Source organism: Taudactylus pleione, unplaced genomic scaffold (assembly GCF_031769625.1).
Source record: "Taudactylus pleione unplaced genomic scaffold, aTauple2 ptg001137l, whole genome shotgun sequence".
In the NCBI taxonomy this organism is placed as follows: domain Eukaryota; kingdom Metazoa; phylum Chordata; class Amphibia; order Anura; family Myobatrachidae; genus Taudactylus; species Taudactylus pleione.
In genome coordinates, this window is record NW_028285538.1 from 3,645,713 (window position 1) to 3,776,117 (window position 130,405).

The 130,405-nt window shown below is 44.5% G+C and overlaps 1 protein-coding gene across 1 annotated transcript; it reads left to right on the top strand.

The window, feature by feature from the left end:
* Positions 1 to 13,491: 13,491 nt before the first annotated feature.
* Positions 13,492 to 111,663, top strand: LOC148453523 (protein mono-ADP-ribosyltransferase PARP15-like). Its single transcript, XM_088461992.1, has 13 exons — positions 13,492 to 13,561; positions 20,473 to 20,640; positions 22,942 to 23,004; positions 38,087 to 38,260; positions 49,704 to 49,867; positions 53,025 to 53,145; positions 58,566 to 58,628; positions 61,036 to 61,212; positions 63,055 to 63,227; positions 74,096 to 74,141; positions 74,616 to 74,761; positions 94,661 to 94,835; positions 109,614 to 111,663. The coding sequence occupies exons 2-13, from the start codon at positions 20,526 to 20,528 to the stop codon at positions 109,913 to 109,915; spliced, it is 1,719 nt and encodes a 572-aa protein (XP_088318118.1). The 5' UTR covers positions 13,492 to 13,561; positions 20,473 to 20,525; the 3' UTR covers positions 109,916 to 111,663.
* The last annotated feature ends 18,742 nt before the right edge of the window (positions 111,664 to 130,405 follow it).

The window sequence follows — 130,405 nt, forward strand, 5'->3', positions numbered from 1 at the left end:
GCACTACTACTGGGGGCCTGCTACGGGGGGCATACTACTGGGGGGCATACTACTGGGGGCACTGCTATTGGGGGGCATACTACTACCGGGGGCATACTACTGGGGGCCTGCTAATGGGGGCACTACTACTGGGGGGCATACTACTACTGGGGGCATACTACTGGAGGCCTGCTAATGGGGGCACTACTACTGGGGGCCTGCTAATGGGGGCACTGCTACTGGAGGCATACTACTGGGGGCATGCTAATGGGGGCACTACTACTGGGGGCCTGCTAATGGGGGCACTGCTACTGGGGGGCATAATACTAGTGGGGGCACTGCATAGGGGGCCCTACTACTAAGGGGACTGCATAGGGGCATCACTACTGGGGGCATTGTGTAAGGGACAAAACTGCTGGGGGCATTGTATAAGTGGCACTACCACTGTGGGCATTGTATAAGGGGCATTACTACTGTGGGCTTTGTGTATAAGAGTCATTACTGTGGGCATTGTGTAAAAGGGTCACTACTGTGGGCATTGTGTTTAAGGGGCACTACTGTGTGTCGTAACATAAATAAGAGATATACTTTACGGTGTAATGTGAATCAGGAACACTGTGCGGTGTAATGTGAATAAGATTGTGCACTGTGACTCCTAGGGCCGTAGCCCACTTTGTAGACAAGTACTGTAATTCTGCTGGCCGTACCCCACTGGGTGGGTGCACTACTTTTCATTTCTGCCACTGCTGTGTGGTAATGTGTCATAGATGTGCTTTAAACTGTGGTGTCTGTGCCGCTGCTTTGTCGCTTGGTAACCAGTCAGCTCACTGCAACCTTTGGCCAATAATGGTGAAAACTATAATTTAATCTGTGAGGTGGTCTAAATTGACTGTAAATGATTGGAAATTAAGGTTATTGAGGTTAATAATACTCTAGGAAGGAAAAAAAGCCCAATTTATGTGATTTTAGCTAAATTTTTGTTAAAAAATCCAAATCCACATCCAAAGCCAGTCACCGCAGTTTGGCAAATCCAAATCCAAAGCCGGACGACGAATTAGAACCAAATCCAAATCTGGCAAACATGGTCCGGCGCACATCTCTAATAATATGTTAGTACTAGCAATGTTAGGAACCCATCTGATACCACAACAACGCCTACTGCAGCATTAGGCCCATAATATGTTAGTACTAGCATTGTTAGGAACCCATCTGATACCACAACAACGCCTACCTCTGCATTAGGCCCATAATATGTTAGTACTAGCAATGTTAGGAACCCATCTGATACCACAACAACGCCTACCTCTGCATTAGGCCCATAATATGTTAGTACTAGCAATGTTAGGAACCCATCCGATACCACAACAACACCTACCTCTGCATTAGGCCCATAATACGTTAGTACTAGCAATGTTAGGAACCCATCTGATACCACAACAACACCTGCCTCTGCATTAGGCCCATAATATGTTAGTACTAGCAATGTTAGGAACCCATCTGATACCACAACAACGCCTACCTCTGCATTAGGCCCATAATATGTTAGTACTAGCAATGTTAGGAACCCATCTTATACCACAACAACTCCTGCCTCTGCTATAGGCACATTATATGTTAGTACTAGCAATGTTAGGAACCCATCTGATACCACAACAACGCCTACCTCTGCATTAGGCCCATAATATGTTAGTACTAGCAATGTTAGGAACCCATCTGATACCACAACAACACCTACCTCTGCATACACCATCAGAAAACACGATCTCAGCAAATCATGATTCTTGGTAAATTTGAGAGTTTTAGCAGGCTAAAATCTCCCGAGTTTCAGTGATGCAAATCGAGTTTCAACTCGGGTGATCTCGAACAGACATGATCAGTGGTGGATTTTACCTAAGGGCTGCAGGGCTGCAGCCCCCCCAGTATAATCCACCACCTCAGTGTAATCTAATCACTAGTCAATGCAGTCTGCGACTGCACTGACTACATTGTGACTGGCAGTGGCTTCCTATTGTAAGCGCTACCTGCCAGTCACATATACAATAGGCAGTCTCAGGGGGAGGTGTCTCCTCCCCCTGGGACTGCCAGTCCTGACTGCTACTAGCAGAGAGCGGCTTCCAGGAGGAAGCCGCTACTCTGACTTTCTGCCAGCCCTAACCGGCTCCTAGGGGCTGCAGACGATGCAGCCCTTTGGAAACTGGTGACGTGCATGCATGGCTCCCCGCCGCTAGTGCTCATGCGCTGGTCCCGGCACCTGACAGATCCATTGCGCTGGCGCTGGGACCTGGCCAGGATGAGTGGGTGAGTGATTGCACCCTCTCATTTTCAGTGGTGACAGCCCCCATCTTCTAAGAGGGTAGTAGCCACCGCTGGACACGATTCTTAGTAAATTTCCCCCAAAGAGTGAACAATTCTGTACTTTTCAGCATTTATGTAGTTTTTCAAATAATCAGGGAATTCATTGCTTTCTCATGCAGTGTATGTCTTACAAAGCACGGACTGGTGTAAAGACCTAAGGTTTATTCCACCTGTCATTATTTGTGTACGTTTAAACATAGAGGCCATAAACTGTTATCTTAACTGATGTATTTTATTAAAAACCCACTGACTGGTACAAAAAAAAAAAACCTTTTCAGCGTTTCCCTATCATTAGCCAGTCTGTCTCCTTTAAAGGAGATATATATGCTGTGAAGTCCCAGTTTCAAATTTATTGTCTTGGGTAATGGTTATTTTACAGAGAATGACGTGAACAAAAGAAAAGTACCCCCATAAAATGGTTATTTTAGATATGAGTCACACATATGAGATTATAGAATGACTAGCCCATGTCAACAGTACAGATGAAAATGAAACTTGGTAATCTTTATCATTCTTAGTAATACAAAGGTTCCTTTAGTTAGTGACAACTTTGCAGACTTTTAGGAATGGTTTGTCAGGTCTTAACAGTCCTGACATAAAGTACATTTGAATTTACAATTACAGCATGTATACCTTATAATTCAATAGTTGAAAGAATCAACTTTAACAACTTCTGTATGAATCCAACATTTACCATGTTGAAAGAGGTCTGTAGATCCTAGATGAAGCTTTTGGGTTCTTTGAAATTTTGCTAATCATTACACTCTGGTGTTTGCATTGTTTGGGTATGGCATGCCGATGGTCAGAATCCCGATGGTGGGAATGCCTGCAACGGAATCCTGACGGTGAAATTGCAGGCGATTTTGGGAAGTATTCTAAAGCTAACCCCAGCCTCAACCCTAACCCACCCCTCCTGCAGCCTAACCCTAACCCCACCCCCTCACCCACAGCCTCACCCTTCCCTTTGGTACCTGAACCCTAACATTTCACTCCCGCAGCCTAACCCTAACCCTCCCCACCCGTAGCCTAACCTTAACCCTAATATTTACCATTTGAAGTTGCCAGCATTTTGACCCATCAGGATCCCACAGCCAGTATAGTGCACTTCGGGATTCTGACTGTCGGAATGCCAACTACTTCCCACTTGTCCTGCCTGACGTATAGCATCTTCAACAGCAACAGGCCCCCATCACTGTCCACTTATTGCAGGCTTTAAGTGTGGTAGCTCCTAGAACTACTGTCTGCTCCTGACACCCCTTCCCCTCTGTCACTATTCAAGATGTTTATTCTCCCCACTCCAGTCGCATACAAACATGGCTGGATCAGTTGTTTTTAGTGCTTACCTGGTAGGGTCTTAGGTTGCGAGGTCCTGGCTGGATTGCTGCCATTTTTAACTTTAGGGTTGCTCTTTGATTTGGGTTCTAGTTGGATGCAGGAAAACCTGGGCATTGTCCATGCCATCAACAACCAGAGTGCTAGATCCCCTGATGCTCTGCGCTTGCTTAGGCGATTTGTTCTTCATTGTCTCGGGACAAACATTCACTTTTGTGCCCGTCACATGGAGGGCAATGCCAGTAAGGTTGCGGATGTTTTGTTGCATGGTGATTAGGAGCATTTTCATGTGCTGGCGACTAATGCTTGTCCTGTTAGTGAGGTCTGTCCTTTTCATGTCTTGTAAGTCATCAAACCAGACTGAAGGGATTGGCTTGGAAGGCCATAGTTCCTGGGACATTGTGCTCCGTGAATGGAAGAGTTTCTCAGAATTGTAATCTCTCAGAGGTAAGGTCATTGACTGGTCTATGTCTGCTTACAATTGGAAGAAGTATTGTCAGGGCCATTCTAGAACATCTATGGTTGCTAATCAAACGTTATGCCATGCTGATAGTGTAGAAAGCTGATCAGTAAAGTATATACAATAAATAAAGTTTGAATGAGCTCTAAAGTATACAGCCATTGCCAAAGTTTTGAGAATGACACAAGTATTGGTTTTCACAAAGTTTGCTGCTTCAGTAAAGTATCCTGAGACCATGCATGTGTGGGGTTGCTACGCAGCCAAGGGAGTGGGCTCACTCACAATTTTGCCTAAGAACATAGCCATGAATAAAGAATGGTACCAAAACATCCTCCAAGAGCAACTTCCCCCAACCATCCAAGAACAGTTTGGTGATGAACAATGCCTTTTTCAGCATGATGGAGCACCTTGCCATAAGTCAAAAGTGATAACTAAGTGGCTCGGGGAACAAAACATCAAAATTTTGGGTCCATGGTCAGGAAACTCCCCAGACCTTAATCCCATTGAGAACTTGTGGTCAATCCTCAAGAGGCGGATGGACAAACAAAAACCCACAAATTCTGACAAACTCCAAGCATTGATAAGGCAAGAATGGGCGGCTATCAGTCAGTATGTGGCCCAGAAGATGATTGACAGAATGCCAGGGCAAATTGCAGAGCTCTTGAATAAGAAGGGTCAACACGTCAAATATTGACTCTTTGCATAAATTTAATGTAATTGTCAACAAAAGCCTTTGACACTTATGAAATGCTTGTAATTTTACTTTAGTATATCATAGTAACATTTGACAAAAAGGTCTAAAAACACCGAAGCAGCTAACTTTGTGAAAACCAATACTCAAAACTTTTGGCTGTAAGTGGCACCTGTAAAGAGAAGATTAACACCTATAAGAATCAACAATTAATGTTTATAGTCTCTTTTTAGGCGAATTTAGTGATGACCAGGTAGGGAATTTAATGTCCATTAGGCTCCAGTAGGAAGGTTGGTCTGTCCCTAAGGCCCTCCCTACTTTGTATCCGGCAAGTGCTGCTTGAGATTCAGCTTCTGTTCTTATCTTCCCTGGACGGAGCCAGAACGGGTGAGTCTTAAATGTATATTGTACCACTCACAGGACCAGGGATCAAAACAGTTACAGTTAGGTGGTGAAAGGAGGAGATGCGGTCAGTCACATGACTCGTGAAGGTACAAACTTTTGCTGAAATGATGATTATAAGATAATTTCTGAAGAACTAACTGATGTGATCACTGGTCCTATGGCTTTTTCCTGGACTTTCTTTAGTGCTTTCCATATAGGGGAGTCAGTTGCGGCTGTGGTGACCTCGTCTTCTTCTAGTTTGCTTTGCCAAAATGTTTTAGTCCATGAGAACTTGGTGCTTTGTAAGATTCCCAGTTCTAATATGGATCAGATGGGTAGGGGACGTTGGGTTACCTTATAAGCTCATCTTAACCTGATTGGATGCAATTTTTGGCCCTGCGCTCCTCAGAGGAGATTGTTTTGTTGGTGCATACTAATGGGTCTGTGCTTTCCAAATTTTAGTTTGTGGCTGTGTTTAAGCATTGCCTGACTGCCCCAGGCTTGCGTTCTGTTCACTATGGGATTCACTTCCACATTAGCATGGTTTCTGTTGCGGTGGCTGCCGGGTCATCGGATGAGGTGCTTATAGAGCTGTGCAGGTCGAAGTCTTCCGCCTTTAAGGGATATGTTCATGGCTTACGCTAGTTAGGGTGACAGTCTTGTTTTTTTTCTTGTTTGTTTGAGAGAAATCCATGGCAATGCCACTTTCCACTTCGGTGGGAGTTTGATAGACTGTTTGACCCAACTATGTTTTTTTCCATCCAATTCGGCCCCCAATTCGTTTTTCTGAAGGTTTTTCACATTCAGATGGGTTGCTCATGCATTTCCCCCACCTACCCCCTCATGACCATTCACTTATGTGTGTCTGGCTTGTTTGTGGTTTAATTGCTGTTTTGTGTGGTGGTTTGTTGGTTTGTCATGAGGAATTGCTGTCTTTTCTTAGTTGCTTTGGTTGACTTTTCCTGTACTCCTTATTACAAGTAAACCTTAGAGGGTTAACTTTGGGGTGGGGGGGTTGTTCGCCAAAGTATGCTTTGCATGATTTGGCTGCTGAGGCGGTTACTGTCTTGGGTGTGCATTGTGTGAAGAGGTTTGGAAAGCGCGTGATTTGTTGGGATGGTTTGCTTCCCTGTTTGTATGTTGCAGCTGATGAGTGGGGTTGCCCGGAATGGCTGGTTCTTCACTTTGGTGGGAACGATATATGTAACTTGTGGTCTGATATTGTGCCCTGTCATGTTTAGCAGGCTCAGAGCAAGGGGGCGATTGTTGAAGGTGTTTGCCAGAAGGTGAATGCTCCTGTGTCTAAGTTTGTGTTGTGAATGGGAGGTAGAGTGATCCGGCATCCCCATTTGTGGTTTGATTGATTGGCTTGATTGTTTTCAGCTTTATCATCCAGATGGTGTTCATTTTGATGAGTAGGGTTTGTAGTTCTTCTTGATGGAACTTTTTTTGTTTCTTGAAAGTTTTGAGTTTGGTGGCGGGCTGCAGTAACCGTAGGTTATCTTGCAGTGACAGAAAAACATTATCATCAACAGATGAATGTGGCACAGGTGGTGTTATTGGAGTACTGGTATAGTCTAGTCACATCCTTAGAAGGAGGACCTAGCAAGTAATAGTGGTACTGGCACTAACTAAATAAATTGTGACAATTATTTTCACCAAACACAAGTCTCCATGTGGTTATTTTAGGTTAAGTGTTAAGGGTTATTAGTATTAGCATTTTATTGCATTTGTTATCCTAAGCCGATAGGTTAAAATTATGTAAGTCCTTATAGGCCTGATGAAAACAAATGACACGGCTAGAGCTTTTTAATTTGCAATATTACATTCTTTGTTGTGGTTATAATTGGTTTGGTTTGAAGATTCGCTTAGAGGGTTAAAAGTTAGGAGCCCTGGTGGCATGGTAGGGATTGTGCTATAGGATAAGTTAGGTGCTGAAATGTAATATAGGATCTGGGAGTTGGGATCACTTTCTCTTTTTTCCTGTGCAGTTGAAGTTTTCCCACCTGTTGTTTTGTTTTGTGTACTTGTTGGTTTCTGTTTTTGTTTGTTGTTTGCGAAAAGCAACGTTGTCAGCAGATGCACGTGGCGGAGGTGGTGGTTGCGGAGTAATGATTGGAGTATGCAGCGTCACATTTAAAAACACTATATATGAATTATTAAGTGTTTTCACAGATTTATTGAATTATTTAAATAGTGTGTATTAAGCACTTTTGTCGCTCACGTTTCAACCCCTGTGTACACTATTCTCATTTTCATTTATGGTGGTTAGCCACCACCAGACTTTTTGTTGTTAAGAGCTGACACCTATTATAATAGAGGAGTGCAATACACTGAAATTCACTATAAACTTGGAAGGGTTACAAGGGTGTTCATTTTTCTGCTGTTGGTGCTGGGGACATCTACAATATATATATATATATATATATATATACTGACTGATAATGGAGGAGAAACATAGAATAGATGCTTAGTGGATACATACTCTTGTATGCAATACTGAGATCAGTGACTGAAATTAGTTAGAATTGTTTTTTGTTCATTTCAACAGTAAATATAGGCATTTAACATTTTCTTGTGATATAGTTCCAACTGCAGATTTTACAGTGTCACATTGTTTCAAAACTAAATCTTGTTTTAAGTGTCACTGTACATTATTATTATTTGTTGTTTTTTTAAATAAATATATTGTTACAAACCTATTTCCTCATTGCAATAGCTGAATGTTTATTTGATAAATTTTTATATAATAACAAACATTCCTTTTGCAATATTGTTGTCTTTAGTAAAGACCTGTTGACAGCTTGTAAAAAGTACTAGCACTAGTATACTATTTTTTTATTTCGGTTGAGGAACCCGTCTGAAATCCATAAGTTGTTTTTCATATAGAATTAAATCTTAATTAGTATTAACTAAACAAAAGTACTTTTCTAAATTAAATCTGATAATAATTACCTACAGTACAGTATGTCCACTTAGTTACTGAATGGTGTACAATTGTGTACAGTATGTACAAAAGGGAGTGTTGGTATTGATTAATGCAAACTTATGTAAAAAAAAATAATACATTTTTGTACAAAAATAAAATAAATAACAAATAATACAAATAATCATATGTAATATGTTAAATAGATGAAAGCATTGCTAAAATGGAATATATACTGTAGGGTGCTTTTTAATTGGGAACATAGTAATAAAACAAGGCTGGTTTTTGTTGTTATTATTATTGTTATCATTATTGCTAGCTGAAGTACCCAGCATTGCCTGGGTTTTAATCTACAAATTATTAAGTTTTTTTACGTGATGTCATCCAAATCCATCCAGTGGAAGGCCCAGAACAGGCTCCTTGGGTCAATGTTTTTCCCGGCGCACTCCACTGTGTGGTCTGACCGGGGCCCCAATCACTTCATTAGGCATCCCAGACCAGTTGCCACCCCTCTGGGAAGTTTTCTTCCAAAGTCCATTCAGTGGAAGGCCCAGAAGGAGCTCCCTGGGTCAAAGTTCTGCCCAACGTACACCAACGGGAGGTCCAACCGGAACCTCAACCCCCTAGTATGTCTTCTAGGATCCAATGCCACCGCTCTGTGAAATTTTCATCCAAATCCATCCAGTGGAAGGCTCAGAACAGGCTCCCTGGGTCAAAAATTAAAAGTACATTTTTAATTAATACATAAAATGATATATAACCTATATAAACACTTACAGTAGATAGCATAAAAATGCTAGAATGACAAGCACATCACTCCTTTATCAACCTAGGTTGATCCTGATCACATGGGAAATATATTGAGAAAGTCCATACATATTGAAAATAGACTGGTATTTAGAGATAGTCCAGCCAGATAATTACCCAGTCCATTAATCAGCAGATGGGTGAATCCGTTCCACAGTGCTGGCACGTGTTGACACGTCTAGTGGGGTATCCCAAGCACAGATGGGTTATGGACTAAAGGGTTGATACAGTGTCCAAATATAATTAGGGTCCAATTAGCAAGGTTGGCACTTTGCAAACTGAAGGTCTCCAGGGCACAGGTCCAGTGCTGGGTTGGCGTGGTGATTCTCGCCTGTTAGTGCAGTAGCAGTAGGAGGAAGTCTTCCTAAGGATCTGGAGGAGTGTTGTAGAATGATGCAGCCAAGGGATTGGCAGCCCAGGGATTGGCTGCCTCATTCTACAACACAACAGCACTTGCATTCAGTGTAAAGTACACTGAATGTTAATGCTGCTTTAAATTTTCAGCTCCAACCCGCTGAGAAGCATCGGCTTACAAAAGCCGTCGCTTTATAAATGTAGCCCAAAATGTGGACACGGGAGACTACAAATTTAATTTGTACTACGTGTATTACACTATGGGCCAAATGTAATAGGGTGAGAGTTTAAAAATTGTGAGAGATTAGCAGTAAACTCTTACACTTTTAAAACTCGCCCAATGTCCAAGAACATGTAAACTTGTTTTTAGACTCAAAAAACTCTCATGATTTAAATACTCATCCAGATGTTTTCCCATTTTGAAGATAAACTCGACCAATGTGAGGTTACTGCTAAACTCTCACATTTTCCAAACTCTCACCCTATTACATTTGGCCCCATATGTGTCACATATAGGGCCTGATTCAGAGCCGCTCACAAGCGCATAGCGCTCTCAAGCGGCCCAATGTTTAGTGCTTGCGCATGCGCCACGTGCGCATGCGCGAGCCCTGCTGAGCGACTGAAGTTCAGTCTCTACGGGGCTCGCAACAAGACATGGAGGCTGTCGATGGTGAGTGACAGCTCGCCCCGTTTTGTGGGCGGGTAGGGGGGTTGGCTGGACAACTGCAGGCGTTCCCTTAGGAACGCCTGCCGTTTGTTGGGCGGGCAAAGTGACATCACTAGTGATGTCAGTAGTGGACTTCCTGGTCTATTAGAGCAGGGAGTCCACTTGGCCTTGCGGCAGCTAGACCCTACCACAGGGTCTCGTCGCAAGGCTGATGGTCGCGATTATCGCCATGTTCTCCTGGCCGCTTGCTCAAGCTGTGGGTGGTCACCCACAGCTTTGCAAGCGGCCGAGGGAAGAAAAAAAAATGCCCACAGACCCAGCGAGCTGCCAGCGGCAGAGAGCGGGTCTGAATCAGGGCCATAGTGTAATAAATGCAAAATGAATTATATTTGTTTTTGTTTTCTTAGTGAGTGTGGGGTGAGGCCCAAAGCATATTGCTGTACCTGGGGCCGCCACTCGCTCTTCCATCACTGCAGTGCTCAAAGGTTTTATACTCATTTCGTATAACTATGTTGCTAATAATGAAAGTACCAATGCAGTCATGTGTACTACATTATATGGGGAGGGGAAGAAATGAAACGAAAGGATAAAGTACAAATAGTGTATACTGTGCTGTGGAAATTCCCAGGATGTCAGGAACCGAACATGTATTACAACTATTGTCTTTTTGCCTAAAGAACTTAGTAGACCAACAAAAATAAAAGTCCTCATCTAGTTTAAATTAATATTGCACATATCAAATAGATAAGAAGAATACACATACATAGCAGCACTCAAACTAGTAATACTAATAGTATCAATGGGACGGATAAAGATGTAATAAGCCAATCAGAAGCAGTTGCTGATTGTCATCATCATCTTTGCGTATTTTGCACAAGGGGTTGAGCACTCACAAGTCACACACCTATTCACAGGTCAGTGCCGGATTACTGGCAGGACAGGTGGGACGGTGGCCTCACACATGGATTTTGTTTGTTGTCCAAGTGTGTGAGTATGAGAGCAAACAATTTACGAAGCCCATATGGTTAGGTTGTGGTAAAAAAGTCAACATTCACAATGTCGACACTGACAGAATGTCAACATTGTGAATACCAATTGTCGGCATGTTGATATTGTTTTTTGCTTTAATTCTATGTCTAATCATAGCCTAACCCTAACTGCAGTCTAACCCTAATCCTATCTGCAGCCTATCCCTAACTGCAGACCAAACCCTGACCCCTACTGCAGCCTAACCCTAACATCAGCCTAAACCCTACCACAACCTAACCCTAACTGCAGCCTTATGTGGGATACAGACCTGACCAACGCAGTGACTGACCAACAGCCCTGTTGACTGAACAACCGATTTTGGTAAGCTACTGTATACACACTTACCAATAGACTGCTTGATACTATATGTTTGACCAGACATCACAACTGAGCAGGCATTTAAATTTGTCTGCACAGTTGTGATATCATTGTTGCTGGTTCCTGTGGCCAACAGAACAGGTTGGTTTCCTGTATACACAGGCAGATGAGCACAATATACTGTATATTTCCGATATATCGCATCTGCTGTGCTGCATGGCCGAACAACGTGGTTAAAAAATATTGTGTCTACACAAATCCTGAAGGTAAGGATGATATATTATTCATCGGCTTTATGAATTATATATCATCCAGTTTGTACCCAACATAACTCAAACTATAACCACAGCCTAACCCTAAACGCAGCCTAACCCTAACCGCAGCCTAACCTAACCACAGCCTAACCCTAACCGCAGCCTACACTAACTGCAGCCTACCCTACCCACAGCCTAACCCTAACTGCAGCCTACCCTACCCACAGCCTAACCCTAACTGCAGCCTACCCTACCCATAGCCTAACCCTAACTACAGCCTACCCTAGCCACAGCCAAACCCTAACCGCAGCCTACACTAACCGCAGCCTAACCCTAACCGCAGCCTACCCTAACCACAGCCAAACACTAACCGCAGCCTACCCTAACCACAGCCTAACCCTAACTGCAGCCTACCCTAACCACAGCCAAACACTAACCGCAGCCTACCCTACCCACAGCCTAACCCTAACCGCAGCCTACCCTACCCACAGCCTAACCCTAACCACAGCCTACACTAACCGCAGCCTAACCCTAACCGCAGCCTACCCTAACCACAGCCAAACACTAACCGCAGCCTACCCTAACCACAGCCTAACCCTAACCGCAGCCTACCCTAACCACAGCCAAACACTAACCGCAGCCTACCCTACCCACAGCCTAACCCTAACCGCAGCCTACCCTACCCATAGCCTAACCCTAACCGCAGCCTACACTAACCGCAGCCTAACCCTAACCGCAGCCTACCCTAACCACAGCCAAACACTAACCGCAGCCTACCCTAACCACAGCCTAACCCTAACTGCAGCCTACCCTAACCACAGCCAAACACTAACCGCAGCCTACCCAACCCACAGCCTAACCCTAACTGCAGCCTACCCTACCCACAGCTTAACCCTAACCGCAGCCTACACTAACCGCAGCCTAACCCTAACTGCAGCCTACCCTAACCACAGCCAAACACTAACCGCAGCCTACCCTAACCACAGCCTAACCCTAACTGCAGCCTACCCTAACCACAGCCAAACACTAACCGCAGCCTACCCTACCCACAGCCTAACCCTAACTGCAGCCTACCCTACCCACAGCCTAACCCTAACCGCAGCCTACACTAGCCGCAGCCTAACCCTAACCGCAGCCTACCCTAACCACAGCCTAACCCTAACCGCAGCCTACACAAACTGCAGCCTACCCTACACACAGCCTAACCCTAACTGCAGCCTACCCTACCCACAGCCTAACCCTAACTGCAGCCTACCCTACCCACAGCCTAACCCTAACCGCAGCCTACACTAGCCGCAGCCTAACCCTAACCACAGCCAAACACTAACCGCAGCCTACTCTAACCACAGCCTAACCCTATTCCTAAAACCAACTGTCATCATTCAGACAATGTCAACATTGTATCGGTGTTGACATTGCGCATTTCAAAATGCTGAATGCTGACATGCTGAATGTATACCTATGGTTATGAATCAGTAGTTTTCTATGTATATATTTATTTATTTACTTTGGATGCAGGCATGTGTGTCTACATGTAAACTGCTAATCACCTGGAATTGAGTTTGAAATTGGTGCTGTCTTGTGTCATTGATGTCTTAAATGTGGTAAAGGGTTTAAGACACACACACACACATGCACACGTATATTTATTTAGTGGCAAGTCTAATGCTCATAAAAGAAAAAGATATGTAATCTGATATGTTACCAGACACATGTCCTAACTTTAAGAAAAAAAGATTTTCCTGGCAAAAAAATGCATATTGTTTTTAGTTATTAAGGTGCAAGCTACTTCCAGTCATGAAGGTGTTACAGATGTTACAGGAAATGTGATTCCTTATTATAATGATGAGTAGCTGGGAGTGGATTAAACAAAAAATGAAAGTAGAGAACAAGTCCTAAGTTTCGCTTTTGTAGTTCATCACAACACATCCACCATCTAGGTAAGAAGCTGCTCTTTAGTAAAGCACCACATATTCTGGCACCTCTCTACTGTATAACCCTTCAGGTAAGTTTATACCTATATAATAAGATGGTTTATTTTATATAAAGAATTAAATCTGTGCTCCCAACAGTATTAAATAACAAAAAGTGCTTGTAATAGTTTTGAAATTACTGTAAATCTGGTAAAAATTACTTAAGCCCACATATTAGTTACTGAATGGAGTACATAGCAGATTGTAGTAGAAAAATATTATTGTCTGTAATGATTGATGCAAACTTTTATGAAGAAAAAGTAACATTTGTGTAAAAAATAAATAAATAATAAAATGTAATATATTAATTTACAGTAATATATTAAATAGGTGACAAATGTTGCTAAAAAGAGAATATATAAACATTTATTTATTAACATTTGTATCTATAGTGACAGCATATTCCTCTGCACTTTACAATTTGGAACACAGTAATAGAACAAGACTGGTGATTAGTAATGTACACTCAGTAAAGCTGGCCACACATCCAAAGATTATCTGTCCAACCAGTAAACTAGTTGATTGGTTGGAATGAAAATCTGGTAAGGTATGAAAGCAAATGACAATCAGCAATTTGCTCCCAAACGCTGGAAAATGGACCAAACTGTTGTTTGAACAAATTGTTTAGATCAAACATTTAACAAACTTGTCTGAACGACCATTTTCATCTGTTTTCTGGCATTTAGGAGCAAATTGCTGATCATCAGTTACTCCCATACGTTACCAGATTTTCATTCCAACCAATCAACAAGTTGGCTAGTTGGATGTAAGTTGGTCTAGTGTGTGGCCAGCTTTAGTGCACCTAGTAAAATACTGTATGTCAAATATATGCATCATAGTAGACATATATATACAGTATAGAGAGCTATCTAATGTTATCAATGATTTGTATGAATAATGAATGTGGGTGAAAGTAAAGCTAAATCGACAGATAAATGCCAGAACAAAATGTGTCAATCACATTGTTGGCACTGGGACATTTTTTGGCTCATTACTATTCACCATTGCACCATATACTGCGAATACCAACAGTCCTTATATTTTTGGATAGTTATTGGCAGAGTTTATCGTTCATTGTTTATGAATTGAATAGTGGTAATATTGGAACCGTGTTATAACCTAACCCAGATGTTTCTATGTTATTATTGGCAACTAGCAATGTTTTCTGTCATATGTTTTTAACATTATTCAAGTCCTCATGAGAGACATCGGTGTATTAATAATATATTTCTATGTGCTCACAATTGATCCGTGTTTTTTGTATTGTATTAATATTCTCCTTTAAGCACTATTCTCGTTCCATTGTTCACTGTCATATGAACATGTATTTCAAAGTTTTGTGTATATCTATTATTTTAAAACAAAATATGAAGTGTCGGCAGCAGTGACCCCACAGTGCTCAAAAGTGTTCTATTAATTTTGAATAAATATGTTGGTATAAATAATGAAATTACCAGTGTGGTCATGTGTACTACTTGTATGCTGTGTGGGGAGGGGAAGAAGTGAAAGGAAAGGATAAAGTACAAACAGGGAGTGTCTGCTGTGCTGGGAAATTCCCGGGATGCCAGGAAACAAACATGCATTAGAATAATTGGCTTGTGACTTTAGACTTTAAAGTAGACTTTCAACAATATAAAAGTACTAACAGCATAAAAGGGACGGATAAAGATGTATTAAGCCACAGGTTCTCATACTCGGTCCTCAGCTCCCCAAACTGCATGTTTTCCAGGTCTCTCACACAGAATTACAAGTAAGCTAATTAGCTCCACCTGTGTAATGTTTTAACTGTGTCAGTGATTAATGAGTACACCTGTGGACCTGCTGGGTTACCTGCAAAACATGAACTGTGTGGGGTCCTGAGGACCGAGTTTGAGAACCCCTGTACTAAGCCAATCATCAGTGCGTATTTTGCACAAGTGGTGAGCACTTGCATGTTATACACCTCTTGACAAGCCAGTGCCCAAGTGCTTTTGTGTTTTTCGTCCAACAAGCTTTGAAGAAGGGCCTGAAGGCACCTGTTCCCGGATGAAGCATTTTTAGAGCAGCTTTAGGCTTCAGAGTTCTTTAAGTATTATGGGCTTGATTCAGATCTGCATGCAGGCATAGCTATTGCGCATGCGTGAAAGCCGCACTGTGCACGAGAAGCGATTGAATTGCGTTTACGCTCGCACAAAAGATCCACTTGCAATCCGAGTGATAGGTAGCCAGCTTTTGGAGGGAGGTAATTGGGGTGGCTAGAGAAATGCAGGTATGTATAAATTAGCCACTGCGTTCATGCTTGCAGCAGGAGAGCCCTCTGCGTGTCTGGAGACCCGCTATGTCTTAGACTTACTCAGAAAGCTGATAGCCACCTGATCTGCGTTCAATGTTGCTGGTTTTGTATGTGAGCAGTGGATGTGAGATGCTTTTAGTTGGTGTCTATAAGCATCGGACGGCAAGTGAGTCACTAGTATATTTTCACAATTACGTTCCATGTGAGATCGCAGCTGCGATGGCATTTGCGTGCAGATCTGAATCGGCCCCTATTGGTGCGTACACACTGGGCGATTAAAGTGGACGACTGAACGATAACGATATCGTTATCGTTCAGTCGTCCACTTTATCGTCCATTTTTAACACAAAAAAGATGAACGATGACGACGACGCGCGTTCCTGCGGGTCGTTCGTCATCCTCGTTCATCGGGCTGACATGCAGGCCAACCTGACGACCTCGTCAGGTTGCTGCATGTCAGGGAATGGGTGAGAGAGCCCGGCGCTGAACGATATCGCTAATGATATCGTTCAGCGGCTGTGCTCAATGTCATGAACGACATTGAGCACAGCCTGCCGGAGACACACTAGACGATATCGCTCAGGGAGCATATCGTCTAGTGTGTATGCACCTTATGTCCTTTCCCCAATGCTTAAGGGAGACGAGAGTTGCTCTGTCTGCTGACTGTACAGCGCATCAGGAGGAAGAGCGCAAAGTCAGCACACAGGGAGGTGACTAGCCATGGGAAGGCAGGGGGAGATAATGCAAACTGGGGGCACTGTGGCAGTCCCTCAAGAGCCGCGCCAGGCCTGGGTAAAGGGGGCATGGCCTAATCGCGGGAGGCGTGGCCACGCCCCCTTAGGTAAAATATTTTAAAAAATAAAAGGCACAGTGAGCTCTCTCAGCCCGGCGCATAACCAGTGGGGGGCGCGATCCGCTTGATTGCTCCCCACACAGGCATAAGAGAGTGCTGTGGCTGCTTCTTAGCAGCCGCAAGCAGTCTCCCAGTGCAGCTCAGCACTGGAGGGGGGGAGGGGTGCCGGGTCCCTCCAGCAAGCCTGGGCCCGGGTAATTAGTACCCGCCCCCCCTCTTGCCGCCCCTGACTGCGGGGAGGCAAAATGCAAAGTGGGGACACTACAGGGTGGCATAATGAAACTTGAGGCACTATAGGGAGTCATAAAGCAAATGAAAGGCACTACAGGGTAGCATACTGTGAACTGGGGTACTACAGTTTGGCATAACGCACGCTGGAGACACTACAATGTGGCACAAAGTCGGATTTTGACCTCACGGGGCCCTTGGCAAGACATTGTTTAGGGGCCCCCTCCTTCAAACAATCCTGTGCATATATTACAGTAGGTGTCACTGGAGCAAGATGCACACATCATATTATATACACACATCAATATATACAGTTTTATTTCTCCAAAGGAAACCTGTCCGATCTGTGGAAAGGAATAGGCGGCACTCTTGAATCCTGACGAAAAGGTCTTAGGACCTTGAAACGTTGACTATGTATTTAATCCATCGGTGATCAAAACACATTTTTTTGGAGACAAAAGAATGCCGCCTACTCTTTTTCCACACGGGGAGGGCCAGGTTTTCCTTATCTTGCTCCAGTGACACCTACTGTACTATATGCACAGTTACTACAGTCTTCCTAGGTCACATTATATATATATGGTGGTCACATACCATGTTGCACTCCAAATCTAGGAATGGTGAGTGCCGTGGATTAGTGCTTTTTATATATCTATCTATATATATATATATATATATATATATCATCCTGTAACAATTATATACATGAAAGGAATGTGCATGTATGTGTGTCTGTGTGTGTGTGTGTGTATATACATACATACAAACAGAGTGATAGGCGAAGTGGGTGATAGGGGGTCAAATAAACAGAGGAAGATAGGAGGAAAAATAGTGTGAGACTGTAGGAAAGGGGGATGAACAGAGGGAGACGGGAGAAGGTGAGGGAACAGAAAATAAGATAAAAACACCTTCACAATAGGTAGTAACTCAGCATATTATATATAATATATAATGTAGTGACATTGTAAAAACTGTGCATAAATCCATTAGGTGTCACCAGATCAAGTCTTGACCTAGTGACACCTACTGGATATATATATATATACATTTGATCCCATTGAGATATACATTGTCATAGGCCCTACCTGCCTGGCCTTGCTGGGTGTTGCTGGTGGGCAGCGGCGGTCCTGAAAGGCTGGCAGAGTGGCTGCGGTGGAGCCCAGCTAGATGGGTGATGGACAGATTATCAGATGTGAGGGACAGGGCGACGGGCGGGCAGCCGCGCACCCGGTGAGTCACTCTGTCTCTGTGCAAGTGTGCACACCCGGCATCTCCCAGCAAGCAGCCGCAGGCAGGCTGCCGGGCCGAGTACTGTCTCTCTCTCCTTGACAGAGACAGTAGCGCGGGACTCTCTGGGAGAGGTGGCGGGACTGAGTGACGTCATGACATCATGCGGTACTCGCGCAGTGCTCCTCTGGGAGCACTGTGATCGAGTAATTTCTAAGGGCAAAGAGACCCGTCCACGGGCCCCTTGGGTCCCGCTGGGCTGTAGGCGAGCGCCTAGGATGTCTAGCGGAAAATCCGGCCCTGATGTGGCATAATGTAAATTGATACTACAGTGTGGTATAGTGCAAAGTGGTGGGTACTTTAGTGTGCCATGGTGCAAATTGGTAGGTACTTCAGTGTGTGGAAGTAGCGAAAAGTGGGAAATCCTAAAAAACTAATTTGGTTTTGTCCCTTCACTTATAACACTATTTTGGGTTTATCTTATACCTACTTTAATATGCTCATCAAACATTAGTTATATACAGTATGTAGGGATTCGAGATGTTCTGTTCAGTTTCCATGGAAACCAAAAAACACTTGAAAGAAGGGGTCGAATCGAGCAGGGCTCGGGTCTTCCCACCAAGTTCAGATCTCAAAATGAGGCAAAACTTTATCTTCCTGGTGTCGGATCTCGTGTGTTTTGGATTGCATATTAAAGTCCCTCACACGTTATCGGGGCTGTTTAACACTGGAGACCGGAAGGAGAGGGTGTGGGTATAGGGGCACTTTGTAATGAAAAAACGATTAGGAGCACTGTCAAGGAAGGAAGTTGTTGTTTGTATGTTACTAAATAAAGCCTACTGGGTACTTTTATTTTATTAATCTGCCACCCGGCTTATACTGGAGGTGCTGTGATGCTGTTGTGTATTTTTATACACAGTTAAAAAATTTTATAATAAATCTTGTGTTAAAAAATATCATGTCATTAGGGTGCCACCTGGCTTATGCTATGGGCACTGTGAGTCAATATGGATAAGTCGATAGAAGAGCAGGAGCAGCAACCCAGTATTAGTGCTGCGGCTGCTGCCAGCAGTCATAATAGTACTTCAATATCTACTAAAGGTGGTCCAGGGGAAATACAGAAAGGGAATCTAAACAATATTTCACAATGTTAAAGATAACATCAACTCTAATAATAAAGGGAAAATTTACTACTGAAAAGCACAAATTGCCACTTCTACTGTGACTCGATCTGATACACTAAGCATCAATAGAATGGTGGAGGAATATTTTAATGACAATGTACACATTAGCAGGTCACACAGCCCTTTTAATTACTGGAGGTAAAAAAGGCAACTTGGAGCCCCTTGTACAAACTAGCACTTATTGTACTTGCTGTAAGCTGCCCACCCTCCAGTGTGTACTTGGAAAGAGTGTGTAGCACAGTCGAGAACCTTGTATATTGGCGTAGGAGGCTACTTCCTCAAAATGTGGAGAAACTCATGTTCATAAAAATGAGCCACAAGTTCTATGAGGAAGACATTTGCCACCAAATGCAACAAAATACGGAGACTTCTGTAATGGTGGATTCCAGTGGGGATGAGCTAATATTGTGTGATGAAGATGATGATGTTAACACAGGGGACCCCACAATTTATGTCTCCTTGATTTTTTCATTGCCACACTAAAGCTTGAAGGTCTATGGCTGGTTGACATTTTGTGGTTTCTCTGCATTTTTGCTGTAGTCTTGAGCTAAGTAAATCTTAGTCTTTGTCTGTCCAGTCTATACATGCTTGTTAGACTACATTTCAAAATCTAACTTCTCTGTAGCTCCATATTGTGAAAATCACACATATCAATGCTTAAAACTAAATATAACACTGTGGCCTGATTCAAGCGGCGCAAGCGGGTTGATGGTGGCCCAGTGCGCATGCGCGAGACCCGGATAGCGACGGGCAAGCCGTCGCTCCGGGTCTTGTACCAAAGGGGTCATGCTGTCGATTTTGAGTGACAGCACGCCCCCTTTGGTGGGCGGGCCAGGAGCGTGGCTGTCCTATACGGAGGCGTTCCCATGGGAGCGCCTACCGTCTGGGGCCGGCCCCACTGACATCACAAGTGATATCAGTGGGAGTGCTTTTGGCTCTGGGTCTCGTCGCAAGCCCGATGGTCGCGATGGTCTTGACCATCGTGACCATCATCATGGCCGCTCGCATAAGCTGTTGATGGTAACCCACAGCTATGCGAGCGGCCAAGAGGCCGCAACAATAAAAATAAAAAAAAACCCTGATTTAGAGCGGGCGGTCGTTCAGAGCGTCCGGCTCTGAATCAAGCCCTGTGTATCAGTTTTAGCGCTTACATCTCTTCTATTTTTTTTTTTCTTCAAGGTTTTAGGTTAAAGAGTCAAACAGAGTTTGTTATTGGAGGTGAGAAGACAATCATGAGCGAAGTGGTTGTATGTGACACATCTGTGAAGGTAAAGAAGGGAGACATCAGAGTTGAAATTACGGATGCTATAGTAACCTTAAGCAATGTAACATTGGATGAGAACTTTGGTAAGTAGTTACAGACTTTTCTACCTTTCTTAGGAACCTGTTCATTATCGAGGGACAATTGAGTGTGATAATAAAGTATCCAACTCGCTGCAAGTTGCAGCGATGGATATAAAATACTAATTCACTGAGCGCTCGCAAGCGGGTCGATGTTGCCCAAGAGGCGGCTCCGTCATGCCTATATGCGAGACCCGGATAGTGACGGGGAAGCCATCGCTCTGGGTCTCGCACCAAAGGGGGCATGCTGTCGATGTTGAGTGACAGCACGCCCCCTGTGGTGGGCGTGCGGATAGCATGGCTGCCCAGACGGAGGCGTTCCCATGGGAACGACTACTGTCTGGGTCCGGCCCCACTGACATCACTAGTGATGTCAGTGGGAGTGTTTTTGGCTCTGATAGAGCCGAAAGCACTCCAGGGCTTGCGGCAATGAGACCCTACCACAAGGGTCTCGTCGCAAGCCCGATGGTCATGATGGTCTTGACCATCGCGACCATCATCATGGATGCTCGCATAAGCTGTGGGTGGTTCGATTACGGCTCTAACTGTGCGGAGTTTGTATATTCTCCCTGTGCTTGTGTGGGTTTCCTCCGAGTGCTCTGATGTCCTCCCACACTCCAAAAATATACTGGTGGGTTAATTGGCTTCCAGCAAAAAAAAAAAATAACCCTAGTGTGTATGTGTGTGAGCATGTGATAGGGAATATAGAGTGTAAGCTCCACTGGGGCAGGGACTGATGTGAATGGCCAAATCTTTTCTGTAAAAGCGCTGCGGAATATGTGTGCGCTATATAAATAACTGAAAATAAATAAATAATAAATAATAGTGGTAACACCATACTGTGAGGTTCTGGTTTTGTTGTGGACCCGGGGTGGTGATAGGAGCAGACACAGAAGCAGATTTAAATGAAAATGTGGAACTTTTAATGAGTGGTTTAGTAGACATAAATATGACAAAAGTAAAAGTCCAGGCAAAGCACTGAAGTGCACTTGAGAACTGTAGTGAAGCAAATGGGAGAATGTCCAGATAGTGACAGGCAGGAAACAGTCCAGTATGCAGGTATGGTGAGCTGAAATGATATGCAGGCAGAGGAGATATAATCCAGCAGAGTGTAATTGGAGGCAAGGTGCAGGGTGACAGCAGACTCAGGTACTCAGGCAGGAGGAAGGTAAATGGAGGGTGCAGGGGAAGTCCAGCGGTTGGAGCATGCAAGGTAAACAGGCTAGGTAGCTTTTCCCAGGAGGCAGGTAACGAGCACAGGAACTCTCTCTCAGATGTCGCTGAGAAACACGTTGCACTGGCAATGAAGGAAGGCTCTGGACCTCCCTAAATACCAAGTGCCGCACTGTGACTGGCCGGAGAGAGCACATGACCCACCAGGATTGGACAACTGAATCACATGGCCGAAGGCAAGATGGCGGCGCCCATGCCAGGCGGAACGGAAGCACCGCCAGGCCTCACCAGCCCAGAGTGACAATGTGCCCGCACAGAACCATGCGCAGCCAATGCCCCTCGCCAAACATCAGCGCCATCGCCAGACGCCCCCCGCCACAGCGACCTCACAGGTATTACCCATTGACCACCATACTGAGAAACCTTGGTCGTGACACATACCTCCCAACTGTCCCGAATTCAACGTGACAGTCCCATTTTTCTGGAACTGGCCCGCCGTCCCATCCGCGGGCCGCAGTGTCCCGTGGTGGGGGGGAAGTTAGGGGAAGCATACACCATTGCTCTGCATAGCAGAGCAGCGGGTTTGCAGAACGAGAATAGATGCTTTTAGATAGCATCTATTCACAGTACGGGGGGAAGCCGGGGGCAGCCCAGCATCCCGGAGATGCTGGGCACGCCCCTTAGTGATGTAAAAGGGTGTGTGTCAGCAGGCCACACCCCTTTACTATCAGGCCATGCCCCCTTTTCAGATGCGCACGCGGAAGTCCCGACTCTCCGTGCCCAAATGTTGGGAGGTATGTAACACTGTGGTATTAGTAATAAGCAGAATAGCGGCATTGCAGGGGTTACAACTGGTATTTAGCTGGATCACCTCAGAAGATACGTTCTGTGCCTCCGCACAGTACTGTGACACTGTACACAGTAAAGATGGTGCCAGCTGTGCATGAGCAGTAGCCCAGCGGTGACGTAATCAGGTCCGAGGTTGTGCCATGGATTTATGGAACCAATAGAGAGAATACCAGTATAACATTTCCCAGTATGAAGTAATAAGAGAACTCAAACCTCCTGCTCTGAAAGGGTTTATTAAATGTACAGTAACTTTGAAAACATTTATTTATTCTTTTACATTTTCAGATGCATCCAAAAAAATTCTCACTGCAGCGGGAGATGATGTAAAAGAAGAATGTAAACGTTTAGGTATGAAAAGAATGTCATCTTGTTTCTAATATATTGTTATAAGCCTTCAATATAACTCAACCTATATTTATGGTTTGTAGACTAATAAAAATTGACATGAATGATGCAAAATTTACAATGCACTCTCAAACATAACTATAATGGTCATGAGGAGGCAACTGCTACAAGAACCATTACTACTGTACGCAGAGTTCAGTGCATGTGCAGATATTTTATGCAGATAACCTATATGATACTGTTGTTGAAACTATCTTAGGCGCCTATTCATTATCAGGGGCTCAATGATTAAGTAGCTAACTCGTCGTGAGTTGTGGCGGTGGATACTTAATTACTGGAGCAATTCAGCATTTCTCCAGTGTGGGGACAGCTGCTCCAAAAAGCAGCTGTCCCCAAGATCAGAAACACTGCTACAGAAATAGCAGTGTTACTGATCAGAGACTACCAGGCTGACTGCAGATGCGTGAGTTTGCGCAGTGAGGAGGCGGCAAAGGACAGGGATCCTACTCTGATTTCTCTTCGGAACTCCGGATGATTACCATAGGAAGGAGCGGGGCTCCGGGAACTAATTTTATGTTTTCGGGGTTTGCTGAATATTAGGCAGCCCAATCGGGCCTCTATTAATGAATGGGCCGGTTTCTTAAAACTAGAGATGAGCGGTTCAGGTTTAGCAAGGATAATGTAAAAATACAACTTGGGGTACCCATCCACTTGCCGATAATACTTATCGGCTGCAAATCGGGCATTTAAATGTCTAAAACGACCAGCGAGGCGTGCGCCCGCTGGTCGTTTCCGACATCTATCATCGCCCGAACATGACGGTCAACCTGACGACCGTCGTCAGGTTGCCCATGTTTGGGGCTGATTGATGTGCATACACTGAACGTCTGAACGTTCAGTGTTTGCACTTCACCCCACGGGAGACAACGGCGTGATTACGATGTCATAATCGTGCTGTCGTCCCTGCATCTACAAGTGGATGGGCACCATAAATCTATGTAGTCAGGTCACCTTTATAGATGACAGTGAAAAACAAAACACCATCAGAACATAGGAGACAGAGGGCCTGATTCAGACCCGCTCGCGAGCACATAGCACTCGCAAGCGGGTCGATGGCCGGGCAGTGTGCACATGCGGCCTGCGCACTGCGCGTACGCGACCCCCGGAGCGAGCGAGAAATCGGGGCAGCTGTCGATGTTGATCGACAGATCGCCCAGTTTTGTAGGCAGGTCGGGGGGGTGGCTGCACAAACGGAGGAGTTCCCTTAGGAACACCTGCCGTCTGTGGGCGGCCCTACTGACATCACACGTGATGTCAGTAGTGAACTTCCTGCTCTATTAGAGCAGGAAGTTCACTAGGACTTGCGATAGACGAGACCATACCACAAGGGTCTCGTCACAAACCCGATGGTCGCGATAATCGCGACCATCGCCAGGCCGTCCACTAAAGCTGTGGGTGGTGACCCACAGCTTAGCAAGCGGCCTGGAGGCCGGGGGTAAAAAAAAGACGGCCCGCCCTGATTCAGAGCAAGCGCTCGCAAATAGCAAGTGGCTCTGAATCAAGGCTAGTGTGTGCTGCCCAATTTAAGCAAGTCACCTGTAATCATACTTGCCTACTTTTGAAAAAGCATTTCAGGGAGATTGTGAAAGCAACACCTATGAGCTTGGTGGTAAAGTGGGCGTGTACTGCTACATCTGAGGGGCGTGTCATAAACCTGACTGACATCCTAATGTAAATGAGCCCCAAAGCAGTTAGTAAAATCTACATGTTGATGAAAATACACAGGGCCTGATTCAGAGCCGGACGCTATTTGCGGTCGTTCGTTCTGGAAAAAGGGGTGGCTATTCAAATGAACCATTCGCTCTTTGCAGTCTGTTCACGCCTCTAAGTCTGAACCTGCGAACAAAACTTGCAGTCGTAATTTTGAAAAAGACGCTCCCTGCCCGCTCGCACCATACGTCATGTCCGCTATTTAATAGATTAATCGAGTACATCGAACAGCGTATGAACTGCTCGCTATTCTTGTGGTTGGTTTTTCCTACCGCTATTTTGCGAGCAGTTCTGACTATAAATCAACCAAGTGACGTGGTCAATGAAGCTCCTGTATTAATTATGCACACCCATAAAACGCCCGTTTTGACCTTTAAGCACGCCTGCGTTCTGATCTCCACTCCCCGTTTTCAAGCACCTTCCCCTGTTACCACCCACATACGCCTCCTCCTGTCACTCAAAATAGCAGGCATTCGCTATTTAACGAACAAACGATTTTCGGCCGCACTGACTGGTTCGCGCATGCGTATTACAATCCGTACGCATGCGCAGATGAGCGAACATCGCTCATAACGAACGAGCGGCCGCTTACGAGCGGCTCTGAATGAGGGCCACTGATCCTTTTCAGAAAATGCCTGTAGCCATAGGGATCATTGGGCCTGATTCAGCAAGGATCGCTATTGCAATAGCAATACCGATTACGCACGCAAACTCACTGCGAAGATATTCTAACGATTGCAATCACAATGCCATATGCAGCCTAATATAAGGACGCCAACTTTACCTTACACACATCCGTAATACTTAGCAAGACTGTGAAACCATCGGTAACATCGAGTACCTTCGCAGCCTCACGCACACTTGCACAAGCACTGACCTTACCCAGGAATTGCTAACCTCATTGCACGCAGTGCAAGCCCAAGCTGCGTATGGCATCGCAGTGGATAATTTATGCACGCCCTTGCAATGGCGTTCAAACGCACTGACACGCCTGCGTTTCGCCAACCACCCCCTCGTCACTACCCCCAAAGTGTATACTTCCTGTCAATCATTCTGCGATGGGTCTGCGCAGTCCCGATGGCAGTGGGGTGTTCGCACACGCGCACTGCGATACATGCGCATGTGCAGAACGCAAAAAACAGCCGATTGCAAGAGTAATCGCAATAGCAATCCTTGCTAAATCAGGCCCATTGCGCCTTATAACCAATGCAGAGAAATGATACTAATGATCCCATTTGAATGTATATATCTCAGATATTATTTTTAATTTTCATATATAAACACTACATAATGGGGGTAAGGTGCGATCAGGGAGATTGCTAGACTCCTCAGGGAGTCAGGGAGATTACTACTATTGCAGGAAGTCTCCCTGACACTCAGGGAGAGTTGGCAAGTGTGCCTGTAATTAACTTGAATGTTGACATGTGACATGTCAACATCCTGTACATGTCAACATTCTGAATATCAATTAAATATGTCACACCACCTGACATGGAATCAGACATACCCACATACCTCTGACCAGGGCTGTCATCAGAAATTGTGGGGCTCGGCTCTGACAAAATAGGCAGGGTCCCCGGGCCCCGCCCCTTCCTGCGCTACCTTTTGTAGTGCTCTGCCCGGTTTTTTTTCTCACTTCCCTTTTCCCTCGTTTTTTAATTCTCATGACTCATGATTAACTTACCTTATCTCCTTCCTTCTGGCTTCTTCTTCTCCTCCTTGTCTGGCAAATGGCAGACGCTGCTCCTCACGCACCACGGCTCCTCCGACCTCTCCCTTCCAGTCGACTCCAAACTAAACTTTATTGGAGGCGGCTTTAGAGACGTGTTTAGGTTGGAGCAGCCCGAGTGGGCCCTCCTACTTTTACTTAATGGGGACAATGTTGTACCTAGTACTGGCCGGCGGTGGCTGAAGGTAGCAGCGGGCTCCCCCTTTCTCTCAAGGGAGTAGTGCGGGCTGTGCAACGGCGGTAGGAGTGGACGAGCCACCCCCAGTCCCAGCATTCCCCCCCTGATAGCGACCTTGGACACTGGAGCTGGATTTTGGTACAGCTGGAGATTCCTTCCCTCTATTATCGCATGACTACAGATTATGTGATCCCATCACAAGGTGGTCGTGACCCAAATTGGAATCGCGACCTAGAGTTTGTGAACCCCTGTTTTATGTTGTCATTCTTGGGGCGGGATGTACATCCCTCCACTTACTGGAAATATATCAATGTTATTAATGCCAGAATGTACTTAGAAATGAGCAAAGGACAACTCTCCCGATAAGACCTATCCTTTGTGAAAAAGGGACGTCCGGGTTTATGACACAGAAATCTCTCTGCACATGCAGCCAGGGGCATATCTATAATGGGTGCAGGGTGTGCGGGGAACACCGGCCCCTGGGTCCATGGGGGCCCCGCACTGCACACCCTGCACCCATAGAATTACTTACCTCTCCGGAGTCCCACGTCGGCACGGGGGTCCAGCGCTGTAAAAATGACTGGAAAATGGCTGCCGCGGCCATTTTCCCCATCGTTTGCGCATGCGTAGTACAGGAAAATGGCCGCTGCGCCCATTTTCCCGGTGACCAGCACATCCTCTATAGATTCTGGGCGCACTCTAGTGCCCAGAGTGTATAACTCCGGTGCTGGCCACGCACAGCTCAGTGCACTGCCGGCCGCCAGACAGAGAGGAGGGGGCCAGTGTCGGAGACTGCACATGGGCCCCCTCCTCTCTAGAAATGCCCATGCATGCAGCATATGACGTGCACGCCTCAGGCGACACTGGGAGGGATCTAATTAGATCACTTTCAGCGCAGGATGTGAAAAGAAACCCATAGGCGCTATTGGGCAATGCCATCTAAAGCTCAGGAATGTATTGCATTCTGAAGCTTGGTACATATGGAAAATTTGGGCAAATCCGATAATGGCAGTTTTTGGATTTTTGGTCGTATTTTCCTTTTAGTACATCCCGCCTTTGTTTTGAAATAGTTCATTAGGTACTGACATTTTGAAATATTCTAACCACATCTTCATTTTAATGTCATGCAATAGAAGCAAAATAAGTCAATAATATATTGGCCACTAGAAGGCAGTAGAGCCATATTAAACACATGCAAGTTATTGTAAAAATACAACTTGATCTACAGCAGTGGTACTCAAACTCGGTCCTCAAGACCCCACACAGGTCATGTTTTCCAGGTCACCCAGCAGGTGCACAGCTGTAGTCATTACTCATAAACACATTTTAAAAGATCCACAGATGGAGCTAATTATTTTGCCTGCGATTCTGTGAGGAGATCTGGAAAACAGGCTGAGGCGTATCTATAAAGGGTGCAGGGTGCGCGGGGAACACGGGCCCCTGGGTCCAGGGGGCCCCGCAACGCAGACCCTGCACCCATAATATTACTTACCTCACCGGAGTCCCATGTCGGCACGTGGGTCCGGCTCTGTAAAACGACTGGCAAATGGCCAAGTACAGGGAAAACGGCCACCGTGGCCATTTTGACCTGTGCATACACTGTAGACTCTGGGCGTACTCTAGTGCCCAGAGTCTATAACTCTGGCGCTGGCCGCGCACACCTCAGTGCGGAGAGGAGGGGGCCTGTGTCGGAGACTGCACATGGGCCCCCTCCTCTCTTGAAATGCCCTTGTATATAGGTATGACATACCTACTTCCCCGGAAGTTACGGGAGGCTTCTGAGTTTTCAGGGAGCACCTCGCACCCCCGGAAGAGTATGCAGATCTTCTAGTCTCCATCTCACCTGGGGGTATATTTACTAAAGTGAGAGTTTTTACAAGTGGAGATGTTGCCCATAGCAACCAATCATATTCTACTTAACATTTATCTAGCACCTTCTAGAAAATAATAGCTAAAATCTGATTGGTTGCTATGGGCAACGTCTCCACTTCTAAAAGCTCTCACTTTACTAAATTTACCCCCTAGGGCGAGATGCACTAACATCTCACAGTACTTACCGCCGGACACCGCCTCCCTGCTGATCGCATATGCACTAATATATGTGATCAGCAGCACAAAGGACAGCTCTTCCAATAAGAGCTGTCCTTTGCGATCTGCCCTGCGCCATGGACTTCCGGGTTTATGACCCGGGAGTCCATCTGCGCATGCGCAGAGTGACGCGATGGCCGCGGGGCATGCTGGGCGGGATCCCTCATAGCAGCACGATGTAGTAGAAGCCCATAGACTTCTAGACGGTAACGCCAGCAAAAGCTGGCATTACCCTACGCATCGCAGCCCGGCGGCCAGGAGATTGATGCATACGGAAATTGCGGTAAACGGGATTTACCGCATTTTCCGTTTTGTGCATCCCGGCCCTAGTATTAATAGGCCACTTTCACAGGTGAGAGGGTCAGAGTCATTTCATTCCGACATGATGACATCATTTTTATCAGCAGCCGATTTTGGCCACAGAACACGTATGTCTTATTAAAGGGATGATCTGGCAACCCTGTGTGTCCATTGGGAGGGCGGGTGAGGTTGGGGGGCCAATCTGTCACATCTGCTCTGCATTGTGCCGGGTGAGGCTGGGGCTGCTCAGCAGCTGCCGCAGTGCTAGGCTCGCCCGCAGTGTGACGAGAAATGGGAGTATGACACGTGGTCATGCCACCAAAATGTAATATACAATGGGGCATTCACACCCCCTTTTCACAATTGCGCATCTACAGCATGCACCAGCTACAGATAGAAAATTAGCCTTTCAAAAAACAGCCCATCCCCAGCTAAATTGACACCATCCGACCAATCAGGGGTGTATTTATAATGGGTGCAGGGTGTGCGAGGCACATGGGTCCCTGGGACCGGGGGGGGGGGGCCCCGCATCGCACACCTTGCACCCATATTATACTTACCTCTCTGGAGTCCCACATCAGCGCCGGTGCCTGCGTTGTAAAAAAGCAGAGGTGGCCCGTGACGGAGACTGCACACGGGCCCCCTCCTCTCTAGAAATGCCCCTGCGACCAATTAAAATCTACCATGTCATATCTCCAACTTGAGGGTTTTATAAATCCGACCACCCAAACCAAGGACAAGTAAAAATTACATATGGCCATGTGAAGTTTGCATCTAAACCTATTCAAAACTACACCACCTTGCAACCACCACTTAATGAGCTGCAACTACAGTAGTTCACCCACTCTAATAGCCGGAGAAAAAGCCAAACAAACAGCTCCACTTCATAATCATCAGCTTAACTGCACAAAAATATAGTAGTCAATATCTGGCTTAGGAGTGGTAAAGCAAATGTTAAAGAAAAGAAAAGGCCAAGATTATGCCAAAAACCTCAATTGTATTTACTGCAAAATGTATTTATATATAATCAGTTAATTTGGAGTTGTGCACCTGTATTTCTTCTTTGTGTATATATCAATGGTCTCCACAGGAAGCACCTCCAATTATATATATTAGGGGTGAGCGGGTTCGGATTTCTGAAATCCGAACCCCCCCGAGCCCCCCCGATCCGAGTCCGATCCGAATCAGGCTCGACTTTTCCCGCCTGACTCGGATCTGAAATCGAGGCAAAACGTCATCATCCCGCCTTCCGAGTCTCGCGGGTTTTGGATCCTATATAAGGTACCCGCGTCGGCGCCATTTTCTCACTCGGCTGTGGACAGTGAAGAGGGAGGGTGGGAGTTAGGGCTGTGTAGTGTAGTGTAGTGTAGTGCTGCTGTTGTCCACTACTTCAAAGTCCATAGGGGCTGGCTGTGTTGTGCTGTGCTGCTGTTGTTAATAGGGGCTGTGTCCACTACTTCAAAGTCCATAGGGGCTGGCTGGACTGTGTTGTGCAGTCAGTTCTCCATAGGGGCTGTGTCCACTCCAAAGTCCTGTGCAGTGTCCCAGTCCTAAAGGGGTGCTGTAGTGTTGTCCAGGGGGTGCTCTGTCCATCAGGGGTGCTCCCCCCAAGTGCTAAAAAAATAATATATTTTCTGTGTTTGTGAATTGTGTGCGCAGTAGCCGCACGTGCATCAACAAAGTAGTGCCAAGCGTGCGCCTGTGTCATAAGTAAAGGGCCGGCTGGCTTGACCGTTAAAGGGTGCTGTAACCCCCAAAGTACACTCCAGTCCAAACCAAAAAAAAAATTATTTTCTGTGTTTGTGAATTGTGTGCGCAGTAGCCGCACGTGCATCAACAAAGTAGTGCCAAGCGTGCGCCTGTGTCATAAGTAAAGGGCCGGCTGGCTTGACCGTTAAAGGGTGCTGTAACCCCCGAAAGTACACTCCAGTCCAAACCAAAAAAAAAATTATTTTCTGTGTTTGTGAATTGTGTGCGCAGTAGCCGCACGTGCATCAACAAAGTAGTGCCAAGCGTGCGCCTGTGTCATAAGTAAAGGGCCGGCTGGCTTGACCGTTAAAGGGTGCTGTAACCCCCAAAGTACACCAGTCCAAACCAAAAAAATATATATTTTCTGTGTTTGTGAATTGTGTGCGCAGTAGCCGCATGTGCATCAACAAAGTAGTGCCAAGCGTGCGCCTGTGTCATAAGTAAAGGGCCGGCTGGCTTGACCATTAAAGGGTGCTGTAACCCCCAAAGTACACTCCAGTCCAAACCAAAAAAAAATTATTTTCTGTGTTTGTGAATTGTGTGCGCAGTAGCCGCACGTGCATCAACAAAGTAGTGCCAAGCGTGCGCCTGTGTCATAAGTAAAGGGCCGGCTGGCTTGACCGTTAAAGGGTGCTGTAACCCCCGAAAGTACACTCCAGTCCAAACCAAAAAAAAAATTATTTTCTGTGTTTGTGAATTGTGTGCGCAGTAGCTGCACGTGCATCAACAAAGTAGTGCCAAGCGTGCGCCTGTGTCATAAGTAAAGGGCCGGCTGGCTTGACCGTTAAAGGGTGCTGTAACCCCCAAAGTACACTCCAGTCCAAACCAAAAAAAAAATTATTTTCTGGGTTTGTGAATTGTGTGCGCAGTAGCCGCACGTGCATCAACAAAGTAGTGCCAAGTGTGCGCCTGTGTCATAAGTAAAGGGCCGGCTGGCTTGACCGTTAAAGGGTGCTGTAACCCCCGAAAGTACACTCCAGTCCAAACCAAAAAAAAAATTATTTTCTGTGTTTGTGAATTGTGTGCGCAGTAGCCGCACGTGCATCAACAAAGTAGTGCCAAGCGTGCGCCTGTGTCATAAGTAAAGGGCCGGCTGGCTTGACCGTTAAAGGGTGCTGTAACCCCCGAAAGTACACTCCAGTCCAAACCAAAAAAAAAATTATTTTCTGTGTTTGTGAATTGTGTGCGCAGTAGCCGCACGTGCATCAACAAAGTAGTGCCAAGCGTGCGCCTGTGTCATAAGTAAAGGGCCGGCTGGCTTGACCGTTAAAGGGTTCTGTAACCCCCAAAGTACACTCCAAACCAAAAAAATATATATTTTCTGTGTTTGTGACTTGTGTGCACTGTGGCTGCACGTGCATCAACAAAGGAGCAACGCCAAGCGTGCGCCTGTGTCCCATAAGTAAAGAGCCGGCTGGCTCATTTCTTAAAGGGTGGTGTAACCCACAAAGTGCACTACTCTCCAGCAAAAATAAAAAAATATTTTCTGTGTTTGTGTGCGCTTTAGCCGCACGTATATATATCAATATAACATAAATGGAGGACCAAACTTTCTCCGATAAAAATAAAATAGGGAAAGATCGAGAACTGCTTCCTCCTAGTGCTGTTGCTGCTGCTGGGAGTTGTTCATCATCCCAGAGAGGAAGTAGGAACATCACTACTTTTACTAAACAATTGACCCTCCAACAGTCCCTAGCGATGAGGATGAAGTACGACAGCAGTCATCCTGAAGCAAAACGTATAACTGAGGCCTTGACTGCTATGTTGGTGTTAGACGTGCGTCCGGTATCCGACATTAGTGCAGTGGGATTTAGACAATTGATGGTAGTGTGTCCTCGGTTCCAAATCCCGTCTAGATTCCACCTGCATCCTCAAAGCAGCAGCGACAAGAGTGCGTCTGTCTGTTAAAGGGTGGTGACACCCTCAAAGTGTGCTACACAAACAATTAAAATATTGTTCTTTTTTTTTCTGTCTTTGTGAATTGTGTGGGCTGTAGCCGCACCTGCATCCTTAAAGCAGCAGCGACAAGCGTGCGTCTGTCTGTTAAAGGGTGGTGACACCCTCAAAGTGTGCTACACTAACAATTAAAATATTGTTCTTTTTTCTGTCTTTGTGAATTGTGTGGGCTGTAGCCGCACCTGCATCCTTAAAGCAGCAGCGACAAGCGTGCGTCTGTCTGTTAAAGGGTGGTAGCACCCTCAAAGTGTGCTACACAAACAATTAAAATATTGTTCTTTTTTTTTTGGTCTTTGTGAAATGTGTGGGCTGTAGCCGCACCTGCATCCTTAAAGCAGCAGCGACAAGCGTGCGTCTGTCTGTTAAAGGGTGGTGACACCCTCAAAGTGTGCTACACAAACAATTAAAATATTCTTCTTCTTTTTTCTGTCTATGTGAATTGTGTGGGCTGTAGCCGCACCTGCATCTTTAAAGCAGCAGCGACAAGCGTGCGTCTGTCTGTTAAAGGGTGGTGACACCCTCAAAGTGTGCTACACAAACAATTAAAATATTGTTCTTTTTTCTGTCTTTGTGAATTGTGTGGGCTGTAGCCGCACCTGCATCCTTAAAGCAACAGCGACAAGCGTGCGTCTGTCTGTTAAAGGGTGGTGACACCCTCAAAGTGTGCTACACAAACAATAAAAATATTCTTCTTCTTTTTTCTGTCTTTGTGAATTGTGTGGGCTGTAGCTGCACTTGAATCCTCAAAGCAGCAGCGACAAGCGTGCGTCTGTCTGTTAAAGGATTACATCGGTGACAGCATCCAAGTAGGCATGTCAGACAGTCCGTACCTGTACTGGCAGGAAAAAGAAGCAATTTGGAGGTCCCTGTACAAACTGGCTCTATTTTACCTGAGTTGCCCCCCCTCCAGTGTGTACTCCGAAAGAGTGTTTAGTGCAGCCGGGAACCTTGTCAGCGAAAGGCGTAGGAGGTTGCTTCCACAAAATGTGGAGAAGATGATGTTCATAAAATGAATTATCAACTCTTCCAGGGAGACCAGCCTCCAGAACGTACAGAGGGACCTGTGGTTCCAGCAGGGACGAATTAATTCTCTGTGAGGATGAGGATGTACACACTGAAGAGGGTGAGGAATCGGTGGATGAGGAGGATGAGGATGACATCTTGCCTCCGTAGAGCCAGTTTGTGCAGGGACAGATAAATTGCCAGCTTGTTTTGTGGGGGCCCAAACGAACCAATCATTTCAGCCACAGTTGTATGGCAGACCCTGGCGCTGAAATGATTGGTTTGTTAAAGTGTGCATGTCCTGTTTATACAACATAAGGGTGGGTGGGAGGGCCCAAGGACAATTCCATCTTGCACCTCTTTTTTTTCTTTGCATTATGTACAGTTTGGGGCCTAGTTTTTCAATGCCATCCTGTCTGCCACTGCAGTTTCACGCCTAGATGGGTCACGTGTTTGTGCCGCCCACTCGTGTCGCTTAGCATAGTCATCCAGCTACCTCGGTGCAACCTTTTGGACATAAAAACACTATTGTGAGGTGTGAGGTATTCAGAATAGACTGGAAATGAGTGGAAATTAAGGTTATTGAGGTTAATAATAGCATAGGAGCAGAAAAACCTACAAATTCTGTGATTGTAGCTGTTTTTATGCTTTTTTTCAAAAAAATACAGATCCAAAACACAAAACCCAGAACCCAAAACACGGAAGGGTGGTTTTGGCAAAACCAATCCAGATCCAAAACACGAAGAAAGATCCAGATCCAAAACCAAAACACAAAACACGAAAAGTGGCCGGTGCACACCCCTAATATATATATATGTCCAGAGTGTGCAGTCTGAGATCCATTTTCTTTGTAGAAAAGAAAACCCCTCAGTGACCAGAACAGCACAAATAAAACTGCACTAGCAAAAAATAAAGAGTTAATAACAGGCAGAGGGACAGGAGCCGAAAAATATGGTGTCCAACCTGCGGCAGGGCCGGATTAATAATAGGGCAGGTGGAGCTGCAGCTCCAGGCGCCCTATGAAAATAGGCCCTTTAGGATCCACTCCAGCACAGATAGGAAAAAAAATGTCTCTCCTGTCAGCACCTACAGGACTCCAATGCCCCCGTCCATTCACCTCCTGACCGGCCAAAACGAGCTCCGAAGCACCTTTACTCTAGCATCCACCCTCCTCACCAACGGGGGCCATCCGAAGCTCTGCCCCCATGCAGGACAGGTAAGAGATGGGAGAGGTATGAGCTGCCTGTAACAATTGATTCTCTATTGGGCCACATTTTCAGAGTGCATTAGAATGTGCTTCTATAATAGGCAAATCTAGGAAATAGTTATGTTTAGTTCTGCTCATTTAATCATGGCTCATAAATGACCATAACACAGATAATATACAGAGGGTTCTGTGTGTCAGTGGTGACACTGCTCCTTTGTATGCCCCTGCAAGATAATGAAACAGACCAAAATAAACAAAAAAATACTTTAATGCTTGTGTGTGTGTGTGTGTGCGCGCGCGTGCAGGGCCATCTCTTCCATTGGGCTTGTTGAGCAGTTGCCCAAGGGCCTGAAGCTTGTAGGGGCCCTTCAACCCGCCCCCCTGCAGCCGCGGGCAGTTGGTAAATTTGTGATATTTTTATAAGTCGGCCATTGGTGCACTGTATATCGATCTAACCTGCAGCAGTGGGTGTCCTTATGCCTGGGTGATCTTTGGAACCATTAGCATATTTTCGCAGCTTCGTTGTGTACGAAATCGTAGCTGCAATCGCATTTGAGTCCAACTCTGAATCAGGCCTTAGATGTCCAGAGTGCCAGCCATCTATTCCTGATATATATTATAGTTGTTTCAGAGCTTGCTGTCTGATTTATCCAATTCCAAGGGCCATAGTGTGTGGCAGTGATGTCCTATCTACTTTGTGGTGGTCAATGGAGTTCTCTGTATTATATGGCACTCATTGCAATGTTCTCTGTAGTGTAGTGGTGGTCAATTAGATGCTTGGTGTACTATATGGCAGTCATTGTAATATTTTTTGTATAATATGGCAGTCATTATGATGCTCTCTGTGTTATTTGGCGGGCACTGTGATGCTCTCTGTATTATAAGGCGTTCACTCTGATGTTCTCTACATTATTTGGTGGTTACTGTGATGTTCTCTGTATTAAATGGCAGTCATTGCGATGCTCTCTATATAGAAAGGTGGTCATTACAATGCTCTGTGATCGGCGAGGTAGTGTAGTACAGGCAGCAATACTTAGCTATTGAGTTTTGAGACAGCTGAGTCTGCATGCTCCATGAAAAGTGTAGATACCCAAGAAACACAGGCACTGAGTCGAGTCTTGTCTTTGTCCCAGGTAAGAGAAAGCCTAGCTTCACCCATCTATGTATTTATACATATAAATATAAATATTCCCAACCCTCCCCACATATAAAAATAACATATGTATGTATGTATGTGTGAAAATATATATAATATTTACCACCTTGGTACATCAGTTCCATTGTACTGTAGCTATTTAGTTTTAAAAAAGGCAACAGCTAATGTACTGCAGTGGCTAGGGATGTTGGTGGAACACTCATAGAAATATGCCAGTTATCAATTAACAATTTTGGATTTAAAAATTTATTTTTTTATTAATCTAAACTATTCTAGCCCTCAAAGAAAGACAGACAGTACAGTTCTCACTCTTTCACCAAAAACCCCAAAACATTTTCTTGCTATAGCTCCACTATAATGTGGTTAAAGGTAGGCGCCAACTATGACCTCCATTGAGATAGCCACTGCATAGACCATACCTACTCTGACCACACCCACAAGTACTGCCCCCCCCCACATCACTAGTCACACAGTCGCAGCTCTTGTCACAACCCCCTGCAGCAGCACACAATAGGCCCTTTAAAATTTCAGCTCCAGGCCCATGTGGAGCTGACCTGGGAGGGAAGAATAGCACACAAACAAAGGTCCTGAATGCATGACAATATGTGCCACGGTATAGGCAAAGCAGTTCCCATGCCCTGTCCAATCAGCACAGCCCCATTCATACTTATGAAGGGTGGCCATAAGTGACTTCTCAGTAGTACTGGGACTCCTGGAATAGCAGTCTTGTAGGTTTTTTATTATTTTACCAAGACCCATGGATGTTATATTGACCACAGAGGATCTTTTCCAAGGATTTGTGAGTGATATTTTGGTGAATGGGGGGTAAGGGGCTGAGTTTATTTAATAAAATGCTACTACATGTGTGTGCCCTGTATTTATTTTATATTTTTTACAGGTAAACTACATGTGCCAGAAGGCTCATAATGCCCAGGATGCTGGTACTTGTGGTTCCCAAGTGCCATCATGCCCTGGCAACCTTACTGGGACCAGTAGTTAACCTGTAAAGGACAATATTAATTTAATTACTAAATTGCCACCATGCATACTGCACAAGGGGTACAGAGAAAAGCTGGTTTTCCTTCACCATATTTGTTACAATGAGATTCCCCTCCATCCATGTCTGTATGTACTGAATTATGCTTAACCCCTCCTATAGCTGTATGTGTATGTTCCCCTGCATAGCAGTTCTTGTCATATGTAACCCCCTGCTCCCCAGCATTTTTCAAACATGGCCCCACTGCCCATCAACTTTTCTCAAACGTGCCCCATGCTCATCCACTTTTACAAAACATGCCTCTCTGTTCATCTGCTTTTGTGAAACTTGGTCTCCTGTCGAGGAGTTTTCTCTACATGTCTTTGTACAAACAAGTTTTTGTCACGTGTCCAACTTCCACCAGCTTTTTTCACATAAGCCCTGTGCTGCCAGCTCTTTTCATACATGCCCCCTTATCATCAAGTTTGATTTATCCTATCCACTACAAACCTGTCTTGTAATCCTAGATAGTAAGATCATATGAATCGTATGTGAGCTATTGTAAATTGTTATTTGCATAATGAATACTCTACAGTATCCTTTGGCTACAAGTCCCATATTGTGTGCCTAAAAAACAACAGCACCAAAGTATTGTGCTCTCACACGTTAATAGTGGTCATGTGACCATTTATCTCAGCTCATCCACATGGAGTCAGTTACATATAACAGATCTGGGGGCTTGATTACACATGTTATTGTGGCCTCACTTCCTGCTGTGCAATGGCACGAATTGTGGCACTGCGCTTTGTGGTCGCAATGATGAGAATAACGTCACCACATTCCCCTGACATTCCACTTGGACCTTCACTCTGGGATCTCCTGGAGGGGAGGCAGAAGTGTGTCTATTGTATGATAGGAAAGTCCTAAAATGCAGAGGAAATGACATTGATATTTTCTTCCATACTGTATTTCAGGTAAACTCCCCAATGATGGATGTGTGGTAACCTCAGCTGGGAGTCTTAAATGCCAAAAGATAATTCACCTGATGAACGTTAGATCAGATGACATTGTGGAATCGATAAAGAAAGCACTTAAAGCGTGTGACCAGCACAACATGGCTACTGTTTGTCTCCCAGCAATTGGAAAAGGTAAATAAAAAAATAGCAGACTTTGATTAGTTGCTATGGGTTACAGCATAGTTAAAAACATCACGTGGTATCTGGATTTTGCAGTTTAAATTCATATATTAGGAAAAATTATCTTGTGTTGAAATTCGGTTTAGTTTTTTTTTTTTACTTTATTACCTGATTTTGTGAAGCTTTGCCTGTTCTGTCAGAGAATGCCGAAGCCATGGTTGCATAGGAATGTGCTGGATGGCTGGATGTATGTAAATACACTTACCTGCCCAAGGTGAACAGTTAGACATATAAGCATTGCTATGCAACTACAGTAGGGCAATGTTATAACTGTGCCAAAAGCACTGCTGAGATTGTACAAGGTCAGCAACATTCATGTGTACCAACAGTATTAAAGGTGAAGTACAGAGGGACGGGTGCATGAGGTATGGCCGACAAAGGGCATGGAGATGCCAGGTAACAGCCCCCACCCCCACTCTGTGTCAGGAAAACACAAGATGGATTCCATACAGGTAGTATTAGCTTGGTACTGCTTATCCCAGAGCACTAGACTTAACTGGCAGGAAAAGCAGATATTGGAGGGGTGATATCCAAAGAGATTTGTGATTTCCTACTTCCTTCACATCCCATCGCTACCACCTCTCTAAGATTCACAAATCCCACATTAACCCCCCTGGGCATCCCATCATCTCTGGCATTAGGTCCCTCATGTCCAATCTATCATTTTTGTTTACTCCCATCTCCAACCTCGAGCTGTCTCTTTGCGGTAACATATCAGAGATACCTGCAATGTACAGTACAATCACATTACACTGCATACATTGAGCCTTGAAGCAGTACGAAACTATTTATATTCTAATGATGCAAACGTGGAGAGACAGAACCATTTTATGTTATACTGCATATCTTTATTAACACACACAACTATTTCCTCCTTTTATTTACAGACATGGGGCACGGCCATGGGAACCAGGTTCGCACTGAGCTATGCTAAGCTCTATATGGGCCTTATCGAGGAGAGGCTCATTTGGGGTGGGTTTGAGTTTGCCGCAAACCTGGTCCTCTGTGGCCAATATATAGATGACCTCTTTTTCATTTGGCAAGAAGATGAGGTGTTCAGTATCTTAACCTTAATCCCTTTCACCCTTTGTACACAAGCAGCCAAAGTTCTTCTTAAATAATTTTTGGGATATTGCCCTCTCCCTTCAAAACAACTTACACCTACCAAAAATATGTTAACACAAGCAACTACATCCATTTCCATAGCATCTATCACAAAAAATGGTTGCAATAAACCATCTGGATAGCTACAATGCATTGATAAAAAATGTTGAAACAAAATAATTGTAAATAACATGCTAAAGACTTATTGTTTGCATTCAAGGAGAGAGAGAGTATCCTGACAAATTATTTTAACAAAACATGCCAATTGGATAGAAAAACATTACTTTCTACCTAAAACCCAATATCAAAATATGTAAAAGCAATATTGAGTTTTAGGATTCATTAAAATGTATTACCCGTCCTAAATCCTGAGGGTCTTAATAAGACAGTGGATGTTGATTTTGATGTCTAGCTATCTGGAGACACTGCAGAGGTCCCTCTCTGGGTTCCTAGCTGTGATTCCTTACTCAATTCTACATCTACTGGTCTTATCCTTTTTTTTTAAATCAATCAAATAATTTATTTTCAATTAGAATTACTACAGTAATGCCCTTAACATTTGTTTCACAATTATTTGGCCCATTAGGATTACATACATTATTTATATGTTTCCTCCAGTCTAATATGATTACTATGACATCAACTACTAATGTCAAGGTTGTAGTTATTATTTTTCATCTTTTTTTGTCTTTTGTCTAAAATTATTTCTGTAATTATTTTATATACATTAATTAGTAACTAAAAGAGTATTTTTGTGCAGAACTTGATGTTGAACTTAGAAGCCTCTTGGTTTTTTCAATAACAATCAATTTTAAATTGTGCAATATGTTATGTGTTTTAAACCTTTTTTTTAACTGGTTCTAAATAAAAACTATGGCTTCAGGAGACTTGACTAATTGATTCATTGATTACACATGGTTGCTTACTATTTAATAGGATACTCAGAAATAAAAATTGTTGCAAAAGAAGGAAAGCATACTGTAATTGCAACAAAAACTGAAAGAACCCTTAGTGCAATGGGATTGAAATACAGACGGCTGTTTAGCCGCAGGTTCAAGTCCCAACAGCGGATGCCTGACAGGATGAAGATTGCAGGTACCCTAACCCTTCCCCCAGGGGCGTATCTATAATGGGTGCAGGGTGTGCAGTGCACATGGGCCTCTGGGTCCGGGGGGGCCCACACTGCAGACCCTGCACCCATATTATGTAAACTTACCTCTCTGATGTCCCGCGTCGGGTTTCCCAGCACTGCTCAAATGCTGGAAAATGGCTGCCGCGACTATATTTCCGACGTTTTGCTCATGTGCTGTGAGGAAATCATCGGGAAAATGGTGCTGCGACATTTCCCCGGTGATCTGCGCATGCGCAATAGACTCTTTAGTGCCCAGAGTCTATTGGTTCTGTGGTGGCCGGTCAGTCGCGTCAGTCGGCTGCCGCCCGCCTGAGAGGAGGAGGACTGTGATGGGGGATTCAACCGGGCCCCCTTCTCTCTAAAGACGCCCCTGCCTCCTCCCTAACCCTCCCTTAGTGGTGCGTAACCCTAACCTCTGCCCCTAGTGTCTAAACCAAACTTACCCCCGGGGCTCTAATCCTAACCCCCTGTTACCGCTACCTAAACCTAACCCTCCCGGGGTGCCTAACCCTAATCTCTCCCTGGGGGTGCCTAACCCTAATCTCTTCCCCCCTAACCCTAACACTGCTAGACTCCCTAATCCTAACCCTCTCCCCCATGGCTAACGCTAAGGGCGCCCCGGACTTACCTTTGTACGGGCTGGCGTCCTCGGCGTTCTGGCATCGAGATTAAGATAGGCGTCAGTATTTTGACGCCTATCTTCAATTCCTTGCTGGGATTCCGATGTCAGATTGAGAATGGCGGCCTTGCAGCCACCGGTCTCATAACTACATCCCCCCTTAGTGGGGCACAATTTAGTATTAATCTCCAAAATTTGGTTTGCATGAGAAACTGGAAAGTGTATATAATTAAAAATTAACTTTTAATAAGTATTGTTTAAAATAAGACGAGAAAGGACAGAACACAAATCTTACCCACAATATACGTAGGAATGATTGACATTAATCGTAGTTATAAGAATTTCTTCATTGTGTAAGCTGGGTGAAGATATTGACTGTTAGGGGTAAATTTACTAAGGTGAGAGTTTTTAGAAGTGGAGATGTTGCCCATAGCAAGCAATCAGATGCTACTTAACATTTAACTAGCACCTTCTAGAAGATAATAGCTAGAATCTGATTGGTTGTATTAGTGAGATGAGTTTCTATGTTTGGAGAGAATTTACTTGTGTATCATATAGGTATAAGTTTGATAACTCTAACCACAATTGATGACTTGAAAAGTGCTGGTAAGCATCTTTTCCGGCTGTTCAAGCACAGACTAGCTGCTTTTATTTCAGTGTTAATGAGGTATAGATAATAGTAGATCAGTATTTTTAAAAAATAGGTGTTTGTTATAGCTACATACTTATAGATCTTTTTCTCTTATGTGATTGGCAATGACTTCTTCAATATAAATTAGTAGAGATGTGCGGTTTGGTTTTCCAGACATGTGAATTCACCCAAATTTCATGAATACGGACAGATCTGAGTCACAGTACTGAACTCCTTAAGAGATCCAGATAAATTAGAGTTGCAGTTCCGATCTCCCCACGGTTCGAAATTCGAATTTTAAATCAGAATTTCGGGGTTTGGACTGCAAAAATGACATGATTTTAGCTGTTTTTTAAAACTTTTTATCATTGTTTTAAAAAAAAAAAAAACAGATCCAAAACCAAAACACTTGAGGGTGGTTTTGCAAAACCAAAACACGAAGATGAATCCAGATCCAAAACACAGGGGTCAGCGCACATCTCAACTATTTAATGGACATTTCTATGAGCCCAACACCTGTTTCTGACGAAGGCGCCTATTAGCTCTGAAATGCAGTAAGCCTGAATCCGCTAGCTCGCTAGCGACTCATATACATCATTGGTGGCCCACATGTACCTTTTATCTGGACCATCCTCCTACCAGTAGTCTCATCCCTCCGGACACTGAACAGTCCATGCCTGACCACCGGCTAAATATACCACGTGGGGTCTCAGCTACCATTCAGACCCACCTACTACTGAAGCCTGAGAAAAACTGGTGGCTCAGCACATTGAAACAACAGAGATCTGGATCATGTGTCAGCTCCCATTTTTCTAAAACTTGGAACTTGGTTGCTATCCGACTCACCCTGTCCCATGTCCATCTTTTCCATAGCGCTGTGCACGGACAAACAAAGATTTATGCTCCAATACATGGTGAGATTGCTCCTACACTTTATCCCATTTCACTTCACTTTACATATACTGTACAGTATATCGGACTGTGCAATTTGATATGTGACTGTGGTATAAGTTCACACATTGGAGCATTTCACAGCTTCGGAATTTATTCTGGTGGAACCCATATAATCAAGTCGCTATAAGATTTTTATACCATAATATTTGACTTGGCTGAATTGTCTTATTATTTTTATATCCATATTAGATATTCCCTCTCATTATTACTGTTGTAGTGCACCTATGAGCGCTAATTAAGAGACACCATGATTTATGTACTTGTATAGTTTTATTGGATATTGTATGTGTGTTTTTATAACATTTTATTATTAAATTGTAATAATTAAAAACCAAGAGACCTGTTTTACTAATTTGAGACAGCACATCCTGATATGTATTATTTATTTTGTTTGAAGGATTTGCACATATACTAATAAGACAAAGCTTCCTTGAAATAAGGATTTCTAGCGCTACGTGTGACATAATTTTTACATACTGTAAAACAGAGTTCCTATCTGGAAATACAAAGAGCCCAATATGCAAAGAACGGTTTCCAGATAGCAAGCATCCAAAGTCAAAGTTCTAGCAATGAGGAGTCACCAAACCAGATTTAAATAGGACAGAGGGAGCCCGTCTGCCAGAAGAAGACACCGGCTGAAGAGAGGGGCCAGCAACTCCACAAAAGGATACCATGACTGAAGAGAGAATTCCATAAACACGGAGTTTGCGACAGCCAGGAACGAGAGAGCACGCCAGATGCTTGATCCAGTAAATTTGATATTAAACAGGGTTGGCGGTTAGCGCTCCTAAAGAGGGTATGTGTGGCAGCACTAGCTGCTACCTCAGGGAGTGTCCTTAGTTCCCAAAATAGATTCATAAACCTAAAAATGGAGGAAAGCGCTCTATAGTGTGTGGGTTACTTGATCAATACTATCTATCATGAATTGGACTATGTTTTTTGGGGTGATCTATTTATCAGATAGATGTATGTATCTATAACTTGCTCGAATGTGGATTAGTCAGTATAGGTATTACATAGGATAACTGGTCGGCAAAAACTTGAGGCTGGGTCTTGGTAAAACTGACACAATGTCTCCAAAAAGAAGAAATGTCTGTTATGGGAATCTGGTAGGCAATAACTTTTGGCTGGATATTCGGTGTGTGTCAAATGTCTCTATATGGATTTGATGTGCAATGATGATAGTATTTATCCAAATGAATTGTGACTCGGTGGGCAAAAACTTGTGGCTGGGTGTTCGGCAATAATATGATCGCCTTGTTCACTTGGTCGTGTTGTTCCTTCTTCCCTCAGCTCACGTTACCTCAGGGGATATGAATGCAGTATCAGAGTGACAATGACACTATAGTGCAGTATGGCCTAGGTAAGGAGTCGTACTTACCAAAAGGTGTACATCTGCTGGTCCGTCACTTCTCCGCAAATCCTCCGGTGCATGTATGCATGTGAGGGAGGGGGAATATGAGGTGTAAGCAGATAAATAGATGGATACTGATGCTACTGAGCAACATAACGATTTTAATGTAACTTCAGTTACAATCTAAAAAACAATGTACAAAGTGCAACATGGACTTGATAAAGTAAAAACAAGTGGGTAATGTCACTGTGTACCAACTTGTTTCGTCCCTGGAAGGGACTTTTTCAAGGGCAAATGTCTGCTGTTGTCCGCTTCCCTGCTTTATACTGATGCTCCTTGTTAATTGAGACTCCGGTGTGCGGCAAGAATGCCCCACTTCCGGGTATCGCGATCGCGCATGCTCAGTGCATGCTCGTGTGTGCAAGGATTTGAGGACATCCATTGTAGGTTGGTATCGGCTGTGTCTCTACAATTCCTCAATGTAATGTGGGCTCTGTTGTTTGTGGTTTAGACTCTTTGGTAAGTATTTTTACTACTCTAGAGTCTGTGACGATTGGCGGCCATCTTTGCTGTGTTTTCTATCACTCTAGTGTCCATTTAATTTGTCTCCAGTTATCTATTTGTGTGATACAGTCATAACATAATCCTTTACTTGGTAAAATTGCACCATTACAGAATGAAGCAATTTGAATATTGTAACTGATTGAGTATATTAGTATAATAATGAGTTACTGAAATGTTGGTCATCTAAAATGTTTATGCTGATCCAACTAATTATGAATAATGACGATATGAATAAAAATTAATTTATGATTACTATCTATTATAACCTATCTGTCATAGTAATTTTTATTTTGCATTTACAGTGTGAATGGGAAGATTTTTTGATAGATGTAATATTCTATACAGAATCACTTCCCAGTAAGCCTAATAGCATTACATCTAGTTATGCCTCTAGAGAGGTGTGTATGTGTATATATATATATATATATATATATATAGGGGTATATATAGTAGAGATGAATAATACGGGCTTTGGGGTCCTAATGTATAACATCTATGTAGTACCTATCTAAATAAAATGGTGAGGATTGTCTGATTCAGTAGTGTCAGAGGTTATAAAGAAGGAATAACCTTCTAAGCTGAAAGAGTGATAACCAAGGGATAATGATTATTAGCGGTGAATAATACGAAGGTGTATATGAAATGGTTAGTGCGCTGTTGGTACTTGGTTAATGCCTTTCATAACCCCTCATTCTAAGTTTGTCCCTTTTTATTGTTCCGCTAATTTCTGTTGGTTATTGGCCTAATTCTGATCCAAAATGTATTACAGCTTCTAGACCTGACCAAGGATGAATGTTCAGACTGATTGTTTAGGGGTGCCTTGATTTGTAGGTTTTAGTGGTTAGATGTTAGGAGCAGGAGTTGTAGATCTTCCATAGAGGATAATGTCTGAATTAACATGTACATTGGGGTGTACATTGCTGGGTAATGATTTAATTATGCGTGATCATAGGCCTTAGGGGTCAATATTTAGATCTTCTGGGTGTAATGTCTGTAATTCATAGATCCACCTACTTTCTATGTGATCGATTCTTACATTCTTATCCCTCTCTCCAGTTGAATTGGACTTTTTCTATCGCAGTGAATTTGAGGCCTTTAGGACTGCACTCATGTCTGATTCTGAAGTGTTCCGAGACACTGTGATCTTCAAAAACTTTTGTTATGTTGCGGATGTGTTCCCGAATGCGGACTTTCAGGGTTCTTGTAGTCCGTCCTATGTATTGCAACCCACAGATGCACTCTAATAAGTAAATTATATTGTTGCTGTCACAGGTCAAAGTCTCCCTAATATTGTATTCCCTATTTGTTTGATTTGACTTGAAACTACATGTGGGTCTTGTACCTTTGTAACCCAATGTTTTGCAATTGAGACCTCTCCCATTGTGTGTTGTTTACCATTATCTGTTTTATGGTGATTGTGAACCAATTTCTTCTTTATTTCGGGTTCTTTTCGGAAGACTATATCTGGTTTGTCAGGCAACAGTGTGTTCAGGTTGTCATCCATCTGGAGGATGTGCCAGTGTTTCTTGAGGATATTCTGTACCTTCTGTGCTGCTCCTGTGTATTCTGTAATAAAATATATTTTATCTATCCCCTTAGGTGTTTGTTGTTTTTTAGAGTGAGTAATGTGTCTCTAGGTACTGATTCCATGGTTGTGAATGCTTTATCTACTACCCCCATATCATAGTATTTTTCTTTGAATTTGTGTTTCAGGTCAGAGCCCTGTACTCTGTAGTCCTTCAAATTGGTGCAGTTGCCAAAATTTATTGCCTACCAGATTCCCATAACAGACATTTCTTCTTTTTGGAGATGTTGTGTCAGTTTTACCAAGTCCTAGCCTCAAGTTTTTGCCGACCAGTCATCCTATGTAATACCTATAATGACTATACCACATTGGAGCAATTTATAGATACATACACTTATCTGATAAATAAATCACCCCAAAAAACATAATCCAATTCATGATAGATAGTATTGATCAAGTAACCCACCCACCATAGAGCGCTTTCCACCATTTTTATGATATTGATCCAGTAAATGACCAAAGGCATCTGCAATCGGCACGTAATACCCCTCTGAGGTCCCCACTGTTTTCATTGTTTAGGTTTGCATCTACATTCCTGGATATGTGTAGAACTGCAAATGCTCAGAAGATGCCATGGTCTGCTCTTTTGAGAGAAGAGCGGGTGAGGATGACATGGAGTCTAGAGCACTATCATCGGCCCCTATCCAAATTTTGCTGTGGGGCCTGTCAATGCACAGTTTCGCCATTGAGCAGTATCATACTGATTGACACTGCTGGTTTGCAGGCAGCATACAGCACAGAAGAACAGTGGGGATCTAAATCCAAGGGAGGCATTTCTGACTCAAGATGCACATACAATAGCTTGCAAAAGTATTCAACCTCCTTAAAAGTACATTGATTTGTCTATATTACAAATTACATTTATATAGATTGTTCCAAACATTATGTTCAAGTCTATTGGGTAAGTTTCTACCAGGTTTGCACACTGTATGGGGGTGATTTTAGCCCATTCTTCCTAGCAGATTTGCACCAGGTAGATCAGGTTGGTTGGATGACGCTTGTGACTGCAGTGCCACAGATACTCAGTTGGATTGAGATCTGGACTTTGACTTGGCCACTGTAGAATTTTCACTTTTTTTTTTCACTCACACCAGTGTTGCTTTGGCCGTGTGCTTGGGATCATTGTCCTGCTGAAAAGTGAACTTTGTTGCAGCATCCATCAGTCTTTCAATTTTAGCAAGATTCCCAGTCCCCACTGAGAAAAAGCACCACTACAACATGATGCTTCCACAGCCATCCTACACTGTTGGGATGGTGTTTGCTGAGGAATGGGTATTGTTAGATTTACAGCACAAATAGTACTTCAAATTGGGGCATACTGTGCAGTTGCAGCCTGTGTAAATGGCTGTGTGCTGCCTGTAGCATGTAGCCATTTGCATTGGCTGCATTTACACAGTCAGCGCTACGTAAAGATGCTGCAATCCCGCATTCTTTACATGCCCTACCCCTTGGGAGTGTTATACAGTGTCAACGTTCACTGATATAAAGTCAATATGTTCAACTTGTCAACATTATGCATGTCGATGGTGCAGAGCCGTAACTAGACTTTTTGGCGCCCTGGGCCAGAAAGAGCATTTGCGCATTCCCTTCCCTATTTTTCAAATAGGGACATAAGACGTGTGGTCTCATGGGGAAGGGGCATGACAAATCTGATTGTCCCATACAGTGATGAAGGGGTTTTGATCCTGTCATACCACTGTTATCCAGGTGTCACTGCAAAATACAGTGTGAATCTAAAGGCTGCAGTGATAATACAAAATAATTATGCAGTGTAACTTACCAGCTCTAGATGTAGCAGTGCGCTGGTGAAGCTGCACCTGGAGCAGGATTTGTCCATCAGAACAGCCGTGTAGAAGCCTAAAGCCAGCAGTGTAGATCATCAACTGAAGGTATAGAAAGAGTGCTGCTTGTAGTGTATATGCAACGGTGGGGAGATCAGTGTATGGTATACTCACCGGAAAAGGTACTCAAGGTGTGCTGGTAACACCTTGGTTGGGAATTGGTGGCTGTGTTCAGGGCTGCCATCAGAAATTGTGGGGCAGAAAGCTTATGTGTAAGGTGTCTGACTGCAAGGTGAGAGGTGAGAGATTCGAGTCCTGGGTATGACAGTATTTTGAAATGTGTGTCTTAAATAAAAGAGGATGTGACTGAAGGCGCTTGGAGAGGTGGCCAGAGGGAGGTGGAGTCGGTCATGGAGAAGATAGGGATGGCCAGGAGATGCCAGGGATAAAAGAAAAGGAAGCTACAAGCGAGAATGATTATAAATAGAAAATTGATAGGCCCTAGCAGCGCCCCCTGCCCTGCGGTGCCCTGTGCCATTGCACATGTCGCACCACCCTAGTTACAGCCTTGCGATGGTGTGAATGTCAATAACATTATCTAACCCTAACTGCAGTCTAACACTAACCCTAATGCTGATAAGTTCATAATGTCAACATTTTGAACATGGCAATTGACAATTTGCCGACGTCAACATGTTGACGGTTGACATGTGACATACGAACATGTCAACATTATTAATATAGATGTCAACATTCTAAATTTCGACTTTAGAACCATTCAACATTACACTGTCGGCATTGTGTATGTCAAAACTATAACCATATACCTATCCCTCTTCTCTGGTGCCCTGAGGCCATTGCTTCTGTTGTTCCCTGGAGTTATGCCACTGGGTTTAATGGCAACCATGTTTCACAACATTTCAGCTACCAAGAGGCTACAACCGAAGGGTCTTTTTCAGCCAGACCTTCTATGTAGAGTTGTGCGCGGACCCCCGTGTTTTGATTTTGACAAAACCACCCTCAAATGTTATGTTTCGGTTTTGGCAAAGCCACTTTCAAGTGTTTTGGTTCAAATTTGGATTTCTTTAAAATTGATAAAAACAGCTATTCATGTAATTTGGACCTGTTTACATGCACTCCAAAACCCGAGATCTGTTTTTTAGAGCCGAGTTCCGAACTTATGGGAAAACCTGAGCCAGGACCCTGTTTTACTCAGAACCTCAAAAGTGATCAAAGCCAGGACTCGGAACCCCAAAGTTTTGGGTGTGTTCGGTTTTCAGCAAAACTGATCCTCTTATCTCTACCTCTATGATTACCTTTAGAGATCACTCATGTTGCAGAAATTATCTCTACAGACTATAGAATAGTGGATTTAAATATGAACTGTGCTCATTATGTATTGGCAAATATAACTGGCATCCAATGATTTACATCTTTTTGTTATATATCAACAATTGTATGGCTAATTGGAGCATAATAGAAGAAAACAAATATACTGTATAAGTTCATTAATCTTTATTTTTTATATCAAGGCTGCAGAAGATCATCAAGTTAATACTGAACAGTTACATTTATAATTCTAATTCCTACAATAAGTAGATATTTAAGCTCTGGAGTTTAGTTGTCCTTTAATGGAAATAAATGTTATCCTGTTTTGTACTTTCTGTTCAGGAGCAGCAAATCTAAATCCAAGGAACTCAATAAAATTGATAATGAGAGGCATTGAGGAGTACCTAGCTGATCCTACAACAATCACCAGCCTTTCCGACATCATTATTGTTGTGTTTGATCCGGATGTTTATCAAGTATATTTAACTTTTTTCCAGAACTATCAGGTAAATGCAAAGTTTATGTTCAGCAGCTTCAGTCACCAGCATTTTATAAAATATATGTTGGTATAGTTTGCAGACCCATCTATAAATTTTACCCTAAACTAATATGCACCCCACATCGGCATGCCCTCAATCCAAATCCCTATCCAGCACTGTCCATATGGAAATATAGGTGGTTGATAGGTGGTAGATCACTTAGCAAAAATAAAAGGCTCTCGGTGCCAATGTAGCTATAGTAGTGACAGAGGAAAACAAAAATGCCATCAATTCATTACACATATAATTAAATATAAGCTCATATAAGTTAATTCACATCAATGTATACAATTATTAAAATGCCACACTCAGTGTAGTCACCATCCCAGCGGTCGGAATCCTGGCTCCAGAATCCTGACCGCCGGCATCCCAACGGTAAGCTTAGGGAGAGGGTTAGGTTTAGGGTTAGGCACTAGAGGGAGGGTTAGACAGCAGGGGGGAGAGTTAGGGTTAGGCTGTGGGGCCGGAGGGTAAGGGTTAGGTTGTGGGAAAGGTGACTTAGGGTTAAGGGGAGGGTTAGGGGTTAGGCTACTTACCTGTAAGCATCAGTATTGCCGGCATCCGACCACCGGGATCCTGTACCCAACCCATAGAAAGACCTACATTATATCCTACTGTGTTTCCATCATAAATAATTTGGCTTTATAGCAATGGATCCCCAAATAGAATAATACCAATGAGGTACAGCTGCAAACATTAACCTTGAGAATAATGTAATAAACCTGGGGCCTGATTCAGAGGCACATGCAAATCCCGTTGCGACTGCGATTCCGTAAACAGCGCACTTGAGAAAATATGCTAATGGCTCAGCCGCTGGCTTGTTACCTCCGACGTCTCACATATACTGCTTATGTACAAAAGCAACAACATCAGGAACATCGGTTGCACATGGAACTTCTCAGCAAGCCTATGCTGTCTCAGAATGAGCATCTCATCTAAGACGCTGGGGCCTCTCCAGGGGCTCACTAGGGCACTCCCAGAAAATGGTCCCAACACTCCTGTGTTTTTCTAGCTAACCCCGTTACCTCTCCCCAAACGCTGACTACCTGTCACTCACTTTGCAAATAAATCCTCTTGTGACCGCCGTCGCTGACCAATCACTTTGCTTGCACAGTGAAGCTTTGGCATGCACGCAGTAGCAAAAGTACGCTCCATTGCGCCCGACATTGACATCACGTACATCTGTGAATCAGCCCATAATCCCAGCAATTTATAATATAAAGTACAGCTAATAAACTGCTAATAACATAGTGCTTTTGAACATCAAAACCTAACATCAATGGTGTCTGTCTTATTAATAGTGACCTCAAATGCTGCATATCAATGTGGTTACTTATCTACACTTTGCAGGAATGCAGTGAGAGGAGCCCATACTTGGGGGTGTGGCCAGCCTGAACAGAGGCTTGGCTAACCATTAGAGAGTGTATGGTCTGGGACCCTTTAAAAATATATAAAGTACTGTAAATACTGCAAGTGAATGCATGATAATGTACCAGATTAATAACAGCAATGATTTGTAGAAAATACACAATAGTCCTGTGCAGTATAATGTAATATACAATATGTATAATGTATAATTCAAGTCCACAGTCTGGAACCTGATACCTAGAGAAGGGGATTGGCCCTCAGGCAGTGGGGCCCACCGGGGGTTTCCCCTGTACCCCAAGGGCCAGTCTGACCCTGACTACAGCAGGATTCTAAGGGCTCTATTTATTAACATTATTTTGACTAAAATAAAGTGAAAAGGGGTGTTTTCACACCCTTTTCACATTATTTTAGTATCACCTATAGTTATTACAGGGAAATTGGAGTAGAATTCGTAAAATTCTACTCCAACACCTAAGTATCACTTATTTTTAGTAAAGCAGATCGCATTTCCCATAACTGTAATGGGAAATGTGATCCGACCATAGTTACTAAAAATAAAATGTGATAAAATATCGGGGAAAGCCCTGTGATAATAACGCCACCTGCAGGTGGTGTTATCCAGGGTCTCCCTCGGTTACCGGACTTCTGCTCCGCTCTAACGGGGAGAGCAGAGCCGGGAGTCGGTCACAGTAATCAGCTGTGTGGTCTAAACAGACCGCAAGCTGATTACTGTCAAAAAAAAAGAAAAAAAAAAATAGTAAAAAAAAAATTGACTTACCTGACTCCAGGGACTGGTGATCGGGCCTCCGGTGATGACTCCCCTCCGGTCAGCTGGTCTCCCATAGTGCACTGCTGCCTGGTCATCAGGTGATCCGATCCCAGTGCAGTATGGGAGATCACCTGACCGGAGGAATGGAGAACATCACCGGAGGCCTGGAGCATGCAGGTAAGTGTAATTAAGGGAGAGGGGGGTCGCGGGGTCCGCGATCGCGGGGGGCGGGGCTTAGCACCAGGAGGGGTAGCAGCGGCGACCGGTCAGCGCATGCACGGGCACTTAATCACGGTATTTTTTGCAAAAATACCGTGATAAGGCTCCGAAGGGGATTTGCAGGGACAGAGCTTTATCGCAAGCTCTGTCCCTGCAAGGGATTTGTAGTAAATCCCTGTGATATTGCCTGAATTCGCAATGCGAATTCAGTCGTTAATATCACACTGCAATCTGCATTCAATATGCAGATTGTAGTAAATAGAGCCCTTAGTATATTATTTATCCTTTGTAGAGTTATGAGATCTATTATCTGTAATGCTTGTTACTTGGGTTTTTTTTGTATAAGAGGTTTTAGAGATTTCAAGACATTGAGGTTTGCACTGATCAATCATTGCTCGCTATACACCTTGTCCTGTGGTGACCAATCAGTGCTCTGACGCATTAGTAGTGACAATGTGCCAAAAGGTCAGAATAGTACCACCACTGATGGGAGGAGAATCAGGTGTCAGAATTCCTGTGTTGGGGACTATTTTCGAAATGGCAAGGGTCCTAGATATCGGAACCCTATTGGTATGACAGCTGGGGAAGAAGGTTATCATTATCAATGTACCTCACGTTAGACACAGAGTATGGAAGCCTCTACAAGTATATAGGTAAAGGCTGCTACAGAACTTTTCATATTCCATCAATTTGTATTTTGCATTAATGTTCACAAAGATTATGTTATTATACATTGTGCAAATAATCCATTTTCTGCTCTCTATTTAGACAAATTACAATCACTTTACAGCTTTTGGAAAAACAATAGAATTAATTAAAGGTGACATCACTGATCAGGCTGTAGACTGCATTTTAAATTTAACCAACAGCACTCTGAATCAGTCTTCTGGTAAATATACATTTAATATACATTTATTTATTATAATAACTTACTGTGTATTTGACTTTAGATACTTCAGATAGTCTAGTTGATATTTGACTTTGCTGAGAGCCTATGTCAAGTCATATTGTACAGTAAGTGCTGCATATTTATCATTTATGACAGGGCTATAATAATGCAGAATTAGAGATGTATCCTCATACACCTAGCATCATTACACCATAGAGCACAAGTCGCCCAGCGCAACTGAGCCACTCCGAGAGATGCAGCGTACCCTCTTTTCATTTAAATTGTGCGTTGTATTTGCATCGCAACTGCAGCAAAACACCACCAAGTGTGCTAGAGACGCCAGTCTGCGACTTTAACCGCGCATGAATTAGTTTTGAACACATACAAAGTCGCAGATGATTCATGAAGCTGGCCATCCAATTAGCCAATTGAAGGATTATCTGACCAGCTAAATGATCATGAAGTGTGACTAGGTCTTACTAAATGTATTATTTATTATCGATCTTAAGTATAAGTAAATGTATGATTTTTTTATTGATCTTAACTCAATTAAAGTCACTCTTTAGTAAATATTCCACCTAGAGTCTATACGCCATATGGCGTGAGACACCCAGCGTGAGTGAGACGCTCCAAGAGGTGTAGCGTACTGTCTTTTTATTTAAATGTTGCAGCTTATTCACAGACACACAGATGCAGCAAAACATCACACACAGGGGGTCCCATTCAGACCCGCTCGCAAGCGCCAATGCGCTCGCAAGCGCCAATGCGCTCGCAAGCGGGTCGATGTTGAGGCCATGCGCACGCGCAGTGGCCACACTGCGCGTGCGCAAGTCCCGGAGCGAGAGATAAATTTTCTTGCTCCGGGGCTCACTACAAAAGGGGCCGCTGTCGATGGTGATCGACAGCTCGCACTGTTTTGTAGGCGGGGAGGGGGGGTGGCTGGCCAAATGGAGGCGTTCCCGACGGAACGCCTGCCGATTTGGGGCGGCCTCACTCGTGATGTCAGTAGTGAGCTTCCAGCTCTAATAGAGCCGAAAGCTCACTGGGGCTTGCGGTAGACGAGACCCTACCACAAGTGTCTCGTCGCAAGCCCCGATGGTTGCGATGGTCTTGACCATCGCGACCATCAACCTGGCCGCTCGCTAAAGCTGTGAGTGGTCATCCACAGCCTAGCGAGCGACCAGGAGGCCGGGTCAGAAAATATATGCGGCCGCCCTCATTCAGAGCGAGCGCTCGCATTTTGCGAGCGCCTCTGAATGAGGTCCACAGTGCACTAGAGACGCCAGGCTGAAACTTTAGCAGCACAGGAATTAGTTATGAACATGTACAAGTCACAGATGAATGAAAAAAAACTGCGGCAGCTGCATTGTAGCACTTTGTATACAGATTCAGACTCGTTTGCACTAGGGGTGTGCACCGGCCACTTTTGGTGTTTTGTGTTTTGTTTTGGATCTGGATCTTTCTTCGTGTTTTGGATCTGGATTGGTTTTGCAAAAACCACCCTTCCGTGTTTTGGGTTCTGGGTCTGTATTTTTTTTAAAAAAAGCATAAAAACAGCTTAAATCACAGAATTTGTGGGTTTTTCGGCTCCTATGCAATTATTAACCTCAATAACCTTCATTTCCACTCATTTCCAGTCTATTCTGAACACCTCACACCTCACAATATTGTTTTTATGGCCAAAAGATTGCACCGAGGTAGCTGGATGACTATGCTAAGCGACACGAGTGGGCGGCACAAACACGTGGCCCATCTAGGAGTGACACTGCAGTGGCAGACAGGATGGCAGTTTGAAAAACTAGGCCCCAAACAGTACATACTGGAAAAAAAGAGGTGCAAGATGGAATTGTCCTTGGGCCCTCCCACCCACCCTTATGTTGTATAAATAGGACATGCACACTTTAACAAACCAATCATTTCAGTGCCAGGGTCTGCCACATGACTGTGGCTGAAATGATTGGTTCGTTTGGGCCCCCACAAAACAAGCTGGCAATTAATGTGTCCCTGCACAAACTGGCTCTACGGAGGCAAGATGTTGTCCTCATCCTCCTCATCCACCGATTCCTTGGATAAAACAGGAAAAGGGATTTAGGTGTCCCTGGACTGCTTACGGTCTTAGCCAAAGTTTCTGAACTTGACAGTAACTTTTTATGAACGCGTTGCAGGTGCCGTATAAGGGAGGATGTTCCTAGGTGGTTAACATCCCTACCCCTACTTATTTCACCTTTACATATGGTACATATGGCAAGACAGTTGTTGTCCGGATTTGGATAGAAATATTGCCAGACCAAAGAGGTGGAATGTTTGGTCTTCTGCCCAGGCATGACCGTGATGGGCTTTTTCATCCCACGGACAACAACTGTCTCCCCCGGAGCCTGTTTTAAACAAACCACATCACCATCAGAATCCTCCTCGCCAACGTCCTCCTCAGTGCCAGCTCCACCAGTATCCTCATCCTGTTGTACTTCAACAGTGACATCTTCAATTTGCATATCAGCAAGTGGACTGTGGGTGCTCCTTTCAGCATTTGCAGGGAGCGTGCAAATGGTGGAAAGAGCCACCTCTTCCCGTCCAGTGCTGGGAAGGTCAGGCATCGCAACCGCCACCACACTTGGACTCTCCTTGGGGATTTGTGATATCTTCTTAGAACGCACAGTTCTTCGCTGTGCTTTTGCCAGCTTAACTCATTTGATTTTTTTAGCGGGAGGAGGGCTTCCATCGTCATGTGAAGCTGAACCACTAGTCATAGGGAAAGACCTTAGCCGTTCCTTGCCACTCCGTGTCGTAAATGGCATATTGGCAAGTTTACGTTTCTCTTCAGATGATTTAAATGTTTTTTTCAAGGTAATTTTCCTGAACTTTGTCATTTGGGATTGTATGTGCCCTCTACTATGACATTGGGCATCGGCCTTGGCAGACGACGTTGATGGCATGTTATCATCTATGTCATGACTAGTGGCAGCAGCTTCATCACTAGGAGGAGTGGTTCTTGATCTTTCCCTATTTTATTTTTATCGGAGAAAGTTTGGACCTCCATTTATGTTATATTGATATATACGTGCGGCTAAGGCGCACACAAACACAGAAAATAATTTTTTATTTTTGTTGGAGACTAGTGCACTTTGTGGGTTACACCACCCTTTAAGAAATGAGCCAGCCGGCCCTTTACTTATGGGACACAGGTGCACGCATGGCGCTGCTCCTTTGTTGATGCACGTGCAGCCACAGGTAACACAATTCACAAACACAGAAATTTTTTTTTTATTTAGTTTGGAGTGCCCTTTGGGGGTTACAGCACCCTTTAGCAGTCAATCCAGCCGGCCCTTTATTTATGGGACACAGGCGCACGCTTGGCACTACTTTGTTGATGCACGTGCAGCTGCTGCGCACACAATTCACAAACACAAAAAAAAATATTTTTTTATTTTGTTTGGAGTGCCCTTTGGGGGTTACAGCACCCTTTAACGGACAAGCCAGCCGGCCTTTTACTTATGGGACACAGGCGCATGCTTGGCGCTGCTCCTTCGTTGATGCACGTGCAGCCACAGTGCACACAATTCACAAACACAGAAATTTTTTTTTTATTTTGTTTGGAGTGCCCTTTGGGGGTTACAGCACCCTTTAGCAGTCAATCCAGCCGGCCCTTTATTTATGGGACACAGGCGCACGCTTGGCACTACTTTGTTGATGCACGTGCGGCTACTGCGCACACAATTCACAAACACAAAAAAATATATTTTTTTATTTTGTTTGGAGTGCCCTTTGGGGGTTACAGCACCCTTTAACGGACAAGCCAGCCGGCCTTTTACTTATGGGACACAGGCGCACGCTTGGCGCTGCTCTTTTGTTGATACACGTGCAGCCACAGTGCACACAATTCACAAACACAGAAAATATTTTTTTATTTGGTTTGGAGTGTACTTTGGGGGTTACAGCACCCTTTAACAGTCAAGCCAGCCGGCCCTTTACTTATGATACAGGCGCACATTTGGCACTACTTTGTTGATGCATGTGCGGCTACTGCGCACACAATTCACAAACACAGAAAATATTTTTTTATTTGGTTTGGAGTGTACTTTGGGGGTTACAGCACCCTTTAACGGTCAAGCCAGCCGGCCCTTTACTTATGACACAGGCACACGCTTGGCACTACTTTGTTGATGCACGTGCGGCTACTGCGCACACAATTCACAAACACAGAAAATATTTTTTTATTTTGTTTGGAGTGTACTTTGGGGGTTACTGCACCCTTTAACAGACAAGCCAGCCGGCCATTTACTAATGGGACACAGGCGCACGCTTGGCGCTGCTCCTTTGTTGATGCACGTGCAGCCACAGTGCACACAATTCACAAACACAGAAAAAATATATATTTTTTTAGCACTTGGGGGGAGCACCCCTGATGGACAGAGCACCCCCTAGACAACACTACAGCACCCCTTTAGGACTGGGACACTGCACAGGACTTTGGAGTGGACACAGCCCCTATGGACAACTGACTGCACAACACAGTCCAGCCAGCCCCTATGGACTTTGAAGTAGTGGACACAGCCCCTATGGACAACAGCAGCACAGTGCAGCACAGCACAGCACAACACTACACTGCACTACACTACACTACACAGCCCAGCCAGCCCTAACTCCCACCCTCCCTCTTCACTGTCCACAGCCGAGTGAGAAAATGGCGCCGACACGGGTACCTTATATAGGATCCAAAACTCGCGAGACCCGGAAGGAGGGATGATGACGTTTTGCCTCGATTTCAGATCCGAGTCAGGCGGGAAAAGTCGAGCCTGACTCGGATCGGCCTCAGATCGGGGGGGCTCAGGGGGGTTCGGATTTCAGAAATCCAACCCGCTCACCCCTAGTTTGCACACAGATGTATAAATGTCATACATGAAATTGATCGGTGTAATTTAGCAATGTAGTTTTGTCACTTCCAGTTGTTTTATTTATGTGAATACGATGCTCATTTTGAGTGAGAAAGATGCTTGATATGGGTTGAGTAGCCCGGGAACTGGCGCACTGAGAGGGGCTATTTGCAGCGACTTAAGCAACAGTGTATGAGGTCACATCTGCACTTGCCAGGGCTGCTATTAGGGAAAAATGAGAAACCCTCCTATGGGTCATGTTGTCTAAATGATATTCATTGTCCTCCAGAGTAATGCGTCTGCACTTCAGTGTAACACTTTAATTCTGCATTATCTGGACCACAATGTTCTGGCCAACAGTAAAGTTCATATGAAATTTGATATTAACTGTAAAAGTAGGCTTTACATTTCCTCCACTGGCCGTATTGGGTACAATAACTGAACATAGTACAAAATATTAATGAACTTGTTATAAACAGCCTTCTGCCTTTTGATTACTGTATGTAGCGGTAGATTGTAGAAATGTGCTTTTGTTTTGTATATTTGCAGGTGTATCCGGAGCTATATTGGCTGCTGCTGGGGACACTGTTAAACAAGAATGCAAAAATATTGGTACCTTTTATTTATTTAAATAAATTAAGCAATAAGAAAGTTGTATAATTCCCTAAACTATAAGATTATATTATTACTACTTTTATTTGTTAGGTACCATAAGGTGTAGGCCGCATCGTACAAGGGTTGTTCTAGAAGATGGATAACTGGTATCTTTTAGAATAGGGGCACACAGACAAGTAGCCCGGCTGTTTATACCAGCGAGCCGCAATGGAAAATAGGATTTGTCTAATGTGGATGGGGTTTATATAGCAAATTAAATATATGAAGATTTGTTATGTAAAAAAACGTTCATCAAATATAGCACCTACCTACTAGCCCCATCTGATAAAACTGAGACTACTCAAGTAACTATACAATACAGAAAGCATTAATAATAATTCTACCTTCTATACAATACACAGAGCATTCTAGGAATCGAAATACAATATAGAGATTATTCTAGTGACCTCTATACAATATGGAGAGCATTCTAGTGACCGCTATATAATACAGATGGCATCCTAGTAACCAACAGAGAGCATTTATTGATTCATTTAAGATGCACAAAGCAATATACTGTAGTGTGATACTGTATTAATCAGGGTATATGAGATGCATAGTGTAGTGCTGTCGAGATTATGGTTATTTATATATTAGCAGTTATTTACTGTATATAGCTCACACATATTCCACAATGCTTTCAGAGGGGCAACTCCATGCAGCCGTATTCCAGAGTGCAGCTACTCCTTCTGTAGCCCAGGTCAGAAGATGTGTAGGGAGTGTGGTAACATGGACTAAAATGAAGCTTACACTCACTGAAGTGGATAATGAATCCCCAATCTAACAGGGAGCGTAGCTGTAATTTATACACAACACAGGATGGAGTGATGGAATAGGCTGGAGTAATGATATAAACTGAGTTTATAGGCTGGGATGATGATATAAACTGTGGTGACAATATAAAATGGATTTACAGGCTGGGGTGGTGATACAGGCTTGGGTGCTGGTATAATCTGGGGTGATGGTATACGATGGGGTAATGATATAAACTGGGGTTATAGGCTGGGGTGATGATGTAAACTTGAGTGACAATATAAAATTAAAATGGGGATACAGGCTTGGGTGATGGTATAGGCTGTGGTAACGATATAAACTGGGGTTATAGGCTGGGGTGACGCCTGGGCATAAGACCAGAAAAGCCACATCTTGGGTGTGGAATTATTTTAACCCAAATCCTGACAACAGTTGTGAAGGCATCTGTACCATTTGTGAAGCCAAAGTTAGTAGAGATAGGGACGTTAACCATCTAGGCACCTCCTCCCTGTTATGTCATTTGCAGTGAGTTCATGCAATTTATTTAACAAAATTATAATAATTTATAAATTAATAACAAGCAGTCCAGTATCAGTTACCAGCAGTTTGGACTAACACATGCAATCTCCACCACCAACATTCCCATCATCAACCTCTTCCTTAATTATTGAAGGTAGTCCTTCCAAAATATTGTTTTGTGGGGGCCCAAACAAACCAAGGACTTCAGCCACAAAAGTGTCAGTCCTTGTTGCTAAAGTGCTTGGTTTGTTAAACTGTGCATGTCCTTTTTAATATCCCACATAAGAGTGGGTGGGAATGACAATTCCATCTTGCACCTCTTTTCTTAAAAATTTTGCACAATTTGGGACATTGCCGACTGACATTTTTTTATAGTTTATTAAGCTACCATCCTATCTGCCAATGCTTTTTGGTAAGTTTTTATAGATGTCCTATATTTTTTTAAACTGCCGCACGTTTGTGCCGCTGCTCTGTGACTTACTTTAGCCAGCCAGCTCGCTGCAGCCTTTGGCCTATATTTGTGAGAAAAAGTTGTGAAAACAATATTGTGAGCTGTGAGCTGGTTAATAATGACGGGAAATGCCTGAAAATTATTGCTATTAAAGCTAATAACACAATAGGAACAAAAACAGGCTCAAATTGTGTGATTTTAGCTGTTTTTATTATTAAAATACAGATCCAAAACCAAAACCAAAACACGCAAGGGCGGTTTTGCAAAAATAAATCCAGATCCAAAACCTCGAAGGAGATACATATCCAAAACCAAAACACGGGGGTCAAGCACATCCCTAGTTACATGTATAGTGCCCCTCAGGTACACTCGGCACCGCTTCAGTGTTAAATATTAAAGTGTAGTCCTCTCTACCCCTACCTAAACAAAAAAGTTTTTTTCCTGGTCCCTAGTAGTTTTTAATACTGAATTTACAATAAAATACATCTCTACATATATAATTATTATTTGCAACACTAAAATCCATTTATTTTACATAGAATAAATCTAAACACCACTAAAAGGGGGTTACAGCTAAGATATAGAATTCTTGTGATTGTTTCATTTTAACTTAATTGCTCACTTATAAAGTTTTTTTCTAAGGTGTATTACATCCAGATGGGACTGCAGTAACAAGCGGTGGGAATACCAAGAGCAAAAAAATCATGCATATTATCGGACCAACCAGTGTACCTGCATATGAGCCCTCAGTGGACAGAATTCTGCTAGAGTGCCATAATAATGGCTTCACAAGCCTTGCCCTGCCAGCCATTGGAACAGGTAACTCACACTTCACCATCTATTATGAATTCTTATCCCATTTGAAAATAAAATTACATAAAACGAGCGCAGTAACTGAAAATTGATTGAATTATTTTTCTGCATGATATTGTAATATTAATATTACTAAATCATAATGGCTTTACAGAGTAATCTCCTATTGTGAAATTGTATAGGCTGAGACTTCTAAAAAGTAGGTTGTGCATATTTGCTTATAATATTAGCAATGTTTTATAAGTACATAGAGCAAGCAAGTACAACTATATCTATTAAAGCATTCAAGCAGTATAATAGCAACAGGGGCAGCAAGTTTTTCCTACAGCAAGCTGAGCCCATGGGACCTTGTTGTCTAGCTGCAGCTCTTCTCTTTTACATAAGCGTTATCTGTCATTGTGCCTGTCTGGCCAATATATGAGTATTTCTAAATGAATTCTGAATTCTCTATGAGGAATAGCAACTACAGGGCCTAGTTTTCTGTCCATTGAACAAAAGATGCATTGGTGCTTACACTAGGCTTGCCTTCCCTCCCGATTTAGCCGGGAGCCTCCTGAATATCTGGTGCCGCTCCCGACCCCCGGAAAGGCAGGCAAGCCTCCCGGCATCCACCAACCGTCCCGATCTCCCCCCCAGAATAAACTAGAAATCCCCACAGGGGGGGGGCAGTGACACAATTCACGCTGATTCACGTCATCGTGGCCCTGCCCCCTGCTTCACAATGCCGAAAATAACGACATTGTGAAGAGGGGGTGGGCCACGATGACCGCGACCGTGATCGCGCGGCCCAGTCCCTGGCTCAGCCCCCAATGTGTCATAATTGTCCGGACACGCCCCCCGCTGTTAGCCAACAATCAGCTCCCTCCCGGAAGGAGGAAGCTGATTGTCGGCAAGTATGGCTTACACCTTGATAAGAAAGGAGGGAGTAGCATGGAATGGAATGTGGAAAAAGGGCTAGTAGAGAAAGACTAGAAAACATAGGACAAGGGAGGACAAACAAGAGGGAAAGTGTGTGTGTGTGGGGGGGGGGCAGACATGATTCAAGATGGTAGGTGTAAGACAGAAAATATTGATGGAGAGACATGAGAGGGGCAGACAGGAGACAAGCGTTAGATTCATGGCCGTAACTACCGTAGATGCAAGGGGTGCAGCTGCAATGGGGCTCAGAGCTGAGGGGGGCCTATCTTCCTTGTTACATAGGGGCCCTTACAAACTTCCCCAGGCAGGCAACATATGTTAAACATCTACGGACTAGTTAGTTATGTGTGTGGTATTTCTATGTGTGTTAGATATTAATAGAGATTAGATCAGTGCTGGCACTATCTATTGAGACAACCTAGGCAGCATCTCTACCCCCTTGGACATAGTGCACATTCCCCTCAGGTATGCTCCCTTTCCCTCGCTACTGCTTATCTTAGCAAGATGGAGGTGGGGTGGCATCCTCTGGTCCTCAGCGGGAGTGTGGCATTTGGTTGTGCGTCATAGTCAAGCGCCACACTCCCAGTCCATCGCAGACATAGATGAGCAGCAGCTGGCAGCTTCATGGGTATAAAACTGTTTGTTGCTTCTCCTTCATGTCAACATCTATTCAGAGGTGAACCTACACTAAGATCCAGCTGACTTCACAACACCTAGGCTCACCTAATGGTTAGGGTCCAACGCTGAATATACAGAGGACCCCTAGCCTTTAGCTTTGCGACAGATACATTTTGAAGCACTTATATTATATTGTTTATTAAACTGAAATTGCATATGATCAGCAATTTCCATTTTTAGTCCTACTGGCAGAAATTAATATAGACAATGATATAAAAAAAAGATAAGAAGACAAATTGTATGTTTTTGCAGGCATGGCTCGTGTTGACCCAGAAGACTCGATTAAGGCTATTTTGAGCAGTACCTTAAGCTATTTACAAGAAACGTTACTTCCAACCCTTGAAACTATCTCTATAATTGTTATTCAAGAAAACATTTACAAAACATATCTTAAAGTTTTTCAAGCCAAATGCACAGAGTTACAGGTAAGCCTAATAACGTTTAACTAGGAATGTACTGAGGGCCTGATTCAGCTTTGGGAATAGAGTAAGATATACTGTAGCACATAACTGATCATCTTGGTAAAACCATGCTGCACTGCAGGTGGGGCAGATTTAAAATGTGCAGAGATTTAAATTTGGGAGGGGAGTATCCAAACTAACATCTAACTTGCAGTGTAAAAATAAAGCTGTGCAGTATTTGTGGGCTACATGCAAAAGCAGCCAGTATTTATCCTGCATGCAAAATATAGAAACATAGAATTTGACGGCAGATAAGAACCACTTGGCCCATCTAGTCTACCCCATTTTGAAACATATTTCCACCTCAACCCTTATTGATCCTTACTTCTTCTGAAGGATATCCTTATGTCTATCCCATGCATGTTTAAATTGCTCTACTGTCTTAGCCTCTACCACCTCTGATGGGAGGCTATTCCACTTGTCCACTACCCTTTCTGTGAAGTCATTTTTCCTCAAATTTCCCCTGAACCTACCACCCTCCAGTTTCAGAACATGTCCTCTTGTTCTAATACTTCTCATTCTTTGAAGAATGTCTCCTTCCTTTACCTTGTTAAAACCCTTTATACTGTATATTTGAACGTTTCTCTGCTCCAAACTATACATATTAAGAACTTTTAGTCTTTCCTGGTACGTTTTGTGGTGTAGACCTTGCACCATTTTAGTTGCCCTTCTTTGTACAGTCTCTAATGTATTAATGTCCTTCTGGCGATATGGCCTCCAGAACTGAACACAGTATTCGAGATAAGGACGTACCAATGACCTATACAGTGGTATTATCACTTCTTTCTTTCTGCTACTGATTCCTCTCCCTATGCAACCAAGCATCTGACTTGCCTTCTTCATTGCTTTGTTACAATGTTTGCTTGCCTTTAAGTCACCTGAAATAGTGACTCGTAGATCCCTTTCCTTTTCAGCAGTTTCGAGTATAGTGCCATTAATATTAGATTTTTGAGACCCAAGTGCATGATCTTGCATTTTTTGGCATTAAACTGTAGTTGCCACGTTCTTGACCTTTCCTCTAGTCTACCTAGATCATCAATCATTTGTTTTACCCCTCCTGGTGTGTCTACCCTGTTGCATACCTTTGTGTCATCTGCAAAAAGGCATACAGTAGTTTCCCTTCAATACCATTTGCAATGTCACAAATAAAGATATTAAAAAGCACTGATCCAATTACAGTTCTCTGAGCTACTCTACTGGTAACATTTCCCTCTTGAGACTGCACTCCATTTACTACAACTCTCTGTTTCCTATCCTGCTGCCATGATATTATCCATTCAACTATCTTGGTATCCAATACCATGCCTTCCAGTTTATTTAACAGTCTGCAATGTGGAACAGTGTAAAAAGCCTTACTAACGTCTAGATAAACTATATTTATGGCCACCCCCTTTATCTATTTCTTTACTCACCCAGTCAAAAAAGTCAATAAGATTTGTTTGACATGATCTTCCCCCAGTAAATCCATGCTGTTTGGGATCCTGCAAATTGCTGGATTTGAGATAATCTATGACTCTATATTTTAAGAGTGTTTCCATCAATTTCCCTACTACTGATGTAATGCTCACTGGTGAGTCGGTAGTTGCTTGACTCTTTCTTGCTTCCACTTTTGTGCAGTGAGACAACGGTTGCTTTTTTCCAGTCCTCTACAATTACTCCAGTAGCTAGTGACTGGTTGAATAAAATGTATGTATTTGCACCCCGTGCATTGCAGCATGGTTTGTCCTGGTTCACAGTTACTTGCTATATCTTACTCTATTCCCAAAGCTGAATCAGGCCCTTAATCCACTATACTAGGATTTGATGAAATCTGAATCCTCAACAATGGATTTTGCCAAATCCTGAACAGAACCCTATCCAAACGTTACAAATTATTTAACGTAAAATGGTCAATGAAGCTATGAAAATTTATTATAATAAGTAAGGGTTACAAAAGATACAGGGGCTGTTTCTAAGTTGGATGCAAAGTGGCTGTATTTGTGGGCATCCGCATAACCCTGATTTACTACCTTATGCTAATGCTGAGTCAATGCGTCTGCGAGTGGAAAGGTGTGCTGGCCACTGATTTTTTGCCATGCCAAGCTGTCACCATCTATACCTGCACTTGCACTAGCCCCATGCTAGGTGAAAGAGATCAGACAGAAATAGGCTCCCCTTCCCCATATGCACACTCCCACAAGACATGGCGGTTCTGTATGCTCACATTATCGCCACCCATTTTCCACCACAAAACGCCCAATTACACGGAAAAACAGATTTGGCCAAGTTCCATACAAATAAGAACGGGAAGGACATAGGCAAAAGTGTGCAAATTTGCATTTGCACATGTGCTATATACAAAATCTTCCCATTTGCGTTCATGCACAGAGATCTGTCCGACTCAAAATCTGCCCCACAGTGAGTTAGATACTTAGAATTATATTTATGCTGTTACCTTTATTTAAACTCTAGGAAAGAGTATCATGGATGCAGTGGTGACTCCAGACGGGGAGCTGCAGCGCAGTGTAAAATTCAAATAGCGGAGCCACACCAACTGCCACCCCAAACACTGCCAAACATTGCAGGTCGGGACACACTGGCAGTTGGTGTGACTCCCCTATTTGAATTTTAGACTATATTGCAGCCCCACCTCTGGAGCCTCCACTGCATGGATGTATTTTGGCCACATCACAACTTGTTTCTCTTTCTATCTATCATCAAAAATGTCTGCAGTTCTTCTGTGTTGCTGTGACACTGATTATGCACATTGTGAAGACATCTGAGAAAGTCACTTGTACGTCTCTCCCCACTAATACCACCATTTGCCCTTCTATACTCCTAAAAATGTATTTTGCAACTATTGTTCCTCTCCTCCCTATATAAGTCTTACTAGTATTATTTAGAGCATAATTTCCCACTCCGCTGGAATTTCCAGGGAGTTCTCCTGGCTTCAGGGATAGCTAGCAACCCTCCTGCCTCTCAAGGGAGCAGAGGGTGTGATGACAAGACTGCTATGAACCTCATAGATTATCTATCTATCTATCTATCTATCTATCTATCTATCTATCATATATGGAATCGGTATGTAATGCCGCCGGCGTACTAAATACCGACCCTGGAAGCCCGAACTGCCAGGATCCCGACTGGGGCTGGTAGGTACCCTAATCCCCCCTCTCCCCCTCTAACCCTCCCTTAGTGGTGTCTAACCCTAACCTCCCCTGGTGATGCCTAACCCTAATTCCCCTTCCCGCACCCTAATCCTAACCCTCCCCAGGGGTGCCTAACCCTAACCTCCCCCCAGTGGCGCCTAACCTTAACCCTCCCTTCCCCTATCCTAACCCTAACCCTCCCCGGGGGGGTGCCTAATCCTAAATCCCCCTGGCGGTGCCTAAAACTAACCCTCCCCCCCGCGTGGCTAACAGTCCCCGCTTACCTTCGTTCAGGTTGCCGGGCATCAGGATTTCGGCGTCTGGGTAAAGATAGGTGTCTGTATTTTAGACGCCTATTTTTAATAGAGAGTCGGGCTTCCAGCGTCGGGATTCTGGACGCCGGTAAATAAACTTTGTCCCCTATCTATCTATCTTAGAAACTTATTGTGAACAAATCCCGCACCAGTATCCAAATGACTAAGTATGTACTCTATTATATTACCTTAGGTTCAAACCTCATAAATTTCATTCATCTTTTTTATATTTTTTATAAGTAGGTATTCAATTACCTCAACTCTAAATTTCTATATATTTCTTTTCAAAATTTTTTAATGAGGGTGCTACCATGATGCTATAAACCATGGACAATTTTATTCAAGAAGAAAGAAAGCATCCTATACGGTGCACTCTGAACCAACTAATTCTAAAACTTATGGGGGTAGGGGGGGTAAGGTGCGCTCTTCCTGCTAGTAATGGTGATGACTTGTGTGTGTTTGTGAGTGGTGTTAATTAGAATGTTTCTTCTGGTGGTGGTGATGTTTTGGGAGTGAGGAGGGTGTGATTGGGTATGGAGTGTAGTTTGGAGTAATGTGAAAAGGGGAATGGAATAGGATCAAAATGAGGCCAGCGAGACACAGTAATTTTGGGCAAAATCTTTTATTGAGTAGTCACAATGCTGCTCTGTTTTTTTTTTTTTCAAAAATGTTTTTATTGAAGTCAACAAATACACTCTGGTACACAAGTAAATATGACAAGAAACAATGACATAATTACAATTTATAGCATACAGTTCACTTGTGGTTTGAGGTAATAGACTTGCCACAATTTTCTCTTTTTACCGATCAATTGAAAATTAAACAGTAATATATTATAATGACTTCAACCATAATAGAAGAAATGAAGGGGGAAGAAAGTAGATGGGTGATGGGGGGGTGGGGGGGTGGATAAGTATAAGAAGAGAGAGATGGAAAAAAAAAAGGAGAAAATAAATAAATAAATAATAAATAAATTAAAAAAAAAAAAAAAAAAACAGAGAAGAGGAAATAAAGTGGGAAGGGGGTTATGAGCCATGCACTCCCAGGGTCAATCCCCTACTACTCTTCTTTTATTTATGTAGGTTTTTTTTTTTTTTTTTTTCCTCTTAAGCGTAAGTTATTGGGGGGTCTTGTAGCAGTATTCTAGTTTCATACCATTGTGTTGATTTGAAACACTGTTGTATTTGTCTTTTAATCTCAGGATTTAAAGCCTCAATAAAGCTTTCCCAAATTAAGAAGAATTGTTCTGCTTTCTTTTCCTTGTTGATAGAAGAGTTGACCCAATCCATTTTGAAAATATAAAATAATTTCTCTTTGAACATGGTTAATGAAGGAGGGGTAGGAGCAATCCATTGTTGCAGGATACATTTTTTAGCTACAGCCGAAATAATTAATAATAATTTTTTACAACCCTTGGAAAATCTAGTTATTCCTGGAATATAACCCAATATTGCCCATTCTGGTGTTAATGGAAGATAATTGATTAGGTCAGCTAGCACATATTGTTTCACTTCCATCCAAAATTTTTTGATGACCCTACAGTCCCATAGGCAGTGGTATAAAGATGCCTCTAAATGGGCGCATTTTGGACACGCAGAGGAGGTTGCAATACCAATCAAGTGACAACGTTTGGGAGAAAGATAGCTCCTATAGAATAATCTGTAGAACATTTCTCTGTAAGTTGTAGCTGTCAATGTTTGGAGGGAATACTGTAGCGTGCGCAAAATATTAGTTTCTGTTAGATTTGGAAACCAAGTCTGCCACTTAGTGATACCAGTGGAGAATGTTCCCGTAAAGTAAGGAATTCTTAGTAGGTGGTAAAACAGGGATATAGCCCTATATGGATAGCCAGCCGACAAGAAGGCAGTGTCTAACCTATTATCCCAATCCAAGGGAGATACAATGCTGCTCTGTTAAGATCCCGGGCAGGTGGGTGGGGTTCAGTGATGAGTGGTGATGAGACTGGGGAGGTAGGTGGACCCTTTTAGGGGGCTCCTTCCCGTGCGGTTCAGTGACCTTGCACGTCACCCCTGCTGGACCTATGGTCGACAGTCTAGGAAGTCTCGGGGGGTGGGGGGATTTGCAGAGTGGGTTGGAACACCTGTGCGGCGTCCCGCGTGTTGGTGTGAGTCTTGGCAGTACTTACCTACCGGTAGGTTTTTTGTTATGGTGATGTAGGTCGAAGTTGCGACCGTTGCAGATAGGTTGGAAGCTGCAGGTTTGTTGGTGAGCTGGATCAGCGTGTTGCTGGTGTGCTGCAAGTGCACGGCTGTTCTGATTGGTCTGCGGAGGTCAGCGACCGTAGTATGCAGCTTAAATTGGCTCTTGGTCGTGCCGCTGGTGGTGCGGAGCCAGAGGTGTGGATGGGTGAACTGCTGGGAGGCTGGGTTGCAGCGTGTGTGCTGGGACCACCCCTGGGGGGTGGTCTGCCCGGGATACTGATTCAAAAAAAGCCAGGGAGGAGGGGGGATGTGGAAAGTGTGACCGGGATGGAGCTGGTCACTGGCGATGTTGGCTGGGTGGACTTGCGGCCGGATGTGCGGGATGCTCTTATCACTGACGGTCCCTCGTGGAAATGGGGATCGACGGTGGAGACACCCCTGGCCAGGAGTGAGTTGCTGAGCACGCCTGGGAGCAGGGGGGGAGAGGGGCTGGTCCGGGGTGGAGCCGGTCACTGGAGGTGTGAGCGGTGCGGACCAGCAGGCGGGTGGGCTGAGAGCTTTCTGCACTGGTGGTCCCTGGTGGGGATGGGGGATCTTTAGTGGAGGTCAGCCTGGATCGGTGTTGGGTTTGATGTGAGGGTCTCCAACGCATTTCGGCACAGGTGCCTTCTTCAAGGAGGTGTGAGAGGATCAATGCTTCTGAGGTTCTTATGTAGGGCACTTCCGGGGGTGGGGGTGTGATCAGGTGACTCATGGGGCCAATGGTGTGTTTGAAAGGTAATGTGGTGCAGGTGTGTGCAGGGACTTGCTGAATGGTGATGCGGTGCAGGTGTGTGCAGGAACTAGCTGGAGTGATGAATTTAATCAGATTAGGCCACTGGTGTGTTTGATAGGTAATATGGTGCAGGTGTGTGCAGGGACTTGCTGATTGGTGATGCGGTGCAGGTGTGTGAAGGAACTAGCTGGAGTGGTAAGTGTAATCATATTAGGCCAATGGTGTTTGGGAGGTAATGCGGTGCAGGTGTGTGCAGGGACTTGCTGATTGATGATGCGGTGCAGGCGTGTGCAGGGACTAGCTGGAGTGATACGTGTAATCATATTAGGTCAGTGGTGTGTTTGAGAGGTAATATGATTACACGTATCACTCCAGCTAGTCCCTGCACACGCCTGCACCGCATCATCAATCAGCAAGTCCCTGGCCTAATATGATCACACTCACCACTCCATCTAGTTCCTGCACACACCAGCACCGCATCACCAATCAGCAAGTCCCTGCACACACCTGCACCACATTACCTTTCAAACACATCATTGGCCCATTATGATTACACTTATCACTCCAGCAAGTCCCTGCACACACCTGCACCGCATTACCTCTCAAACACACCATTGGCCCAATATGATTACACTTACCACTCCAGCTAGTTCCTTCACACACCTGCACCGCATCACCAATCAGCAAGTCCCTGCACACACCTGCACCATATTACCTATCAAACACACCAGTGGCCTAATCTGATTAAATTCATCACTCCAGCTAGTTCCTGCACACACCTGCACCGCATCACCATTCAGCAAGTCCCTGCACACACCTGCACCACATTACCTTTCAAACACACCATTGGCCCCATGAGTCACCTGATCACACCCCACCCCCGGAAGTGCCCTACATAAGAACCTCAGAAGCATTGATCCTCTCACACCTCCTTGAAGAAGGCACCTGTGCCGAAACGCGTTGGAGACCCTCACATCAAACCCGACACCGATCCAGGCTGACCTCCACTAAAGATCCCCCATCCCCACCAGGGACCACCAGTGCAGAAAGCTCTCAGCCCACCCGCCTGCTGGTCCGCACCGCTCACACCTCCAGTGATCGGCTCCACCCCGGACCAGCCCCTCTCCCCCCCTGCTCCCAGGCGTGCTCAGCAACTCACTCCTGGCCAGGGGTGTCTCCACCGTCGATCCCCATTTCCACGAGGGACCGTCAGTGATAAGAGCATCCCGCACATCCGGCCGCAAGTCCGCCCAGCCAACATCGCCAGTGACCAGCTCCATCCCGGTCACACTTTCCACATCCCCCCTCCTCCCTGGCTTTTTTTGAATCAGTATCCCGGGCAGACCACCCCCCAGGGGTGGTCCCAGCACACACGCTGCAACCCAGCCTCCCAGCAGCTCACCCATCCACACCTCTGGCTCCGCACCACCAGCGGCACGACCAAGAGCCAATTTCAGCTGCATACTATGGTCACTGACCTCCGCAGACCAATCAGAACAGCTGTGCACTTGCGGCACACCAGCAACACGCTGATCCAGCTCACCAACAAACCTGCAGCTTCCAACCTATCTGCAACGGTCGCAACGTCGACCTACATCACCATAACAAAAAACCTACCGGTAGGTAAGTACTGCCAAGACTCACACCAACACGCGGGACGCCGCACAGGTGTTCCAACCCACTCTGCAAATCCCCCCACCCCCCGAGACTTCCTAGACTGTCGACCATAGGTCCAGCAGGGGTGACGTGCAAGGTCACTGAACCGCACGGGAAGGAGCCCCCTAAAAGGGTCCACCTACCTCCCCAGTCTCATCACCACTCATCACTGAACCCCACCCACCTGCCCGGGATCTTAACAGAGCAGCATTGTGACTACTCAATAAAAGATTTTGCCCAAAATTACTGTGTCTCGCTGGCCTCATTTTGATCCTATTCCATTCCCCTTTTCACATTACTCCAAACTACACTCCATACCCAATCACACCCTCCTCACTCCCAAAACATCACCACCACCAGAAGAAACATTCTAATTAACACCACTCACAAACACACACAAGTCATCACCATTACTAGCAGGAAGAGCGCACCTTACCCCCCCTACCCCCATAAGTTTTCAGTGCGGGAAAGGTACTCCCACACAAAGGTGCAGCACCCCGAAACCACAACACACCACCCCCTGGTCAACGAGAGCGCAGTTCTACCGCCCATCTTCATAATTCTAAAACTTATACTTTTATTGGTATATAGTAAAATATCATTTGAGAATCGGTGAAATATTAAAATTCAATAAGTGAAATGAAAAAAGAAAAGAGTGTGTTTAAAATATTACGGCTGCTATTTAATATGTGAATCTACCTTACCTTTTATTATAGGCTCAAGTGCTCTATTAGCTGCACTGATAGTTGAAATATTAAGTTGTACTGATGGTTGGAATGTTGGGTTGTAACCGTAAAGTACTGTGTTTATATAAAAAACATGTTTCAAAATAAACTAATAAACTGATACAATACTTAACACATTTAGTTGTATCTTTATTGTCTACCACATTTAATTGTATCCTTATTATCTACATCAAGGATGTGTCATTATTATATTATTAATTCCCTGTGTCCTCCAATGTCTCTAAAATGTGTAGATTGTTTCTATTAGTGCATCTTATTTATGACTGATGTTCATTAACATTTATAAGGTAACTACTTGGTGGCTGATATCCTATGAGTTGTGGCCTAGTATATATATTTTAGTGTTATCACGACCAAGAAAATCCTCTTCATATGTTTCACCTTCTAAACAATCCACTATTTTTGCTCTTATAGTTTCTATGTATATATCACAATATATTCTCTGCCTCAATCCCTACTTGTATCATAATCTGGGAGACAGTATTCTGCAGTATAAGAAACAGTTAATCTGCGACTGTTCCTATATTGCAATAAATATAGTGGAACACTCTGACTTTAGACAGTTAATTTCATTAATAATGGGATTTTATTATTTCTGCCCATATAGAATTCAGGGAGACAGATAAATATTTCGATTATAGACTTCAATTTTCTGATATATTGGGCAGCTCATTGGCTGCTATTCCCTATTTTTAACTGTTGCCTGTCACAGTGAATAAGTTCTTGGCTATTATTAGGACACAACTCATATGGACATTAAGTGCAATTGTAGGAAAATACAATCAGTATCCCGCTTACAGTATCCCGCTTATTGTTTATTAATACAATGCCGCTACTCAGCGCTTGTTTCTCGATTCCAATCATTAATCAGCAGAACACCAAATTATAATATATAATGGGGAAGTAGGATTTTGTGTTCCACTTACTATCTCTGATATAATACAATGCCGCTGCTCACTGAATGATCTCCTATTATGGCTGATAACTATCACGGCAGTAAGCACCAAGTTATAACATGTGTCTAGACGGCAGAGTAAGGTATCCCGCTCACTGACTGTGTTCTTCTAATATGAAATCATGCTGCTCGGCGGTTCTCTTGTGTTAACTATTCCCCATCACAGCCACGCATTTAGACGGCAGGGTGAGGTATTCCGCTCACTGCCTGTATTCTATTAATAGGAAATCATGCCATTGGCGTCTTAACGGCTGCTATAAATAATGTGATCTTCTACTGCATAATATTGCTTCTAATACTGAAAGTGTTGAAATGTGTACTATTGAAACTATTGTAACAACTTGGTGTTCATGGCTGTGACGGGGAATAGTTAATATAAGAGAACCGCCGAGCAGCGTTATATACATACATATAAGAGAAAAAATAGTGGATTGTATAGAAGGTGAAACATATGAAGAGGATTTTCTTGGTCGTGATAACACTAAAATATATATACTAGGCCACAACTCATAGGATATCAGCCACCAAGTAGTTACCTTATAAATGTTAATGAACATCAGTCATAAGTAAGATGCACTAATAGAAACAATCTACACATTTTAGAGACATTGGAGGACACAGGGAATTAATAATATAATAATGACACATACTTGATGTAGATAATAAGGATACAATTAAATGTGGTAGACAATAATGATACAACTAAATGTGTTAAGTATTGTATCAGTTTATTTTGAAACATGTTTTTTATATAAACACAGTACTTTACTGTTACAACCCAACATTCCAACCATCAGTACAACTTAATATTTCAACTATCAGTGCAGCTAATAGAGCACTTGAGCCTATAATAAAAGATAAGGTAGATTCACATATTAAATAGCAGCCGTTATATTTAAACACACTTTTTTCTTTTTTTCATTTCACTTATTGAATTTTAATATTTCACCGATTCTCATATGATATTTTACTATATACCAATAAAAGTTTAAGTTTTAGAATTAGTTGGTTCAGAGTGCACCGTATAGGATGCTTTCTTTCTTCTTGAATAAAACTATCTATCTATCTCATTTGATAATTTGATAATTTTTTTCAGGCAATGAAACGTGACGAACAGATATTATCAGCAATTCAAGCACAGGGTATTTATAATGACTTTTTATTACTTAGAAACAATTCTAAAATACAACTGGCTTTGTTGATATATTAACAGTGCCCAGTAACATCTCTAAATACAGTATATTAATGTTTCTTATTAATTTAGTTTAACTTTAAAGCTAAAGATATTTCCATCCAGTAAATTTTTTAATTGTCTACACTTATTATTGTATGCCGACTGAAAAAATCGCTAAATCTCTGATGCCAAACTCCCATGATTACTAATTACATATATTACATATTTGTGTTGGTACATTTTCAATGGCTGTAAAGTGCAAACACACGCATATTGGTTCAGCTTGCAAAATGGCTGCTTCCCCTATGTATGCTACGTCTAGATTTATACAGAATTAAAGTAATATGGCTAGAGGCAATTAAAAGTAATTATTGCTCATTTAGAGTATTAAGAAAATATATGAAATATAGCTATTTTCACAGTTTTTTTCTTTCTGTAACAGTGCAAATTGACTACCCAACATCATGGACAGGTATTGGAGAAAGTGATTTTCAGGAAGTGACTCTGAAGGAAGATTCCCAAGAGTATAAAGATGTTGAAACTAAATTTATCACATCAGCAGCACCAAGCACATTTAAAGTGGAGGAGGTAAATAGTATTGGTTATTAATGTTATCAGAATTTTGTTAAGTGACTGTCTGCACAATGGACAGTGAACAGCCCATGTACTAGGGATGGCCATCAACCACCGATGTTTGCAAAACATTTATGTTAACAGCCGATGTCAGATAGTTTTACCATCGATAGCGGAGAACCAATGATTCTCCACCATCGATGGCAGAGAGCCCCCCAATGTTTTTTTTTTACTTAATGCCAGGACACAGAGCCTAGCTCTGTCCCATGATGCACCCCTGAAGACTTGCCCCTCGGTTATGATTGGCCGGCAGCCCAGTATGTCATAGAGCAGGGATGACAATCGGTGTTTGAACCATCAATGGTTTCTCTCTGCATGGTTTTATACCATCGATGATAACCAATACAGTGAATCAGATGATATATATTGTCCACATCGGCTAGTGTGTACCAGCTATGTCGCTGATGATGCGCGCTCCCACATGCATGCATGCCCGATAGACGATATCGTCAGCAGGGGCCATGCTGCTGAATGCAGCAGGGCCCCCAACGTTGCTCCGTCGCTCCCGGCATAGGCAAGTGTGTACTAGGGATGGCTATCAACCACCGATGCTTGCAAAACATTGATGTTAACTTCCGATGTCAGATAGTTTTGCCATCGATAGCGGATAACCAATAATTCCACACCATCGATGACAGAGAGCCCCCCAACGTTTTTTTTTAACTTAATGCCAGGACACAGAGCCTAGCTCTGTCCCAAGAAGCACCCATGAAGCCCTGCCCCTCGATTATGAGTGTCCGGCAGTCCCTGTATGTCATAGAGCAGGGATGACATTCGATGGTTGAAACCATTGATGGTTTCCCTTTGAATGGTTTTATACCACGATGATAACCACAGTTGGTACCATTGATGGTAACCATCGATGGTTACCCACTGATGGCCATCCCTATCATCTACTGGCAGGAGCATACTAACTCTGGGCCTGATTCAGAGCCGATCGTAAGCGGCCACTCGTTCGCTGCGAGCGATGTTCGCACATCTGCGCATGCGTATGGGTTGTAATGCGCATGCACCAACCAGTCAGTGCGGTTGGAAATCGTGTGCTCGCAAAATAGCGAATGCCTGCTAATTTGAGTGACAGGATGAGGCGTTTGTGGGTGGTAACAGGGGAAGGTGCTTGAAAACGGGGAGTGGAGATCCGAACGCAGGCGTGCCAAACGGTCAAAATGGGCGTTTTAAGGGTGTGCATAATTAAAGCAGCGTCATGCGACCACGTCACTTGGTTGTCTTTTAGCCTGAACTGCTCGCAAAATTGCGGTAGGAAAATGCTACCACAAGAATAGCGAGCAGTTCATACGCCTTTCGATGTACTCGATTAATCTAATAAATAGCGGAGATGACGTATGATGCGAGCGGCCAAGGGGCGTCTTTACAAAATAGCGAGCGCATGTTTCGGACGCTCGCTCAGACATAGAGGCGTCAACAGACCGCAAAGAGCGAGCGCTCAATTTAAATATCCAGCCCCTTTTTCTGAACGAGGGTCCGCAAATAGCGTCCGGCTCTGAGTCAGGCCCTCTGTTCCTCAGACACATTCTGTGACATCAGCAAGTTGTCAGCTTTCATTACATTGGTTGAGATTAATAGCAGGAAATTAGTGTCACTGGGATTTCTGCCCATGGCATTTATGACACAGGGAGTGAGTGGTATACAGTAACGCCTGGTACATATACATACTAGACAATATGTCATCCAATCCGGCGGATCGGATGACATATTGTCCACATCAGCCAGTGTGTTCCGGCTATGTCGCTGATGATGCGTGCTCCCGCGCATCATCAGGTTCCTCGTCTGTCGAATGCAGCATGGCCCCCGGCATCGCTCCGTCGCTCCCAGCATCGGCAAGTGTGTATGTACTTGCCAATGCCGGGACCACCGCCGGATCCCATCGTTAGCAAGATTGTGCTGGGTACACATCGTTTAGTGTGTACCCAGCATAAGTGTTCAAAGATTCATTCAAAATCACAGACTGGATCTGATGCTTTGTACTACTGTAGATCATTTCATCTCTCAAAAAATCGTAAAGACTGTTGAATTGTGAGAACAATCTTTTAGGTGTGTAGTGTACCCAATATTGGATTAATCAAGAACCTGTGACCAGTGGAGGAACTGTGACCAGTGCTGTGCAGATGTGGCCAGGGCCATGTGGGCATGTACACTCCCTACACTATAAGCCCCAATGTCTTCCTAAATACATAAAAGTAGAAATATTACATCAATTTGAGAGGAAAATAGAAATACTGATACTTATGATTCATGATTTATGGTTGACCGTTTGGCCACCTGGGTGACTGGTCATCTTCATGCTGCCATGATGATGGGATTATTTTTATGTTGTTGCCTGGGGCTGTAGTCACATCCATCCAGGGCCGGATTAACAATGGGGTGGGTGGAGCTGCAGCTCCAGGCCCTCCCATCAAAATAGGCCCACAAGAGCTGCACAACTTCTAGGACAGGATTTTTTATTCCTGTTACAGACTACAGCAGTCACCCAAGGCACCCACTCAACTGCAATGTCCGGTGTTTAAATGCTGGGTATAATACTTTTGGTAACTGGTGCAGGGGAAGGCGTCACACACCCTCCCTGCACCGCACAGTTTATCTCTGCCTCAATGCACCATGACATCATGCCAGGGCCGGACTGCCCAAGCAGAGGGCTGAATAAATCCATTAGAGCTCCTCCCACTGATGTGCATGGTCACTGCCAGCAAACATTGTCTGCCATCACTGTTTGGCACCACATACTAGTGCACATTAAGGTGGGAGCCTGAAAGTACTGCCCATGCCCGCCCTCCTTGCATACACCAGCCATCGCGGGGAACAGGCAGAATGGGAGGAGCCTGCACAAGTACTTGAAACTGAATGAAATAAATGAGCCTGAAGCAAGAGCAGAGTTCAGTACTAGTAACTGAGCAGCTGACCGTATGTATGTATTAGGACCAGTGCCAGCAATGCAGGGGTTACTGGGCTGCGCAGGGCTAATCTGCTGCTACACAGTACAGGGGAGACTGAGGAAGGTAAATTCTTACCTCCACCATCCAGTGAGCTGATGCAGTGTGCGCACACTATAGAGCTCATCCCTGCTGCTGCCTGGCTGTCAGTACAGTGGCTACTCTGCAAGCAGTAATGTAAGTGATCTGTACTACTGAGTATAGTCTCAGTAGCTTCTCCCAATGCACAGGGGAGGGGGGAGGCATAGCATGCTCAGACTTCAGCCAGAATAGCCCCATTTCTACACAGTGAGAGCCCTCCTCCCAGCCTATCACAAGGAGGGATCTCAGCACCAGGTACCTACTACCTGGAGCCATCTTCCTGCAGTTTCAGCCCCATTCATGTCCCTCATGCACTTTTATACCCCCTACCCTCCCCGACCAGCTGCATGAGATCATGCTGGGCTCCACACTTAGTTACTGATTGGCTGTGACCAGTGTCTATCTGTACTCATCACCTATCATACACATGCAACTAAAGCAACAGACATGTCATAATCTGCCCCCATGTCTGTGTGCAGAGCCCCAGCACCACCTCTACGACCCCTCCATACTCACCGTTGCCTCCCTACACCTCCAATCTAAGCCCTCCATACTCACCATTACCTCCCTACACCTCCTCCCTGACCCCCTCATACTCACCACTATCTCTTTGCACTACCCCATGACCCCTCCATGCCCATCACTACCTCTCTGCACTACACTCTGCCCCCTCCATGCCTACCACTAACTTTCTACACTGCCACCCTTAACCCTCCATGTTTACCACTACCTCTCTGCATCACCCCCTGACCCCTCCATGCCATCCCTCCTTTCTACACTATCACCCATAACCCTTAATGCCCACCACTACCATTCTGCACTAACCCCCGAACCCTTTATACCCACTACTACCTCTCTGCATTATCACCCTGACCCCTCCATGTCCACCACTACCTTTGTGCACTGACCCCACCATGCCAACCACTGCTTATCTGCACTACCTCCTGACCCCTCCATGCCCACCACTACCTCTCTGCACTACCACCATGAACCCTTCCATGGCCACCACTACCTCTCTGATACCACCCTGACCCCACCCCTGTGCAGTCTGCACCCCCACAAAATTGGTCACACACTCCACATCACCAGTCACACCCTCTGTAGCAGCACACAATAGGCCCTTCATGAATTTCAGCTCCAGGCCCAAGTGGACCTTAATCTGGTACTGCATCCATCCCATTGCTAAACTGGCCCTGTGTGTACCTCGCATAAGCCGATAGTGAGGAAGCTTCTATTGGAAAAGAGGTAACGCAGGATCAGTAATAGGTGTTCGTCATACAGGTACTTCTAGGAATAAGATTTGGAAAGAAGTGGAGTCTTCTGAAGATCTTTCTTTTTAGAAAGAAAAACAACTAATCTCCTTTCCACCATTCTCCCTTAATAATAGTCTTTTGTTGGAGACGTGGATAATGTCTGATAAAAAAAATGTCAAATCTCCTATCAAATTTTAACCCGAGTGCAATAAACTTTGATTGTTTTAAAAAGTATAGAGGCATTTTTATCCCTATCTGCGTTATTTTATGTTAATTTTAATGCTAATTCAAGAAAGCAATTACAGGTTGAGTCTCCCACATCCAAAAATGCTTGGGACCAGGGGTATTTTGGATAACGGAATATTCCGTACTTTGGAATATTTGCATACCATAATGAGATATCTTGGGAATGGGACCCAAATCTAAACACAGAATGCATTTATGTATTATATACACCTTATACATACAGCCTGCAGGTCATTTTATAATATTTTTTTAATAATTTGGTGCCTTAAATAAAGTTTGTGTACATTGAACCATCAAAAAGCAAAGGTTTCATTATCTCAGTCATGCTAAAAATATTCCGTACTATAATCCAGTTATGTATTATCGTTTCTAAGGGCTACCAAAAAATCTATCCAGATCATTTTAGTATATCTTTGGATAATAGGCACTAATTAATCTATTTTCACAGTTTCTTTGCTTTATTTTATGACATAACAAAGGCATGCAGGTATACATGAGACAGCAGCTTTTAATTTCGTCCGATTTTAGGAGGAATGAAGTATTATTTCATTGAGCTGTTATGGTACCAACAAATTTGTTCACGCCTGTATATTTTCTTACATATTCAACACATTAGTAGTACATACAGGATCGCCACTTATAATCAGATACACGGATAAGCAACTGATAAACTTTTCTAGGAATTTTGGTTAGGATTTTTATCTCCTTTGAATTATTTAATACTACACTAAATGGCTATGTGATCGAGTGTACCTCTAACGGAAACATAGGATGCACAAGCGTAAGGCATGTTTGTTAGTACTCAATGCAGAAGTAGCATTGACCTATTAATAATGTAATAAAAACTATTTTTCTAAAAGTAATATAATTATGTTTATGTACAAATTGGGTAATGTGGGCCACTTTACAGACTGAGCTTTCAGGCAATTATGAGCACTAGCCATACTTGCCTACTGTCCAGGAACCTGCAGGAGGCTCACAATATTTCAGGTACTCCCCCACACCCCCAGAAGAGTAGGTAATCCTCCCACATCCCGCCCACTTCCTAGTGAAGTTGGCAGAATGGGGAGAATGATACCGGTGCAAATCCACAGTCCATGAGGAGGGGGTGGGGCCAAGTGAACCGATTCTATGATAATTGTGTCAATCGCACCAATTCAAATAGGTGCCATTCGTGACATTTTGCCATAAGGGGGTGGGGCATAATCACTGTCCACCTGCTTCTCATCTCCAGGCTTCTTCAAAAGTAGACAAGTATGGCACTAGCGTAATAATGTTACTGTCACAACAAATCTGTCACAATGGTGACCAACATATGAAAATACTACAGCAATGTTGACTCTAGCAAACAAAAAATTCTGATTCCTAGAGAGCCATTTCTGGATAATCGTCTCTGGTTATTATTAAGAGAAAATAATAGCTGATAAAAGTCACATTCACAATATAAAAATAAATCAAAAATATTACCAATAACTTCTCCAAATCTGTTGTTTTTCCCTTTAAAAGTATGGTTGAGAGAAATCCAATCAGACTGAACAAGGGTTAAGCACTGATGCAGGCTGGAATAAATATCCCTGTGATGACACTGTGACTACCCAATCAGTCAGCTAGGGGTAGGTGAAGTTAGCTAGTGTCACAGTTGGTGTTAGTGAGTTACCTGTCTCAGGTGATGAACTGGAATCACTGGAGGCCGGCTGGACTGGAACGATGGGTAACATGAATAGCTCTTTTAATATAGGAATTGGGTAGCAGTGAGAACAGCCTTTGATGATGAGTGACTGGAACTGGAAACTAGCAACGTTGGAGTGAGACCAGAAGGAACTTGGAGGGACTGGACTGGGACTGGCAGGTAGGCTGACTGAGCTGGTCGGTGTACCAGTAGATGAGCATGCAGACGGATGGTAGCACGGAAGCTACTTGGTGCAGCTAATGAGCCGTGAGGTGAGTGGACTTGGAGGAACGGACTGGGACCGGCAGGAAGACTGACTGAGCTGGTCAGGTTACTAGTAGATGGTCTTGCAGATGGATGGTAGCGTGGAAGCTACTTGTTGTGGCTTGGGAAGCCGTGGGTAGACGTTGGTAGCTGGGTGGCTCTGTGGAGTGGCCGGATAGCCGTGGATAGACGCTGGTAGCTGGGTGGCTACGTGGAGCAGCCAGATAGCCGTGGGTAGACGCTGGTAGCTGGGTGGCTACGTGGAGCGGCTGGATAGCCATGGGTGGATGCTGGTAGCTGGGTGGCTACGTGGAGCAGCTGGATAGCCGTGGGTAGACACTGGTAGCTGGGTGGCTACGTGGAGTGGCTGGATAGCCGTGGGTAGACGCTGGTAGCTGGGTGGCTACATGGAGCGGGCTGGGAGCCGTAGGTGAGAGATGGTAGCGTGGAAGCTACTTGGAGCGGCCTGGGAGCCGTAGGTGAGAGGCTGGTAGCGTGGATAGCTGAATGCAGCAGGCTTATGGATAGCACTGGTCTAGGAACCAGCAGGAGCCTGGGACATACTGGTACTCAGAGGTACAGCTATAGCACAAGTTGTACACCACGGGACATAATGAGATGTTCAAGCACTGAGTGCTATTAGAGGAGGATCTATATACCTAGAGTCTGGCAGCGATTGGTGGATACAGACTGGTGTTCTGGCAGTGGCATTCTGAGTGGAGCAAGGCACAACATGCAGAGGGAGTAATCATCTCTGCAGACCTTGAGAATCAGGACCACACCTGTGATTCCAATTAAGACTAGCAATGCTCACAGACAGAGCAGGGTCCAGGTGATTAATCAGTGTGGGGAGGAGAGCAGTCTGCACACACAGAGATGTCACAGCCAGCATGATTCAGCCAGAGCAGATGTCCCAGGAGAATTACAAACACAGATCCATGGAGCAGCTGGCAGAGGTAAGTCACAAAAGGTAAAAACTAGCCAGGATTGTGACAGTACCCCCCTCTTCATGGGTGGACTCTGAACACCCAAATAAATACATAGGAGAACATGAAAAATGAGACACCCAGGAAACTGAAAAACTTTCTTCCAAACATGACATTACAGGAGCTTCAAACATAGGGACACCATCACTCTAGAAACATCTCTTTAGACATCTTCTTAATTCTTACATTATTTGGGATACCAGGAGTGGAAATTCTTCAAAGGGGATGGTTCAAGACCTTCATCGAATCTTCTTTCTGCTGCGAGAATGTTTTGTGCCAACCAACGGACATGGGATCTCTGGTAACTCCTGTGGAAATACATGACTGGAAAGGACAGGGTCAAATGGCAGATGGTTTTCAGGGAATGGAGAATTATCATATGCAGGATCGAGTTCAGACTCCGAGTCAGTATCTAAAGGTAAAATCGAAGGTTTAGTAGGACTTGAACATTGATAGGACTCCTGGGAGGAAGTAAGCGAAATATAACCAATTTTGATGGTGTTTTGGGAGGTACCGCAGTATGAAGAGGACAAGGAGGTAGGCGCACATCTCATGTTCAGGGATGCCGATTCTATAGTGCCACTCTCCTTGGATGCTTCGAATTCAGCATGTTGGCCCTTGAAAACTTGACCTTGTTCGGATTTCAGGGAAGTGGAGGACTCAGCAGAGGATGATTCCTTAGTTGAACCAACAGACTGTTTGGAGCAATTTTTAGAACTGAGAATTTCACTAGAATTTCGTTTGACAGGTTTAAGACCAAATTCTTTAATAACAGCTTCACTGAAAGTCCTTATTTTTAGTAGCACAGGATCTTTAGACTCGATGAAAGGATTGGCCCAGTCCAATGCCTTACCTCTAAAGGAAGAGAGAAGGTACTTAGTAAAGTTGGTAGGAGTGATACCACAAGCTGGATCTGCTTCCATGATTGCAGCATATTGCTCCAGTAATGCAAAGTATTGCGATAAGTCCCCATCAAAATATATGCATCCTGGAGTATCCGATGAAGTTTGTATGTTCGAGGATTGTGGAGCACATTCAGGTGCAGAGCTGGAAGAGACTTGAGGATGCTCCGATTGATGAGGAGTCAAAACAACTGAAGTTGACAGCTGTTCGGTACTTGGACTAACTAAAGGAACTGGAAGTAGTCCTGAGGAGCCAGAGACAGCAGCTTCAACAAACAAGGCTGAGTACAGACTACAGAAACTGTCATCCTCTGGAACGATATTAGCAGGAGACGTTGAACAGGAACCATGATCAGATTTTGTAGTACAAGACACTTCTCCCTGGTAACTGGAACTTGAAACCCCCTCCTGAGGAATGAGACTTGAGACCCCCTCCTGGGGTGCGCGACTTGAGACTCCCTCCTGGGGTGCGAGACTTGAGACCCCCTCCTGGTGTGCGAGACTTGAGACCCCCTCCTGGGGTGCGAGACTTGAGATCCCCTTCTGGTATGAGGCACTTGAATTCCCCTCCTGGGGAATAGCACTAGAAACCCCATCCTGGAGTATGAGACTTGAGACCCCCTCCTGGGGTGCAAGACTTGAGACCCCCTCCTGGGGTGCGAGACTTGAGACCCCCTCCTGGGGTATGAGACTTTAAACCCCCTCCTGGGGTACGAGAATTGAGATCCCCTTCTGGAATGAGGCACTTGAATTGCCCTCCTGGGGAATAGTACTAGAAACCCCATCCTGGGGTATGAGACTTGAGACCCCCTCCTGGGTTGCGAGACTTGAGACCCCCTCCTGGGGTGCAATTCTTGTAACCCTCTCCTGGGGTGAGAGACTTAAGGTCCCCTCCTGGAGTACAGAACTTGACACTCCCTGTTGGAGTATGGGACCCAAAATCCCCTTCTGGGGAAGCTGACTCGACTTTTCCTTTTGGGGTATGGAACATGAACCCCCCTTTTGGGATGCAAGGACAGAGACTTCCTCCTGGGGTGAGTGACTCAAAACCCCTTCTTGGGTTACAGGACTTGAGGACCCTCCTGGGGTTGAGACTCTGGAGACCCCTCCTGGGGTTGCCAACTGGAGTCCCATACCAGAACAGGCAGAATCCGGGCTGGGACCGGAACAGGCAGAATCCGGGACGGGACCGGAACAGGCAGAATCCGGGACGGGACCGGAACAGGCAGAATCCGGGATGGGACTGGAACAGGCAGAATCCGGGACGGGATCGGAACAGGCAGAATCCGGGATGGGACCGGAACAGGCAGAATCTGGGCTGGGACCAGAACAGGCAGAATCTGGGCTGGGACCAGAACAGGCAGAATCTGGGCTGGGACCAGAACAGGCAGAATCCGGGCTGGAACCTGAACAGGCAGAATCTGGGCTGGGACCGGAACAGGCAGAATCCTGGACGGGACCGGAATAGGCATTGAGACGTTGACACATTGTTATACTGCTGGAATTGCAAAGGGGACAGCCTTGATAAAGTGGTCAGAAGCTCCACAATAGCGACAGAGATGTAAATCTTTACGCCGCTGGCGTTCAGCCACAGAGAGCTTGGAGCGCGGGTAACTTCGATGTCTCACTTTACTTGGCATGGAAGATCTTTGGTTCTTAGAGATTCCAAGACAGAGTTTTTAGTTGAGACAGAGGTAGCTCTAAGAAATTCAGGAATTATCTGAAAGATTTTGCTGAGTAGAGCCTGTAGCTGTTCCAGCAGTTGATGGAAAGTAGTTAGGGGTTCAGGTAAGATTTGGGTATCATCTAGCCGGTTAGTCAGAATTTGCAGAAGCTGTAGTACTTGATGCTGTACCGCCTCCTGTGATTCCAAGCGAGTAATTAGGTTACGGAAAGCACTTGATCCAGAATTAGGTGCTTGATCCGCCACCATCGTTAGGCTTGAACATACTGTCACAGTTGGTGTTAGTGAGTTACCTGTCTCAGGTGATGAACTGGAATCACTGGAGGCCAGCTGGACTGGAACCATGGGTAACATGAATAGCTCTTTTAATATAGGAATTGGGTAGCAGTGAGAACTGCCTTTGATGATGGAACTGGAAACTAGCAACGTTGGAGTGAGACCAGAAGGAACTTGGAGGGACCAGACTGGGACCAGCAGTAGGCTGACTTAGCTAGTCGGGGTACCAGTAGATGAGCATGCAGATGGATGGTAGCACGGAAGCTACTTGGTGCAGCTAATGAGCCGTGAGGTTAGTGGACTTGGAGGAACCAGACTGGGACTGGCAGAAAGACTGACTGAGCTGGTCGGGTTACTAGTAGATGGTCTTGCAGATGGATGGTAGCATGGAAGCTACTTGTTGTGGCTTGGGAAGCTGTGGGTAGACGTTGGTAGCTGGGTGGCTACGTGGAGCGGCTGGATAGCCGTGGATAGACGCTGGTAGCTGGGTGGCTACGTGGAGTGGCTGGATAGCCGTGGGTAGACGCTGGTAGCGGGGTGGCTACGTGGAGTGGCTGGATAGCCGTGGGTAGACGCTGGTAGCTGGGTAGCTACATGGAGCGGCTGGATAGCCATGGGTAGATGTTGGTAGCTGGGTGACTATGTGGAGTGGCTGCATAGCCGTGGGTAGACGCTGGTAGCTGGGTGGCTACGTGGAGCAGCTGGATAGCTGTGGGTAGACGCTGGTAGCTGGGTGGCTACATGGAGTGGCTGGATAGCCGTGGGTAGACCTTGGTAGCTGGGTGGCTACGTGGAGTGGCTGGATAGCCGTGGGTAGACACTGGTAGCTGGGTGGCTACGTGGAGCAGCTGGATAGCCATGGGTAGACGCTGGTAGCTGGGTGGCTATGTGGAGCGGCTGGATAGCCGTAGGTAGACATTGGTAGCTGGGTGGCTACGTGGAGTGGCTGGATAGCCGTGGGTAGACGCTGGTAGCTGGGTGGCTACGTGGAGCGGCTGGATAGCCGTGGGTAGACGCTGGTAGCTGGGTGGCTATGTGGAGCGGCTGGATAGCCGTGGGTAGACGTTGGTAGCTGGGTGGCTACGTGGAGCAGCTGGATAGCCGTGGGTAGACACTGGTAGCTGGGTGGCTACGTGGAGCGGCTGGATAGCCGTGGGTAGACGCTGGTAGCTGGGTGGCTACGTGGAGTGGCCTGGGAGCCGTAGGTGAGAGATGGTAGCGTGGAAGCTACTTGGTGTGGCCTGGGAGCCGTGGGTGAGAGATGGTAGCATGGAAGCTACTTGGTGCGGCCTGGGAGCTGTGTGGAGAAGCTGGTAGCATGGAAGCTACTTGGAGCGGCCTGGGATCCATAGGTGAGGGGCTGGTAGCATGGATAGCTGAACGCAGCAGGCTTATGGATAGCACTGGTCTAGGAACCAGCAGGAGCCTGGGACATACTGGTACTCAGAGGTGCAGCAATAGCACAAGTTGTACACCACGGGACGTAATGAGATGTTCAAGCACTGAGTGCTATTAGAGGAGGATCTATATACCTAGAGTCTGGCAGCGATTGGTGGATACAGACAGGTGTTCTGGCAGTGGCATTCTGAGTGGAGCAAGGCACAACATGCAGAGGGAGTAATCATCTCTGCAGACCTTGAGAATCAGGACCACACCTGTGACCTTGATCCAGAATTAGGTGCTTGATCCGCCACCATCGTTAGGCTTGAACCTACTGTCACAGTTGGTGTTAGTGAGTTACCTGTCTCAGGTGATGAACTGGAATCACTGGAGACCGGCTGGACTGGAACCATGGGTAACATGAATAGCTCTTTTAATATAGGAATTGGGTAGCAGTGAGAACTGCCTTTGATGATGGAACTGGAAACTAGCAACGTTGGAGTGAGACCAGAAGGAACTTGGAGGGACCGGACTGGGACCAGCAAGTAGGCTGACTGAGCTGGTCGGGGTACCAGTAGATGAGCATGCAGATGGATGGTAGCACGGAAGCTACTTGGTGCAGCTAATGAGCCGTGAGGTTAGTGGACTTGGAGGAACCGGACTGGGACTGGCAGGAAGACTGACTGAGCTGGTCGGGTTACTAGTAGATGGTCTTGCAGATGGATGGTAGCATGGAAGCTACTTGTTGTGGCTTGGGAAGCTGTGGGTAGACGTTGGTAGCTGGGTGGCTACGTGGAGCGGCTGGATAGCCGTGGATAGACGCTGGTAGCTGGGTGGCTACATGGAGCGGCCGGATAGCCGTGGATAGACGCTGGTAGCTGGGTGGCTACGTGGAGCGGCTGGATAGCCGTGGGTAGACGCTGGTAGCTGGGTGGCAACGTGGAGTGGCTGGATAGCCGTGGGTAGACGCTGGTAGCTGGGTAGCTACGTGGAGCAGCTGGATAGCCATGGGTAGACGTTGGTAGCTGGGTGACTACGTGGAGTGGCTGGATAGCCGTGGGTAGACACTGGTAGCTGGGTGGCAACGTGGAGTGGCTGGATAGCCGTGGGTAGACGCTGGTAGCTGGGTAGCTACGTGGAGCGGCTGGATAGCCGTGGGTAGACGTTGGTAGCTGGGTGGCTACGTGTAGTGGCTGGATAGCCGTGGGTAGACGCTGGTAGCTGGGTGGCTACGTGGAGCGGCTGGATAGCCGTGGGTAGACACTGGTAGCTGGGTGGCTACGTGGAGCGGCTGGATAGCCGTGGGTAGACACTGGTAGCTGGGTGGCTACGTGGAGTGGCTGGATAGCCATGGGTAGACGCTGGTAGCTGGGTGGCTACGTGGAGCGGCCTGGGAGCCGTAGGTGAGAGATGGTAGCGTGGAAGCTACTTGGTGCGGCCTGGGAGCCGTGGGTGAGAAATGGTAGCGTGGAAGCTACTTAGTGCGGCCTGGGAGCTGTGTGGAGAAGCTGGTAGCATGGAAGCTACTTGGAGCGGCCTGGGAGCCATAGGTGAGAGGCTGGTAGCGTGGATAGCTGAACGCAGCAGGCTTACGGATAGCACTGGTCTAGGAACCAGCAGGAGCCTGGGACATACTGGTACTCAGAGGTACAGCAATAGCACAAGTTGTACACCACAGGACGTAACGAGATGTTCAAGCACTGAGTGCTATTAGAGGAGGATCTATATACCTAGTGTCTGGCAGCGATTGGTGGCTACAGACAGGTGTTCTGGCAGTGGCATTCTGAGTGGAGCAAGGCACAACATGCAGAGGGAGTAATCATCTCTGCAGACCTTGAGAATCAGGACCACACCTGTGATTCCAATTAAGACTAGCAATCCTCACAGAGCAGGGTCCAGGTGATCAATCAGTGTGGGGAGGAGAGCAGTGTGCACACACAGAGATGTCACAGCCAGCATGATTCAGCCAGAGCAGATGTCCCATGAGAATTACAAACACAGATCCATGGAGTAGCTGGCAGAGGTAAGTCACAAAAGGTAAAAACTAGCCAGGATTGTGACAGCTAGGCCTTAGGAGTCTTTATGTGTCTAATGTGCAGAGATTCAGACCTCTTTGTTTACTGATGTCTCGACAGGGCAGTAATCACTACTCACTGTCTGCTGTTAGATTGCATGGTGTTTATTGTACCATTTCTCTCCAGTTTCTTATTCTCTTCTCTCCACCTGTCTTTCTTTCTATCTTAATCTGCATTTATCCCTCCTTGCTTTTCCTCTCTTTTTCTTCCTGTGCTGCTTCCTACCCCCCACCCCACCTTGTCCTTTTTTGCTGTGGCCATGTGCAACCAACCAGCACGTCTTGTCCCACAGCTGGCTAGCTGCTTGGTGGCCAGGGCTATGATACTGGCATACCTTCAGTCCCTTTCTTGGATGCTGTATCATGAGTTAGAGACCTGCCCTATTCCTGTGCACTACTGTACTGGCTGCCATCTAGAAGCTGTCCAGCGCTGATGCTGAAGAGCCAGTGTACCTGTGCCTTTGGTCTGGAATGAAGATTTTTCACATGATGCAGGCCCGGGCATGATCCCTAATCGCACTGTCCTGCCTCTCTTCTCCTCCCACTCATCCATGAGCAGGCAGCAGGCTCAGATGTGCGACCTTGCATGATACAGGTCCGGGCATGATCCATAGTCGCACTGGCCTGCCTCTCTTCTCTTCTCCTCCCACTCACCTGTGAGCAGCCAGCCAGCTCAGCTGTGCAACCTCTGGCTGCCCAGCCAACTGAACCTCTGGCTCTCCTCTATGCTGTCTGCTTTCCATGCAGGGCTCCTCCCTGACTTGGATGTCTCGACTGGCACTGAACACCAGAAATAAACAGAGAGAAGTCTACCACAAGGTGCCTATAGACTACAGACAGAAAACAAAGACAAAACCATATGTTATCTTTTTTTTTAAATAATATTTCTATAACAGCTAGAAGCTTCCAAAATCATAGAAAAATATCTGAAATTTATAAATAGGTTAGGTGCAATTTGAAAATCACTAGGATTTATGATTTTGGAGAAATTAGATATCTAACCAATCCCACATCACATTGCAGTCATGTTTGAAACTAATATTATAGCTTAAAGAATGGAGATGTATAAATACCATATTTTATGTACAGTAGTTATGCTATTATTATTATTAATAATAATAATAATAATAATAATAATAAACTTTATTTATAGGGTGCCACAAGTGGTCTGCAGCACGTAAAGATGGCAAAACAATAACACTGTACAGGGTAAAGCATTACAGTACAGAGAACTGACAATACAGTAGATAGGTAACAAATAGCACTACAACTCTCAACACAGCCACTGATGCAATTTGAGCTGAAACCTGTACCTATTAGCATGGGTGCAGATGACTGGTCTGGGTTGTCTGAAGAATCAAAAGCAACAAAAGAGTGGAGTCCAGGGACAGAGAGTCCAAGAAGGTGGTGTCGAGTGTAGTTGGTGTGTAAAAGAAGTAGGCAATGGAACATTAGGAAGGATGGGGGTGACAAACAGAAGACATTAGGAGTGAGCCAGTGTAAGTGGCAGGAAGCTGGAGTGGAAGAATTGGAGGGTGCAAGAGGGCAAGGTAGACTACTTGGTGAGACTGATATGCAAAGCCGTAACTAGATTTTTTTGGTGCCCTGGGCCAGAAAGAGCATTAGAGCCCCACCCTCCCTCCCCATTTTTGTAATAGGGACATTAGACGCACACCCAAAAAAGGGGTGTAGTTTCATGGGGAAGGATTACTGATCTTGTTGTACCACTATTATCCAGATGTCACTGCTAAACACAGTGTGAATCCAATGGTTGCAGTGATGACACAATAATTATGCAATATAACTAACCAGCTCTGGCAAAGGTACTCAAGGTGTGCTGTAACACCTGAGTCTTGAATCGATGGCTGTTTTCAGTGCTACAATCAGAAATTGTGGGAGAGATAACTCCATGTGTAAGGTATCTGACTGCCATGTGAAAAGTGATAGGTCTGAGTCCGGGTTTGATAGTATTTTGAAATGTGGATATGCCAAGGATAAAAGAAGAGGAAGCTACAAGTGAGAATGATTATAAATAGAAAATTTTAAATTGACAGGCCCGAGTAGCGCCCCCCTGCCCTACGGTTCCCTGTACAGTGGTACATGTCGCACCACCCTAGTTATGGCTCTGCTGATATGCTTTTATGAACAGGTGGGTTTTCAGTGCCCACTTGAAGCAATGCAGGTTTGGGCATAGTCTAATAGAATGAGGGAGATTGTTCCAATAGTTGGGGGCAGCACAAGAGAAATCATGGATTTTGGAGTGAGATGTGGTAACCAGAGGGGAGGAAATGCAGCTATCATTGGTCCACCGGGGAGGGTGAGAGGGAGTGTGTATGAGGTTGGAGATGTAGGGAGCAGTAGAGTTGGAGAGGTTCTTGTATATGATGGTGAGAAGTTTGAAGAAGATTCTGTAGGGGAAGGAGAGACAGTGAAGGGCCTGGCAGAGAGGGGAGGCAAATGTGGAGTGGTTTGAGAGACAGATGTCTAGCTGCAGAGTTGAGTATAGATTTTGGGCAAGATGGGAGCAGGTCAGTGAGTGAAACAATGGTTTTGGTGGCATCCAGGGAGAGAAAAAATCTGATGTGAGCAATGTTGTGGAGATGGAACATGGTAGGATAGCAAAAAATATTGAAAATATTGAATATGGGGGGAGAGGGAAGAGTCCAGAATGACAGGCAGTGGAGTTAGGGAATGGAAGAGATAGTGGTGTTGTTAACAGTAATAGTTGAGTGTCATAGAGGTGATACTGGAGGCTTAAGGAACTGATAAATTCACCCAGGGAGGAGGTGTACAGAGAAAAGAGCAGAGAGCCAAGGACAGTTCCCTTGGGGATGCAAATGGAAAGAATGGATGGGGGGGTGGACCAGAGGAGGAAACAGAGAATGAGTGGTGACGAGGTAGGAGGTGAACCAAGAAAGCATGGTGCCAGAGAGACCAATGGTCTGAAAGGTGCACAGTAGGAGGGTGATTCAAAATGTCAACGGCTGCAGAGAAGTCCAGAAGCAGGAGGGAGAAGAGGCCCCTGGTTTTGGCTGGGAGAAGATAATTGGTGACTTTGTTTCACTACAGAAGAGTGGAGAGGGGGAAGCCACATTTGAGAAGATCAAAGATAGAGTTATCAGAGAGGTAGCAGATGAGACGGTTCTAGACAAGCCTCTCTAGTATTTAGGAGACTAGAAATGGGGCAGTAATTATTTCACAGGGGTTATTTTGTGCAGTTATTTGTACTTAAGTTAAAACTTAAGTGGTCGGTTCTAGTATGGACCCTGATTCAATTAAATGACCAGCCAGTCATCAGAGACTTGGTCTTGACATCATCTATAGGATGGATGCACAGAGAATAAAAGTTATGGGAGTTTCTTGTTCTGTACAAAACAAAAAGCTGCGATTCCGCACTGGTACTGAAAAAGCAGTCATCTTTCATTTCTTTCTACGCTGTACATTTAGTTTTTTGTTCTGTGTCAGACTTTGGGGATCAAACTAATTGAGAGACTGCACCATCAGTTTCCGCTGTGCCCCCAGTACAGAAAAGGCTGCGTGTTATTCTTTAAGGTTTTTACCTTTTATATGAAATTGCAATACATGTTTGTCTTGGTACCAGAATCCCTTTTTGTTTATTTGCAACATTTAACTAAGCATTGTATTTCTTTTGTAAATAAAGTGTTCTTTCTTAGTCTACAGTATTTCATATACTCTGCAGAACCCAGTCTTTGAGGAAGCTATGAGATCGCTAAAGTGATGCTATAACTGTTATTGCTAAAAGCATGGGGGAGTCCAAACTAACTGCATGGAGCTTGCGCACAGTAATAAAGTGTTGGAGACCTGTGGCCCTTTATATTTACTTTGGGTGATGGTGTTAAAGAAAGTGAATGGTATAATGTGCAGAGAGATACTGTAGAATATTTAGTGTGAGTAGTCTATTCATCTCTGCCTTCACTGCATCAGTACTTGGGTATCTGGGCAATAACAGTCCTGACTCTAGTGTGATACAATCATGGTGAATTAAATTACTGCCCCTGGCCACAGTCAGAGTGCAAACATCAGGCATACCTACTGGGGTCCCTGATAGTATCCTTATTGGTCCTTGATGATGTCCATATGGGTGGTTGAGATTTGACAGAGTATATTTCATGGATCATTTTCAGTTGTACTGTGGTGGTTGTGTTGTTCTGGTATCTTGATGTCAACTCTGACAGTATGAATTTGGTGGGTGACAGCATGGCTCTTTTTCCTGGAGTTTTCTTTCAGTTTTTGTGGTTTGCTTTAGGTTGTAGTTATAGTGGCAGGGCTGTGGCTCATAGAGCAAGCTTTGCTGTCAGTGGGGGGTTCTGGCAGATCAAATAATTTGTGGGGCACAGCAGGTACACTCTCCTACACAGTGGTGTGTCAGCTGTTAGCCTCTATTCCAGAGGCCAGCAACCACTGGTGTCCCTCCCCGTGGTGTTACCCGGTGCGGGGAGGGATGTTGTGAGCACGGCCCAAAAAGGGGCATGGCCTCATAAGAAGGGGCGTGGCATCATGGGATGGGGGTGTGGCCTCACAGACTGAATCCCCGTGGTCCCATTTTTAATATTACTGGGGGGGTGCAGGGGGTGCGTGCTGACTGCCTTGTCTTGCAGTGCCCGGCTCCCTCACAGTGTCAGGAGCCGGGTGCTGCACTTAATATTACAGTGCAGCACCCGGCACCTGTCACAGTAGGGGAGTGTCAGTCTGCACCTTGGTGTCACCCCTCGGCGGGTAACACTCGTGTGCAGCCCACACCCCCTGCACCTGCCTTGTGACGCCACTGACAGCAACTCCATCTTACCAGATGGGTCTCACCTTATTAGAATAAATATGGAGGAGAGGTTGCCTTTTAGTTGTGCACCTATGGGATAGATGATTACGCCCCTATTGACATCTTAAGGCTACTGTGGTTTCAGATCTTTTAATGTGATTATATGGACCTGGATGATTACACTTTGTTTGCCATATTAAAGCTTTTGTAGTTGCAGAGCCTGTTATATTATCTTACAATATATTGATCTGCCTTCCCCCTTTTTCATTGCCACAATTTTCTTCTTTTAATGTTAGCAATAATTGATGATAAATGTTAACACCATATACAGTTGTCCTGTATTTATTAGAGTTCAGTTACGTTGATGATATACAGTAGTTAATACAGGTGTCTTTGGTAAGAAGTACAAGCTGGCTTCTGCCATAAGTAATGTATACATACAGACACTAATTAACCTGTTAATCAGCAGTCAATCAGAAGTAGCTAGATAGTACTGCTGATAGTCATAATCATCATTGTGCATATTTGCAACAGACTTCCAGTACCTGCAAGAGATCTGCCTACTGACAGACATATCAATGTCTGTGTACTGTATTTGGTTAATTGACTCACAATTACTTGAACATGCACTTACTTTACTTGGCTGATGCTTAACTGACCCTTTCCTCTCCTGCACTTCTTTTCCAGATGTAAGTTAAAGAAATGCAAAAATTAATACAAATTATATGTATTTTATTTCAGCACATGCATAGTATGAAAATGAGTATCTAACACACAAAAAAAAACAGATGTTGCTGTTAATAAAGTCCGTGTAATATAGTGCTATATAGAACAAAATGATTACCATCTGATTGTGCTATTATCTTTCACAAGCTGGTTCCATCTATGTTTCTCAGCTTTCCTGTTGTGAGGTCTGGAAGAAGTTGTTTGAAGAGAGATCATAGAGAGCACAAAATGTAACATGCTCACTTCCAAGTGAAAGTGGTCTAGGCAGAACCTTACTTTTTAGTTTTATAGCTACTTACCTGTTAATAAGTAGTATTAATAAAATAAAAGGAATTTTTTGTATGGAATGAATTTTGCTTATAGGCTTTACTGGATATAGTAAAATATAACACAAAGTAAATATCAACAGTACTGTACCTACTCAGTACTGTATATAAAATATAAAGTGACATTAAGGGCCCAGAGATATCATACTATGCTATGATGCATACTATACTAATACAGGCTACATATCATACTTAAAAATTACAATTGGTTCCCTTAAAGTAGATGTAAAAAATAATATGGAAATGCATTATATGTTTCTAGATTAAAAGAATTCAGAACTGGAAACTATGGCAGAGCTTCACAATCAACAAGCAAGCAGTGGACAAAAAGAACCCTGGACGGAGAAATATACAGCATTTGTATCACGGCACAACTTCCGATGTGATTAAAGACATTAACCGGGGAGGGTTCAACCGAATCTATCATGGCAGAAATGGTAAGTTAACATATAGTTGGTCTGTGGTCATAGCAATCTAGTACAGTATTAAAGGACTATTGCTTCAGTAAGTATCCCTATAAAATATCCATAGCTTGTTCACTGGAATGGGTTTAAATGCTAAGGTGCTAATGCAGAGTTGAGTGTAAGATGGCTGTGATTGCTTCCGCATTGCATGCACTGAATTGATTGCGCACATTTGCTGGTGTCACAAAACGCTGTACTCCGGGTGATACCTGTGGTTCATCCATGGCAGCTATTCTTATGACTCCATCTGTGATGCTTCAACATCATGACCAGCACAATTCCCCTTTCTATATATGGAAGTCCGATTCAAACAGCCCTCCTCTGTGATGACTGCTAGAATAAATCCGGGGAAGTGGTGGGTATGCAGCACTTTCCTGGCTTTATTCCAGCAGTCATCACAGAGATGGGCTGTTTGACTCAGACTCCACACATAAGTTCCACTCTGGCTGCCAGGATATTAGGCTCACTACCTAGCTCCAACACTCTGTGATATCTGTTGTGTTTACTTTTGTGTATGACATAACTTGAACCAGACTTCTCTTTATTATTTCCCTATGGTTTATTTGTGACCTCCCAGTGTTTTGACCCAGGCTTTGTACGCAGTTCCTCTTAGTGTGTTCCCCCAGGCTTTTCTTTAACTTCTCTATGTACTGTATGACCTCTGGCTCCTCCTGACTTTTCTTTTTATTACCCTTCTGCTGCTTCCAGTACTTAGATGGCCAATTTGTTATGTAAGTCAATGGTTCTTCAATAGGATATGGAGCTGTGTTGCTGCAGAGAGAAGATTCAGGGAAGTTGTATACATGCGGGTTCTTTTTCTTGAAAATGTTTCTCCTGCAGAGAAACATTTTCAACAGGGGACAAGGAACTACTTACCATTGAAATGGCTTTTGAAGAATGGCGTTACTTAATGGAAATAGCCAAACATCTGGTGATCGTATTTACAGACCATAAGAACCTTCTGTATCTTCAGAACCCTCAGGGGGAAATGTGCTAAGCATTGGAGAGTGACAAAGTGGAGAGAGATAAAGTACCAACCGATCAGCTCCTAACTGTAATTTTTCATCCACAGCCTGTAAAGTGACCGTTAGGAGCTCAATGGTTGGTACTATATCTCTCTCCACTTTATCACTCTCCAAAGCTTAGTACAGCTCCCCCTCAGTGTCTTAACCACAGACAAGGTCCTTTTTCTTTGGCCACTTTAATCTCACTCTCAGTTATGCCCTATCGCGATCTTTCAATCTGCAGTTACTCAAATTGTTAGAAGAAAGCAAATCAATCTGTCTGGAGTCATTCACCTCTGTACATCATATGGCACCTCTGTATATCATATGGCACCTATGTTCGTCATATACCACCTCTGTATATCATATGGCACCTCAGTACATCATATACCACCTCGGTATATCATATGGCACCTCTGTACATCATATGGCACCTCTGTACATCATATGACACCTCTGTACATCATATGGCACCTCTTTATATCATATGGCACCTCAGTATATCATATGGACCTCAGTACATCATATGGCACCTATGTACATCATATACTACCTCTGTATATCATATGGCACCTCAGTACATCATATACCACCTCTGTACATCATATGGCTCCTCTGTACATCATATACCACCTCTGTAAATCATATGGCACCTCTGTACATCATATGACACATCTGTACATCATATGGCACCTCTGTACATCATATGGCACCTCTGTACATCAAGAAGGCACAGACACTCCCTGTGTCTCTGAAACTGAAACACAGCTGCTCCACTGGACCTATGTCAATCATTTTTGCAGGTCAGCCTTTTGTAATACCAAAACAATTGCTCTCTTGTCTCATCACAACTGGTGGCCAACTTTACAAAAAAGCATGCATTTTATCGGTTAGTGCTTGGAAGAAATCTCCATACCAAGCATCTCCAGGTCCTTCACTTCCACTTCATACCCACTCATCCTTGGTCACATCCATCCATGGATTTTGCTACTGACTTGACGCCATTCAGAAATTATAGCACCATCTGGGTAATTGTGGACTGATTCTTCAAGTCTATTGATTTTGTCCCTCTTAAAGTGTTGCTTTCTGCCCTAAAACCTGCACAGAATTTTCTGAAAGGTCTTCCATCTGCACATCTCTGTAAGTTTATCTGATTGAGGGGTATAATTTGTTTAAAATACTGGCAGGCCCTTTGTAAAGCATTCAATATCAAATTACATTTCTCCTCCTGTTACCACTCATAATCCAATGGACAAACTGAACCGGTCAACCAGGACTTTGACACTTTCCTTAGGTTTCACATTCCCTTGAACAAAAATGATTGGATTGATTTATTCCCTTGGCCAGAGTTTGCTCACAATAACCACTGTCCCGAGTTCTTGTCTCATTCTCCTTTTTCTCGTCCTGCATGTGTGCTCCATGTTATTCTTCCAGGTCTACTGTCATGTTCTTATGGTTCTGTTCCAGATGTATTGCCAGGTTTATGGATTTCTTTGGAGTAAAGAAGAATATTCACAAAGCTTATAGTCATTATGAAGTATTTGCTAGTAAAAAGAGATGTGTAGTTTCAAAATTGGGGACAAGTTCTGGCTTTCGACTAAACACAGTATATCAGATGAAGGGTTCCTAGAGTGAAGTTTGCACATTACATTGGCCTCTTTCACAAGTTATCAATCTGGTGTCATTCAGATTCAGATGGTCTTCAACTCTTCGGGTACTCAATGTGTTTCAAATCACTTTCTTATTCACATTATTAATCGTTTTACGGCTACTGTGAGCTATGGATGGGAATCAAATGATGAAACATGGGATCCATCAATGTTTTGTTTCCGATGTTCAATGTTTTTTGATGAGTTTTCCATGTTTACTCATGTTTCAATGGCTTTTTTCTTCTTCATGGCTTCTGATTTCCTCAAGATGTTGGTAGCAGATTAATATTTTTTTTTTAAAAAAGATGCATTATTCTTCGAATAAGGCTTATTTATAATGTATGAGATTTTTAAAATGTTGTAATAAATTTAACTTCATCCTAGCAGGTACTGATAGTAGGAGGGAGTGATTCTGTATAACTAGGTGGAAGTCCTGGGCAATTGAAAGCCCCCCCGCCCCCAAGTGTTCGCATGCAGGAATAAATAAAAAAGAGCAGACAAGGTGGATCAAATGGTTCTTGGGGCCTGATTCAGAGATGCCGTGCAAAAATAAGCAAATGTTGCAGCAGCCGTTGGTTGTAATGCGGCTTCACAAATCCAAATGACTGTGGGCCTGATTCAGAGACAGATGGAATTGCAGAGCCACAATTCAATCGCACCAGGATGTGTCTGTTGGAAACAGACACCCCCTTGCTGCATCTGCGAGGTCCCAGCCTGGGATCACCAAAGGTTGCCATTGTTTTTGCGATTGCTTAAGCTTACCGCAGCTTGACCGTGTCCTGGCAGCTTGCAAAACCACGAAGTCTGTATCCACCCTGGACTCAGCACTCCTAGAACTCTGGGAACGCAGGCCGTCCCCCCACCCCAAATGTTCTGCCTGTCAATCAAACAGAGGCATCTGGGAACTTTGGGCCTGATTCAGACCCATTCGCAAGGCTACGTTCGCACGCAGCTGTCCGCATCCAAAGTATGCAAATTCCGCGAATGCTAGCAAGACATTAGCACGCCCACAATGTTTTGCCGTGTGAAGGTAGGTACTAGTATGCTGCGCTGTGTAAGAATAAGCAGCTCAGTAATATTAAAAATTGAACATATGATGAGAGTAACTAAGCGCTAGGTGTGTTACGCAGTATGTGTAAATAAATTCTAACTCAGTAAAAAAACAGGACCGAATAAATAAATATGCATAATTCACTGGGAAAAAAATAGATTGTGTACAAATTGTTAAAAAAAATAAACTTACAGAATAAAAAGACTCAATAAAATAAATTAATAAATATGTGAGTGATTAAAAAATTTATTAAGACTGTATTAAACACAATTAAATAACAGGTATCAGCAAGGTGGGGAAGGGGGAGGGTGGTTGGAAAAAGTTAGGGAAGGGTAAAGATAGGTTCTGCTTTCACAATTTCCCTGAAAGGCTTTTTCAAAAGTAGGCAAGTATGCTTCAGGTCCTTGCAACACGGACTCTTCTTCTCCTCGATTGCCGGGGATGTTTAGCGGGGATCCGGCTGGAGTGTGCCATGGCGGCTGGTGATGATATCAACGTTTCACGTGAGAAAGCGTCTGCCTAGACGTGAAACATTGGAATAACATACAGCAGTGTGGAAGCAGTTAGCGGGACTGCGAGGAAGGCAAGCCGCCGGCAAGTGATGTCATCACCAGCCACCGCGGCACACTCCAGCAGGATCCCCGCTAAACATCTCCGGCAATCGAGGAGAAGAGTCCGTGCGATGCGATGGTCATCCCGATTTCCCTTGAACTCCCAGAAATACAATATAGTGTATACACACTGTGCAATCTTCCAAAACGGCGGAACGATATATCTTGCATCATTTGGTTGTTAGATCGTTAGCTATATAACGTTAACATATCGCCTGGTCATCTGGTAGTGTGTACACACTGCACAATTTCTCGAAAAAATTTTGAACGAGATTGACAGATTCAGCTGCATGTAGAGGCGACCTCAAGATGTGACGACAACACTGCGGGAGCACGCATAGTGCATACACACTATACTTGCTGACATTCACCTCCCTCCTACCGGGAGGAAACTGAATGACTGCATTCTGCGGGGAGGCGTGGACGGGCTATGATGTCATTTTGCGTCATTGTTGCTCCGCCCCCTGCTTCACAATGCCTTTTTTCGGCATTGTGAAGAGGGGGCGGGGCCACGTTGACGCTATCATGCGGTCACGCCCATGGCCCCGCCCCCTCTTTACAATGCCAAAAAAAGGCATTGTGAAGCAGGGGGCGGAGCCACGATGACGCGATTCAGCGTGAATCGCTTCATCGGGCTCCCCCTGCTGCTGGGGTTTCTACTAGTAGTCGGGAGGTAGGCGGCAGCCGGGAGGCTTGCCTGCCTTTCCAGGGGGTCGGGAGCGGCACCCAATATTCGGGAGGCTCCCGACCAAATCGGGAGGGTAGGCAAGCCTGATACACACTTGATGTGATGACAACACTGCGGGAGCACGCATAGTGAATACACACTTGATGTGACAACAACACTGTGGGAGCACGCATAGTGAATACACACTTGATGTGACGACACCACTGCAGGAGCACGCATAGTGAATACACACTTGATGTGACGACAACACTGCGGGAGCACGCATAGTGAATACACACTTGATGTGACGACAACACTGCGGGAGCACGCATAGTGAATACACACTTGACGTGACGACAACACTGCGGGAGCACGCATAGTGAATACACACTTGATGTGACGACAACACTGCGGGAGCACGCATAGTGAATACACACTTGATGTGACGACAACACTGCGGGAGCACGCATAGTGAATACACACTTGATGTGACGACAACACTGCGGGAGCATGCATAGTGAATACACACTTGATATGAACGATTTACCCACCTTAAGAATTTTACTGGGCTGATGGTTATTATTAAAAATAGTGACATTCCCAAAGTCACATATTTCTAAAAACAAATAATTAAAACCTGTAATGTAAATTAGCAACTGTACAGGTTGTAATATGATGGAACTTATGAATGCCGTAATATCATGATCCTGTCGTTTCTCTGTAATTGAGACATCCACAAGAGTGGTGGAAAAATAAAATACACAGTTTAATTTTTGTCTGTTTACTATACTCGAACCTCTGAATAGTAATCACAGCATCTGGATGGATATCTTTGTTTTATTAGTTAGTTTGTACCCTGATATAAGGACTTTAATTGCATTTTTCATCATATGTGTACAGTACATGCCAAGTATTTATTTATTTTATCCTTGAATCATTAATCCAATTTATTTGCTGTGGTATTACCAATCTATACTGCTTTAATTGCCTTGTGTATATTCATTACTCATTTATGTACACATTTTTAATTGCTTATATTATTCGTGAACAAGTCACAAGTAAAACTCTATTATCTGTATTATTACTAGGGGTGAGTGGGTTCAGATTTCTGAAATCCGAACCCCCGGGCCCCCCTGATCCAAGTCGTATCCGAGTCAGGCTTGAATTTTCCCACCTGACTCGGATCGGAAATCGAGGCAAAACGTCATCATCCCGCCTTCCGGATCTCGCGGGTTTTGGATTCTATTAAAAGGTACCCGCGTCGGCGCCATTTTCTCACTCGGCTGTGGACAGTGAAGAGCGAGGGTGGGAGTTAGGGCTGGCTGGGCTGTGTAGTGTAGTGTAGTGTAGTGCTGTGCTGCGCTGTGCTGCTGTTGTCCATAGGGGCTGTGTCCACTCCTCCAAAGTCCATAGGGGCTGGCTGTGTTGTGCTGTGCTGCTATTGTCCATAGGGGCTGTGTCCACTCATCCAAAGTCCATAAGGGCTGGCTGGGCTGTGTTGTGCAGTTTGTTGTCAATAGGGGCTGGCTGGGCTGTGTTGTACAGTTTGTTGTCCATAGGGGCTGGCTGGGCTTTGTTGTGCAGGCAGTTGTCCATAGGGGCTGTGTCCACTCCAAAGTCTATAGGGGCTGGCTGGGCTGTGTTGTGCAGTGTCCCAGTCCTAAAGTGGTGCTGTAGTGTTGTCCAGGGGGTGCTCTGTCCATCAGGGGTGCTCACCCCTATATATTTTTTTTTCTGTGTTTGTGAATTGTGTGCGCAGTAGCCGCACGTGCATCAACAAAGTACCGCCAAGCATGCGCCTGTGTCATAAGTAAAGGGCCGGCTGGCTCGTCCGTTAAAGGGTGCTGTAACCCCCAAAGTGCACTCCAAACAATATATTTTTTTTTCTGTGTTTGTGAATTGTGTGCGCAGTAGCCGCACGTGCATCAACAAAGTACCGCCAAGCATGCGCCTGTGTCATAAGTAAAGGGCCGGCTGGCTCGTCCGTTAAAGGGTGCTGTAACCCCCAAAGTGCACTCCAAACAATATATATTTTTTTCTGTGTTTGTGAATTCTGTGCGCAGTAGCAGCACATGCATCAACAAAGTACCGCCAAGCGTGCGCCTGTGTCATAAGTAAAGGGTCGGCTGGCTCGTCCGTTAAAGGGTGCTGTAACCCCCAAAGTGCACTCCAAAAAAAATATTTTTTTTTCTGTGTGTGTGAATTGTGTGCACTGTAAGTGCATCCTCAAAGCAGCAGTGCCAAGCGTGCATCTGTCTGTTAAATGGTGGTGTAACCCCCAAAGTGCACTCCAACAAAAATAAAACATTTTCTTCTGTGTTTGTGAATTGTGTGCACTGTACGTGCATCCTCAAAGCAGCAACGCCAAGTGTGCATCTGTCTGTTAAATGGTGGTGTAACCCCCAAAGTGCTCTCCAACAAAAATACAACATTTTCTTCTTTGTTTGTGAATTGTGTGCCCTGTACGTGCATCCTCAAAGCAGCAGCGCCAAGCATGCGTCTGTCTGTTAAAGGGTGGTGTAACCCCCAAAGTGCACTCCAACAAAAATAAAACATTTTCTTCTGTGTTTGTGAATTGTGTGCACTGGGCCTGATTCAGACCCGGTCGCAAGCGCTGAGCGCTCGCAAGCGGGTCGATGGTGGCCCAGTGCGCATGCACACAATGGAGCCGGCTCCATCGTGCGCATGCGCGAGACCCGGATAGCAACGGACAAATCGTCGCTCTGGGTCTCGTACCAAAGGGGGCGTGCTGTCGATGTTGAGTGACAGCACGCCCCCTTTGATGGGCGGGCCGGGGGAGTGAGAGCCAAAATCTCTCCGGGGCTTGCGGCAATGAGACCCTACCACAAGGCTCTCGTCGCAAGCTCGATGGTCGCTATGGTCTTGACCATCGCGACCATCTTCCTGACCGCTCGCTATAACTGTGGGTGGTCACCCACAGCTATGCGAGCGGCCAGGAGGCCACTCTAAAAAACAAGAAGGCCGGCCCTGATTCAGAGCGAGCGCTCTGTCAGAGCGTCTGGCTCTGAATCAGGGCCACTGTACGTGAATCCTCAAAGCAGCAGCGCCAAGCATGCGTCTGTCTGTTAAAGGGTGGTGTAACCCCCAAAGTGCGCTCCACAAAAAAGAAAGATTCTTCTTTTTTTTCTGTCTTTGTGAATTGTGTACACTGTAGCTGCACGTGCATCAACAAAGGAGCAGCACCAAGCGTGCGCCTGTGTCCCATAAGTAAAGAGCCGGCTGGCTCATCTCTTAAAGGGTGGTGTAACCCCCAAAGAGCACTAGTCTCCAGCAAAAATAAAAAATTATTTTCTGTGTTTGTGTGCGCCTTAGCCGCACGTATATATCAATATAACATAAATGGAGGACCAAACTTTCTCCGATAGAAATAAAATAGGGAAAGATCAAGAACCACTTCCTCCTAGTGCTGAAGCTGCTGCCACTAGTCATGACATAGAGATAACATCAGTGGTCGAAGTGGGGCGGTATACGGCGGTATGACATACCGCCACTTCCCGGCCCCACTTCATTTTAGCCGCAGAAAAGAATGCACCAGCGCTGGGATGCAGTATGTATAGAGATGTGTCCCGCAAGGGACACATCTCGATCGGTGGCAGCGGATACACTGGCATGTAGCTGGGACAAAGCATTCGGTCCCGGCTACAGTCAGCACACACACACTGGCCGCCAGCCAATTGCAAGGCTCGCAGCCGCCAGCCAATCACAGGGCTCGCGGCAGCCAGCCAATCACAGGGCTCGTGGCCGCCAGCCAATGAGAAGCTGCCAAGTGGCAGCTTCTCATTGGCTCACACAACTGCACCAGCAATGTGGGACCCAGTGCTCCTGAGTCCTTGCAGCTCCGTTCCAGCAGCGCACTGAGCGCAGGACAGAGGTAAGTAGTGAGAGGGAATAGAGAGAGGGGAGGATGTGAGAGGGAATAGAGAGAGGGGCAGACAGAGGGAGGCAGGCAGTTAGTATTGTAGGGGGTGACAGAGATTGAATTAGTGAGAAGGGCAGGGTGTGAGAGAGGGGAGCAGGCAGGGAGAGTGGAGTTGGGGGGTGAGACGTACAATGGGGTGATATGGAAGCAGGGGCCCAAGGGGAGGGGGGGAAGAGATTCATTCACCATACCCCCACCTCTAAATTCCCACTTCAAGCACTGGATAACATGACATCAACGTCGTCTGCCAAGGCCGATGCCCAATGTCATAGTAGAGGGCATATACAATCCCAAATGACAAAGTTCAGGAAAATTACCTTAAAAAAAACATTTAAATCATCTGAGGAGAAACATAAACTTGCCAATATGCCATTTACAACACGGAGTGGCAAGGAACGGCTATGGTCTTTCCCTATGTTCATGACTAGTGGTTCAGCTTCACATGATGATGGAAGCCCTCCTCCCGCTACAAAAATCAAATGAGTTAAGCTGGTAAAAGCACAGCAAAGAACTGTGCGTTCTAAGAAGATATCACAAATCTCCTAGGAGAGTCCAAGTGTGGTGGCGGTTGCGATGCCTGACCTTCCCAGCACTGGACGGGAAGAGGTGGCTCTTTCCACCATTTGCACGCCCTCTGCAAGTGCTGAAAGGAGCACCCACAGTCCACTTGCTGATATGCAAATTGAAGATGTCACTGTTGAAGTACAACAGGATGAGGATACTGGTAGCTGGCGCTGAGGAGGAAGTTGGCGAGGAGGATTCTGATGGTGATGTGGTTTGTTTAAATCAGGCTCTGGGGGAGACAGTTGTTGTCCGTAGGATGAAAAAGCCCATCACGGTCATGCCTGGGCAGAAGACCAAACATTCCACCTCTTTGGTCTGGCAATATTTCTATCCAAATCCGGACAACTGTCTTGCCATATGTACCATATGTAAAGGTGAAATAAGTAGGGGTAGGGACGTTAACCACCTAGGAACATCCTCTCTTATACGTCACCTGCAGTGCGTTCATAAAAAGTTACTGTCAAGTTCAGAAACTTTGGCTAAGACTGTAAGCAGTCCGAGAACACCTAAATCCCTTTGTCCTGTTGTATCCAAGCGCCTGCAAACCACACCGTCAACTCCCTCCTCATCAATTTCCTCCTTAGTCAGGATCGGAAGTAGTCCTGCAGGCCATGTCACTGGCATGACTGACTCTCCTATCCGGGATTCCTCCGGAGGATCCTACATTGCTACGCCTACTGATGCCACTGCTGCTGTTGCTGCTGGGAGTCGTTCATCATCCCAGAGAGGAAGTAAGAACACCACTACTTTTACTAAACAATTGACCCTCCAACAGTCCTTAGCGAGGAGGATGAAGTACGACAGCAGTCATCCTGAAGCAAAACGTATTACTGAGGCATTGACTGCTATGTTGGTGTTAGCTGTGTGTCCGGTACCCGCCATTAGTGCAGTGGGATTTAGACAATTGATGGAGGTAGTGTGTCCCCGGTTCCAAATCCCGTCTAGATTCCACTTCACCAGGCATTCTATACCGAGACTGTACAGAAACGTCAGAAAAAGTGTCCTCAGTGTCCTGAAAAATGCAGTTGTACCTAATGTCCACTTAACCACGGACATGTGGAAAAGTGGAACAGGGCAGACTAAGGACTATATGACTGTGACAGCCCACTGGGTAGATGTATCACCTTACGCAGCAACAACAGCAGCGTCACCAGTAGCAGCATCTCAGAAACACCAGCTCGTTCCAAGGCAGGCTATGCTGTGTATCACCGGTTTCAGTAAGAGCTACATCGCCGAAAACCTCTTAGAGAAACTGAGGGAAATCATCGCCCAGTGGCTTACCCCACTTAGACTCTCCTGGGTATTTGTGATATCTGACAACACCACCAATATTGTGCGGGCATTACATCTGGGCAAATTCCAGCACATCCCATGTCTTGCTCACACAATAAATTTGGTGGTGCAGAATTATTTGAAAAGCGACAGGGGCGTGCAGGAGACGCTTAGCGTGTCTCAAAAAATTTCTGGCCACTTTCGCCATTCAGCGACTGCCTGCTGAAGACTGGAGCACCAGCAAACACTCTTGAACCTGCCCCACCATCACCGGAAGTAAGAGGTTGTGACACGGTGGAACTCAACCCTCTATATGCTTCAGAGGATGGAGGAGCAGCAAAAGGCCATTCAAGCCTATACATCCACCTATGACATAGGCAAAGGAGGGGGTATGCACCTGACTCAAGCACAGTGGAGAATGATTTCCGTGTTGTGCAAGGTTCTCCAGCCCTTCGAACTTGCCACACGTGAAGTCAGTTCAGATACTGCCAGCTTGAGTCAGGTCATTCCCCTCATCAGGCTTTTACAGAAGCAGCTGGAGAAAGTGAAGGAGGAGCTAAGACGGAGCGATTCCACTTGGCATGTGGGTGTCAGGGTTCAGCCTAGGATCGGCCTCTCTCACCTCCTTGACGGCTTCCCCTGACTTCCTTGCGGTCAGACGTCTGGTGCAGTGATGGATGTGGGCTGAGTATTCTGCCTTAGGTGCTTTTTGCGAGCTTCCATGGTTAGCTGTGTGTGCTGGGGATCGGAGTTCCCATCATGGGTGCCGCCATGACAGTTCCTCTCATGTGACAGTACTCTTAACCTATGGTAGCATGATTTCAGTCAGCTGATGCTGTGCTCCAGTAATCTGCTACCCCTGGGTATAAATCCGCCTCCAGAACTCCAGGAAGATGCTGTTCAACTTCGTTATTCCAAGTGCCTGTGTTACTCCCACTGATGCTCTGTGCTAAATCCTTCAGCGTGTTGCTTCAGCCTGCTCACAGTTTTCCAGTTTGTTGTATTAGCTTCCATGCTAACCCTTACTCTGAGACTTTAGCTTTCTCACAGTACTTCAATGTTTCATGTCCCTTCCCTGTGTGTCTTTGTATATGTGCTGCTAATTCCATTGCACCTTTCCTGTGGCTATTACCCTGTGTCACTGAGGTGTCAGATTACCTGCTAGTTCTATTAGCTCACAGCTGGGCCTCCAGCACTCTCCTAGTAATTGCCTTTGTCCAGTACCAGCATTACTAGCTTCCCCAGTTCATTCCTGTCTTTCCTCTGTTTTTACTGTGTTTATCAGCTCCAGAATCTGTTACAGTTCCTGTACATTCTTCTGTGTTTCCAAGCTAGCCTGCGACTGGGATTACTACATGTGCCTGTGTCCACTTCTCTCTGTGTTTTGTCTGTGCAGTCAACACCTACATTTATAACTTTCCAGTGCATGTTTGTGTTCTTTGCTCTGTGTCTTGTCTATGCAAATCAGCTCCAAACATATCTAGCAATTCCCAAAATATGCCTCTGTTTTTCTGTGCAATCAGCACTTGGATTTCTTAGTGATTCTCAGTACACTTTCCAGTATACCTATGCTAGCCTGTGATTAGGATCCCTAAACAGCGTTTCAATATCTAAGCATCCAGTTTACCTCCTGTGCTCTAGCATTTGCTTCGTTAAATATAGTTTCTGGTCTTCTGCCATTCTCAGGTACTTGTCCAGAGGGCCGCGACCTGCTCACTTGGTGCAGCGGAAAACCAAATCCCAATTGGAGGGGTCACTGGAGAAAACCACCAAGTGAGTTAGACTCCGCTCCTCTGGGCAGGTCTAGCCAAACCTGTATTCGGCCACAACTAGGAGACCTAGTCCAGTCACTTCCCAGGTCACACGAACCCCCCGGCTTACCGTCCTCCTCAGAGGAACATTTGCACCGGATCGTGACAGTGGGACTTGTGGATGAAGCCATTCATTCGCTTTGCCAGGATTCCGGGGTGGTCAATCTGTTGAAATCAGAACACTACATTTTGGCCACCGTGCTCGATCCTAAGTTTAAAGCCTATGTGGTGTCTCTCTTTCCGGCCGACACAAGCCTGCAGAGGTGCAAAGACCTGCTGGTGAAAACACTGTCAGCTGAAGCAGAACGTGATACGTCAACAGCTCCTTCTTCATTTTCTCCCACAACTGGGGCTGCCAGGAAACAACTTAGGTATCCTAAGCAACCCGCTGGCGGTGATGCAGGGCAGGCAGGACCAAGTTTGGACATCTGGTCCGGACTGAAGGACCTGCCAACAATTTCTGACATGTCTACTGTCACTGCATATGATACTTTCACCATTGACAGAATGGTGGAGGATTACATCGGTGACAGCATCCAAGTAGGCATGTCAGACAGTCCGTACCTGTACTGGCAGGAAAAAGAAGCAATTTGGTGGCCCCTGTACAAACTGGCTCTATTTTACCTGAGTTGCCCCCCCTCCAATGTGTACTCCAATAGAGTGTTTAGTGCAGCCGGGAACCTTGGCCCTCATTCAGAGCCGTACGCTCTGAGCAGAGCGCACGCTCTGAATGAGGGCCGGCCTCCATGAAAATGGAGTGTCCTCCTGGACGCTCGTATAGCTGTGGGTCACCACCCACAGGCTATACGAGCGTGCATTTTGATGGCCGCGATGGTCTTGACCATCGCGACCATCGAAACTGCGAGCCGAAGCCTGCGGTTGAGGTTTTCAACCGCAAGCTCCGGAGTGATTTTGGCTCTATCAGAGCCAAAATCACTCCCACTGACATCACTAGTGATGTCAGTGGGCCGGCTTCAGACGGGAGGCGTTCCCGTGAGTGGAAATTAAGGTTATTGAGGTTAATAATAGCATAGGAACAGAAAAACCCACAAATTCTGTGATTTTAGCTGTTTTTATGCTTTTTTAAAAAAAAATACAGATCCAAAACACAAAACCCAGAACCCAAAACACGGAAGGGTGGTTTTGGCAAAACCAATCCAGATCCAAAACACGAAGAAAGATCCAGATCCAAAACACAGAACACGAAAAGTGGGTGGTGCACACCCCTAATTATTACCATTATTGATTATTTAAGGGGGACACAGAGCGCAATTACTACCCAAATTTACTTTATAGTGCTAGAAGATCAGACATCCTTCTCCGTAAGTACAGCTTCCCCCAAGTCCTGTGCGCAATTAATATCCTACGTTTTGATACATATCAGCAAAGCCTGGCTTGACTAAGTGATGACCTAACCCTTACTGTGGCAGGACGGTATTGTTGGGGCAGCTGAGCATCGCTGAGCTGTGATGGTAATGTTTTTTTGTTGATAAGTATTAGCAATGGGCGATTTACTTAAAAATACTTTCCTACTTACCTGTTAAGTAATTGGCTATCAATATAGATGGAGTCAGGACACATTTTTAAATCTCCTACAATTTGTGTGAGCACACTTTATTTGTGTGTGTTTGTGTGGTAGTGTAATTAATGCTAAAACAGACTTGCCTACTCTCCCGATTTGGCCAGGAGCCTCCCGAAAATCCGGTGGTGCCCCCAGCCATCCAGAAATGTAGGGAAGCCCCCTTGACCCCCCCACAATTCCGGGACAAACCCACTCAGCAGGGAGGGTGATGATGCGTTTTGTGCTGAATTGCGTCATCAGGACCCCGCCCCCTGCTTCACAATGCCAGTAACCTCGGCATTGTGTAGCGGGGGCGAGGCCAAAATGATACGATTGCGTGGCCACGCCCCTAGATCCAACCCTATTGCCAGGTAACATCCTCGGCCGTGCCCCCCTATGCTGCGCCGCACCTACCCCCCCTTTCCCCCCGCTTGGCCATCCTGGCTGCCCCCTCCCGAAGGGGGCTGCCAGAACATCAGCAAACATGCTCTATGCAGTATCAACACTTGAGGGACAATAGGTATGATTACAGCTGTACAGTATTATTAAGTATCATTGTTTTCTGATTTGCAATGTATTTGTTACAGAATATGTCTAATCACATTGCATTAAATCCAACAGGCACATCTTGTGGAAAAGGAACCTACTTTGCTGTAGGGTCAAATTACTCTTGTGGAGACAAATATTCTGTACCTGACAGTAGTGATGGGAACAAGTACGTCTACCAGGCTGCAGCGATAACTGGAAAATATTGCTTGGGCAACGCTACCTACAGAGAACCCCCGTACATCAACAATGACCCCAGTGGGGCCCGCTATGATTCTGTGGTGAACACCATTCGCAACCCAACATATTTTGTTGTCTTCCATGATGACTATGCATATCCTGAATATCTCATCACATTCAAGTCTCAGACATCATAGATTATAATGACTTGCTGTTTTTTTCTTTAAACAAATAGGAAATTAATCAGATAAGCAAATACATACTGTACAGTTGTTTGAAATCTCTAATCTCTTTAAATTAACATGAGTGATGTATTTTCAGAGCTGTGTCTAGGACCATTTAAATAACATATATTTTCCTAGGCCACCATAAACTTCTTAGTATAAGGACTTGAAGCAGACTATGGGGTATATGTAATAGCGGACGACTCTCCAGATGTTTCAAAGGTGCAATCATTTTAAAGGCTTAACCAGGCTGGTTTTGCTTTTTAAATGATGACCCCCAAGTTGCCGTTGCCAGCAAGCCGCAGGTTAGTACATTTACCCCAATAAATCTGATAGCTGAATCTCTTATTGTCCTTGGAAGACTTGCGTCCCCCTATTTAGAAGAGCAGATCCACTCTTTCAAACAAGTTGACCGATTGATCATTCCAGTAAAATGCAAAACTATTTTAAAAAACATTAACCTCAACCCCAGTCTAATTTGAGGTCTTGATACCAGCACAAACCTCACAATTCCCATACATTTCTCCAATCTTAAATTCACATGGCATAATTTGGAACAATAAGGACAACATGATTTTTATTATGTACCGCACATAAACTGCTAAGTCTTACTAAGGTTTTGGATGCCCATTAATGTGACCTTTTTGTGGGCCCACTTAGGCGTGAAAACATCTGTCATGTAAGAACTTTGTATCTGCTGAATTTTTAGGAATTCTGCAAACAAGCTTTTCTGCATTTACAAAAGCTACCTGACAGGATCGGCCAGTTGGCCCAATATTGTTACTAGTGACCTCAAGCACAATATCCAAAATTATTATAATTCAAATCTATTATTATTGCATATGTGTGTAAATCATGTTGGAAGATGAGCTTTTGGATATCACCCAAGTAGAGATCAGCCATGTAATCGGATTGGCCCACTATAACACTATGATAAAATTTAATGAACTGGAGCGTAACTACTGTATCTTTAGTAATAAAGACCAGGGATGATGAGAGTGGGGTGGGTACTAATAACTCAAGACCAGGTTTGTCTTGGGGCCCAGTGGAAGCCAGGGATAGCCATGGAAGACTTGTGGGATGAGCAGAGGTACTAGTGTGTACAGAGCAAGAAAGAGGTCTGGACAGGGGCAAACGCAGGATATTTAAAGGGGGGTTTCCAAATCCCCAATCAATGAAAAAATAAAAATAAAAACATATATATATATATACACGCCTGTATATTTCTATACATACAGTATATTTATCTATACATATATATATATATAAATATATGTAAAACTTACATTTTATATATATATATATATATATATATAATATAGCAAAAGGATGGCGCTCCAGGTATTATAAAGATTCAGAGAGAAGAGAAGGCAGGGACAGAGGGCCTGATTCAGAGCTGAACGCTCTGAGCAGAACGCTCGCTCTGAATCAGGGCCCTCCTCCATGAAAATGGAGCGTCCTCCTGGACGCTCGTATAGCTGTGGGCGACCACCCACAGCTATAGCGAGCGTCCATGATGATGGTTGCGATGGTCAAAGACCATCGCGACCATCGGGCTTGCAACGAGACCCTGCGGTAGGGTCTCACTTCCGCAAGCCCAGGAGTGATTTTGGCTCTATCAGAGCCAAAGTCACTCCCACTGACATCATTACTGATGTCAGTGGGGCCAGACTCAGACGGTAGGCGTTCCCATGGGAACGCCTCCGTCTGGCCGCCACGCCCCCGGCACGCACACCAAAGGGGGCGTGCTGTCAGTCACCATCGACAGCACGCCCCCTTTGGTGCGAGACCCCGAGCGACGTATTTCTCGTCGCTTGCCGGGTCTCGCGCATGCGCACGATGGAGCTCCCTCCATCGTGCGCATGCACAGTATCACAACATCGACCCGCTAGCGAGCGAAATTTGCTCGCGAGCGGGTCTGAATGACCCCCAGTATCTCATATATATATATATATATATATATACTGTATATATATATACATACACATACATACATGCATACATACATACACATACCAGGGCCTGGGCTAGTGATGTTTTGGAGGGGCACCCTTGCAGCATTCATAAGCAATCACTCTAGAAACCATGAAGGTTTTCAAAGGGTTAACTCACCATTTTGCCTGTCCGGGCTGTGGAGAGCTCCCGTGCAGCAGTGTGTGTAGACGGGGATGGTTTTGAACGTTCAGACACGTGAGTGCAGAGAGAGGGTTCCCTGCCTCAACTGAAATAACAGAAGGGCTAGTTTTCTGACAGCCCGTGAAGAAGAAGGTTCGTGCTGTCGGTGTGTGTGTGCAGGGGGGGTTTCTAGGTACTCAGAAACCCCCCCTGCGTGCGCTACTGCCGGACATTGATGGACTCCAATCTTCGGTAGTCACAAAAACAAATGTATCATGCCCTTGTTTGGAGGTATACTTAGCTTTGTAATTCAATTAATATTTACCAGTTTTTGTCAAAAGATTCTGAAAATTGCAAATCAAACATATTATCGTATAAGTGTTTGTGATAATTCATGCCAAAGCAAACATGGGGCCAAATGTAATAGGGTGAGAGTTTAGAAAACGTCAGTGTTTAGCAGTAAGCTTTCACACTTTTTAAACTCGCAGAATGTAATAGAGCACGCGGACAGGCAAACTCGCAAGTTTTTAGACTCAAAAAACTCACGATTTAAACTCTCATACAGATGTTTTCCCATTTTGAAGATAAACCTCGACCAATGTGAGAGTTTATTGCTAAACTCTCACAATTTCTAAACTCTCATCCTATTACATTTGGCCCATGGTATTTACTGTAAATACTGTAAACTCTATAAGTCAATGTACTCTTCCTTAGGCCTTGCTATTGCCGTTGATGGGCACATACAGAAGAAGACATTCCTATCCTTTTTCATTTAAATTTTTTTTTCCTTTTTGTTAGTGTTTCCTATTTTCTTATAAACATGAGTGAATTTTATCTTTTCTGTGATATCTTCTACATGCTTACTACAAGTGAACTTACAGTTTTTAATAAATATCCACTGCCTTTCTATATTTGCAAATTATATATACTACCCTCTGTAATTGCTGTGTTTATTGCCTCTAAATGCAACCTAAATAAATGTATATACAGTATGCAACCCAGTATCAGGAACATTATTGATACTTATATTCTTTTGGGTCTTCTTAGGCCTCCTACATGTAGAATTATTGATCACTGTACTAGTTGATATTGTACTACTATGCAGTACGGAAATTAATAGTACTAGCGCAACATATACAGTACATATTCATTATAATGAATGACTGGAGCACAAACATGTGGGGCCTGCAGTGCATGTCATGCTGATTGAGCATTAGGAGCTTGGGAAAATGTGTCATGGTGTCCAGTTTTTGTTTAAAAAAAAAACTGTCCTACAGTAAGAAATGCCAAACAATTACAGGTAGAGCTAACATCATTCTAACTGTATTAGCACTGCGGGCTCTGAATAGGGGGTTGCATTTGGGGGTGACATGGGGAGCATTTCAATCAGGCCCGGCGACAGGTGGGTACAATGGATACTCCTGTCTCGGGCCCCATGGTTTAGTGGGGCCCCTCTTAGTGTGGATGGTAACACCCCGGGATGTGACGTCAGGGATCTGCTGCTGCTGGGTGAAGGAGCTGCTGGTTCTGTACACTGTTGGGAAGAGCCCACAGCGCCGGGATGTTGAGGGGGCTGAGAACTGCTACTGGGTCCGTACTTACACACACACACACCTCGGGAGGGGGGAGCCCTTAAAAATATCGTTGTTCTGGGCCCCAAGACTTCTTTTGCCGGCAGTAGCGGCTCCAGGTACGGGCAAGCCGGTCCGTCGCCCGGAGAGCCACTGTATCCGGAGGGCGCAGGAAACGCCTACCCTCCCTCCTGGCGGTAGAGGTAATAAGTAAGCAATGGGGAGGGAGCAGAGGAGGGAAGGGGCGGCAACTCAATACGGCGCTGGGCGCAACACAGCTTAGTGCTGGCCCTGTTTGCCGGCCCTGGTAACAACTCTTTTTTCTGGATGTGCCAAAGCCATTAGCTCCCTCCTCGGACGCAGTTTCACTGTTCCCAGCAGCATAGTTTTGCCAAACATCCTGAGTAGCCTGAGAGTTACTCAGATGTCCGCAGCTGATCCGATGCTCCATCTTCAGATGCAGCAGCGGGTCACAGAAGCGGCAGTGGGCATCTATTTACACAAGATGCCTCCTGTGGCTTTTGCATATTTTAGCACGGCCGTCCACCTTTGAATCAGCCTCAAGGTCATTGAACAAAGCAAAAAACAATTGTGGTGCAGCATAAAATCAGCTGTAGGACTCAAATTGCTCAACTGTGCTTAGTTTTCTACCAAAGTGTATGCATTAATGATGCTACATTGTGCAGCATTTGAGGGAAAGCTGAATTTTCACAGTAAAAGAGGAGCTGGCCTCAGCGAGGGCCTTGCTAAGTAGGTTCCCTGAGCATTAATATTGTAAAACATTGCAAAACGTATCATTTGTTTTCATTTTATGAGATTTTTTCAAATCGAGATATAGCTGCATTCTTTGCTGTGGGGGGCACATGTTCTGTAGCTACAGTATTTTCACTACACAAAAGATTGAAGTTTTGCACCAGCCCAGAACTGGTAGTCTCTATGACGTTTTCCTATGCCTATATGTAACACCCAGACCGGTATTGGTTTATTGGAGCTCATTCAGACCCGCTCGCTGTGAGCGATTTTCGGCCATCTGCACATGAGTATAATTCGCAGTGCGCGTGTGCAAGTAATTCGTTGCAATCTGATTTTTGTAGCTCGTAAGCCACTACCAGGTCGCTGCTTTGAGTGAAAGATAGTGCTGTTTGTGGGTGGTAACAGGGGAAGGTGCTTGTGAACGGGAGAGTGGATGTGCAAACGCAGGCGTGTCAGGCAGGGCAAATGCTGTTTAAAGGGCGTGCATAATTATCAAAGTAGCGTCATGGTACTCGTCACCTGAATGTATTTCAGCCAGCAATGATCGCAGTGCTTGAGGCAGGCTAAGGCAATCCCAAGGGCTGCGAGCAGCTCCAATGGCTCACAATGATCCCGATTAATCATTCATTTCCCGGAGATGACGTGTGTTGCGAGTGGCAAGGGGGCGTCTTCGGACACTTGCGAACCACTTTGCCGTAGCTTGCTAACACACAGTGGGCGTCCTAACACGACACAGTGTGAGCAAATCATTTAAATATCCGGCCCCTTTTAGCCAGCAAGCGATCGCATCATGCGAGCGGGTCAGAATGAGCTCCCTTGTGCGGTGTGGGGTTTCCCAATCTAACCAGAATTGATTGAGTCTCTTGGTTCTTCTTAGTGAATCAGAGAGGTAAGAAGGAAGGGACAGGCATAGGTGATAACCATTTGTGGTTCAATTAAGAGTTTTGATTTATTAAAAAGATGTTTTTCAAACAATTAGGAAAGACTAGTAAATTATATACAATATCATGACCCTCTACAATGTCATTGTTAACACCTCTAGTAAATTTGCACTTTATTTTCAATATTCAATTTTTATTGGTTTTGGTAAAAGAACATACAAGGAAGAAACAAGAAAAGAAAGAAAAAAAAGAAACCACATGTAAAGAAAATTAAAAAACAAAGACATGGGAATAAAACAAAATAAAATAAAATTAACTAACCAATTGAGAGAGGTACATACATTGCGGTTGTGTCATTTGAGTACATTAAGGCTTCGGTCCAGGAATAAAATATATATTATCAATACATCAGTCAAATATAGGTATAATCGTGCATTAGTTCACATAGAAAACACATTGTAACCATTAAAGCCATGAGAGTAGTGCTGTATATATTTTATTTCTCTTCAATTTAGTTGCTTAAGGATCGTTTATGATTCCAATATTCATTCCAAGCAAACCAACGGATCAGTGTGTTAGAAACCGATGAAGAGTAAGGGACACCTGCTGACTCAAATTCGTAATGGGTTTGAATTTATTTTTGATAGCCTGTATATTAGGGATAGTATTAGATTTCCAATGTTGAGCAATTAGTAATTTAGTCGAAATAAGTATGTGTCCCATTATATATCGATCATTATCTGTAATGGGTCCATGATAGATATGGAAAATAGCTAATAAAAGATCTGGGGCAATGGAGATCTTCAAGACCTGTTCTATAAGTTTAAATACATGAGTCCAAAATGATAGTAACATGGGACACGACCAAAATATGTGTGGTAAAGTACCCACTAGGCCACATTGTCGCCAACACAAATTAGAAGTTGAAGGCCAAATCATATGGAGCTTCTCCAGAGTTAGATACCATCTATGTAGAAGTTTATAAAATTGTTCCGCATGGGAAACACATTTAGAGAGTTTAAAACAGGTGCGGAAGACTGACTGACAGTCTTCATCAGTTAGTGAGCATGATAAATCTGACTCCCACTTTACCAGAAAGGAAAATTTGGGGGGTTTTGTGGAACCAATTATAAGGGAATACCACCAAATTATGCCACCTTTGTTAGAAGTTGAAGCAACCTTGTCCTGTAAGTATGTAGGAATTTTACATAAACGATGCGGAGTAAGTGTTGTATTATATAGGCAATGGTGTAATTGGAGAAATTTAAATAAATCATTAACTGGTATAGAAAATTTCTCATGAATCTGAGTGAAAGAGTTCAGAATACCTTCTGTGGAAATATCACCCAAGGAGATCACCCCCTTTTGTCCAATTATCAAAACGTAGGTTTGGGATAAGTGAAGCAATTCCCCCAAGGGAGAGGTTAGCAGTGGGTAAGGTAATGTCATCCAATCTTGAGACAACTTCAAGCCAAGCCCTTCTAGTGGATATGACCGCTGCCAAACATCCTATTCGTTGAGGATTACTGGCTTGAGGTGACCATAGTAAATCTGTCAATGGCAACGGGGAAGTCACGTCCCTCTCTAGACCAAACCACATCTTTGGATTGTTAACTACAAACCATTCTCCAATTTGACTCAATAAACAAGCCAATTGGTAAATTTGTAAGTCAGGGAACACCAATTTCCCCCTCCAATTTTGGCAGGGATAACATTTTCCTAGCTCTTCTGGGCTTCTTATTTTTCCAAACATATGTAATAAACAATGCATGAAACTTATCTAACAGGTATTTTGGAACCAGCAGCGGAATTGTCCTAAAAAGGTACAGAAGTTTAGGGAGGAGCATCATTTTTAGTGTGACTATACGTCCCAGCCATGAAACCTCCTGCATAGAAACATAGACTTTGACGGCAGATAAGAACCACTTGGCCCATCTAGTCTGCCCCATTTTTAAACATATTATTACCTCAACCCTTATTGATCCTTACTTCTTCTGAAGGATATCCTTATGTCTATCCCATGCATGTTTAATTTGCTCTACTGTCTTAGCCTCTACCACCTCTGATGGGAGGCAATTCCACTTGTCCACTACCCTTTCTGTGAAGTAATTTTTCCTCAAATTTCCCCTGAACCTACCACCCTCCAGTTTTAGAACATGTCCTCTTGTTCTAATACTTCTCTTTCTTTGAAGAATATCTCCTTCCTTTACCTTGATAAAACCCTTTATATATTTGAATATTTCTATAATGTCCCCCTGTCCCTTCTCTGCTCCAAACTATACATATTAAGATATTTTAGTCTTTCCTGGTACGTTTTGTGGTGTAGACTTTGCACCATTTCAGTTGCCCTTCTTTGTACAGTCTCTAATGTATTAATGTCCTTCTGGAGATATGGCTCCAGAACTGAACACAGTATTCGAGATGAGGACGTACCAATGACCTATACAGTGGTATTATCACTTTTTTCTTTCTGCTACTGATTCCTCTCCCTAAGCAACCAAGCATCTGACTTGCCTTCCTCATTGCTTTGTTACAATGTTTGCTTGCCTTTAAGTCACCTGAAATAGTGACTCCTAGATCCCTTTCCTCTTCAGTACTTTCCAGTATAGTGCTATTAATACTATATTTAGCCTTTCCATTTTTGAGACCCAAGTGCATGATCTTGCATTTTTTGGCATTAAACTGTAGTTGCCATGTTCTTGACCATTCCTCTAGTCTATCTAGATCATCAGTCATTTGTTTTACCCCTCCTGGTGTGTCTACCCTGTTGCATACCTTTGTGTCATCTGCAAAAAGGCATAGTTTCCCTTCAATACCATTTGCAATGTCACAAATAAAGATATTAAAAAGCACTGGTCCAATTACAGTTCTCTGAGCTACTCTACTGGTAACATTTCCCTCTTGAGACTGCACTCCATTTACTACAACTCTCTGCTTCCTATCCTGCAGCCATGATCTTATCCATTCAACTATCTTTGTATCCAATCCCATGTCAAAATCCTTACTAAAGTCTAGATAAGCTATATCTATTGCCCCCCCATTATCTATTTCCTTAGTCACCCAGTCAAAAAAGTCAATAAGATTTGTTTGACATGATCTCCCCCCCAGTAAATCCATGCTGTTTGGGATCCTGCAAACTGTTGGATTTGACATAGTCTTTGAGTCTTTCTTTTAAGAGTGTTTCCATCAATGTCTCTACTACTGATGTAAGGCTCACTGGTCGGTAGTTGCTTGCCCCATCCAGTCTTTCAAAAGAAAGGATAGCAAACTCAATAAGGGGAGGTAATTACATGGAATTAAATCAGAGATTTGTGGGGTAATTTGGATTCCGAGGTATTTGAGGTTCCCGGTTTTCCATACATATGAATAGGACGCTTTGAGGGAGGTAAGCATATTGAGTGGAACATTAATCGGAAGGGCTTCAGTTTTGGATGTGTTCAGTTTATAATATGAGACGTGAATAACTCTCTAGTACTGTATGTAAGCTTGACAAGCTAGTAATGGGTGGGTAAGGGTCAATAGTACATCATCTGCAAATAAACAGATTTTATGGTGTATTCCCACAAAGACAGGGCCTTGGATAGTTGATGATGAACAAATAGATTCTGCCAGGGGTTCAATAGCCATTTCGAATATCAATGGAGACAAAGGGCCTCCTTGGCGGGTACCGTTAAAAATATCAAACCCATTAGAATGTATACCATTATAATATACTTTAGCGGAGGGATTGGAGTATAAAGCCATAATAGAGGACAGGGCTCTGTTACTTATTACAAAATGTTGTAATACCACTGTTAAGTATCCCCAGTGAAGCCTATCAAAAGCCTTCTCCACGTCCAAGGAAAGCACCAACAATGGCTCACCCGAACCGGAGAAGGCCTCGACTTGATCTTGATGTATCAAGGTAGGCAAGTGCAGTTTCAGTCTATTTGCTATAAATTTTGCGTAGATTTTAATATCTATATTTAGTAATGCAATCAGATGGTAGTTGGAAACAAGAGAGGGGTTCTTACCCGGTTTGGGAAACGCCACCACTCTAGCTTCTAGCATTTCCTTGGGTGCATAGCCACAAGCAGATACCTCATTAAATAGATTTACCAGAGTAGGAGTTAGCAAATCCCTAAACTCTTTATAAAATTTACTGATGTACCCATCTGGGCCTGGAGCTGTATCTAAAGGTAAAGAGGTGATGACCGCATCTACTTCTTCTGGTGACCATAGAAGATTCATCTAAAGAGGGAAGTTTAGAAATCTATCAATATCTGCCGACGTGGGATGGGACACCAGGGGGTCACCCGATAAATTGTACAGTTTAGCGTAGTAATCCGCAAAAGCATTTGCTATATCATTAGGATCAGTGACCCTAGCTCCCTTGGAATTGTAAATCATCTGACTCCGTTCCTTTGATATTTTACCCCTTAGTTTCTGAGCCAACATTCTTCCCGCTTTGTCACCTAGAATATAGTATTTCTGCTTCAATTTAAATAAATTCCTGTGAACCGCTCCTAAAGCTAACACATTCCATTCTTCTCTAGTTTTTAGAAGTTCCTTATAGATTTTGTCATTAAGGGGGGAATTCTTATGTCTGGTATCAAGTTAAGCCAATTTTACCTCTAGGTCTGCCTGGGTTCTAATGGCGGTTTTCCTAAGTCTTGCTGCCGACTGAATTGCCGAGCCTCTCACCACCGCCTTTAAAGAACACCAATGATTGAACAAAGAGGTGTCCTCAGGTTTATTGATTTCTAAATACGTTGTAAGAGAATCAAGAATATTCTGTCTAGCTACAGTATAGGGTCCTTTAATAAGTGGTCACCCAGGCACCATGGTCTAGGGGGGTCTTATGGGAATTGACATCCCAGTTTGAGACAAGAGCCAAGTGGTCTGACCAAGCTACAGGTAATATCGTAGCTTTCTTAATTTGCTGCAAAGTCCAGCAAATGAGAATGCACATGAGAATAAAATGTATAATCCCTGGGTGTAGGGTTCTTTGCCCTCCAAATATATTACTCATATTCTGATATTATTCTGTTAAATACTTTAGACTGGTCCCTGGCCTGCTGAGAATGCAGTTTAGTAGTAGGTGTAGATTTATCTAATGACGGGTCTAACACCATGTTGAAATCCCCTACTAAAATAACTGGACCCTTGCAATGTTTTTGAAGAATTGCACAACATTTTCTGCAGAATAAACTTTGTTTAGAGTTTGGGGCATACACTGTAGCAATTGTAATTGGTTTGTTTTCTAGTTTCCCTATTAAAATAAGGTATCGGCCATTAGGATCTGCAATTTGATCATCTAACTTGAATTGACAGGAGTTTGAAAATAGTATGGCCACTCCAGCCTTTTTTTGTGGACCATTGGACATATATGTTTGGAGGAAATATGAATTAGTGAACCTTGGAGATGCAGAGCAGATAAAATTAGTTTTCTGGACTGCAACTATATGAGCCTTATTTTTGTGGGTGAATTTAGCTCTTTAACATTCAAGGATAATAAATTAACCATTGTGACATATCAAAGGGGCGATGGATTAGTCTATGGCATATATTAGAAAATATCAAATCTGTATATGTAGTACCGTCAAAACAATAAGAAAACAATATATTGAAAACAAATAAACAAATAGAAAAACAACAAAAAAGAAAAAAAAGAGACATACTGGGGAAAATGAAAAATAGCACCATAAAGGAGCTAGAGAGGACCACCTCCTGAGGCGATACATTTTGAGGAAACAGGGGGTAGCAGCCACCCCCCACCTCTCCAATTTACATCAATATTAAACTGAATATCATCTTGTCATTTAAATTCCGGTAAAGAACATTAATCTTGGTTTACCAACTAATCCGAGATCATCAGAACAAACTGAATTATGACCGGTAATAAATAGAGTAAAACGTTATCATTTACATTAAAGAGAACATTAAAAACCCGTAGACACCATATCTAGTGTCCACCTAGCAAGATTAAAACAAAAACCTGCATTATGAGATGAGAGCATTACAAGTTTGTTTAAGACCATTCACGTTCAATCCATGGGCTTTTGGCAAGTGATGCCAAAATGTTCTCTATATTCCATGAGACCAAAAGCTGGACACCATCTTCTGGCGACAAGACGACTGTGGTAGATCCATTGCGAACAATTAGCAATTTACTGGGAAAGCTCCATCGGTAAGAAACATTAGCCTGTCGAAGAGCTCTTGTAACAGGATGAAAAAGATCTGCATTTGGCTAGTGTGGTAGCTGATAGGTCTCCATAAATTTGAAGGTCTCCCAGAATAGGCCAGGAGGTTTCCGAGATTCTAGCTGCGCGCAAAACAGCTTCCTTTATATGGAAATAATGCAATCGCATAAGAGTATCTCTGGGTGAGCCATCCGGGCACTTCTAGGTTTGGGTATACGATGAATACGGTCGATCAGAAAATCAGTGATAGCCACTGTAGGTAGTAACTTCATAAACAGATTGGTAGCATAGTCCTTGAAATCTGAATATGAAATGGACTCTGGGATGCCCCTAATTTTGACATTGTTACATCGTGATCTGTCTTCCAAGTCTCCAACTTTATCTCCAAGGGAAGTGACCTCCGTTTGGAGTTGTTCATGTAAAGTTATCAGGTCATTCTGAAATATAACAACTTCTTCAAATTTATTTTCTAAGTGGTCTGTCCAATCTCCTAGGATGTCCACTGACTGTTGGCAAGACTGAAGTGCTGATTTGAATTCTAAGGAAATGTCCGATTTAAAGGACACCAGGAGAAGCTTTATGGAGCCCACTGTCAGGGGTGAATCATCGCCCAATGAGTACCCTGAAGTGGAGAGTGATGCAGTGCATTTAGTGTCCGCTTCAGTGGTGGGAGAATGTTTAGTACCTTTGTCGCCTGGTAGATGTTGCACTGGAGAAAGCAGTTTGAAGAAACTTGCAGGCGGGACCTTTGCAAGATCTTTCTGGTGTTTAGGAGCCATCGTTACCCAGCTATCCTTACTGTTTTCTTTAATCTCAGAAAAAGTTGGCGCCAATTATAGACGAAGAATAGGAAATAATGATATACGTTAAGACATCAAAGATTGTTGAAAGATTATTGTCATGCAACCGAGTGAAGTAAACAACTGGTATATAGCATACGGTTACATCCGGCAACACAAAAATAAAAAAAGTTGAAAAAATATAATATATGATAGACCGTGTAGTAGTAGTAGGAAACTGCCACCAGGTGAAGCCAGAGTAACAAAAATGGCTGTGATAGCAAAAATAGGACACTGGGGAAGATATCAATGATAGAATATAGTGCAGTGAGCCCTCCTGTACTCACACTAAGTAACTGGTAATTAATGCTGGTCAGACTGGGTTGAATCCCCTGCTATGATGTCACTGGGCATCTTCACCCGTTCTCCAGGAACGAGTCTCAGGCTTCCTGAAGAGTGCAAGGCTGCAGAGTCAGTGGCTCGGGATGGAAGGTAAGTGAGTGGGGACAGGCCAGCCCTCTCCAGCCCAGAGCCGGAGGGTCCCGTGGGTAGGAGGCACTTTTCAACAAGTGCGCGACGCTCAATCATGAGCCCAGCCGGCGTGGATCCCAAATTGAGGCCACGGCTTCAATGCGGGTGGTAGGCCACAACCTGCTGCAGCGTTATAACACACTGCCCAGCTCCGAGTGCCACGTTGCCTGTTAGCGGTAGTCATCGGTAGGCAGCAGGCGGAAAGATGACCTCAGTAGGGGTTAATATCTCCAGATATCCCCAGAATCTGCGGGAGCTCGGGCAAAGCACATCCTGCTCCAATGGCTACCAGGCCACTCCCCCGTAAATTTGCACTTTTAACACAACAGTAACGTTTTATTTTTCTGGAACTGGCTGGTAACTGAAGTCTCGTCCAGCAGGGCCATACTCTTCCAAAAGGACTATTGACATCAATTTACCTGTTTAAAACTAATACTTTTCAGAAACTATTTTCTTACCATAGGTGTGTTACGAATATAGCAGTTCCCTAAAATAGTAAATAAGATCATACGAAGCAAAATACTTTAAACTAAGATGCACGTTAAATTATCACAGTAAGGTTAAATTACATCACAATATACATTTAACATGTATCTCTGACTAAAATCCCGTTACTAAGACGTAAATATATGTATTGCATGCATGCAAGATATTGTTAGAAATAAGGTCTAGCACTTTCTTTACAGGTGGTGCACTTTGAGGGATTGCCCTGTTTTGTTTCCATTAGTGGAAAGTACATGGTAAGGAATTTCAGTTTACAAGCATGAAAATCCTTTGCTTCATAAGAACAGCTTGCTGGATCCCTAGCACAAAATACGTGGTAGCTCCTTTCCTTTAGCAACACTGAGCTAAGTTAATTACAGCTACATGAGAGACTTAGCAATAAAGTAACTTTGTGGAGCAGTATTGGGAGATCTTATTAGCACATTCTGAGGTTAATGTCTCTCTTGTTAGTATATCCTTTTTCACTGTATACAAATCAGTTATAGAATAGCCAGGGACTTCTGATAACGGCTGAGGACTTATTATTGAATGGTCTTTCCTGCGCTGAAGGGAATCCTGGCTGCTACAATGCTCACTGGCTGTGGGAGCTCCTCCTAGGAGCAGTATTGTGACCTCTGCCAAATAACTTACGCTCCACTGCAATATATTTAGGCTTTATCCTCCCTCTCTCTCTTTACTAATAGCAGTCCTATGGAGTCTGTAGGGGCTTTTACTGTGAATAGAGGGGGCAGTCCCTGTATCTGTTACACTGCTCACACTCTCCGGTACTGGTGATACGTCAGTGCTGCAGCTGGGATGTGAGACTGACGTGGGGGCTGTGATGGGTATTTTGTTACAGACCTCTCTCCTGTTGGCTAGGTCCCACGTTCTCAGATGGCCCATTCCTAGCTGTGTTGTCCCCTGAGGAGTCCATCGACAGGGAAATCATTGCCCCTTCCAATCAGCACTCCAATCTGTATGTAATGTGCACAAAATGCTGTAAGCACTCAGAGGGGAAAATAGGCTTTCTTCCACTCAGAATCAGCTTGGAGCCCCATCCCTATTGGGTCCAAAAGTGGAACATTTTGAAAGTCTACTTGTTGGCATTTAGTTACACAGAAGACATAGCGCACACTTCATGACTGTGAATAGGATATAGATAATACATCATTTGCAGAAACAAGACAGGCACAAGTACAGTAAACAATGATTGCACAAAAGAACTGACAGCCAACAATAGCGAAATATTCAGTTATATAGACAATGCAAAGCAGTATAGTATGTGTCCTACCAACCATAATGTCATACAGTACTGTAACTCATGCACCAGCCCACTCCAAGCAACTAGCCCAGGGGCGTACCGTGATGCGGTTAAGATACCGCTGCCCGGAATGCCGCCTGGTGGAATCCCGATGCAGTGACTAAATCCAGACGTCTATCTTTAGCCCCACGCCGAAATCCCGACACCAGACATCCCGAACAAAGGTGAGCCGGGGCTTTCTAGCTGTTAGCTGTGGGGGGTGGGGGGGTTAGGTTTTGGCACCCCTGGGGGGAATAATGGATAGGCACCCCCCCGGGGAGGGTTAATGTTATTCTAGGGGGAGGGGGATTAGGGTTAGGAACCACTGGGGGGAGGTTAGGGGTAGGCACCACCCCCGGGAGGTTATGGTTAGGCACCACTATGGGAGGGTTATGGGGGGGGGAGAGGGGAGGATTAGGGTACTTACCAGCTCTAGTCGGGATCTACACTGTTCAGGCTTCCGGCGTCAGTATTTGGTCCATCGGGAATAGGTATTACATACCAATTACATTACATACCAATTCCGGCATACCTATAACGGGTGCAGGGTGTGTGGTGCACACGGGCCGCATTTATTCAATACTTTACTCTCCGGAGTCCCGCGTCGGTGGTAACAACGCTATACAAATAATCTGGAAAATGGCACTCGGGCCTCCTCCTCGTTTAACACACCCCTGATCTAGTCATACAGCTATGCAATTCAATGACGATTCTGCATTATACCAGGTTACTCCAATGGTGACCATGCAAAAAACAAAGCAAAACAAAAAACAATCTCGTGCTAATACATTTGTTTGATAATTTACATATGTTAATGGTGATACATTTATTAGATAAATAAACTGGCAATCCATCTTGCTTATTGTTATTAAATTGTATTATAAAACTCGCTTCGTATGTCAGATTTCTGCACTATAATAAATAGATTTTTTACTATAAGCAAGTCCATCAAGTCCTCCTTATTTTTTAAAACTTCCTTTTTTGCATTAGTAATAAATGGGCAGTTACACTGGTATAACAACAGTATTTATTTACAGTCAGTTTTGACCATCTCGCATCACATGAAATTACGAGGGAGGGACTTGGATGCAATCCAAACTTCGCAAGATCCAGTTATGAAAACCAAATTTCGAATTGCATACAAACGGAGTGAAGAAAGTTCAGTGATGCCAACTAGCCACACACTAAAACTAGAACACAAAGTAACCGGATTAGAGGGGGATGCCAGCGCAATTGAGTGTGGGCCCCTTCACACCAATATGAAGTAACTGCATACAGACCTAACACCACAGATTACTTGGCACCACAGCCTAGTGCCACCTATCAGAGGGGCAAATAAATTTACTTAGGGCCCAATGCCTTTTGGTGGCCCTCGGCCTAATGTCTGCCTACTGGGTGCTGATTCCTTTATTTTGGGCCTATTGGCAACAAGGGCTTGGGCCTAGTGCCCGCAGTTGGCTCGGGCCTAATACCTGCAGTGGCTACAGGTCTATTGACCGACAATCTTGGGACACCCTGGTGGTCTAGTGGAACTAGGTAGACTGTTGTGGAATTACCAGTCCTGCAGTATTCAGCTGAAGCAATCCTGGTTCAACCAGTGGGCCTTCCTGAATTTGGGCCTCCACATACTTCATCTGAGGGTTAGTACCTCAGGAATTCTGGGGTTCTTCAACAGACATTCAGGATTTCCAGTGTCTTTTGTCCCAGTCTTAATTTGTCTTTGGTGTCTTCAATCACTACCACGTCTTCTTCACAGCTGCCTTCACCATCTTCTGTCTTCGGGACACAGCTCCGGTCCTTCACAAGTCCCCTCAGCCATCGGACTATCCTTCTGTTGCATCTTCTCTTTTTCTTGATCTTCTGGGGCTCTTCTGCTCTCCCTCTCATCTGCCAAACTCTACCGCTTTGCTTCTTGCTGGCTGATATAAGCCAGTACCAGCGGACAGAGTGATGGTGTGGGCTGCCACAATTGACTTGCCTTGGCCATCTTGGATTTGCACAATGGTGAGACATGGTTGGCTTGCTCATGGCACCATTTTCAAAATGTGGTGGTGTGAATGGGTTCAAGCCCGTCATTGTGCTCATGAAATGTCGATGGCAAAACACCACCGCTGGACCCAAGGCCACCGACTGGCCTTACCATATTGGTTGGCAGGGACTGATTCCCTTGGGATTAAGGGCCTGATTCAGACCTGCTCGCAAGCGCATAGCGCTCAAAAGCGGGTCGATGGCTGGGCAGTGCGCACGTGCGGCGTGCACACTGCTCGTGTGCGAGCCCCGCAGCGAGTGAGAAATTCACTCGCTGTGGGGCTCGCAACAAACGGGGTGGCTGTCGATGTTGATCGACAGCTCGCCCCATTTTGAAGGTGGGGGGGTGGCTGGACAACCTGCCATTTGTGGGCGGCCCTAATGACATCACTCGTGATGTCAGTAGTGAGCTTCCTGCTCTATTTGAGCAGGAAGCTCACTGGGGCTTGCGGCAGACGAGACCCTACCACAAGGGTCTCGTCAAAAGCCTGATGGTCGCGATAATTGCGACCATCACCTGCCCGCTCGCAAAAGTTGTGGGTGGTCACCCACAGCTTAGTGAGCGGTCAGGAGGCCGGACCCAAAAAAAAAACGCCCATCAGACCTGCGAGCAGGTCTGAATCAGGCCCTAAGACCCACCATCATGCTTGAGGCATTTGCCGAGCCCCGCTGTATCGCTGGATGGGGCCTGAATCTATCATGATTGGGGCCTCCATTGGACCCTGCTACATTTAGTCTGGGCTCCTTCTTGGCAGCCATCCACCCTGATACAGTGTTTATTATTATTAAAAAAAAAAAAAATTTTAGCACAGTATAGTGAACAGGCGTTGGTTATTTAAGACTAAAGTTTCAGTCCTGAGTTTATTTTGTTTCACTTTACACATACTGATTGTACCAGTGATTCTGTGTCTCATAGTTACTCAGAGCACTTTGCTCCAGCTGTTCTGTCATTCAGTGCTTTATATAGATAGAGGTCGCATTATATGTTATATCACACCCAGAGGTCTCAGAAAGACAGGCAATTCAGAAGCCTATTGTATATTTCTATGACGATTAGTCTCCGGAGTTTTAAATTTGACTTTAATGTTGTGTATATTTTATAGTTTTCAACATCGTTGTCTGTGTTGCTATGGATAACCATGGAGATGACAGGCAACACAGTGTATATTGTTAATATTCTTCCAATTTGTCTTTGTCTAATGTTCACAAATTAAAAATATATGTAATAAGATATGCTACCAATGAAAGCTCTATCTATTTTGCAAAGAAAATCCATATATGTAGAGGTAGATAAAGACTATACAAATTTTTCAAAATTTATAACTAGTTATTTTTACAAAATGTGTAATTGCCAGGGCTCTCAGGTATGGGGGTAAGACAAATCACAGATGTTTGTACAGATGAGTCCTCACTAATCTTTGTCGCCAATACGGCAAAAGTGCACATGCATCACATTATGTGATTTGCCGCATACGCCAAAGTACGCCAGGCTGTGGCAGCAATATGACCATGCAATCCTTTGGATCGCGGGTGGCGAACACAGCGCACGTGCCCACTCACGGTTCCGCGACTTGTGTCATGCATGCGGCGGCAAGTCAAAGCGGTGGCAACAATGAAGCAGGACACATCTGTATATATATATATATATATATATATATATATATAAAATGAAAAAGTATGCACTATTTATAAAATTTTTCTCCATATAATGCTTATAAATTAAATATGTCATTTTTAATGCAACACAGATATGGCTTTCATTTTGTAGCATTTTGCATTACATATTTTTAAATTGAGCAATAGATAGAGGCAAATGGGAAAAAAACATAGAAACAAATATATTATTTTGTGATTTTTAAAAAAAAAATTTTTTAATTTGTCAGCCTCACAGCACTGAGGTTCTGGGTTCAATTCCCTCCAAGGTACTTCATGTGTAGAGTTTGTATGTTCACCCCTTGCTTGTGTGGGTTTACTCCCACAGTACAAAAGCATACATGTAGGTTATTCTACTTCTGATACAAAATAAGCCCTAGGATATATGTGTGCATGTAGGGAATAAAGGTTGTAAGCTGCGCAGATGTGAGTGATTAAATATTCTCTATAAAGCACTGTAGAATAGGTGTGCACTTATATAAATAACTGTTAATAAATAAGTAATGCTGCTGAATGAAAACATTATCTTTTTTTTATTTGTTTTTTGAAATGATAAACTTTGTTTACTTGGATTTTGGGGGGAGAGTTCTTCTGGCAAAAAAATATGCGAATGCTTCCTGTTCTATACGTGCACTGCCAGCTACTTCTAGTCATAAAAGTGTTGTATAAGATCACTTCCTTGTAGTAAGTAACTGGGAGTGTATTACGATAAAGTGAAAGTATGTAGCAAGTCTATGTAAATGTCTTCAGTTTCACTTTTATATTTCATAACAAGAGACATTCAACAGCTAGTTAAGAAGCTGCGCGTAATTAGATTCTGGCACATTGCTAAAAACCCTGAGGTAAGTGTATAATTAGTTATGGTTTTGTCTAAATTAACAATTGAAATGGAATGTACTGTAGTTTAAATCCCGGTTAGCACTCAGAATGCTGGCGCTGGAATCCCGGGAAACCAGTCAGAATCCCGCCATCAGCATCCTGACCACCGGCATCCCGATGGTAAGTAGTGGGTTAGAGGGAGGGTTAGGAATTAGGGAGAGGGTTAGGGCACTGGGGGGGGGGGGTAGGTTTAGGCTGTAGGGAGAGTGACTTAGGTTTAGGGGTAGGGTTAGAATACTTACCGACAGGTGTTGGTATCCTAACCCTGTTGGGATGCCGGTGTCGGGATTCTAACCGCAAGGACCCCGAGCGCCAGCATTCAGTACCCAAACCTTTGAAATCTAGAATTGAAATCTAGCAACTATTGTAGTCTTTGGTCTTCTGTTGATTCATACTGTTATTCATTAATTAACATGACATGTCCCAGTGAAACCTACCTTCAATATATAATGTCACCTATTCTTATTATACGTTTATGTATGTCTGCTACTGTAGTATGCACATGCCATTCTTCAGCTGGCATAATGCACATTTTACCACCCACCCAGCAATGGCCGCCTGCACATGAGTGGTCAGCAGTCAGTGCACACACAGTAGCGCGCCAAGGTCACGAAGAAGTAAAGTGATCGCATTATCAATCAATTTACTTCCAACATATCCCAGGGACCTGTATCTGCATGTGTTTTTGTTTATAGATCCAGGCGATATTTAATTTCATATTGTCGCAGTAAGGCTAGATTACTGTCACTGTATAATATGTAATATTAAAACTTTTTGGGGTCTATTTACTAAGCTGTGTTAGGAGATATAGGCCCTCATTCAGAGCCGTACGCTCTGAGTAGAGCGCACGCTCTGAATGAGGGCCGGGCTCCATTTTCATGGAGCGTCCTCCTGGACGCTCGTATAGCTGTGGGTCACCACCCACAGGCTATACGAGCGTGCTTTTTGATGGCCGCGATGGTCGAGACCATCGCGACCATCGAAATTGCGAGCCGGAGCCTGCGGTTGAGGTTTTCAACCGCAAGCTCCGGAGTGATTTTGGCTCTATCAGAGCCAAAATCACTCCCACTGACATCACTAGTGATGTCAGTGGGCCGGCTTCTGACGGGAGGCGTTCCCGTGGGAACGCCCCCGTCAGGGAGGCACGCCCCCGGCACGCCCACCAAAGGGGGCGTGCTGTCAATCAACATTGACAGCACGCCCCCTTTGATCGGACACAACGAGCGAAGGACTTTCCTTCGCTCGTCGCGTCTGGCGCATGCGCACGACGGAGCTCCCTCCATCGTGCGCATGCTCAGTGCATAACAT

Bases quoted from the DNA above. Each gene is read 5' to 3' on its own strand.
- LOC148453523 (XM_088461992.1), top strand. From the start codon at position 20,526: ATGAGCGAAGTGGTTGTATGTGACACATCTGTGAAGGTAAAGAAGGGA. The intron at 61,213-63,054 runs GTAACTCACACT...ATGTTTTTGCAG, and splicing joins CCTGCCAGCCATTGGAACAG to GCATGGCTCGTGTTGACCCA. The intron at 63,228-74,095 runs GTAAGCCTAATA...AATTTTTTTCAG, and splicing joins CCAAATGCACAGAGTTACAG to GCAATGAAACGTGACGAACA.